At 44.0% G+C, this 144,179-nt stretch overlaps 1 protein-coding gene across 1 annotated transcript; it reads right to left on the bottom strand.

Moving 5' to 3' along the window:
* Positions 1 to 32,782: 32,782 nt before the first annotated feature.
* Positions 32,783 to 102,219, bottom strand: ELOVL5 (ELOVL fatty acid elongase 5). Its single transcript, XM_058554140.1, has 8 exons — positions 102,015 to 102,219; positions 57,284 to 57,349; positions 56,138 to 56,325; positions 42,153 to 42,230; positions 41,085 to 41,256; positions 39,171 to 39,295; positions 36,252 to 36,386; positions 32,783 to 34,659 (listed from the first exon to the last, which is right to left on the bottom strand). The coding sequence occupies exons 2-8, from the start codon at positions 57,339 to 57,341 to the stop codon at positions 34,516 to 34,518; spliced, it is 900 nt and encodes a 299-aa protein (XP_058410123.1). The 5' UTR covers positions 57,342 to 57,349; positions 102,015 to 102,219; the 3' UTR covers positions 32,783 to 34,515.
* Between the last annotated feature and the right edge of the window lie 41,960 nt (positions 102,220 to 144,179).

Here is a 144,179-nt window from a genome sequence, read left to right as displayed (position 1 = left end):
CGGGATCTGAACCCAGGCCGCCAGTAGCGGAGTGCGCACACTTAACCACTAAGCCACGGGGCCGGCCCTATCTTAAAATTCTTAATAATTTTTTAACAAGTTACCTGCATTTTCGTTTTGCACCAAAATTCACAAATTATTACCTAGAGTGTAGATTAGCATTCATCTCTAAGGCAGGCATTTTGCTGCCAAAAACAGATCAATTTTGACACATTTTAGAGTCCTTGAGTGGATTAAAGAGGGTAATATCAATATCTTGGTAGTTGTATCAAGAATAAGGCTACCCAGTGCAGATGCGGAGATAAGTTTAGCGTTTCTAGGCATCACTGTTCCCTTAGACCCACTTAGAACAGACATCCTTAATTTCACAGTTAAAAGAAAAAAATTAGTTTAAAAACATAGATCATTCTGAATATTATTAAGAGTTCAAAAGGAAGGAAAATCTCACGTATGCTACAAAATGGATGAACCTTGAAGGCATTACACTAAGTGAAATAAGCCAGTCACAAAAGGACAAACACTGTCTGATTCCACTTATGTGAGGTATCCAGAGCAGTTCCATTCACAGAGACGGAAAGTGAAATGGGGGTTGCCAGGGGATGGGGGATGGGAAATGGGGCGTTAGTGTTTAATGGGTACAGAGCTTCAGTTTTGCAAGATGAAAAGGGTTCTGGAGATTGGTTACCCAACAATGTGAATATACTCAACACTACTGAACTATACGCTTAGAAATGGGTAAGAGGGTAAATTTTACATTTGTGTATTTACCACAATTAAAAATTTTAAAAAAATTTATTATATAGATACTTCTGAAAATTAAAAAACAGAGGTGCTTAGATGGAACATAGCAGATGTTTTCCTCCATGGTGGAAGAGATAGGAAGTTTGAGATTTCCAGGTGGTTAATGAGAGATTTGGTATCAAAAAAAGACAGATTTTAAAGGCTTGGCACACTATTTCATCTTTTTGCTTCCAAAAAACTGTATCGTGTGAATATGTTATGTTTTTCTGACTTTCCCTAAGTGTCTTTTTCTGTTATCCTGATAATGTTTTACCTTATTCTCTAAACAAACAGTTTTTGAGAGCCTACAATGCACGAGGCACTGCCCTAGGCAGTGGGTATAGTGTGGTGATTCTAACAGACTCATCTCATTTCCTGCCCTCTTTGGCCATAGGTTACTGTAGGGGAAACAGCTCATCACACAACCAACTTGTGATAAATGTCATGAAACAGAAATTAAAGAGGCAAGGAAGGACTGTAACAGGGTCTGAGGTCTAAATTCGAGGTCAGGGAAGGCTTCCTGATTGTGGAAGGTTAAAGATGGCTACGCGGCTGGTCCGATGGCTTAGAGGTTAAGTGCGTGCGCTCTGATACTGGCGGCCCGGGTTTGGATCCCGGGCGTGCACCGACGCACCGCTTCTCCGGCCATGCTGAGGCGGCATCCCACATACAGCAACTAGAAGGATGTGCAACTATGACATACAACTGTCTGCTAGGACTTTGGGGAAGAAAAAAAGGAGGAGGATTGGCAATAGATGTTAGCTCAGAGCCAGTCTTCCTCAGCAAAAAAGAGGAGGATTAGCACGGATGTTAGCTCAGGGCTGATCTCCCTCACACACAAAAAAAAAAGATGGCTGCAAATTCTTTGCCCTTCCCCCCATGGGGAGGTGGGATGTGTTTACCCTCCCTCTGAATCTAGGCTGGTCCTGTGACTTGTTTTGACCAATCAAGTGCAGTGGAAGTGAGGCTATGTAACTTCCGAGGCTGGGCCCTAAGAGATCTGCAGTTCCTGCCTTTGCTGCTTGGAACGTTTTCCCCTGGAAGCCAGTCACCATATAAGATGTCTGACCACCATATTGTGAGGAAGCTCAAGTTAGGCCTGTGGACAGAGATGCCACATGGAGGAGCACCCAGGCACCAGCCACATGAGTGAAACCTTCTTGGACCTCCCAGCCCAGCCCAGGCACCAGATGAATGCAGCTGAGTCAATGACCCCAGCTGACCCCATGTAAAGTAGAAGTACCCAGCTGAGCTATGCCTGAGTTCTTGTCTCATAGAATCGTGAGCAAATAAAATCAATGTTGTTTTGAGCCACTATGTTTGGGTAGTTTGTTACACAGCTATAGCTAACCAAACATTGAGGAAGTGATCTGTGACTGAAATAGAAGTGATGTTCAAGCTTTAGCACATGAACAAGATTCCCAACATTGCACCATGGCAGTGGTTTTCAAATTGTGCTTATAGAACCATTTTTGGACCCCCAAGGAAGATTGGGGTAAGGGTAAGGGAGGTGACAGTTCACAGTAGGGTCGAGTTGAGAGGCAATAGATGAGTCTTAAGCAGCAGAGACTTTCTTTCTCTGAGACTCATGGGTGCAGGGGTGTGGAATGAATTTGTAACATCTGAAATCAAAACAATTTGAGAGTTGCGCATGAGGAAATAAATAAACATGTCCCAATGGTTCCTCTGATTTTGCATCACCGGCCTGTCTATAAACATAACCTTCTCATCCCTCTGGTACCTCTCCTGGTCTCTGGCATCCATCCCACCAACTTGAATTTCCTGGTGCTGCCATGTGTCTACCCCCAAAGCCCAGCTTCAGTGGGACATGTTGCTGTTCCAGGAAGAATTCCTGGAAGACCTGAACCTCTGCTTCTACGGCATCACCAGCCATAGCATCTGCAAGATCCTGATCCCTCCAGAAAGCAACACTTGCGAGCCAGGCCTTCTCTCTCCATCTTCCTCGGGAAGGGGCTTAAAATGAGAGGAGAGGGCAGATAGTCTCTGTGCTAACAAACCCTCCCACTTCTTGCACACTACTGTGTCCCAGGAGCCTATTTTAAATATCACAGCAACCTCACGAAGAAGGAAGAATTATCCCTATGTCATGGATGTGGAGTCTGAAGCTCAGAAAATGTAAGAGCCTTGTCCACATTTACTGTGGTAGTAAGTGACAGAGCTGGGAGTGTGTCCTTTGAAGAGTGCAGGGACCTCCCCACATGTACTCCAAACCATTCAATGAGAAAGGCCAGAGTCCTTCGGACAGCCTCTCTAGTGGTGGGCTCACATATTCTTTCAGGGCAGATCTTTGTTTAGGGAATGGGAGAAAGCCAAGCTAGTACTTGAAATTCTGCTGTCTGGGCACAAATGGCCGTTTCTGAAATGATCAATCTATTTATTAACAGAATTCATCCATTTATAAATAGCACATGTATTGTGTGTGGTGTTGAGCACAGAGGTCTTCATTATGAGTCAGAAGACCTAAGTTCTACTTTTCATATGAGCTGGACCTCTCTGACAAATTGCTTTGTTATTCAAAACTCTCAGACCTCGGTTTCTGTCTCCTTCACTGGACTGAGAATAATTGAGGGCAGGGAATGTTCTGGTCTACTTCATATCTCCAGCATCTAGGTCAGGGCCCCAGAATGTTTGAAGGTGGAAAGAAATAGGAAGGAGGAGAAGAAAGAAGGAAGGAATTTATCATGTAACACCAGTCGTGGGCTCAGCGATACGAATTGAAACAATTTGCAGGGTTTGTTGAAAGGCGTGCGGTCGATCTGGGTGGCAAGCTTTTCAGGAGGAAGCGGGAGCTGGAGCAAGGGCCTCCCTTGCATAAAGGGCACAGAAAATGGAATCGACGTGTGCATACAATCGAATGCCTTGGCACCTTCCCCTTGTTCCTCCCAAAGCAACTGCTACCACAAAGTGACACAGGGGTGGAACGAGAGGACGGCTGTCAACGACAACTCTGGCTGGCTGCTTCCCCTTCAGCTGCCTTTGTGGGTAGCAACAAGAAGAGAGAGGTCAGGGGAGCCCCTAACACAAATGTGGACTCGAGACTCAGTTTTGTGCCACCAAACTCACCTCATAGGTGTTCTTTTGTGTCCTCAACTATTTCAAGCTTTGCAGAACGAACTCCCCATTTTAGGGTTGTGCCAGAATTTAAACTGGGAGCATCAGCTGCAGAGGGCAAAGGAGTCAAGCTAATAAGCTCTCCAGTTCTGCTTCTTGCAGACGGCTTCAGTTGTGAAGAAGGCATTATTTTTAGAATTCCTCCTTGCTTTCATCCTGTACCCTGAATGATTAACTCCTAGTGTCTCTCTTCCCGTTAACTCATGTTTCCTCTGCAGTTGCTCCTGGGGAAGCAGGCGCACTTTCAACCCAGACAGAGGCCAGATGTCCTTTTTTTTTAAAATCACTTTCAATCTGCCTCCTCCCCTGCCACCCCACCTCTCCATCTTCTGTCCCCACTCCCACCTCCTCCTGTTAAAATCATCTCCACTCGGTCTCCAGGACAATGGCTTGTTTGGGAGGTGGTAACCCTGTGAGATAAACCTTAGGTAATGTTTAAAGTCCAGTTCAACTCTTCTGGTGTCTAGAAAGGGCTACACCATTAGATCTCCAAACAGATGATAGCATTACTTGACTTATGTCATTAAAATACAGAGGCTGGGGGGGTGGCCCAGGGCCGTAGTGGTTAAGTTCTCCAGCTCCACTTGGCAGCCCAGGTTTGCAGATTCGGATACTGGTCATGGACCTACACACCACTCATCAAGCCATGCTGTGGCAGTGTCCCACATACAAAATAGAGGAAGATTGGCACAGATGTTAGCTCAGAGACAATCGTCCTCAAGCAAAAAGAGGAAGATTGGCAACAGATGTTAGCTCAGGGCCCATCTTCCTCACCGAAAAAAAAAAAATTACAGGGAGAAGGGAAGCGCACAGCTCAGCATTTGGGGAGTTTGTTAACAGCTTCCACAGTCTTTCATAGAGTAGGCAGATGAAGTCACTGTTCACGTATAAGTCTACAAAATACTTTAAAAATGTAACTTCATTCCATGGTTTGTTTTTGCTAAATTATCTTTTACTAATCTTAAAAACAACCTCAGGGGCCAGCCTGGCGGTGCAAGTGGTTAAGTGTGTGCGCTCTGCTGTGGTGGCCCAGGGTTTACCGGTTCGGATCCCGGGCGCGCACCGACGCACCACTTGTCGGGCCGTGCTGTGGCGGCGTCTCACATAAAGTGGAGGAAGATGGGCATGAATGCTAGCCCAGGGCCAGTCTTCCTCAGCAAAAAGAGGAGGATTGGCAGACGTTAGCTCAGGGCTGATCTTCCTCACAAAAAAAAAAAAAAAACAACCTCAGGAAGAAAATTATAATTTTCTTTCATTGAGTTCAAATGTGCATCTTTCAGATAAACTTTCTTAAGAGAAAAATACACACAAATAGTTACATTTGGGGAATATTTCTGCCTAAAATAAAAGAACATGCTTTACATGAGTAGAGAGTAGATCCTAATAGTGACTTATCTGATTCAACGTATTATTTCTTTTTTTAAAAGATGTGACTATGGTGACCAGTAAAGGAGCCAAAAAAGATGTTTGAGATTAATTGCTAAATTTTAAGTGAATTTGAACTTGCAGTGAAAAATGGATGCATTTGGTGACCCTGCCAAAATCGGGTGATATGTTTTCAAGTTGTACTGAGTCTGGTTATAGTGGCTCTTGAGATGTAATGATTAAAATTTTAAATAAATATAATTTATCCTTTAATTCTCTAAAGCAAGTTCTAAAGAAAGCCTGAATCTGACAGGAAGTCTTACTATTCATTCTTTACAAAGTTCCAAGTCGTCAAGCCACAGAAGGAATTTCTGTGTCTTTGGTATGGCTCATGCAAATACAAATTGGCATCTAAGATCTGAAGAACACAGTGTTAAACTCTGAAATAGAAATGACTTTAGGCAGAAGCACAGATGGGCGAGGAGAGGGGAGACAGAAGGAGAGATTTTTCTCCCTTGCACACATTGTCCCAAAAAGGTGCCTTGTGTACAGTTTCTGAGGTCACATGTTAACACGATGGCTGTTAAGACGTCGATGAAAAAAAGCTTGAGGAAGCCAGTGTGAAATACGCGCATGAAACATCAGCAGTGAGACCTTGAGACATACAAAAAAGGTCTTCAAACCTTGCTGTCTCTTTTATTTGCTCCGTCTCCCACCAAACAACATCTCTGTTCACGTGTTAAAGAAGGAAATATTCGCTGAGAATACATTCATCAAACGTGCTGTGACTGAAGAGAATGTTGCAAGTGTGACAGAATGTATTTGTTCTCTCCGTCTTAAGTACCTTGTATTGTCCTTTACTAAGCTCAAAGCTTGTCCAAACACGATTAATCACACACACACAGAGACAAACATCAACCTCCTCACTCCTCCAGTAAACCCAAAATAAATCTGATCTGCTTGAAGTGATTCCTTCAGTAGCTCCCACTGCTCTTAGGATGGAGTCTGATCTGGCGAGGCGGATGCAGCCCCGCAGGAGCTGGCCCCTCTACCCTCTGCACCCATCCATCTCCTCACTCCCTCCCTCCCTAGTGATGGCCCCACCGTATTGACGTTGAGGTCCTTGGACCTGCCACGCTCCTCCTCACACCTCCAAGCCTTTGTTTTTCCTGCTCCCTTTACCTCCATGTCTGCCTGTCTCGGATCCAACCTTCCACATTGAGCTCAGATGTCAGCTCCCCCTGAAAACTTTCCCAGACTATCTCCTTGCCCAGATCAGGATTGGTACCTGGCCAATGTGTTCCCACGCATGCCGGCCATGCCTCTACCACAGCATCACACCGAATCGAAACCCTTTGTCTTTTCCTAATGACTGTTTCTTGTATCATAGTACAAAACCTGTCCCACAGTGAGTGTCTACTGTACATTTGATGAATGAGTGGTTCAATCTGAGTGTGCTTCTAATCTTGTTTCTAGCCCACATTAGCTCATTCACTTGTGTGCCTAAGTGATTGAGCACAATAAATCTTAAATAGTTTGCTCGACGAAGAATATTTTCCTCAGAGTGACTTGGCAACTTGAAAATTAGAGGGGGAAGTAGTGATAGCTTCTGAACAGACTGCCTTCAATCATCTTCTGTGAATCATTTATTCAACCTACGAATGCTTTACATAATTTCTCTGGAGATAACAATAATAACTAAAAATAACAAAGACCACATTTATTATGGGTATATGCTAAACATCCTTTTATTGTTCCTAGGGCTGCAATTGCAACTCCAAAATTTGTCTTCTTCCCCCACCCTGCCCACGCCCGAACACACACACACAGACACGCGCACACACACACACACACTCCCAGAGCCACCTTACCAGATTTTGTCTTTATTAGAGTCCCTTAAGACAAACGTCACCACATTTCCAAAGTCATGATGGATCTTGTAAAGGAAAGCTATAGAAAATGATGATAAAGAGACCCCCTCAGTTGGTGTATGAGGCTCTCCTTTGACTTCTTCAAACAAACCAAGAAATCAAGAGCAAAAATCACCTAAGAAAGCAAAACTTGGGGGCTGGTCTGGTGGTGCAGTGGCTAAGTTTGCACACTCCACTTCGGCGGCCCAGGGTTCACAGGTTCAGATCCCAAGTGCAGACCTACACACTTCTTATCAAGCCATGCTGTGGCAGGCGTCCCACATATAAAATGGAGGAAGATGGGCACAGATGTTACCTCAGGGCCAATCTTCCTCAGCAAAAAAAAAGAAAGAAAGAAGAAAAGAAGCAAAACTTGGAATACCCTCCCAACACCACTAAGCCCATCATACACAGTCATGTGGATCTGTGTCAAGTACAAAGTCAGTTCTGCAAGAAAGCTGGTAGAGAGAAGAGTTATTTTAGAAAGATCATCTCAGGAAGCTTATTTATACTCTCTCTAAAGTAATGAGTCCAATGAACTCCTGAACTGGTGAGTTGAAGTCTGTAATTTTTGCTGTCACTTGGAAAAGAATTACCCTGAATAATTTTCTATGTAATTTACTGGAGAGCAGCAAAATTGGCTGACAATATCACTAGCTGGACTTTTGGTCTGTTTTGGTAAACACCAGAGAAAACGTCTTAAGGGTGGGGCTTGAAAGTCTAATTAGACAACATTAAAAATAAATGTCTCAATATCAGGCATAATTTATATTTTCAAATGGACATGAAGGCCTGTTAGAACATTTTACCCAGTAATTCTGTGTTTCAGAAAAATGAGGTTATAGATCTGGTATAGAATTTGACATAGAATCTTTTTCCACGAGGTGTAATAGGAAAGAACACTGAAGCAAGAGACTCAAGACTCAGTTTTAGTTCCCGTTTTGCCTGTGTGACCCTGGCCAAGTCTCTTCAACGTGAACTTGGACTTCCACAGCTACCAAATAAAGGAATGCATCTCTGACAACGTGTGGGATCATTCCATATCTAGATGAAGGATGCCAAATGTTTTTAGCAACACTAACTGCATTTAACGAGTAGCCCTCCCTTGTCTCACTGGAGGAGGAGGTTAGGCACAGGCCTGGCTGCCTTCCACCCTGGGGAGAGCTCATGCCTTCCACTCAGCAGCCATCAGCTGACCAATGTGCCCACAGCCTGTTCCGGTGGGCCCACTGGTTGGCAGGCTTGTGGATGCAGTTGGGTCATGCCCCCTGACCCAAACTGGCCATGTAGAAGAGCAGTCAGATGTGCCCAGAGTTACATAACCCATCCTCAGGAGAGAGAATGGGCTAGGGAACCATGGCTCCAGAGCAAGTCTCATTCAGGTGATCTGTTCTGTGTGGACAGCCCAAGGCCCTTCAATTGGCCTCAACCCACCTGCAAGGCTCCTGCCTCCACCTTGTGCTTTCCTCACACCTTCTCTGGGTCTGTACTTCCCTTCTCACTACTGCCGCTGGCTCCTTGATGGCTCATACAGAAGATAATGTAAGTCATTCACCACCACCCCAGCCCTTCTGTGTACGTCTTCCTTGTTGCCAGAAGCCTGGTTTTGTTCAAGGTGCTCCCCGCCCCACATGGCCAAGGGAAGGGCTCTAAAGCCTCAGCCCCAGGGGAAAACCCTGATCAGTGTGAGCTGGTCACTGCTCCCATTCTACTGTCCTCAGAGTGACTGGTTTAGGGATGGGCATGTACTGCTGTTCTGGCCAATTCGGGGAAGTCAGTTGAGAAGCTTCTATGAAAACACATATTGTCGTGTCTGCATGCGATGCCTGGAATACCATGCCGTCTTTTGAAAATGAGAAAGATAAGTTGACAGGCTGAGTAAGCCTGGCCAAGTAGAGCAATGGAGAGAATTGCCTGGGTCCTTGGTGATAAAGCTGAGTTGCTTAATTCATCAACCCTGGAGCCCCTCTACCCCTTGAATTCTTATGTGACATAACAATTTTTTTCTTACTCTTTGAGTCAGAAGCCAAAAGCATCTGAATACAGCCCAAGTAGCACACTGGAGGGGCAATGAGGAAACACCTGGGCTCTAGAATTACACGGACCTGGTCTCAAATCTCAGTTCCTCCACTAACAAGTTGTTGTTGATGAACAAATTACTTCAAAACTTAGTGACTTAGAAAAACCATACGTGTGTATTATTGCTCAGTTTCTGTGGGTTGCAAATTTGGGAGAGGCTTGAGTGGGCAACTCCAGCTTAGATTCCCTCCTCTCATGAGATTGTAAACAGGTATGAGCTAGGGCTGCAGTCATCTGAAGGCTTAACCGGGGCTGGTGAGTCTGCTTCTCAGGTGGCTCACTCACATGGCTGGTGGGACACCATAGTTCCTCTTCACCTGGGCTTCTCCACAGGGCTCCTTGAGTGTCCTCTGTTTTAAAACATAGGTTTTATTATTATTTCGGTATGGCAAGGCTAACAGATCAGGAGATGACTGCCAATGAAAAGAGAGTTTGTTATACTCACAGATCCCAAGAGGAGGGGGCACATCTACTTCACGGGGAGTACTGGAGTAGATCAGGAGGAGACAGAATTAGGGGAAAATGTGAACAAGAGCCTTTACTGCGGTTTCCACAGCAAGGAACAGGCAAAGCAGCTTCAGCAGGCTTAGGATTGGCTCGTCTGAATTATTTCAGCAGGCTGTGGGGCACAGTGGCTGTCTCTGATGGTCTAGTACCTGGCCATCGGGTGACTAGGGCAGGTGGATAGGGGCCCAGAGTGTGAGAGTCCCATAAAGGAAGTGGTTGGGGATGTGGGTTCTGGATTGGTTGGTTTGCATTTGAAAAGTGTGCTTGCAAACAAGTCGTTTATTTTCTCTAGGAAGTGGGTAACCCTGGGAGGGGCAGTCCCTCCAGAGTCAGCAAGACTCCAGAGGTCAAAGCATCAAAATACAAAAATAAAAGACATGGTTAATACAGCCTCACAGCATGGTGGCTGGCTTTGCCTGGAGTAAGCAATCCAAGAGAGCAAGGCAAAAGCTGCAATGCTCTTTATGTTCTAGATTCAGAAGTCACATGCTATCACCTTTGCCGTACTCTACACAGACCAGCTCTGGTTCAGTGGGAGGAGACTATACAAGGGTGTGAACACTTAAGAGGTGAGGAGCGTTGGAGGTCACCTTGCAGGCTGGTTACCACACATTTGATAAGTTACATAACCTCCAAGTCTCAGTTTCTTCATCTGATAAAGATGGTAACAATATTGTGTTAGCCAGACTTCTTAGTTGCAAGCAACAGAAAATAACTCTGGCTTATTTAGGCAAAAGAGGGATTTGTTGGATGAATTTTGGGCAACTCACACAATAGAGAAGGATATATAACCATGCTTATAGATGTGCAGAAATAAAGGAGGCCAGGGAGCAAGTAAAGTCATGCAAGGTTGAAGCCTCAGGATTGTTCTGGTTGGGAAACTGGTGTTGACATTACCTCCACTGGTCACTGGCTATTGTTGCCAAAGCTAAATTTCTCTGCTGTGAGTAAGTCTCATAGCAACTCTCTCTGCCCTTAAGGTTCCACAGTTCGGGGAGCGTGGGGACAGGAGAGTGTGGCCCCTTCTGCTTCCAAGAATTCAACAAATGTCCACTATAAATACCGGTCTCCTGGGACTCTCATGAGGATTAAACAAGAGTATATGAGTTTTTGCAGAACAGAGTGATCAGTAATTGCTGGTTATTGAATAGAAGGAAGAAAGCAATCACTTTGGGATGGCATAGAGTGAGTTTAGAGATCTCGAGTCAAGGCTGATCTCCTCTTAGATCCTGAAGCATTCTCGTAACTTTCCAGACACACTGATCAATTCTGCTTGCACCCTCTCCCCACCCCTGCTCTTACACAAGTACACGAATTCTTAAATTGCTGAGATTTATACAAATCCTGTCTCTACTCTGATCTGGTTGCCCTATGACCAGAGCTGGAGGCAAAAGAACAGCATGTGATTAATTAAGAAAAGCTAAAGTGAAAGGTTCCTATGAAATTGCGACCCTGGCTCCTTGGTACCCTGACATGAACCACAATCAACCACACTCTCTATGTGGTGGTGGCTCCTATCTGGGTCTTTATTACCTTGGCTTCTGTCTCTGTTTGAATTGCCAAGGTGTGACAAGACGCCTCTGTCCAGAGAGCCTGTGCTTTCTTAGCTGTGGGCGTGGTCATTATTGTTCAGACTCAACAATTTTTTTTTTTTTAATGAGGAAGATCAGCCCTGAGCTAACATCCATGCTAATTCTCCTCTTTTTGCTGAGGAAGACCAGCTCTGAGCTAACATCTATTGCCAATCCTCCTCCTTTTTGTCCCCCAAAGCCCCACTAGATAGTTGCATGTCATAGCTGCACATCCTTCTAGTTGCTGTATGTGGGATGTGGCCTCAGCATGGCCGGAGAAGCGGTGTGTCGGTGTGCACCCTGGATCCGAACCCGGGCCACCAGTAGCGGAGCGCGCGCACTTAACCACTAAGCCATGGGGCCGGCCCCAGACTCAATGATTTTGTTCAAATTGTTTCACTTCCCTTGGGTTTTAACTGAGGTTGACATGTTTAACTTAGGTCAGTGGTTCTCAAACTTTAGTGTACATGAAGATCAATAGGAGGGCTTGCTAAAACACATATGTCTGGGCCCCACCCCCGGAGTCTCAGATTCAGTAGGTCTAGAGTGGAGCCTGAGAATGTGCATTTCTAGTAAGTTCCCAGGTAGTGCTGATGCTGCTGGTCTGGGGCTACACTGTGGGTGACCTGATGCTGGTGCTGGACTGCTTTGTAAACTCCTTATACTCTTCCTAATCATTGCCTTTCACAGAGAAAGCCAAGACAACACTCACAGAGCAAAATTCTATGATACTCAGAAATAAATATTGAAACATGATTTCAGTTAGAAAGATATTTGACTACACGGAACAGAAACTTGACTATAGGAGCTTAACCAGATAGCAATTTGTTATTTTTCTCACATTCTCAAGAAGACTAGAAGCTGTTGAGATGATGCCACATCATCAGGGCCTCAGGCTCTTGCTCTTTCTTCTCTGCCATCCTTGGTAAATGTTATTGCCCTCATGGTCACAAGATGGCTGCTGCACCACCAGATATTGCCTCTGCACTCTAGATAGGAAGAAGACAAAAGATGAAGAGGAAATGCATGTGTGAGCTTTTCTGGAAGCCCCTCTGTAGATTTCTGTTCCCATCTCCTTGGCCAGAACTATGTGAGTTGGCCACACTTAGCTTCAAAGGAGCTTGAAGTAGTTTTAGTTTAGCCCTTGTTGACCCAAATAAAATGGGGCTCTGTTACTGAGGAAGAAAGGGAGAATGGGTGGTACCCAGTAGGCTCTGTCTTAGCACTCACCTGCTCAACTCCCAAAGGACCCCATACAGCATACTCAGGCCAAGTCTATGCTCAGTGCTAAACCAACCACACCACAGGTGAAGGGCCAAAGAAAAGACATGGAGAGACTATCTACACTAGCATTTCTCGTCGCATGCTAATGAGTGTTATATGGAAAGGGCAAATCCTGGGTTAGAACTTGTTTCTCTCTACAGGACTGGGAAGTTTTATTATGCTTAGGTATGTAATGACCTTCCAAGACAGGGATAAACATACTGCATTTCCCAAGGGTATTGGACCACAGAAGCTTTTAAAAAATTTTCCTGGAGCATCTCTCTAAACTAAGTTCCATGCGACTTTTGCCGAGAAACCTTGATCTATACAGCATCAACTACCACTATGTTTTCAGAGCCCCCATATGTGGATAAAGCTAGCATGCTCTTCTTGAATCAATGGACTAGTCTATTTTTTTTAAGGGGAAGGAAGTGAAAATAGGAACAGCTAGTGAGTCAGGAAACAGGGTGTGGTGCCAGTCTGCTGTCTGTTAACTGCATGAACTTGACAACCCCTTTGCCCTCTCTGAAGTCTCCCATTCTTATTTGCAAAACAAGATCTGTAGTAAATCACCAGCTTGCATCCAACAAACTAAAATTCTGCAACTTCACAGCTCCTAGAAACATCAAGAAGAGATGTTTGGATAAATCTTGGCAAATGGGTGACAGGGGAAATACAGAAAAAGGTTAAGATTAAAAAGTCTTTTAGAAGTCAAGAATAGTTTTAAGAAGAAAAAAATACCTTAATGAATATGAAGGATGAAAAATGAAGGATTGCATTTGTTTTCTGTGGCTGCCTTAAATCATCACAAATTTGGTGGCTTCAAAAAACAACAAATATATTATCTTACAGTCTGGGCTAGAAGTCCAACAGAGGTCCCTCTGGGCTCAACCAAGGTGTCAGCAAGGCCATATTCCTTCTGGAGGCCCTAGGGGAGAATCCACTTCCACGCATCTTCCAGTTTCTACAGGCTGCCCACCTTCCTTGGCTCATGGCTCCCTTCCTCCATCTTCAAAACCAGCAACCTTGCATCTTAAAGATCCTTCTCCCCTGTCACATCCACCTCGCTGACCACAGCTGGGAAAGGTGTTCCCCTTTTAAGGAACCATGTGATTAGGTTGGGCTCACCCAGAGAACCCAGGATGACTCTTCCTCTCAAGGTCCTTAACCACATTGGCAGCGTCCCCTCTGCCATGTAAGGTAGCATATTTACAAGTTCTGGATGTTAGGATGTGGATATCTTTGGGAGTGGGGGGCATTATTCTGCCTACCACGTGGATGAAATCTATTGTTTAAAGAATTATAGGTGTTGAGAAACTAAAGGATGCCACGAAAAATCGAAGTTTGGCTTAATAGTTTGTGGGGTACAAAGTTACAACAGGAACAAAAATAGGACAACACCAGTTAACTGTTTAGAAGCACGTTAATCCTTTGTGGAAAAAACAGAGCAAAGAGCAGAGGCTTAGAATGTGATTGGTTTTTTCTCTCTTTTATCATACCGTCACAAAACAGAACTAAAATCTAACAATCACACTATTTAACAAGCTAGAATGTATTAGCATTAACTAAGTTGGTCCTGCAGGGGGTCTTTCACGGGTGGAAGGTCGTGGGGGAGCCCCAAGAATGGCCTGAAATCGTCACAAAGCCCGTGTTTGAAAGGATTTATAGAAACCTGGTGAGATCAGGGCAGCTGTGCCTTTGTTTAGTGGATTCAGGATGTGGAATAAAAAGGAACACGGCATTTACAGCCAAGGTGAGGATGGGCTTGGGGCCAAGGTTGGCCGAAGCATCAGTCCTAGGGGCAATAAGACAGTACCAACCAGATTCAAGGCATCCAAGTGGAGGGTACAGCAAGGCTTTCGCAGCCTCGGCACTATTGGCATTTTGGACCAGATAATTCTTCGTTGTGGGGGCTCCCTAGTGCATTGTAGGAAGGTTAGCAGCATCCCTGGATTCTACGCTCCTGATGCTAGTAGCACCCCTTCCCCAGGTTGTGACAACCAAAAACGTCTTCAGGCATTGCCATATGTCCCTTGGGGGGCAAAGTCGCCCCAGTTGAGAACCACTGGCAGAGACTGAGCGAACAGGTGAGGGGCAGCAGCGAGCCAGGAGTTGGACCCTGAGAGCCTGGAGAGATTCTCAGGCTGCAAGACAGAAACCGAGGGTGCCTTTTACAGGACCTTTTGCTGGAGCTCCTGGGCTGGCAGGGAGCCAACGGTGGCGTCCAGCTGGTTTGCATGCTGGTCTCTAACTTGGCCGTGGCAGCCTCCAGGTCAGGAGAGCTCGAGTATAATTTGTTCAGGGCTCACACTCTAGCTATTGTCCATTTGTTACACAAGCACAGGCTTTAAAAGGCAATTCACCTGGGCAGGTGACAGGCTCGTTTGCAATATAAACAGCTTGGGACCTATTCTCTTGTTTTCCTTCATCTAGGTTAACTGCCAGTCCTTCTGACCGCTGATTCATAGAGGAGGGAGAAAAGGGGACTGTGGAGGGACTGGGATGCAAACAGAGCCACCTCAAGCCGTATTAGACGATTTTATGCAAATTGGAAAAAGTGCACCCCTGGTGGATGCATTAGAAAAGGATGTCCCTCCGGGAGGGTCAGGAGCAGGGCTAAGAGAGCAGATGGCACCTCACTCGGAGCCCAGGCCCCACTCATCATGGCGCCCTGCACAGTGAGCCCCCGCCCAGCCCCCGAGGGAGGTCCAGCTCTGTCTCCCACGCTGCCTCTTACCTGTCACCAGAGACAGAGGTTTACACATGTACACCTTGGGAATCAGATGAAACATTGGGGAGCCCCGAAATATGAGAGATCCTAAACTTTCCTACCAGCAAAATTAGAATTTTCATACAACACGTGGTCAGAAACAAAGGCAATAGAGTCTATAGAAATGAGTGAAAAGTAGTTTAGAAATAGTCTAACAGAGGAAAAAGCAAAATGGATAGCTAGGAGAGGCTGTACCTTGTTGCCTGTGTGTGTGGCCAGAGGAGCCTATTCATTTATAAATTTAGGACCAAGCTGACGAGGGGGATACAGAGATAAGCAAGAGAGCTGCACTTCTGCGAGTGAGGGCAGACCTCTGAAAGCCCCCCTAAGTTTCCAACACCCATGGTCCAAGGCCTCTAGTTTAGGAGATGCCATTCCCCAGAGCAAGTCATGCTGCTGTGTGCATTCCTGTGAACTGCCTTTGATGACCCTGGAAGACCAGCATCGTTAACCTTCTTCCTGGATGGGCAAGGTGTCTTCTTGCCAAAGGGTCAGAGAAAGATATTCTAAAGCAAGAAAACTCTCAGCAAGTGCAGATTATAAGTTATAGATGGAGACCCTGAAGCAGAGTCAGGCCAGCCCCCACCAATTGCAGGGCCTGGGGCGAGAAAGTATGAATGGAAGCCCACACATCTAATGTCTGATGTTTAAATAAAATTTGCTTCATCCTTGTACTGGGATAAATATATCTAGCAACAAAATTGGGAAAAAAAAGTGAAATTTATGGTTTTTTATGATAAAATTGGCAAAAATTTTAAAATAACTATTCCATTATTATTGCACACTTGTGGGTGTTCAGTTAGTGGGCTGATATGTTTAAATGAGCAATAAAATAAAGATATGGACAATTCATGTATGATTATGTATTTATCCATAAAATTGATGTTCCTTATTTTCATTTCAGCAAAACCACTAATTATGTTGTTATAATCAATATTTTCACATCATTTGTGTTCTATTGACAGTAATGCCAAACTAGATGACCTTTCTTGAATCTTAGTTTGTTTTTTTAATTTCAACTTGGAGAAATTTTGCTCTGCAGAGGCAGCAGCAATTGAAATTATCAATAAAATTCTTAAAGCAATACTTTGATTTGGAAATGGGTCAGGAATTTTGTATACCAACTTTATAATTGGGCTGCATCTGATATATTCCATTATCACAGACACTGTTACAAATATTTTAATTTCATCATATAAATCACTATCATTTATAGCACTATTTTCAAAAATCTCTTAAAACAATATTTTTTAAAAATCTAGATCCACATAGTATTGTAAAGAGTTGATATCATGTTTCATGCATATTATGTGCGCACCTGTGTACAGATGCATTTAAGAGTAACATGAACTGTCGTGAATATTGTGCTAATTCATGAGTAATTCCAGAACCATCCATTGGAACAAGAAGAGAAACTGAGACTGTTGCATTCAGGCCATTGGAGAGGAAGGTTTGGGGGAGCTGCTTTATCTTCTCTTTCTCCCAGGAGCTTCGGCCACCACAGTCTTCCTCACTTTCCAAGGCAGGGTCTGATCTGAGGTCAGCAGTGGCACATTCTACAAACCTTTACAGCTTCGGGTGTGGTTACATTTTGCTTAGAGAACACAGGGCAAAAGTTGTAGAGGGTTCCTTGGGGTCTGACCGGTGTGAGTCACCAGCAGATGCTCAGGGTTGGAGGTTGCACTGAGCCGGTGCCATGTGGCAGAGGGCGTTCTGAGGTGACGGGCCCAGGACCCTCCTGCCCAGGGTGATGGCCAGTACTGCACTACTTGCTAAATAACCATGTAAATATTACTGTAGTGGGTTGAATGGTGGCCCCTCAACAGATATGCCCATGTCCTAATCTCTGGAACCTGTGACTGTGACCTTACTTTTGCAGAGGTGTTAAATTAGGGATCTCGAGATCAGATCATTCTGGATTATCTGGGTGGGCCCTAAATACAATGATAAGTGTCCTTCTAAGAAAAACAGAAGAGAGACAGAGGGAGAAGAGGAGGAGGCCACGTGATCAGAGAGGCAGAGACTGGGGAGATGCTGCCACAAGCCGGGGAATGCTGACAGCCACTGGAAGTTGCTAGAAGCAGGAAAGGGTACTCCTCGGAGCCTTCAGGGGAGCACTGCCCTGCCAACACCGTGATTTCAGACTTCTGATCCCCAGAACAGCGAGAGAATAAATTTCTGTTGTTTTAAGTCACCAAATTTGTGGTAATTTGTTATGGCAGCCCTAGAAAATCAGGGCTAAGTACAACAATCACTGACAAAGTTGAGCATTAGGGCTGATTATGTACCACGTGCTCTGCTAAGCCCTTTTTATAAGCATGATCTCATTTAAGCCTCACAAGATAGGCACTATTATTAGCCCCACTTTACAGATGAGCCAAGAGAGGTTCTAACAGAAAGTAGCTTGCCCAAGGCCACATGGCTACGAAGCTGGGATTTGAACTGAGGTCCGTCTGACTGCAAAGGTCTTTAAGCATGGGGAAGCCGACCTGCCTGGTGACATAGCCAGCTGTAAGGGGGGAACCCTATGCTTGGTGGCTTCTAGCTGAGTGTCACCTGCTCTTTGTCGCCCTACTTAAGAGAGGCTAGATTCTTTTAGCACCCCCTCCCCCAGCGGACAGCATTTACTGCCACCTCAGAAGTGATACACAAATTACAACAGACCATTCTTCTGACCTAATCGATCACGGGAACACTGTTTCCTTACAAAGAAACATTTTAGGCATACACAGTCACTCCTAGTTCTTTGTATCTATTTAGCCACTGGGTCATTCGGGTTTATTTGTGGATGTTGCCAAGATGAATCAGAAATCTGCAGAAACTATTTGTCCTTGGAGAAGGACAACAGTCAGGAGGATTTTTTGTTAGTTTCTTTTTGCTGATTTTGAATTTGTATGAAGACTATCTCACTGTCCCAGGAGAAAAGAGTTAGAAAGAAAGTTTGTTTTCTTAAGACTTAAAATATATTCTCTGAGCTCGCTAAGCCATCAGAACATTGCCACCGGGCTCTGGCAAGGGCAAGACTGAGAGAGTAAGCACTTCTTTCTTTCTCTACTTTTGGGGAATAGAAGGGTTTATTCTCTATCTGCTGACAAGCCCCAAAACTCTGTGTGTGTGTGTGTGTGTGTGTGTGTGTGTGTGTGTCTGTGAATGTGTATGTGTGTGTGTGTGAGTGTGTATATGTATGTGTGTATGTGTGATGGTTGGGGGAAGGGATCTGATGAGTGGTGACTTTTATTTTGTTAGCCTTCATTTATTTTCTTTCAAACAAAACTACCCCATTTTACAGGTGGAAGCATTGAGTCTTGGTGGGTTGAAAGGATTGTCTCCAAGATAACTCAACTGGACACACAACTACAAATGCTGTGCTGTCCTCTCAAGAAACCATTCCATTTAGTGGAAACGAGAGCGGTTACACAATGAGTTTTGAGGCTAATTTTAAAGCAAGTCATGTGTCCCTCCCGTTGCTCTGACCCAAATACGCGACAGGGATTCAAAGTTGCACACAAAGAAAACCCAAATCAATCAGGAGGCTCCACATGAGCAATTTGCCTGAGGACGGGAACGCAGCCTCATTTTTCAGCCACTGCGAGTCTCCATCACCTGGGACTCGTTCGGTGTTCCAGGTAGGGCACTGCCCTGGGAGACCGAGGAGGGACCTGAGCCCAGAGCCAGGTCCAGGGACCGGCCTCGGGTCACTAGTTCTGTCTGTACCCAGATTTCCAGAGCAGTAAAGAGATGCTAATCTAACCTCTCTCACAAAGATGGCTTTGTGCTGTGCCGACCAACAACAGCTAATGGAGGTTTGAGACCAGGACCAGGAGGATTCTCCCTTGAGGGGCTGATGTGAAGGGGAAAGATGGACACCTGGCTGCCGACAATTCATACAGGGCTGAGACGCGTTAGTGCAGACAGAAGGCGCTGGCCTGATAAAATGAAAGTCTACCCCTGGTCTCACTTTTATGAACCCCTTTCTGTCCAAAGCTCCTGTACGCAATCACTGGGCCCCGGAGATTCTCTCCTCTCCCTCTTCTCAACCAAAACCTGCTCCCAGGAAAGAACCTGACAAATTCATTTGCATCAAGGAGAATGGACAAATTTATGTTCCCAGGAGCATTTGTATTTTGAGGACTTCAAGCAAGAGTATTGGGTCTCTGGGCAATTTCAGATATCAGAGAAGTCGGTAGGAGGGGTGGGACCTGCCCTGGGGGCAGGGAGGTTTGGAGGGTGGGCAGGAAAGTCAGGGGGAAGGCAGGAAAGGCATTTTCAGAAAGGAAGGCAGAAGTTATCAGAAAGGAGTCCAGTGGCATATGAAGCAGACAGTGGGAGCTAAAGCGGCAGAGAAGAGAAAACCTTGAACTCTAAACTCACGTTGAAAGTTACCAGCTTTTCTCTAAAGTAAAAGATTCAAGAAAATCAAGTGTGTATAAAAACTCACTCATTTATACTTTCATTCATTCATTTGTTCATTCATCCATCCATCCATTCAAATGAAATTGTATTTACTGTGTTCCAGATATCAGAGATAGCCAGGAGCAAGACACGTTATGCATGGAATCATGGAACTTTCTATCTGACTAGTGGGTGAAGCTAACAAACATATAATTTCACGTGGTTGTTAAATGTTTTGAAAAAATAAAACAGGGTAAGGAGATAAGAGTGTGATGGAGCTGAAAGGCAGCTGAGGGGGAGAGGGGTGTCTGGCTGGGCTGGTGAGGAAAGGCTTCCTCTGTAGGGCTGCCAGGCCAAGTGAAGAAAAGTACAGCACACCCAGTGACATTTGAGTTTCAGATAAATGATGAATACTTTTTCAGTATAAGTATGCCCTGTGCAATATTTGGGACATACACGTACTAAAAAATTGTCATTTACCTGAAATTCAAATGTAACTGAGTGTCCTACATTTTACGTTGTAACTCTGCTCCTATGAGGCCCCCAGGGATGGGGTGAGGGAGTGTTCAGGAGAGAAACAGTAAGTACAAAGATCTCCAGGCAGAAATGGGCTTGGCTTGTATAGGGAGAAGCCCAGTGTGGCTGGAATAGAGGGAGCAGGAGAGATGATGGTAGAGATGACCCCATAGAGGTGGGGCCCCAGGCCAGTGTGAAGAGTTTGCATTTTATCCTGATCTGTGGAATTTTAAGGAATGCTCTCAGCACTGCAATTATTCATTTCCATGAATACTCCAGTTTAGTATTGTGTTTCCCAAAGCAGGTGCCACTGACTTTAAGATCAGACTTTAGGATGGGAGAGTAGGTGCCCCTGCCCTGGGGGGAAGTGAGCAGTGTCTCTCCTGAATTCCCTGACCTCCCGTCTCTCCTTCGGCCCCATTCACTGCTGTCTTCAGTTTTCCTAGTGCTGGACAGTCTTTCGTCATACCATAAGAAATGAGCTTAAAATGCTACTGAGAGAAGAGCCTTAGGGACTCAAATTCTTACTAGTACGTAAATGACCACTAGAAAGTGTTTTGAAAGTGAGGATGGGGAGGGCATGTAGCATAGGTCAAGGGAACATGGGAAAAGAATAAAAAAGGGAAATTTGGGGGTGCTAATGTCAAGCTTGACCAGTTTGCCTTGCTGTGACCCCGAAGCTGTGTTGGCTGAGCAGAACTGAAAACCAGCTCTCCCCACTCTGTGTGGAGATGACCAAGAATCTCTCGTGGAAGAGAGACGCAGAATCAGGCTGGCTGTGAGCTGATACTGCCAGATGGCAGAGCCGTCAAAACATTTAGCTGTAAAGCCCACACTGTGTTGGGGAAGAGGCTGAACTTGCATTCCCGCCGCAGACGTTGGTGGCTCCCTCCCGACGCTGCTTCCTGCCCCCTCTGCCGGCTGCTCCGTGACTCAGAGTGACTCACGGCTCGTCTCCGGCGGTTCTCTCCTCGAAGGGATTTGTCCATCTGAACCGGCCTCCTCGGAAAAGATCTTATGTTGAAAAAGGAGTCTTGACTGCACTTCTGTGAGAACGGCCCTACCTTACTTTCTGGGTAATGTGGGGTTTTTGAGACCCAAGAATACTCTTGGGAGGTAAACAGAAAAGCAATATTGCTCTCCATTTTATAGAGGGGAAAACCAATCATGAGAAGACTGTCTTGTCCCAGGTTTCGAGTGGTAGAGTGTGAACTTGAACATCTGAGTCTTTTCTAACACACTAGTTGTTGTCAGTTCATTTGAAAATTAACGACTTGTGCAAGGTCGCATAACTAGTTGCTGCCTTCTAAAATCAAAAGGTTCTCTTTCTATAAAACTGTGGTTTAGAAACCAAGAGCAGAATCTACAAGGGAAAAGAAGGTTCCTCCCATTTTTTGAAAAACATTTGTTTCAGATAGACTGAATCCTCGGGTAGTAGACTGATTCTTTCAAAAAAACCGAATGACCCTCCCCATTATCTAAGTAATAAATGTTTGTTGCAGAAACTTTGGAAAAGTCAGAAAAACACAAAGGGGAAAATAAGAATCACCTGTGATTGTCCCACTACGATATAACTGTTGTTGATATTTTAATATGTGGCCAGCCCTGAGGGCCTAGGTGAAGATGTGGCTCTCTCATGCCGAGGGCCGGGTTCATTTACCCATCAAGGAACCACGCCACCCGTCTGTCAGCTGTCACACTGTGGCGGCTGTGTGTTGCTGTGATGCTGAAAGCTCTGCCACCAGGATTTCAAATACCAGCCGGGTCACCCATGGTGGACAGGCTTCAGCAGAGCTTCCAGACTAAGACAGACTAGGAAGAAGGAGGAGGACCTGGCCACCCACTTCTGAAAAATTTGGCTGTGAAAACCCTATGAATAGCAGTGGAGCATTGTCTGATATAGCACCGGAAGGTGAGAGGATAGTGCAAAAAGCCTGGGCAGGGTTCCCTTTGCTGTACACAGGATTGCTAGGTGTCAGAATCCACTTGACGACAATAGCAATAAAAATTTTAATACGTATCCTTCCTTTTTTTTTTCATACACACATGACCATATTTTAACAAATTGGAAAAAATGTGCTATAAGCTGATTAATGATATTTTCATGAGCATTTTCTCACATCGATTTTTTTCAAAGCATGTTTGATCCATAGCATACTATCTATCCTATGAATGATAGACTTAATTTACTTCACTTATTGGGACTTTTAGGCTTAGGCTCTTACCATTTTTTTTTTAATCATAAACACCACTACAACAGGCGTGCTTAGTCTTATATATATTGCGTGACGTTTCCACCCAGTGATTTGTCTGGGACTTGGTTTGAGAGAAACTGAAAATGGGGGGAGAAACACAGAAAGTTAATAGACGTTAGCTTGATTTTTGTCTGTCTGTGGGAGAAGGGAGAGAAGGGAGGACACCGATCTCAAGTGTCTCCTCTGTAAAGGTCATTTCCGTCCCCTGTGCTCTTCATTCTGTCCCTCTGACTTGGCTCTCATGCTATTTATCTTCTCTGCTCCCCTGCAGCTCCTTCGCCTTCTCTCCACCCTGCCACAATGCTGTTTTCCTCTCATCACACCCTGCTGGTGGCCTTAATCAGAGCTTCCCTGGTGTCGTCAGCTATTGATGAATGTTTTCTGTGTCTCGACTCAGTGCCTGAGAAGCTATTCCTAAGAGCAGCAAACGAAGGATCCTGTCACAGTATATGAAGTCACGCCCAGAAAGCTCTTGGGCAAATCACTGTGCTGTTTCACCTGTGGGTACACCCCACAACCCGGCTACAACTGATCGGGCTCAAAGACGATTAACAATCATGTGACCTACGGATTTCTTCATTTTCTCCGCTGGACCAAGCTACTGACCCTCCATTCCCTTCTCATCAGGGCCCATCAGTTTGTTAGTTCTAACAACAACCAGAAAAATTGGGACAATCATTCTCTTCTCGAGCTATAACTGGAGAAACAGATAAGAGAGGTCATAAAATCGAATAGGGCTCAACTGAGTGCCTTTAAAAAAAAAAACACGTCTCATTTGTTGCAGGATTCTTAAAATAGTTCCCAATGCTGTCCTTCACCTTCACGATTATTTTCGTCTTCAGTTCTAAATCCGAATGGCACAGAGCAGCAGAATTTATATGTTAAGTTCATGAGAGAACAGACAGCTCATTAATTCTCCACATTGGTGGGATTTGACTGTTCGCCATCATATGCTCTATTCCGAAATATATCTGGGTCTGCTTTTCTGAGATGATTAAGGTGTTTTATTGATACAGGGCTATTAAAAACATGGTGCCTTTCACGTATGAGACAAGATTACAGCCCCCTCCCACCCAAGGGAGGGTGTGGGCAACATCAACACGAATCATCTCGTGTTCATTCATTCACAAATTCATTGATTCAAATATTTGAGACTTTCCTATGTGTCAAACAAGAGAAAAAGCCCTTGTCTTCCAGGAGGGAGACAAATAAACAAATATATAACACAATGAAAATGTTACGAAGAAAAATAAAGTATTTTAGATCTGGTAGTTAGGGAAGGCCTCTTTGGAGAGGTGGCATTTAAGTTCGGGAACAAGTCATGGAAATAACTCTGTGAGGAGCAGCAAGGACAAAGACGGGAAAGGCTCCAGGAGAGAAGCAGCAAACAGGCGAGGGGGGCTGAATGCAGCGAGGGAGGGATAGGGAGAGAGACGAGAGGGGGCTGGGGGCCTGCGCGGGGAGAGCCTATAGGCCATGGAAAGATTTAGGATTTTATTTGCTATGAAGCAATCATCTCGAGGTGGCCCTGAGGCAGAGGGAAGCTAGTGACCCCACAGGGACCGTGGTCTGCTCTACCATGCTCTTTCCCAAGTGCCCATTCACTACAGACTCGCACAGTCCCTGAACCCAGCAGTGACCACCTTGGGTCCCGGCAAGCTGGAGGCACTTAGGGATTCTGGGGAGGGTCTCTGGGGCCTGTAAAATGGTCACTATTGCCAGGCCCACTCTCTTGGTTGTTTTACAATTCAGATGAGCTGCTCTGACATCCTAGGTCTACTGGAAGCCGACTTTATTCCTGCTACACCATCACCTCACAGAACCACCAACTGTTATGTGGCAACCATAATTCCTTCTGAGTCCTCCCGTAGACCACGTGATCTGTTGTTTATTTTCTCCAATCCTGGAGAATGAGGCTGAGTTTTAGGAGGTTAGGTAACTTGACAAAGTCACATTGTGTCTCAGTTCAGACTGCTATAACAAAGTACCACAGACTAGATTGCCTATGAAGAGAAATCTATTTCTCGTAGTCCTGGAGGCTGGAAGCCTGAGCTCAGGGTGCCAGCATAGGGTTCGGTGAGACCCTCTTCTGGGTTGCAGACTGCCGACTTATAGTATCCTCACACGGCAGAGAGGAGAGAGAAGCAGCAAGCTCTCTGGTGACTCTTATAACGGCACTAATCCCATTCCTGAGAGTTGCACCCTCATGACCTCATCTAAACCTAACGACCTTCCAAAGCCCATCTCCTAATACCATCAGACTGTGGAGTAGGGTTTCAACATATGAATTCTGGGGGACACAAACAGTGACACACGGTTATTGAGCGATAGGATTTAAATGCAGACCTAATTAGCTGGAAAGCCTGCTTTTCTTACTATACATCACATTGTCTAATCCTTCCTGAGTACTTCCGTTCATTCATCAAAACATTTAGTGAACACCTGCTATGTGCTTGGTGCTGGGCATGCCTGAGGGACGGAGGCACAAATGAGACAGTTCCTGTCCTCAAGCGACATAGAATCCAGTGGGCTGTCTTGAATCTACACTACATCTCCCAGAATGGAGTGAGATTACAACACACACCCCCACCACCACACACACACACACACCTACACACCATTTTAGACTTTCTGATATGGAGATTTGTCTTATTCTTCTCATTAAAAAAACTTGCCAGCTGCCTGGCAGGATGTGCCACTGCCAGGCATGAAAAGCATCCGTTGACTCATCTGTCCTTGGCTGACACTGGTACTACTGCTCACAGTTGGATTTCACTTAAATTTGGATCTTAATTGTCACTTTAAAAAATCTTCAAAAAGATCACCCCTCACGCAGCGCTGAAATGACATCAGTGTGGAAGCCTGCCCGTCCTTTGTCGGCCATGCAGCCGAGGACAGCAGGAAGTGCCAAGTCTCTGAGCGCTCCCAGAACTGGCAGAGCCAGGCGCAGGACTCACTCAGGCACCGTGAAGGACTCGCGTTCAGGTGGAAAACAGACAGCTCTATCAGAAGCTTCCAGATGACTTTCTAGAGAAGGCATGAAATTTCCAGTGATGTCTTACTCAGCTCAGGAATATATAAACTACCAGTTTAACACATTGGTGACAATTCCAATATCCTTCCACATGCCTCAAAATGATCTCAATCATAACACCTAAGAGATTATTCTCAACGTCACTACCCTGGTTGTTTCCTTCAGAATAGTTACCATGATTTGTAATTATTTTGTTTGCTTGTCTTTGTTCTAGAGTGACTCTATCTTTTCATTGTTGTTTCTCCAGCAACTGGCAAAATGGCCTGAGCAGAGCGGGCAGGTGTGCGTCCTTGCAGAATCGCCGGCAGGGGTTGGGGGAAGCAGCCTGTTTCTGAAATACTGTATACCCACTTGTGGTCAGGACGATTTGGAACTCTTGCTTTAGCATCTGGAAGAAACAGACTCAAAAGTGAGTCTAAGGTTTTTATTGTGATGCTGACAAAAATAAGTGTTATGTAGTTGTCTAAATAAACACATGCTACTGTGAGTTTTTTAAAAGCAGAATCACGAATACATAATATGATTTTTTTCCTGAAAAAAATTTTGTTAGCTTTACAAGTGTTATTTTGGTGTTAAGTTTTATGATTTAGTAGTTTCTTTTACTCAGTGGCATCACAGAATGAAGGAAATAGTATAAAAAGTATAAAAGCCCATTAAATATTGCAAAGCTTTAAATCAGAGATTTTAATATTTGGGGATCTCTTTGAACGCTTCTCCCAACATCTCTAATCCGTTAACTAAAAACTTTCATTAGATAATGCGTACTTGCCAAATAATTTGAAATCACATTGACATAGCCTGTAGGCAAATTATCACCCTGCTTAGAGAGAGGCAGATGCGAGTAAACGCGCTGTAATTGTGCTTAAAGGAGCTGGTCCGAGGGGGTTGCTTTCTGATGCGTCTCCCTGCACAGTGAGCTCTGTGGTTGGCATCAGATCTGGAACAGGAGAGCCCATTTGAACTCTGACATCATGCTTACCTTCAGCAGGTGACGCATCCTCTCTGGGTTTCGGCTTCTTGGTCTGTAAAAGGGGAAGACAGGCGCCAATTCCTAGACACGGGGAGGAAACACCCGTGTCCCACACTCAGCAGGCACTTGCTCGTTCAGGGCGCCTGTCTCAGTCCATTCGGGCCGCTGCAACAGCACACCATAGACTGGGAGGCTTATAAACCACGAACTTTAATTGCTCACAGTTCTGGAGGCTGGGAAGCCCAAGATCAAGGTGCTGGCAGATCTGGTGTCTGGTGAGAGCCCTTTTCCTCACAGGAGGTCATCTTCTCATTGTAACCACACAGGGCAGAAGGGAGGAACTAGCTCTCTGGGGGTCTTTTTTCGGTGAGGAAGATTAGCCCTGAGCTAACATCTGTTGCCAATCCTCCTCTTTTTGCTGAGGAAGATTGGCCCTGGGCTAACATCTGTGCACATCTTCCTCCACTTTATATGTGGGACGCCTGCCACAGCATGGCTTGGTAAGCAGTGTGCAGGTCTGCACCCAGGGAACCGAAACAGTGAACCCTGGGCCATTGAAGGGGAGTGTGTGAACTTAACCACTATGCCACTGGACTGGCCCGTGGGGTCTTTTTTATAAGAGCATAAATCCCAAACACAAGGGCTCCGCCCTCATGACCTAATCATCTCCCAAAGGCCCCACCTCCAAATACCTTCACATTGGGGATTAGGTTTCAACACATGAATTGGGGGCGGGGGCACAAACATGCAGACCATAGCAGCACTCCCCACCTGACTACCTTCTAGAACACCTGAACCAGTGGTGAACCCCTTCAGCAATCTGGAAGGCTGGTGAGAGCACCACTGCTATCCAACTCAGATCACAAGAAAAGCTGCTGTCTGTAAAACAGCGCTCCTCTGGGGCTTTTATTCCATCAATGCTTCACTCGTTTTCCTTTTATCCAAACTTTGTACCAAGGTCTACTGTTTCCTGCCTCTGCTTCTTCAGAAACCTCTTTCCAAATGTCACCCCCAGGGACACAGTCCACGCTCACTCGGACATTGGGCCAGTGTGAACACTTGAGCGGTTGTTGAATCCTTTGCCCTCATTTTAGAAAGGGCCACGTTTAAATCACTTCCCATCAATTCTTCTCCGTATCAGGGTAAATTTAAAACATGCTGTAAAAAATATAAAGTTCTTCCTCAAATATATTCTCCAAACATTAGGGACTAATTTAAAAGAGGCCAAATGAAATTATGCTAGATTAAATCTGGATGAGGAGGGTCTCACTTAACTCCGTACGTTGGGTATGCACCTTCAGGGTTACGTTCCCAAACAGGGTCGAGATACACACGGGAAGGTCGTATAGTCTATGGCCCCACAAAGACGAAGAGGCTTGCTGTACGGGATTCTTTGCATTATACACCGTGTGTTCCAAGTCTCACCTTACAGATGTACACGAAGCATGTTCCGCTTTATGTCAATGTCCTGGAAAGGCAAGGAGCTAGAAGCACATCAGGGCTATGTCAGAGTTCTACTTTGCAATCACAGAATGTTCAAGATGGAAAGGACTAGAACACTCCTACAACTCCCTCCTTTATAGATGAGAGACCCAGACAATCACGATGTTCCCTACCAGAAGTACATGCCAGTTAGTGCTGTAACAGATAACTTTTGTTTTTGAGTGACCACTTATGATTAGACAATTCTATTTAGAATCATTTTGCAAGGCAACTAAGTTTAAGACATCCAATTTATCTAATTTATTTTTTTAGAAATTTGAGTTCCCTTACCAAAAGCTAGTATTAACTGAGCTTCAGCCAAGGATAACTTAGCGGAAATAATTTGTGTTGAGCCATAGAAATTGAAATCTCTTTCTTGTTTACTTACCTATTTGGTCTTTCAACCTTGATAATAAATGACTGTTACCGTAAAGCCTTGGGCTAAACACTTCATATCTCCCCTCTGCATTTACCTTAGCCATTTGAGCTAAGCATCCATATCTGTCTTTACAGTTGAGGAAACTGAGGTTCAGAAAAGTGAGGAAACTTGCTTGTGGTCCCACAGTAAACAGCAAAGCCTTTTTTCTAACGTGCACTGTACCACCTCCATACAGACAAGACCCCTTCTAGCATGGACAGCAGTGCTGTCTGTGCCCTAAGACATGTATCCTATCGCACCAGGTCTAAAATAAGGGCAAAATTCAGGGTTTAGCTTGGGGCCATCACAATTTCCCTCTTCTGGAGCCCTGAAAAAAGCTTAAGATTTGGATTCCAACTGCTCCCTTGCAAGGGCATGCGTGACTCTTGGCCTTGGTTGGAAAATGCCTTTTACCCAGTACTCCTAGAGCAGAAGGCTGAGCTCTGCACGGGTGGCACGGTGAGCAGGCAGGCGGGGCCTGGTCAACCCCTGCCACTAGCCTTACAAAAGGTCTGACACCGTACTCTTCATGAGGAGTAGGGAGGGCACGAGGTTGCTGGAACCTGGTGTTGATGGTTTGCTACAAACAGGCACCTGTTTCATTGGGAACATTGTCAAGGGGAAGGCACACGACTTGCTGAAAAGTGCTAGCTTGGTTAAAACACTGTCAAATTCATCCATTGAGGGAAATCCACATCTCTGCCCTTTATTTGCACAAAGAACACCAGTTGTAACAGGCGTTGACATAATCACTTAAGAATTTTTTGTTCACAGACTAACATGGAATCCCACTCATGACCCATTCCTTCAGATGCCCCACGTTTTCTGACTTCAAATGCCACATCTTTGGTTAGGAGGAATTTTCTGGAGAAGGGCTGAGGCCCCTTGAATCAGCCCCATCTGACAGATGCCTCCCATCAGTTTGTAACTAAGACACGAGTCTCAACTCCTGTTGCATCACCCTCATGCTCCTCCCTAGCACGGCTGCTGAGGGAAAGCAGGAGGAGGGCATCCGGGCAGGAGGCACAGCTGGGGATGATTCTTTTAAGGCATAATTACTACTTCCCCCTGCGAACTCTGCGCAACATTCTACACATTCATCAATGAGAACACCCAAATTCCACCCTCTGCTCACTTTACCTCTTATTTAAAAAATAAGCAGTGCTCCCACACACTCAGCAGTTCAGTGAAATGTGCTCTGTCTCACTGTCTCAGCCTTCCACTCAGCTGCTTGTGCTGCTCCCTGTACCTGCAATGCTGTCTCCCTCCCGGGCCGCCTTCAGTCACCACCTACCAAAATCCAGACCGTCTTTGAAAGCTCAGATGGAGCCCACTCCTTCACAGAGCTCTTCTTAATCAGCTGGCCAGAAGCGTTCTCCCCCCAGACTCTAGAGTAGTTGGTTTATGTCAATCTCATGGCACTCGCCACAAACCACCCTGTGCTGAAGTCATCTGCGTGTATGTTTGACCCCAATCCAGCAAAGGTTTCTTCGGGACTGCAGTCATTTGTCACAGATCCACGCCTGCTCAATACACCTAGCTCGGTCCTGTACCACGACGCGCTCTCCCAGTGAACCAGGTAATACTTTTCAAAGGTCTGGTCAACACAAGAACATAAATGGACAGCAGAGGGGTATGGTAAGCACCCTTCAGGCGAGTCAGGATGATTTGAGACGGGGACAACCACGTGACTGGATCTCTGCCACCACTGCATCATCAGTTATGGGGTCCCTCTGCTTGTTCCTACAACCTCCACCCCGAAGCCCAAGCCATCTTCCATGAGCTTAGACCACAAGCTGGGTCCAGATATCCCACGCAAACTATGGCAAAAACTGGCCCAGGAACTTTCTCCCTTTAGATGAGTGCCATAAACATACTGGAAGAGAGAGAGGATGAAGCTCACGGAAATGCCAACGATGACAAAAATGGGTTTTAAATCTATGCCTGGAGCAAGGGCTAGTGGCTGATGGTGCACTGCTATGAGATCAGAGAGCAAACTAAGGCAACCAGTATTTTGCACCTATCTTCTCCATCGAGGACAATCATCTCCAAATTCAGAGTGTAGAGAAAATCTGGTTAGTACTTGAAGTCCAAGACTGCTGTGGGGGTCGTCGGAGACACCTGTTTAAATGAGGTCACATGAAATCTATCCAGGTGCTGAAGCAACCTGTGGGTGTGTCCGCAACACTGCTGCCAGAACTCTGGAGAAATAATGAGGACTAGAAGGCCAGAGACTGAAAACACTGCCCTGTTTCCCAAAGGTGAAATAAAGTAGATTCTAGAAACTCCAGAATGGTGAGTTGAATGCAAAACTGGCAAAATCTGGAATAATGCAGACGAGGAACACTTTGACTCCTAACAATGGCTGGTTTCCTTTGAACTCTTGATTCAATGAAGTGTCACACCAAACTAACGTCCTTTCCCTTTTGGGTAGGATTACTGGAGCAACCAAGCCAGGAAATAAGAGTAAAACAGTAGCTGATAGTTTCAAGAGACCAGGGGGGTGGATTGAGCAGAACACCACCTTGAAGGTAACAGTTTACACTTACAGTTTACTCTGTGCCAGACATGGTTCCAAGGGCTTTGTATGTATCTATTTAATCCTCATAATGACCCTATAATATAGGTACTAACATTAATCCCATTTAGCAGATGAGAAAACTGAGGCAAAGTTAAAGCAACCTGCCTAAAAGTCATGCAGGTAAGGATGCCAACCAGGCAATGTGGCTGCCAAGTGTGCCTCTCACACTGCCTTTCCAAGAATGGCAACACTGCCAAAGAGGGGAAATGGGAACCTTCCCTTTTCTATACAGGTGAGCGAACTTGCCCTTCCACTTCTGCACAGGAGCGGGAAAGTGTGGGAAGACATAGCTGGCCTTGCTCTGCCCTCTTGCCTACTACTCCTTTCTCTGAGGTCAAGAGGGCAACCTTTTTTTGCCAAGACTGGGAGACGGAACAGAGCACACTTTCTGGGCCTGGAAAGGTCATCAGGGCAGAATCTGACACTGCAAGGGGAGCTTGTAGTTTAAGTGGGTAAATTCCAGGGTTGATATTCAAAATATTTTACTAACCAGTTCATCACCAGACCAACAATCAGAGCGGAGGCAGCCATGACCCACTGGCGTGCTCCTGCTAGCCCTGTCAAGTTCACCTCAACAGGGTTACTAGCCAGGGTAGCTAGAGAGCCCTATGGCGGTCTTAGCTTCACCCATCCAGTCTTTCAGTAAGAGAGGCACTATTCTGATTTCCACGTCTTGGTTTTTCAATTTGTTCTGGACTTAGAGGGGAAAGACAAGGATATGATTAATTATCACCACCTAACCCCCAACAGGCTTCTGCACTTTTCAGGTAATATCCCAAATATTAAATGCAGTTTCAGATGACATTTTTAAGGTCATATTGACAAACTAGAAGGCACTCAAAAGCCAGAATCAAGCCTACACTGGGAACCGTGTGGCATGAAATAGACGGAGGGAAGAGGGGCACTCATGTCACTGCTCCCATTGTGGGTGTGGATGGACCTATAAGGCAGACCTGTGGGTGTGACTGCAGCACTGCTGCCAGAACTCTGGAGAAATCATGAGGATTAGAAGACCAGAGACTGAAAACACTGCCCTGTTTCCCAAAGGTGAAATAAAGCAGATTCTAGAAACTCCAGAATGGTGAGTTTAATATAAAACTCTGGCAAAGACTGGGGTAGGCTGCGGGGAGCCATGATCTGGGACATGAAATGGTCTTTAGTAAAGAAAGTGATAAAGCTCTGGAAGCAAGGCAGGACCCCATTACTCTAGAGTAGGAGTCAGCACACCACGGCCACAGGCGTTACAGGCGTTCTGTTCTGCAAATAAAGTTTTATTGGAACACAGCCACACCCATCCATTTCCATATCGTCTATGGCTGCTTTTGTGATCTACAGCACAGTCGGCACTGTTCCAAGTAGACCATATGGACTGCAAAGCCTAAAATATATATATCTGGCTCGCCACAGAAAAAACGTGCGGAGCTCTGGTCTAGACCTAGGAAAGTAACTCTAACAGCCTGGGGGAGTGGGGAGTAGGGAAGGGAGGGAGGGAAGACGGGAAGGATGGAAAAAAAAGAAGTGTGCTTATAGCTGCTGCCTTTAGTAGGGGAACCAGGAAAGGCAGAAAGAAACGAGTCAGGGTGGAACCACCACCATGCCTTATTGCGCGGGGATCCCTCCTCACGTGAGCTGAGCTACAACACAACCTTCCAGACTGAATTATTTACATCTGTTTGGGTGAGTTCCTAGACGGGAGGAATGTGGATTTTTCTCCAGTCTTTCAGCATTGGCAGCACACAGATACTGTAAAACGCAAGCACAGGTCATCAAAAATGTTTTAATGATTAATGTTTAGACATTATTTAACAGTGTGGGTATATCCAGATGAGCGAAAGCACACTCTGATAGTACACTATTGAATGTTCTAGTTTCTGTATTGAAATATGCGAAGACATTCGCAAACTAGTACCTAGGAAGACATACATCAAATATACACATTCTAGATTTGATAAGGTAAATGTAAACAGATGCTGCGACTCCTTCCAAACAGAAAACCCACAAGACTAATAAGAGAACCAATTGGCTCCCTGTAACACGAATGTGCAAAATTAAAGCATGATAAACTGGTATTTACATAAATAGCAAAACAATTAGTTTATACATTGTCAATGACCTTCTAAGATGTGTCATGAGTGGTTCAATGAATGTTTTGTTTTTTCCCCCAATGGAGAAGGTATTCAGAGACTAAATTCCAACTCTTTAAAATGACACACACAATAGTCCTTACCTGCTTGACCACTGCCTCAAGGAGGTGAGACGTGATTTTAGGATAAGCAGTCTATAATTTTTAAACAAGCAGTTCTAAACAAATCTTTAGATTCTAAGCAGAAAAAATGACAGGTGCTATTAGATTTACATTAAATAAATGATCTCTATCCAATTTCTTATGCTGTAGCTATCTGTTTAATTTTACCTTAAAATTTTTTAAGGTCCTTTTCTTCCCCCTTTGTTAATTTTGGTAAACTAGGCACATTTTAAAAGGAAGTTTGTGTCAAAACAGATAGCAGTATAGAAATCAACCCAAATTTGGACCCTGGCAACTAGTTCCCCATTGCTCATCTATGGGACTCTCAAATGGCAAATATTCAGTCACCTCTCTCGAAAAGTACACATCCTCTCTCTCAGGAGTGGAAAGCAAAATGGGCTTTGTTTCCTGTATAAAAACACTTAGCACTTTACAAATTAAAAACGGCCTACTCGTCCAACACACACTTCCTAAAATCTCGAAGACAAAGAATATATAAGTTTCATCAAGACTGCTTTAGAGCGCGCCCCCCAACTATTTTTTTACATTATTAATAGTGGCACTCAAAATAAAAAAATAAGATCTGTTAAAAAGTTAAACTGACTGTTTGTTCCACTAGATTTGAGCCCGCCTGATTTAAAGCCAATATTACAAAACTGAAGGTGCCGTTTCTGATTTCACACGTACAAGTCACTTGAAATAACATGTCGCACGCTAGCTAGTTTCATAAATCACGGTCTTTGATTATTCTAAACAGAGCTATGAAAAATGAATAAAAACTTGAAACATACCCTAATTTAAACTCAAAAGCTTTGGGCCCTGCTTTTTAAATTTTAAGGCATGTGTGTTTCTCTACTGTAACGACATTGTACAAATTTACAATCACATGCATGATCTACAGTAAAAAAAAAAAAAAAAAAGTTTGGAGTACAGTGTTTTTTAAATTGTGAATCACAATTCAGCACCTATCATGTTATAACTAATAAGGCAACAGCAGTGTCGTATACTACAGGAACACTCCCTCCACAGTCTAGCGCGGGGTCGGAGAGAGCCCAGAAATGTTAAAAATCTTACGCCTACTTGTATAATTTGTATACGTTTTCTAGGGGTTTGAACTGATGAAAGAGGTCCTACACGAATCACACTGTAGGCCGACTAGTTACAGCAGCTGTTAACGCGCGTCGGGCACAACTCGTTGTGCTTACAATCAGACGACGTGGTTGGGAGGTTTACAACTCTTGGACTTCAATCCTTTCGCTGTTTCCTCGGCTTCACATTGTTCTCCAGGGAAGAAAAGCTGCTGGTGTGTCCGTTCACGGCGGCCACCGACCCGTTCTGGTGCTCCTTGAGACGCTCTTTCCTCCGCGAGGCGCTCTTCTTGTGGTAGGTCTGAAAGGCACGAGGGGAGACGGGAGCCGCGTGAGCCGGGAGCTTTGTGGGGACTGCATCCCTAACTCCAGGCCTAGTTTCCTTTAGGACCAAACGCTCTCAAGAAGTAACTGCTGCAGTCAAGCAACCATGGAAATGTTTCTTGCCGCTGGTTTCAATCACTCTTCCTTTTTTTTTTTTTTTTCCGGTGAGGAAGATCAGCCCTGAGCTAACATCTGTTGCCAGTCTTCCTCTTTTTGCTTGAGGAAGATTGCCCCTGAGCTAACACCCATGCCAGTCTTCCTCTACTTTGTATGTGGGACACTGCCACAGCATGGCTTGATGAGTGGTGTGTAGGTCCACGATCGGGATCTAAACCTGCAAACCTTGGGCTGCTGAGGCGGAGCACGTGAACTTAACCACTATGCCGCCAGGCCGGCCCCTACTTTTCCACATTTTGTGGCTTAGCCTGGGGTAAGTTCACTGAGTCATGGGCTGTAATATAAATGCTATTTTAAAAATTACAAAGAAAATCCAATTTATACTTTACGTGGCTTTGCCCTTTCAGTATCTGGATGGCAGAGGACGGGGATTATGTGGCCAACCTGGCTTTTCTCGCTCTGTACTACCTCTCCCGTCACTCACATCCCTTGTCTGCAAAACTTGCTCGTTACTGCAGCAACTATTCCCGCCCTCTGTACAAAGTGCTCTGCTGCTGTAAGCAGTTAAAATAAGTGTGATTTCAGCTTTGTCAGGGCCTCTCCTTTAACCTACCTCGTACCTGGTGAATGTCCCAACTGAGGTGTAAACCATGAGCCCAGCAGTATATGAACTAAACTCAAACCTGCCAGGCCCAGGGATGTGTGATGAACGGTGTGGGTGGGCACAGGGAAACGTGGCTGAGCCCCAGGTGGCTGCTTAACACGACCAGGCTTTACTGCCTCCGCATCCGTGGCCTCTGCCCTTGTCTCTGACCTCGTGTGCCTGCTCTGGACCAGGCACTGCCCACAGGAGCAGGGACACATGTCATCCAGGGGTGACGGGAGGCAGGGGAATCAGCAGGGGCCACACGGTGGTCAGGCTCCACCGGAGATAATCCGCCCTAAATGGATCTTTCTGGGAGCAGAAACCTACCGGACATCATGCACTTGGGAATGAACTGAGCCCCCGAACCTGAGCAATGGACGTGCAAGGAAACCGGGACAAACAGGCAGATTTCTGCCTACAGCAGAGGACTGTGATGGAAATTCTTCTGACACTTAATTCAGCCACGAAGCTCAGGGCTGTGGGGCTGCGAGACTTCTGATTGAAAATCTCCCATCACGTGTCTGTAGAGGCCATAGGGGAGCAATGCAGGAGCCTGCCGAACAGTTCTGCTTTTCCCACATGAACCCCAAGCCTGCCTTGCCTAAGATCTAGAATGCTGAAGGTCTGGGACAGGTCTCCGCATCTCGTATGGTGGCAGTCACCCTGCCCCCTCTCGAAAGCAGGGCCTGCCCTGTGACTGTGACTGAATTAGAGCCCAGCGCCCAGGATGCTGCAATGGCTCCACGCATCCCCCTTAAGTGAAGGGATGAGGGCCTCCAGAAGTGCCACAGAGGAGGGAGGTTTACCTGAATGTAGAAGTTCGTGAAGAGAGCAATCAGGGAAATCATGTATCCGATCTGGAAATATAACCAACCAAGAGGGAACGTACACGGCCAGATGACCCCACAGCTGGTCTGGATGATTGTCAGCACAAACTGAAGCTGGTGGGAGAGAGAGGACACAGCTGAGCAGGGGGGCGCACGGACGAGGCACCCCACATGATGGGCTCTCTACCAGCATCCCCCGAGTCTGTGAGTTAACACTTATGAACCTTTCTGTAGGTATAGAAGTGACTTCATAAACATAACGCATACACTAATTTATTCTGAATTATATATGCATCTGTATTTGTCTTACATATATTCTCTTCCTCCTCTTCCGAGATGCTTAAAACCACCTTCTCTAAATTTCAGGGTATAGTTAACAATACTGTATTGTATATTTGAAAGGTGCTGAGAGAGTAGATCTTAAAAGGTTCTCATTACAAGAAAAAAAATTGTAACTACGTATGGGGACAGATGTTAACTACACTTTCTGTCCTAATCATTTTGCAATATATACACATATCAAATCCTTATGTTATACACCTTAAACTTATATAATGCTATATGTCAAGTATATCTCAATGAAGCTAGGGGGAAAAAAGAAAACATGTTAAAAAAACAAACACACACAAAAACTTCAGGGACATATAGGGAGAGGCAAGGGTTTGTTTTTGTTTTGGTGAGCAAGATTAGCCCTGAGCTAACACCTGTTGCCAACCCTCCTCTTTTAGCTGAGGAAGATTGGCCCTGGGCTAACATCCGTGCCCCATCTTCCTCCACTTTATATGTGGGATGCCTGCCACAGCATGGCTTGATGAGAGGTGTGTAGGTCCATGCCCAGGATCCGAACCTGCAAATCCCGGGCCACTGAGGTGGAGTGCAGGCACTTAACCACTATGCCACCAGTCAGCTCAGCAATGGTTTTTTGTTTGTTTGTTTTTAAATTGTTTTTTTAAGGGAGGAAGGAAGGGTGTGGGGTGTCTGTTTGTTTATTTATTTATTTATTTTTTGCTCAACAGATGTTGAGTGATCCTTTTTTTTTTTTTTTTGCCAATCTTCCTCTTTTTCTTTTTAATCCCCTTAGCCCCATACATACTTGTATATCCTAGTTGTACGTCCTTCTAGTTTTCCTATGTGGGACGCCGCCTCAGCATGGCTTGATGAGCGGTGAGTAGGCCCACACCCAGGATCTGAACCAGTGAACCCCGGGCCGTGGAAGCGGAACTCTCGAGAACGTAACTGTTTCGCCATGGGGCCAGCACCAGGGGGTGTGTTTACAGGGAACCAGTGACATCACTGCAGGATGTACAATCCCACTGGACAGTCTTCCTATTCCTTATCCATGTACTATACACCCTTTTGGTTTGGTTAAGGCTGGTAAACAGATTTAAACTCTTATTGGGATATAACGCTAAGTCCATACATTATTTCTGCTGAGTAAACCTTGAAAAGCACGTGGAACTGCTTGGAGAAACGGGAAAAGGGGTTAAAATAAGGTGTGGCTACTGGAGGGCGTGTCTTCAAGAGGAGTAACAACAGAGGGCTGGGCTCTGCCCAGCTCACCGTGTTTCCATGTAGAGAACTGGGTTTTTTCTTCTCTTCTTTAAGCTAAGTCTCTAGGTTGAGAAATGACTAGATGTGGTGCTTAAAATAAATCTAGGCAATCTGGGTGCAATCTTCCACCTCAAAGGGCAGAGCCTACTGGAAGCCCAACCTTCCCAGTCTGTTCTGCTCAATTCTACATCCACAGGGCCCTGGCGGCATGGTTAAACCAATCTGTGCATTGCTTCTTCTCGAGTGAGCGACAAGGTTAAAGAACAATTATCCTTCCTTGCAGGGAGGTGGGAAGAAATTAACAAGGACTGTGCAGCAGCTGACAAAGAGGTGATAATGAAATCTCAAACCCATAAGATGCTTGGAAGATCTTCCCAGATTTTTTTTTCTAGATTGTTATTTTTAAATATTGAAAAATCACAACTGACTTAGAGAGATCTGAATCAGCTTGGTTTCTTTAGAAAAATGTATTAATAATGCAAGGCCAGGGCTAAGGGTTTAAGGTCTGAACCCCTCAGTTGGCTAGCTTTGGCCTCTTGCCTCAGTGTCCTCATCTATGAAATGGGGATAACAACATGAAATCAGGCTACTGGAACAATTCACGTAAAACTGCTTACTCAGCATGAGTGCCCGACACACAGTCAACTCAACAAATGTGCTGGACATGAATCGTAATGGTATTAACGATCAGTTCACGAAAGAATTCATGAGCGGGAGCAATGGGAGTCTACGATGTACTGACAACTGTGGGAAGCGTAAGAGAAGGGTGGGTGAGAAATAACCACCAAGCGCCAACAGATGCTCAGTAGCGCTGGCATCTGAGGGACTGTCATTTGAAGCACAGGTGCCATTCTCACAGACAGGCACTCTGCTACATGGGGTCATCTCTCAGGGTTCACCAGGCGCCTGCCTCAACACACATCCTCGTTGCCTCACCAGCTACGAGCACCTGGATCCGTGCCCCTCCACAGCCCCCACTGAAATCCCTGGGAACACAGACAGTCTCTACTTTGGACTTTGATTATAATTAGCAAACACACACACACACACTTTGTGGACAAACTAAGAACAAAGGACTGAGCTTGAAGTCAGGAGATTAGCTTCTAGTCCTCGTTCTGCAACTCAACTAGCTGTATACTGATGGGAACAGTTTCTCCGCCAGTTAAAATTAAGAAAATTCCCTGCTCTGCCCACTTCAAGGATTTTAACTGGATCAATGGGAAGGGTGGGAAAGGCACATTAGATGCATTTAAATAACAATAAAACCGAGCAGGCAGCAGAGCATCCCAGGAAGAGGTCTGTGCCCCCCAGGCTGCGAGTCCTGGGGAAAGAGGCCGAGTCACTCACCAGCTGCCCCTGAGTGATGTACTTCTTCCACCAAAGGTATGGGCGCATGGAAGGGACGGACGACAGACCATAGTACGAGTACATGAGGACGTGGATGAAGCTATTAAGTGTGGCACCAAAATAAGCTGCAGGAACAGAGGGAATTGGGGGAGGATGCATCAGTATTTTATACAACAGGTAAAGAAATCCAAGATTCTTTTTAAATCCAAAAAAAGATGCTTTCCAACAGAGGCTGGCAAACCCCCCAGCAGAAAGCACTGCGTGGATGTGCAGTCAGAATTCAGCTCCACCTGGGCAGGCAGCCACGGGGATGCTTTAAACCCAGGGTCAGGTGTAGCTGCCAGATGGGCATCTAACATGGGAGTCAGGGGACCACCTGCCCCTCTCTGGCACCTGAAGGCTTTGTCGTCAGACTCCCTCAACTCCCAGAGGCAGCGGCTTTTCTTTACATGCCCCAGGGCCTCAGGCTGCTGCATGGACGGCTTGGGGAAGAGGGGCAAGGTGTTCAAAGCAGGCTGTCTCTACACATTTGCTGAGGCTTGGAGAGGCCTCCGAGGCCACCTCCTAATTATTCCCCAAGACTGCAGTCCCGAGGCCATATATTTTTATTAATAACACAGTCCCGAGTCCAGTTCCTTAGAGATAAGGAACTTCTTTTATCTTCTTTTATCACATGAAGTTTAATTTCCAGTAGGACTACCAGTTCTTTTTTAGACTCTCTGTCCTCCTCCCCACAGCAGGCAACCTAACAAAGCGACCCAGCTTTTCCACGTGTAGTTAGAGGTACGCATGGCTGGGGTCGGAGGAGGAGTTTCTACTCTCGGCTGTGACAGTCACTGGCTGTGTGACCTTGGACAAGCCACAGCCATTCTCTGGCTGTTTCTCAAGGGCCAGGTAGGGCTAGTTAAAATCTGTCATCCTGCAAGTTCTTTGAAAATGTGAAGCACTCTTCCAATGTAAGGAGGTGCTGTTTCTATTAGAAAATTAAGCCAGCTAATCCACAGCCATGAGGTGTGATGGTGGAGAAAACCCCCCAGGGAGGAGCCTGGAGGCCCGAGCTCTGCTAACACTTCTACCGTCTCAGGTTTCTCCCACACTGAAAGGAGTCGTATATGGAAAGTCCTTTCCAGTTCTAAAACGCTCTCTATGACTGTGAATCTTGGTGGGCCAAGTTCTCAAGGGCGTGCTATCCTAGGAAAAAACCTCCGTGAACAGACCCACGGTTCTCGGTCAAATTCGTCAGGGTCCGACGGCAGGAACTTGGGGACATCTGTTAGAACTCCCAAGCTGAACCCGAAGGTGACGACTTAATCTCAGAACATCTTAAGAGACTTCAGACCCCAAGCTCTCCAAAAACCACGCACATCCTTCTTAGAGAATTGACTTCAAATTCTGGTGCCTGTCATAGCAGACATCCTGCTAAACGTGCTTCACGGGCCGTGCGGCCATCATGCGAGAATATGTGCAGAATTCCTAACGCACCACTCAACCACAGCTGTACTTTGTAACTCGCCTTGTTCTCTGGCTCCCTCAACGGTGTCATTCCCTCCTCCCGGCCTGTCCCTGTCAGTCAAACATCCTCCAAATTGTAGAGAAACAAGAAACAGAAATAATCTGGGACAGCTGCCCTCAATGATGGAGGACACTGTTCCCATTTCTTGATATGCCCCAGGCTGGGAAGCTGGTATTTCCCTCATCTCGTCACATCAGCACAGGACAGTTACTAAACTAGAAAAGGGTTTTGTCAGCTTTCGAGTACACGGACCACACAAACTATCACTACAACAACCCGGACAGAAAGTTCAAGGCTCGACCTAGAAATCTGCAGAAACAGCACCTCTTCTAAAAGCTTTCATTTCAATCCAGCCTCTCGGCCCACACCTGTTCCCACATCCCCCCCTACACAGGACTTACAATGGCCACAGGGGACCCAGTTCATCACGAACCACCAGATGTTCAGCATGCTGGCGTGGTGGTAGACGTGCAGGACCGTGATCTGGTGGTTGTTCTTGCGCAAGATGAAGAAGAAGGTGTCCATGAACTCGATGAGTTTGGAGAAGTAGTACCACCAGAGGACACGGACAATCTACGAGGAAGGGACCGTCAGCGTTTCTCTGGAGTATCACCTCTGGCATGTCTTACTAAGGTCCCAGGATATCCCGCGTCCACTCGGAGAAGCCTGAGCGCCCCACTGGCTCAAGTCCTGCAGCAGGGGGGAGCTGTGGTCTGCCAGTGCCTTTAACCACAGGGTATGATGGGGCGGGGCTGGGGGGAGCTGGTGTTGAAATGGTAAGAGGGGAAGTTTGAAAAGGGCCACTGACACCCTTCAGGACTCTAACGAAAACAGGAGGCTCCGAGTTCAAAACCCTGAAGTCCCCTATGCCCTCTGGGAGGAGCCTGCAGAGCATGAGTACAGAAGGACCGCCAGAGAGGTGCTTCTGATCTCAGGGGCTGGCGTGGGGCAGGGGACAGGATAGGAGGCAAGGAGGAAAAGGAATCAAGAGCCCCCAGTGTCAGGTCCCTGCCCAGCCGAATGTGTCGAACAGTGCTAAGGCAATGACTGCCCGTGCTGAGCCTGGACTGCAGCCTTTTATTTAAAAAATACAAAACACTCAAGAGTGGATGTTGGAATCTACAGACCTCTACTCGGAGGGCACCGAGAGGAATGACAAATGCCTTTAAAACATTCTTACATCTTACATTTACATAAAGATGGTATAAATACTGATACATGCATGCAATTTTTTTTTTTCCTGGGAACTGTTAACAGGACTTACTTTTGCAGAGAGGGAAATTTTAGTTTTCATTTTATACTTTTCATGTTGTTCCAACGTTCATACCATGTGTACACACTTGCTTTCTTAAATTCTTTTAAAACTGTCAACGTGGATTACCTGGACAGTGAGGTGATGAGCCATTTTGTCTTCTGTACAATTTCTTTATTTAAAAAAAAAAACTATTTAAAAAAAAGAGAGACAGTACCTTCATATCTGCTTCTCCCGCGCTGCGTGTGCCCTGACAGAAGAAGTTGTAACTGTTTTCCCATACTCCTGTCACTAACTAAAAAAAAAAAAGAGGAAAAAGGAAAAAGCCAATCACCAATGATATCAGAACCACGAAAGCCCTCTGCAGTTAAACCTCAGTAGTTTCAGAATCTGTGACTTGACCTGGGGCTGTGCTGAGGCAAGTCTGCTCTGAGCAAGACACTTGATGCTAGGGGAGGTGGACAAAGGGGAGTTTGATGGCTCGAGCCTCAGCGTCACCAGAGTGGGCGAGCTTACAGATGAAGGGGTGGACCGGGAGTCATTCTCTTACCCGCTGCCTCTCTCCAGAACCCTCAATTCCCTTGGCTATCACCAGGGCCCTGCCAGTAGCAAGGCGCTGACCGACTCCATCACAGGCCCCCGTCCTGCCCCCGGTGGTCTCATGGGGGGATCACCACGTCACAATCAGGCTTTCCCTCGGCCAGCGCTTCTCAATCTTGAGTGTGCGGCACCAGAACCACCTCAAGAGCACCTCAAAATACGTATCTCGGGGGGGGGGCATTTTGGACCCAGTAGGTCTGGGGTGGGGTTCAAGAATTCCTACTTGTAACAAGTTCCCAGGTGGTGCTGCTGGTCTAGAGGCCGCACTGCGAGAACCACAACTGTAAAACTAGAGATGGTTTAGTCCAACCTCATCACCTTCGTTATTTCCTGTTGTGTGTCATCCCCTGGATCCATGAATCAGACCTCTGCAGGTTGAGGAAATCACGCCCATTCCTCAGAATTCACCCGCAGCAGAGCAGGCACTGTGGTGTCACAGGAAGGACCCCCGAAGTCGGTGCAAGCTCTAGGTTACAGACCTGCCGTCACCAGCTCACTGTGAGGGCCTCAGTTTCCTCATGTGTACACAGTGAGGATGGCTGGCCTAGAGGAGACCAAAGACCCACTCCAACAGTCCAGAGGGAAGGCTGAATCTGACCACCCTGTGCACGTCCACGCTGTCCAATATGTTCCAGCCAAACACCTACAGGATGCTGTTCTGTGTCCATCACTGTCAACTGCAGCTCACGGATTCCTCCTGAGGCCTGGGGCAACCTCGAGTTTTCCTGGTGACTCCCCCGCTGGTGGTCAAGCAGGTGCCGTGTAGGGAGACATCTGAGGTGGCCTGCCTCGGCCTGATCTCATCTGGGTATCCGACACAAGGAACTGGCCCCTGGGTCTCAGTCTGCCCCAGTCCAGCTGCATTAGCATCACGTGGGAATTTGTAAGACACGCAAACTCTTGAGCCCACTCCAGACCCTAAGAATCAAAACTCTGAGAGCAGACCATCAAGGCGGGGCCTCAGGCTCCTGGATCAGGGTACCCTCTGAGAATCTAATACTGTGCTTTACAAAGTGTGGTCCTGACCCAGCAGCAGCAGCGTCACCCAGGAATTTGCTAGAAACTCAAAACCTCAGGCCCCACCCCAGACCTAATGAATGAATCAGACATTTCTGGGCGTGAACCCATCGGTGTGAAACAGGTTGTTTCACAGGTGATTCTGATGCAGCTCACGTTCGAGAGCAACTGGCTTACAGCTGTGGTTCTCATTCCAGCTGCATAACAGGATCACCTGGGAGCTTTTAACAATTACTAATGCCTGGCCTTTCCCCAGACCATTAAACCGGAGTCTTCAGGGGCCACTCACCAAGCTCTCAAGGCAATTCCAACGTGTAAGCAGGAGTGGGAACCACTGGTTTCATGCTACTTAGTTCAAATAAGAAACACGTGGTCTACCCGCGCCGCAAGAAAGATGTAACTGAGGCCCAGGACTCAAGAGCCTCCCGCTGCCCTGTCCCTGAACAGGTCAGCTGGGGGAGCAATACAGACGCCCTCAGGGAGCAGCAGGTGATCACGAGAGGGAAGACAAACCGGTCAACTTGCACCCAGTCTGGCCCCAGAAATAAACGCAAGCAGTGGGTGTAGCCACCACACTAGCGCTCAACACCCTGCTTACAATGTGATTCTTTTTCTATTAACTTCCTTTTTGTTATTTTCCTTCGGCTTTGTTACCTTCTACACATAAAAAAGCACTAAGAATTAACACGGTTCTCACGGCCCAAGACCAGCACGGGGATTCAGAGTACACACGAGGGGGGCAGCATCTTATGATGAAAAGAACCCTGGATCAGTGAGCATGGGACTCGAGGGCCAGGGCCAGTGAGGCAACCATCTCCGTCTGCGCCCAGCGCCTGAGACCAGCTGATTCCCTAGGCCTTGCTGGTTTTCACTCTAAGAGGCTGAGGTTGGACTAAATTATCTCTGAAGGTTCAGTTCTCATTTTCTACAATTTCTCGGTTAGGACTCTTTGAAAGCAGACAAACTGTACTATACTGTCTCTGAAAGACCAGAACCCACAAGTCATTTATGAGAAGGGATGTTATCTTTCAGGTCTCTTCCACCCTCTGAGGTCATGGCCAGGAAAACACACCACACGCAGACCTCTCAGAAGTGCCGAGAGTTAAGATCCCTGGCCCGAGTCCCAAGGGGAGTTGGGGTGGGGTGTGGGTGGGCAGGTGCTGGCATGTCTACGGGAGACCCGTGTGGAGAGAAGGAAGCCTGGAGAGAAGGAAGCCGTCCTGACACACCTTCTTCACTGCCCTTCCCTCTGCCCCCTCGAGGGAATGAACGGATGAATTACCTTCTGTGGCTGCAGGGCAGAGAGAGCGAATTGACGGTTCCTGATGAAGTATTCGCAGGACTCCGGCGAATGGGCAATAGAAGGACAACTCTGCAAAGTGCTCACGAAGATACACTTGTGCAATTTAAATTACACCTTTATTTAAAACAAGAGCCTTACTTGGCAAAACTAAAAACTGACTAACATGACTGTCCTCATTAGATATGTTTTTGAAATTTTATCATCTTAGGGATCTAAAATTCTAGGACCTACCATCACTGTTTTCCAGCTTCTATTATGCTTTATGGTGTCCTGAGACACCCTGGTGCGGTTTGCTTTTGCAAAGTTTAGAATCAGATGGGTGTGTGTGTGTGTGTGTGTGTGTGTGTAGGTGCACACGCAAGTGACTGCGTTCATGAAAGGACACACAAATTTTTTTCAACCTCAAGGGAGGACCCAGATGGAGGTGTCTGTTAACTCTACAGAAAGGACTCTCGGACACATGCTTCCTTTCTTTGAAAATGTCTTTCAGAAGGAATCCAGGTGGGATTGCCCTGACTCTTTAAGCTAATTTACCTAAAATTCCATTTGCCCCTCCTCTCATAAATGGAAAGAAAAATCTCTGTATACAACACCCACTGTCTTTGGAGGCTAAAGCACTCAAACCTCAGTCCTGCGTGGTGAGCTTCCCAATAGTGAAGCAAAAAGCAGGTACACAAACCAGCAGCTGCTCTCAGAGCCACTACATGGCCCTGAGGCCACCATCCGTCTTCTACCTGGACAGGCTCCCTGCAGCAGCTCCGCCACACACCCTCGATGGCTGCTGCCACTCGGCACTTCTACCAGGGCCTCAGGCCTCTCAAACCATTGAACTCGGTGTTAAAACCCTTCAATGACTCTCACCGCCTTCAGAATGAAACCCTGAATCCTAGGCATGGCATGCCCGTATACACGTTCTTCTACAACGAGGGTCCAAGCTGATATCTGATCTTCCCTTCCTCCCTCACCTACAGGCAGAGGGGACCCGTCTCCATTCTCCAAGCATGCCTTTCCATACCCACCACAGTGGCCAAGGGGACAGCGCAGGTCTGGGCACCAGCTAGAACGGGGTTTAAATCCTAGTTTCCCTGTGTTTAGCCAGGTGACCTTGAGCAAGGTATTTCAACTTAGTTAGGCCCCCGTTTCCTCACTCCTCAAGTAGGATGAAAACAATACTCTCGCCTTTTAAGGCTTCGGAGAGAAGTTAATGAGATAAAGTGTGTAATGCTTATCATCCCCCAACCTGGTCCACAGGATAAGCACAATAAATGTGAGCAACGACCATTACTGTCCTCTTTTCAACTGAAATGCTCTCTGCACCCAAGTACCCCCGGCTTCAGCTCTTAAACTCCTATCCTTCAAAGTTCAGTTAAAATTCTATTTTCTTCATGACTGACCCCTTGAGCATTCCAGCCTGAAGTTCGCTCCCCCTCCTCTAAGCTCGCCCTGCTGTGACTCGCAGGTATTTGCTCACACGCTCCCTTTAAGCCCTTTGTTAGCGGGTCTGTTTTAAGCTCTTCTGTAAACTCTCGGAGGTGGTGACTGCGGCTCTGGAGTCTGCACAATCCAGCCGGGGACTTGTACACAAGAGGCGCCAAACAAATATTTGCTAAACCAACGACAAAGAGTTCAAGGCGCTGCTTTTGTCCCCTGAATCTAGGCCTAATGCTTTATTTGTAGCAAAAAAAGATTTCATTTCTGCTTTGCAAATGTTGACAGTGAAATACGAGAAAGCATTTTAATGAGGCTTGAACGTGACGACATTCATCTGAATTCTATTCACAAGACTAAAACCAGCCATCATGAAAGGTCATACTGGTGACATGGAAAGTTCAATTCTCCAATATCCTTGGCTTCAGAAGGGATAAAATAATTTAACACAGGAGGACCAAGCGCCTGAGTTGAAGTTTATTCCTCTAAGACTCTCAGCAACCCTCCATAACATTGGCCAAGATCAGGGCCCTGCTCTCTCTGCTTCCCTTCAGAGAAAACAGCAAGCCTATGAGTAACAGACCCCAGAGGCCTGGCCTTCCCTCCAGCCCATGAGGAGCACATCAGAGGAGACAAGGCTCTAGGCAAAGTCTCCTCAGGCACCCTTTCCCTTTAGGGCTCAGGCCTGGCTTCTTTCCCAAGAGTTGCTTTGGTCAGTCCCCAGAAATTCCCCACACTGCCCACACCACAGGGTGAGGGCCCAGGAGGCTGGCCAATGGGGAGCCACTGGAAGTAAGGACAGGTCTCTGCCTTGGGCTTCCGCGGATCAGCTCAGAGGAGGGCAGGACTGCACTCAATGAAAAAGCAGGCCACAGGGCACAGCGTGCCACTAACTACGCAGTTCCCAATACCACCGACTACTCCAGGAGCAACCAAGGGAGCATTATTTACCTCACCTGGCTTTTCCAAGTCACCAAGACACAAAGAGCAGCACTGCAACACGTGCTTTCTCCTTCCTTGGAGTAAAGCAAACTTTAACTAGGCCAGGAGCAAGCACAGGAAGAACCATAATTAAAGCCTAGCTAGCAGCTTTCTTCTCTCCTCCTGAGACAAATTTAATAACCAAAGGCGGTTTTATGCATCTTTTCATTTACAGAAGAAAATTCAGGCAAGCATCACTGGGTCCAGATGATACAGTTCATAGGATCATTTCTAATGGCGAGAGTTGACTTTTCTCATCTAACATCACATTTAACCACAAATGAGGTATAACCTTCAGCACGGTAACCATTTCTGTGGCACTTTCTGAAATGTTATCAAAGCATTTCAAGAAACAAGGTCATCTGAGACACTTAATAAGCAGAAAAATGTCACCCTGGGTGGCCCTTTTCAGTCATTCACCCCAACATCCCAAGATGTCAGAGCAACAAGATGGCCCCTTTCCAGAAGGGGCTGGCGGCATTTAGTGAGAAGGGCCTGATGAACTGCGTGGTTAGTACTCCCTCAGCAGAAATGCAATGAGAGGTCATGAGAATGGAGACTGTCCATACTGGAATTCAACTGTACCACACAACCGAGGGACACTGCTAAGCATCACCACCAAGCGTGCAGGGTTGACATTTTCACAGCGTTGACTGTTTCTATGTGAATCCTCAAGTGTGTACTTTTTAGACCTGATACAAGCTCATGTTCTTAATAAAGAAACACAAGAGAAGTGACACGGGTGGCTCAAAGTCACACGACTTCTTGGTGGCACCGCTGGGACTAGCACCCAGGAATCCTGACTCTCAGTCCAAATGCAATTTCAAACAGCAGTTCCAAGCTCCCTTGACTGTCTTTGTCTGTTTTTGAATCCTCAGTAAAAGTACAAAGAGGATACTCTGTCTATGAAGAATTCTGTGGAAGAGTAGACCTTAAGATGCATCTTTATCTTCAGCAGATGTTTGGTTTAAAATTAATCATCAGCTACTCCAAAATTTAAAGTACCTATTTCCTCTAGGATCTAGCTGGCCAAGCTTGGCAGTGCCATTATGAAAGAGGGTCAGGTCAAAGTATGTGGTTTTGCATTCCAAATCTTTCATGGCCAGAACGAACATAAGGACACCCATTAAGATGATCTCACACTTGTGACTTGCAGAAGTGTTTTCTTCCCCCTTAGAACCATGAACACCCTTGGGTTACAGCTGAGTGGACTATCTTGGTTAAGTCATAAGGACAGGCTCTGTACACTAGAGAAGTCTTTAGAATAAGCACAAAGAAACAGCTTGTCCTCGGCCCAACCTGAAACAGGTATGTCTGGCATATTTCCCCAAACCCTAGGCCCTGCCCTCTGACACTGGCAGTCCCTTTCTCTCACTGTTCAGGCCTCCCGACAGGTGGTTTCTGGCAGGTTGCTTCCACATACCCCACAAGAAACGCTCGTTTTCTATTTCATGGGGGTGTTAGTGGCTGGGAGGGAAAAACCTCAAGCTAAGACTTAGCATTTTGGGGCAGTACTGCACAATGGCTTGAAGCACAGACTTGACTCCCAGGTCCACCCTGGAACTTTCCCTCTGTAGAAAGGGGACAGCAATAGTACAATGAACATTAAATGAGTTAGCCCAGTACTTGGCATAAGGTAGGCACTATATAAGTCTTTGCTATGATTCCAGCCAAACGTTTGCCATTTCTGCTTCCAATGCTCAAAGGCCCATGACTAGGTCTCAAGTGGTGTTGCTCCTACTGTGTACAGAAGCCCCAGTCAGAGCATCATTTGCATAATTCAAAGAGAGATCTGCAGCCTACCTACTGACTCTTGCTTTGCAGACTAAGTGCTTTAGTTGAGGATTTGTAGAGTGACGTGGTCCTTGTTACACCAGCTATAAGGTCACGTTAGCAAAGGCTTGCAGGGTCAGTTTAGAGGAGTCGGGCCTGGCTTTGGACCAACCCCAAAGCTTCCTCTCTATTAGGAGGTATACCTTGCTCTCCCCCTGGGGGTGAGGCTGAGGGGAAGGCTGTCTGGGCTGCACCCTTCTCTCCATTCGCTCCACTGTAAGGTATTCCCTCAGAGCAGTGCCAGATAAACCGAGAGGCAAGTAACTCAGTGGGGTGCTTCCACTCCCTGAGAGAAGTTTCTTTCTGAGCAAGAAATTTCAGTTGTAAGGGAATTAAGAGTGAGGAGTATTTTAGGCAATGGTCAGGCCTTTCTTATAAGTATTAGTCTCACCAGATGTTTCAACTTCTCTATACCTCCTTTAAATGGGGAAAAAGCAGAATAGTAAATATCTTTTTTAAAGTATTTTTGTAAACGAAATAATTTTTTAATAAAATTTGATAATTAATTGCGAGGTCTTTTAAGTGTTTTTCCAAATCCTATTGTCCCACAATAACACATCTATTTTAGGAAAGCCTGAAGGGAAAGAAAAACAAGACAGTTTAGAATATAATGTTTCCAAAGCAACTTCTCTGTGGTTCTATCGAGACCTTCAAAGCCAGAGCCCCAGAAGGAAGCACCTGTCAGGTGCCTGAGGAGAGGGATGCTCCAGCAGCATCAACCCCACAATTACAGAGAGGTCGAAAGCACAAGCACAACACCCCTCCCGTCAAATGCTCAATTTCTTTCCTCCTCCCAATAAAGAAGCCATCAGAAATCTTTGAAAGAATATCCAAAGAACAAAATACTGACTTCTGGTTCTGGCAATGCAGCAAATTGAACAAAAGCAGAACCAACTCTCCCACTATTAACACACTGAGAAATGCTACACGAAACACATCAAAAAAACTCCATCGCCATTGATGCGTAACTATAAAGTGAGGTTTCCCGTCCCCCCCCCCGAAAAAATTATTCAGAAAAGAGGAAGTTAGCTTCCATTCAAGTCCTTTAAAATCTTTCTTTTGTTTGGGGAAGACGCAGTTAGCTGAGATGACCCCAGCAATACTATTTGGGATGCTTACACAGGAGCCCCGACAACCGTGCTGTTTTTGTTTTTAAAGAGGCAAAGAAATTTAACCTAGGTTTAATAATTATTCCCAGAGACATGACCTCACAGATGTAGCTGAAAGAAAATTTTTTAAAGAATATTTTAAAAAGCAATACAGCAAATGGTTAAGTTTGGAGATCACTGGCACATATGTATATCATGGAGGAAAAAACCCAATGTTTCCATGTTACGGAATGAAAAAAAGAATGAGCAGTGAACTTTTAGAAATAAGATATAGCTACTGAAACAAAAAAGGGATGAAACAGATTAAACACAACTGCAAGAATGAGTGAATTAGACGAATGCTGAAGAGAGATATCAAGATGGAAAATATATGAGACAGGATATGTAAACTCTGAGAATGTCCAACACATGTCTAACAGGAGCTCCAAAAGGAGACAACAGAGAGGGAGGAAGAGAGGCCAAAGTCAAGGAGACAATGCCTGGGGACTTTTCCGAATTAATGAAACAAATCAATTCTCAGACTGAAGGCACACAAGTCCTGAACAAGATAAATAAAAATAGATGACCACCTAGGCACCTTATTGTTTTATTTTTAAACACAATTTTAAAAATACCTAGAAAGAAAAAGATTACCTACAAATGAACAAAAATGGGACTGCAGAACTCTCTGGAATAAATTTTCAAAGTGCTAAGGAAAAATAACTGTTAATCTAGAATTCCAAGCCCTAAAATACTATTCAAGCATAAAGACAAATAATATGATGCTCAAACAGAGGCTAAGAGTTCACCCTTCACAGAAAAGAACTATTTCAGAAGAAGAAAACTGACCCTCAAAGGAAACAATGGATTTCACAGATCAATGGTGAGCAAAGAAAATCAGTATTGATTGTAATAATGATGACTGTTTAGGACCTTAGAAGAAAGTGGAACTAAACGCTTGCCAACAATAACACGGAAGATGGGGGATCAGAGCTGAAATCTTCTAAGGTCCTGGTATTGTTCAGGAGAAGTGAAATAACAATTTACTTTAGACTTCATTAAGTCAAGGATGCATGTTAAAAACTTATGGGTAACTACTAAAATAATAGAATTAGAATGAGTAACTTTTAAATCAGTAAAATGAAAGGAGAAATAGTATAAAATTCAACAGAAAGCAGGAAGGGAGGAAAAAGGCAAAGAAAACACACACACACACACACACACACACACACGAAGAAAAGGTGATAGAAGAAATTATTCCAAAATAACAGTTTTTATGCTATATGAAAATGGATTAAATTTCCTCACTAAAAGACAAGAGACTGCCAAGATTCAGTCATTAAACTCCTATGCATATACCTGGCAAAAAAAATCTGTATCACATATGCACAAGGGGACAGGTCTAAGACCATTCAATGCAACACTGTTAAAACAACGTATACATCCATTCAAAGAAAAATGGAAAAAATCGTATAATAAATTCTAACACTGAAATACAGAGAAGTTAAAATTAATGAATTAAATCTCTAAGATTCAACATGGATTCATTTCAAAATATAATGCTGACTACAAACAGCTATTTGAAAGAGTATAAACAATATACCATTTATGTACAAAAAACACCTGTCTCGGAATATACTATGTATTGTCATGTATACATACACATATAGTAAAAGTATAAAAACATATCCAGAGAAGAAACAGATAAACTTTGGAAGAAAGTTACGTCTGGAAAGTGGCTGTACTTTAGATGTATTTTATAATGTTTTCTTTTTTAAACAAAAAATTCAAACCAATAAATGTCAAAATTTGTTAGGTATATAGATACTATTTATAGGATTTTATTTTCCATATTTTGAAGTAGTTCTGAAATGACAATTTAAAATAAAAATTGCAAAGGGGAAGAAAGAATATGTTTTGGATCTATGCCAATCCACACCCACCCAGCCAGTTAGCTATCAATCATTATTTTAAAATTACATTTTAAACGTTCCAAATGTTTGAGAGAGATCATTCTCTCACACTAGTCACAACATACAGTTCTAACTGCAAGGGAATACATACAAACACTCAAAAAATAATCTTGTTTGTAACCTGTGATTTCTCTTTGTTAAATAAAATCAAACTGTGGTTCTGGCGTTTGCTTTTTCTATCCTAATACTCAGGATACATTTGGTGGGGCCGTACTAACAATGGCAAGAAAAAGGTGTGGAAGCAGCAATTACAGCAATCTTGGCAGCCAGTGACCTGTGTGTGAAGGACAGGACACTGGAGGGCACATTCACCGGGCACCTGGGAACAATGGGGAGGCAGAGGCTGACAAGTCACTGCTCTCATGACCACACAGAGGAAGGGATCCCGGAGTAAAGTCCCTAAAAATGAGATGGAACTGTCAAACCCAGGCGGGCTGAGGTCGGAAAGGAAGATGGAGTTTCTAAGGGAGCAGAGACAGATCCAGAAAACCAAAGAACCTGGTGTTGAGGGGGTTTAGGAAGAGCTGGGCATAAAGGCAGGCTAAGATGGTGCAGTGTCTCCTCCTGAAGGAAGAGCCAGCAGTGCTTTCAAGGTCAAAGCCACGTGTACCATGCAGTACTGACCCGGCTTCCCGGCTGGCTACTACTGAGTCCCGGGATCAGGGCAAGAGGCCCAGGCTGATCACCAGACAGACTTCCTTCTGGACTGTAACCAACCAAGCAATCAGATCCTCTCTGCTTAGGGTGACAAGAGGCCAGAGACAAGGAGGAGAAGGGCAGACACACCATAATGGTTCCACATCATGACAGAGCAGCTACCCGAGTGGGAACCCCATGTGTGATCTGTTCACAAAGGAGTTAGAAGCAGCTCATACAGCTTGCTGAGTGGGCCAGGGGAAACCAGAGTCCTTCCTGGGTTTATACTGCATGAGGAGGAAAAGCCACAATTTGGCAACAGGTAGGTGTGGATTCTCAATCTGGGGCTGGGGACAAGGGGAAAGACATCTGGATAGTTTGAAAAAACAGTGGGGCTTCTATTCAGACGAAATATGCCCTGAATCTCAGGGGGCAGAAAGGCACACAAGATTTTTATGTTTGCTCTGAGGACACAGTTTTACAAAGCTGAGTAACTAATGCAAACTAAGTTGTTTCTCTTCTGTAACTTGAACTTTTATTTCTGAGCCTTCACCAATGACCGTGATTAGACAATACCTGACTTAATAAGTAAAAGCTAAAAGGAATGCCATAAAGTCCTGTACTTTCAATCTAAAACATCCCACTGTTCAAATATACTTCTAATTAGGGATCCACGGCCTCTTTCCTGGAAATAAACACTAAGTTCCTGAGATAATTAGAAGTAACACCATGTCTTTCTTTTTCATTTTCTTTCTACCAAGTGCATAAACTATGATCAAATCTATGCTCTTTCTACTACATTTTAAACTCAGTTTCACAGTTTTAAAATCGTCATTTACTTTCCTTCTTCCAGAAATGTTAACGTTTCAGTGACTTTCTTTTCATTTCCTTTTTCTCTCTCTTTTTTCAAGATTTCTCCTTGTCTCCTTTAAGTAAAAGTTAATTTTATTTGTACTAACCTAGAACTTGCCAAGGCAGCTGTGAATTCATGTCACAGGATTCAATAAACAAAAACATCACGGATTACATATTTCTTTTTAAAATTCTTTATACACCTGAGTACGCAGATAAGCAGGAGAGTAAATAAAGACTAATAATCACGGCCATGCCAATTGTGTGACCACTGGCAAACGGCTCCCACTCTTGGGACACTTCTCTGAACTGAGGGGCCCAAGCAGGCTCCATCACTCCTCAGTCTGTTCTGTTGTAAAACTCCATGACTGCTCTCCTAGGCTGTACTAGTCATTGGAATATAAATGCTACGTAAAAGAGGAAAAATCAGCAGCTAAAAAGAAATTAAAAACTTGACAAAGGATATGTTTTAACAGTATTACTGACAAGTTTATGTGAGTAGAAAAAAAAAGACAAAAATCAAATGTAAATATCATCTAACTCAGCGTCCCGGGACTTATCTTGGGCTTATGTGATCTGCGTATATTTTTATAAACTTAATTCAAGGAATTATTGCCTCCTTATCTATTACTTACCTAAGTACGCTCAATTGCGAGTCAGAATGTTATTTGCTCCTCTGTATATTTCTTAAATCTCTGCACTCAGTGCTTAGACACAGCTCAACATCTTCTATTGTTCTCACCAAGCTGTCAGAGGAAAATCTAAACTTTCTACTACAGTGTGTTCGGAACCCCCCAACTTCACTCATATGCACAGAGCAGCAATTTATACAGCAATTTCCTTCTCCTCTTGACAAGGAATCATCTGTTTAAGAGAAGCTAGATTATGAAGTTACAGCTAGATCTCTAGGGCTTGAGAAACACGTAAGGCAGAAGCTTAAGTTCTATAAGATTTAACAATCTTAAATATTTTTTTCTCTAGACTACTGCTATGCATAATAACCACCTCTATAAAAGCTTTCTTAAGTTAATAGCTCTATCATCTATCAATTATGGGAAAGTAGACAGTTCACTCTGAAAAACCTGACAGCTGGCTGCGGTTCTGTCCCTTGAACACAGAGATGTGCCCAGTGCTGGGCCCAGGAGTCACTCCTGCGCACTGCCCCTGCCTCCAGTCCTGCAATATCCATCTTGGAGGCTAATTTAAACTGCCTTCATTCTAGAACAGGACAGAAAAAACCAAAAAAGCAGTTGTAAGCATTTCACAGAAAGTCAATAAAAGCAATGATAGTAGCATCTACTATTCTAGTCATAAAATCTTTACCTGGTCTTACGAAACACACATGGGAGAAAAGGACACAGTTCCAACAGCTGCAATACCTCTGACCATCAGATACAGTGTTTCCCACTAGCTTATACACCCACATACACTCCCACACACCACGACAGAGACATAGGCACAGCCTGAGGCCGACAAGGAATTAATTCATTCTTTCTTCTAAACGCTAATTTGAAGATTCATGCTGATTTTTCCCCTCTCCCTCCTCCCCTTATCTTCTTCACTAGTCCTCGGAGAATTAAAGCCACAATAAAAGGTTAAAAATCTAAACAGAGTACTTCAAAGTGTTCATTTTACATACGGCTCAGTTCTCTATCCCAGGGATTTACCAATAATTTTGTGTCATAAGCGTGAAAGGTGTAGTCCTTCCCCTAAAAATGTACACGAATTGTGCTTACCACTGGAGGGCAGCTGCCCTCCCCCCAGCTTTAAAGGCTCTATTACCATACCGTGCACAATAGTGGGGACAGAAGTGTGGATTCAGACTGTCTTTCACTCTTATTTATGCAACGACATGTGCCCTTGAGATCCCCAAATTTGGTTCTCAACACCCTAGTTATACAGACGAAATAATCTGGCCTGAATTTACACAGACCATTCAAACTTTAAAGACATATCTCACTATCCACTCTTCTCAGCTTTTAAAAAATAACTTGTCAAATCTCAAAGCTATTGACAGTTATCAGATCAGGACAGAGAGGCTGACTTACCACAAACATACCAAGCACAAGTACCACCCACTTCCCACCTCCCCCACCTCCAAACAAGAACCGGGCATTTATTAAATGGTTAATGATAAAACGCTCACAGATCTGTTTTTCATGCTCTGTTCATTTTCCACTCTGTATTTTGCTTGCATAAGAGTATTTCTGAAATATTTATTTTAATTCTGAATATAATACAAAACATAAATAACAGAAGAATCAATAGTAAAAGGCTTCTATTTTGGATATTCTGGAAGACATATTTGTACAAACAACTCTGGCATTTTGAAAAATCAATTTCAAAACATACTCAAAATGCATTAATGTACTGGCTCTCCCAGGACCCTCCCGACCCCACGCAGCTGCCCTTTTTCATTTAGCAACACAATTCAGGACAGCGACAGGAGTATATTTAAGTGAAAGGAAGCCCGTGTTAACCCCTGACCTACCTCATAGAACATATAGAGAGACAGCAATGTGAGTCCAAGGTTATACACCACTAAAATTCCCCGGCAAGAGAAGGGCTGCCTATTCTTCATGTATTTTGGTCCCAGCCATACAATTAATAAGTATATGACAGAGCAGATAAAAGTAGGTATATAATTGTCCAGAAGAAACCATCCTTTTACTCTGGTATCTGGAAAACAATCAAATAAAAATAATTAGTGATTAAGAAGGTAGATATTTGACAGGTTATGTTGCAAGGAGCATCCTTACACACATCTTTGCATAACTGATCCTGATTAGCTGTAGGAATCAAACGGCTGAGTCAAAGGGCATGAGCAGTTTAATTTCAACAGAAGACACAATACCCTCCAGAAAGATTGCACCAATTTAGACTTTCTCCACATCCTCACCATTATCACTTATGGTATCAAACGTATTATTTCATCTCTGCTATACTAATAGATGAAATTCCTTTTGTTGTTTTCTTTTGTATTTTAAAAATCATGAGTGAAACTGAGAATCTTTTCATCTGCTTAAAAGCCTCTTGTAGTTTTTCTATGAATGTTGCTGTGAACCCAAAAAGTTCCTTCTTTATAGATAAGACATTAAGAGACTTTATAGATGACATTAAAAGAAGGCAAAATGGAGCTGATTTACTTCTTAAGAGATAATAAAAGATTAAGAGAAGTCTAAAAAGTGAGTTCAGTTGTATATATTTACCTGTTGACATGACACAACAGGAAAGGACATTAAAAAGCCGTTAAAATGGTAAAAGGGGAAGAGTTTTAAACTCTTGCTGCAGCAGTGCATTCTAGATACGCACAGGATTGAGGAGAACACACCGCTCTGCGGTATGGTGACTTGATAATAGTGACTGTGGGATTCTCAGGCTGTGAGCTGTACAGCATAAGCTGATCTCCAGTTAGAGTCAGCAGAGGCGCACAGCAGCTGTGTCTCTGCTCCAACAGCCAGGGGACATGGCACCTTCAATAACCACCAGAGGACTTTCTCCAAGCCCTGTGGTATCCAGGACAAGGTATTACTTTCACCATAGAAAACGCTAATGTTTTCCAGAATCTCTTCATGCAATATTTACAAATAGCTATAATGGGGGTGGGTGGGGTAAGCAAAATCAAAAACCACCTTACCTCGGGGGCCTAGCAAAGCCCTGAAATAGGTACTAAGTGATGCATCAAAATGTTCCATTTTAAAACCTATTAAGAAAAAAAGACATTGATTAATCTCTACTCAAACTGCTTTTTATACAGTATTTTTTTCACAAAAGAACAAGAACAAATTCTTTTCAAAGATATGCTATGGACACGGTTAAGTTTCTCATGTTCAAACAATTTTTTTTTAAACTCACAAAAGTAACTACGTGCTAGTTCTACTTTGAAAATCAAAAGACACAAATCCGTAAATTCACTTTATAAATGAAGTGCCAGTTTTCTGAACTTCTTTTCTCAGCTCCATAAAAACTCCTTCCATGAAGCTGAAATCTCAGTGGGGAGAAGAGCAGAACTGGACTGAAAGGGGCAGATGGGAGAAGAGCCCACTGGGAAGACCCAGAGCTGGAGGTAAGACGACAGAGACAGGAAGAACGGCACCTGAGAGAGGAGCCACAGGGAAAATCGGTTCCCTCTGCTTGTTACTTTCACTAATTATTATTTTTAAATACTTCATGTCCACAGTAAAAAATTCACATATTAAAAATAAAGTGGTAAAATTAAATAAAAATTTTGAAAAGTGGTAAAAAAAATCTCATCACTTCCCTCCAACCACAATCCCGAAAGCCCTCACTGTCAGAAGGATCCTGATGGTAACATTTCTTGGGTCTACTTCCAGAGATTTTCCTCTTTTGAGCACAAAAGAGGTCATGCCTAATGAGTGTTTTTACAATCGTGGACTGCAATCCATTAGTAGATGGTCAAGTCAACATAGCATTAAAATAACAACAAACTGATCATAATCAGAGTGCTCTGCCCTTAGTGAGAATGAATAAATATTGCTTTATAAATATGTTCACTAAAGATTTATAAGTCTGATGTACTCAGCTGTGATGTAAAATCTATTCTTACTGTGAGGGATCACAGTAAAAAGAAACTTAGAAAAACACTGTTATTTTGAGAAGTGCATATCTTAATAAAACATCTTAGAAAGAGTCCCACGTTAGTAGTTATAGATCTACCTCCATCTTCTAAGATTTTATTTGTTGTTAGTGCCCTCAAGTGGATTCCCACTCCTAGCGACCCTGCGTACAGCAGAGCAGAACCCGGCCCGGTCTTTTTGCGCCATCCTCTCACCTTCCGGCGCTGTATCAGACAATGCTCCACTGATATTTATAGCGTTTTCATGGCCAGTTTTTTCGGAAGTGGGTGGTCAGGTCCTTCTTCCTACTCTGTCTAGTCTGGAGGCTTTGCTGAAACCTGTCCGCCATGGGTGACCCTGCTGGTATTTGAAAGCCTGATGGCATAGCTTTCAGCATCACAGCAACACACAGCCACCATGGTGTGACAACCAACAGACAGGTGGTGTGGTTCCCTGATGGGAAAACGAAGCCGGGTCGTGGCGGTGAGAGCGCCAGATCTTAACCACTAGACCATCAGGGCTCTAAGATTTTATAGCTCCCTACACTTTCCCCCATTTAAGATTTACACTTAGATGGTAGCTAAGTGTCTCTTCATCTGAGTATTGACTAGATTTTCTACATTAAAGTTAGGAGGCATATATTTTCAACTTTTCCTGGTCATTACTCTTATAGAAATAACCACAAATATTTTACCTTCCCAGACCAAAGGCAAAATCGGTTTTATTAACTAAGTTGTTAATCATTTAATGCTATTTCTCTTCCTTGGCTCGCTACAGTGAAGTGCTGTATTCTTTGGCTCATTTCAGGATAAACTACTTTATCCATGAAATTACCTAAAAGCCTCTAGTAGTTACAATCAAGCCAATCCAGCTGGCTGTGAGACAGAGATGGGTGATGCCATCAAAGACACTTTGAGAGCAGTAGCTACCAGGGTTCTGCCCTCACATCTGTCCAGCCCCAGGGTAGACTAGAGGAGTGTACTGTCTCCCTCAACCCATGGCTGGAAACCAAGAAGCCACCAGTGCCCACACATTCAAGTGCCAACAATTAGGTATGCCACCTCTGTCACTCCATAGTTATACAACCATGGCACTAGGTCACTTCTGATATTCAAAAATTAAACATCTTTTTAACATACTATACTCTTACAACCATTCTGGTCCTGAGCCATTTTCCTCCCCCAGACAGTGAATCTCTTCAGGGGACATAAATTCTAGAAAATATTTTAAAGAATTGGTTTAGTTTTACATTTCCTAAACAGAATTCCTCTTAAAAAGGATTCCAACCTTAAATAAGAAATGTTGTATCCATCAAAGGCTATTAGAAGTCCTGCAGTTAAAAAATTATTTAACAGTATCTAATTATTTTTTCATCTAGTGAAAATCAGCTAGAAAATGCAAGTTTTGAAAGACAATCATCATGTTTTTGTGAAACTTAAATCACTCTAACACAATTTAACTTCATCTGTGATGGATGGTAGGCCATGTACAGTCAAGCACCACACGATGTTTTGCTCACTGACAGACGGCATATACGAGGGTGGTCCCATAAGATTAGTTCCATACAGCCTAGGTGTGTAGTAGGCTATATCATCTAGATTTGTGTAAGTATACTCTATGATGTTTGCACAATGATGAAATCACCTAATGATGCATTTCTTAGAACGTGTCCCTGTCGATAAGCGACACACGACTATATACAGAGGGCACAGGGTCCCATGCACCCCAACAAAAAGCAAATAAAGACATGGCTCAAGGAGAAACAACCATGACGATTGGACTGAATTACTGATAGACAAGCTGCCCACTGGGGACAGATTTACCTTCTTCCAAGACGTTTTATTTTATTTTTCCTCCCCAAAGCCCCAGTACATAGTTGCACATCCTAGTTGTAGGTCCTTTCAGTTCTTCTATGTGGGACGCCACCTCAGCGTGGCTTGATGACCGGTGAGTAGGTCCACGCCCAGGATCCGAACTGGGGAACCCCGGGCCACCAAAGCGCAACTCGCGAACCCAACCGCTATGCCACTGGGCCAGCCCCTTCCAAGACGTTTTAAATCTAGATTCTGCTCTTACTTGATGGGTAGACAGCTTACTAATGGTCACATTAAACATATAATCATCAGGTATTAAGCACAAAGGGGCTGAGAGCAGGTATGAGAGCAGGCATAACGGGCTGGCAGGAGATTAAGTGGTTCCATGCTGAGCTCTTTAACAGACAACGTGGGTTTGAAACCCATTTTTTCCACTTACTAGAAATGTGACTTTAGACAAACTATTTAACCTCCTATCTGTAACCTCCTATCTGTAAAATGGAGGAAATATTAAAGTAATTGCCTCTAAGGTTGTTCAGAAGATCAAGTGATTTAATAGACACAGGTCCTCAGAGTGGTCCTGGCATGCAGTATGCCCTCAATAAATGTTTCCTACGCTATGTCTGCCAGAGGTCCAACTCCATAATGAACACTGCCAACCACCCGTGGCTGCCCATGCTTCCCAGCCGGGACACTGCTGGCATCCTGTCCCTGTCCGCTAAATGCCATCAGTGAGCCACCAGTCATCACGACAACCCACAATGTCCACCTCATGTCCTAACACCCCCAGGGGGACAGCAGGGCAGGTGGGGGAGTTGATACCATCTCGGGAGAGGGGACCTTGTCAGTATTGAGATGTTATCTAAACGTGAAAGACAAGGCTAAGATGGACGTACTAATTAAATACACAAATATCAAGCACCTACTGTGTACAAAGGATTGCCAAACAGAGATAAACACAAAGGAGCATACCTGGAGACCTAGAACAAACTAGGCATTCACAATGGGGAAGAAGCCAGATGCAGTCAACCCAAAACCAAAATCCAGTCTGCAAACGAGCAGATGTTAGACTGACGCATAATACAACAAGCTGCATTTACACATTCAACACCAAGCAGTAAAAACAATATTCAAGTAACAGCATCCTGGGCTCTAACATCAAGAATACCCCTGACAAAAGCAGTAAGGGAATCATTCTGGTTTTTAACTAAGAGGCCTTTCAGAGGGCTGTAGCTAGCTTTGGTTTCTATGTAAGGAGGATATAGAAAAGCTGAAACAAGAGTGAAGAGATGTTTAAAAACGATGGAAAACAGACCTATAGGGGTGGAGGTGGGGGGAGAACATCAATGGACTTGGAAAGAAATGAGGCCCAGGAATCGCTATAAACGACTTATTATTACAAAGACAACGACGCCTAGGACAGAGTTCAGCCCAAGAACCCAGGCTAACAACACGGCACCAGAAAAGCAGCTTCATGGAACAGAAGGGAAAATTCCAGTCCAAGAGTGCCGAGCCAGCAGCAGGCTACCAGAGACTATGGAACGTAGTATTTTGAGATACTGAAGAATTCTGTTACGAGCCATCTGTCCCGAATAATCCGAGTCAAAACCCATCTCAGATCGAGGCCCTCGGAAGCTGGCAGGCACAGGAGCACTCTTCCGTCTTTCTAGGAGGAGTGCGTTCTCTGCAAAGGCGCGTGCGTGAGAGGGGATTTTGTCAATAACGGCACATCTGTTCTCAGACGGCCTTTCTTCCCAGCTCGAGAATTCTTCTCTTAGGTTCGCAGAACTTTTCATAATCAGACTTAAGAAAATATGAAATAGCTAGCAAAACATTCTCTAAAAGAATATACGTGGAAAATAATCTTCAAAGAGAGCTGCTCATTACTCCTGAAACGTCCACGTTGAAAAGGAGGAGAGGACAGGCGGAGGTGGTCCCTGAACAGAGGCCTCTAATCAGCAGAGTCCCGACCCCCTGAATCACAGGTCTGAATCTGGCCTGGTCTCTGACATGCTAAGCGTGTTCCCCAGACTCTCCCCACCACCCCACAACTGGACATGCACTGCAACAGGGCTGTTTGTTTTCACAAAGGTTTCCAAGAGACATCTTCAAAGGTTTATCCTCGTCGTTTACTCAGCTCGATGTCACGTTTCTGTCTGGCCAGCCACGTACCTAGCCTCCCTCAACACCATGTGTTCCCTTTTTCACTCATACCACATGCTTGCCAGGTGCCTGCATTACTAAGGCCCTGAGGGATCCTGAAGGCTGGGGCAGAAACACACACACCTATCATATGTTATGTAAAGTAACTGTCAGCAAGAAAAAATAAAACAGGGTAAAGGGGGTGGGGTCACAGCGCAGAAACTTAACTTTGGAAGATGCATTTAGAAAAGGCTACCCTGAGAAGGTGACAACAGAGCGGAGACCTGCATGAGAGAGCAAGCCACCTATCCATCAAGAGAAAGGGCACTCCAGTTAGAGGTGTGGGTGGGTGCAGAGGCCCCGAGGCCAGGCTGCTTTGCATGCTCCAGGACCACAGGCCAGGCCAGGCCAGGGCAGTGGGTGGGCAGCAACTCGGGAGGCCTGCCCTCCACTCCCCGCACGGCACCTAGACCTTGCTCAACCGTGGTCCGCAAAAACCAATCACATGGCACAACCTGCAGAGCATGTGCCACCAGGCTGGGGACAGAAGAAGGTGCCAATCCCTAACTGCTCTCATTGCACGGCGCCCTCATGCTCCTGGCTGAGCCTGCCTGCAGCACCTTGTCCTCCTCTCCCTCGCTGAGCCTACCTGCTGTGCCCCAGGAACCTACAGAAGGTCTCAGCAAACGAACTCTTCACCACCAGGCTGGGCCACCCACCCCATGGGTGAACTGGGCACTTGCTGAGTGGCCTGTTGGCCGAGCTACACTCTTCTGTACTTTTCTAAAGGGCACAGGGCCCCGGTACAACTCCTGACACTTTGCCTAGTGATCTGGAACTACGGGAACAGCATGATCCACTTTGCACAAGAGGTCCACCCACTGCTAGGCCTGCAGCCTGCCTGGTGGCTGCGGTTCCCCACCTTCCCAGCTGCACGCGGCCAGTGACATCACTTCTTAATGACCTGAGTCACCCTCTAGGCAGCTTGGGTGAGCCAGGCCAAGTGGGAACACAGCTGCTCTGTACAATTGTACTAGCAGGGACCAAGCCCAGGCGCTGGGACCATGGAAGAGGAGCTTTGGTCCTAAATGCAGCAAAAGAATAAGCCATTCTGTGATCCGGCTGGTTCCCCACACGCACACAGGAAAAGGGACATGGCTGGGGCTGGCTAGCACCTCCCAGGAACCAGCTCACGCTTACATCAAGCCAAGCATCGCTTCCCCAGCCTCTTTAACCACGAGTCTCCAATGCCCGCTCAACCAGAAGTACAGGTCATCACAGGGAGTAATAGGATGTTAAAAAAAAAATTCCAACCACAATAGTATCCAAAAGCTATTCACTAATTCAAGGGCCACACACAGAAAATGATGACAATGAAAACAGGATAGGGGTGGAAAACAGAGGCAGGTAAATTAGAAGAGATGTTAAAGAATTCATCTTTTATGCACATTTTCCAAAAGACACTCTTAGTTGAAAGCCACCTTAGTTGAAAGCCACTTTATCAAATTCTGGAGTCTTTTTGGTAAGCATGCAACTGTATTATAATTGTGCCTCATCATAAGTAGCCCATTAAAAAATTAATTGGGGCTAGTCATTCTCTATAAATGACCCTAGATAAAAGAGGATGTGAGAGTTCAGCATACCCTCAGCCGAGTCAAGGATTAGTTCTGTGTCCCGGGGCAAGATCCTGGTACCAGTCCTCAGTGTTCCAGGAGAGAGGTGAGCCTCAAGGCTGAACTCAAGAGACATCAGAACCACCACAGCACAAATTATAGAAAGCTGGAAATACTGACGCAAGCAGAAGACAAAAGAGCAAAACCTGAATCCCCCCAGAGAGCCCCGTGCCCGTGGAAAAGCCATCTTGTCTGTTAGCTAGCTCTCTCCAGGATCAGTATGCCCAGGTGGATCATCTGCAGGAGGTTAAATATGCATTAGTGTTCACTTTGATCTAATATGAAAGAGAGTTTGCTGAAGGCTTGTTTCAAAAAAGACACTACAATAAGCTCGACAGCAAACCACCCCCCCCTTCCATTTGGCTCCCAAGAGGGAAGATCAAATGTGAGAGAATGGGGGACGGGGTGGGGGAAGGACAACAATGGAAGAAGGTGGAGGGGTTAAGGAGAGATGGCATAGCAAGCAGCTTCCATCACAACTCTCAAGATGAAGTTATCTGTCTCGAATGCACATGCTAATCACCTTAGCCACAGATATCTGGAGCAGGCGAAAGTGAGCAGGCTGCTCAGCAAACGAAAAGTACTGGGATCTCAGAGTAAATCTGTTTCAAAAGATATCAAGATTTTAAAAAATATATTATAGCAAAGAAAGTCAATTTCCTAAACCCACAATCAGGCTGTGTGCCGACGGTCAAGCTTCGCAGGAAAGATCTTTAGGCTCCAGCCTTGGTTTCTCTCGCTGCTAAGGCAATGGTAGCAGGGAGAAGTCAGCTTGCTTTGAAAGCCCCCTTTCCCATGAAGTCAGGCAAGTCACACTGCTTCTGGCTTAAATTGCAGATGTTTAACTTCTGTTTAGTATAACTTCCTCACCATATCCTGTCTTATTTATTTTTTGAATTGTCACAGTTCCTCTAAAAATGAGTCAACTGAGCCAAGCTGACTAGCTACAAGGGGTCAGGATGAAATTTCCCTCCATTTGCTCTTCTCTCCTACCCATTCCTCCCTTTTAACAGTTAACTTCTGTTAAACGGGCATACGAACATTCTCCAAGTTGGCTGCCAATAACACAAAAAGTTGAATGGTGCTTTAACTTGGTAGTCACAACACCGTTTCCTGGAAGGTTTTTCTGGGTTGGAGAAAATCAGCTCCAGAACGAGGAGGAGGAAAATAACCACACCTTGCTCAAAATGTTTAAATATAAAACACTGTCATAAAGACCATGAAGGAAAGAACATCTAAGTACTAACAAGCTTTCAGATATGAAAGTGAATTGACAACAGAATCCCTTTAGAATGTCCGCATTTAAATAAATGTAACTTGGATTAAATCCCGGCTCAGGAGAAATTATCTGCCCCATAGACAGTGGCACCGTCATTCTGACAATCCAAAAATCTATGCTGCTTCTTTTTCCCCCGTAGAGTCCCCCTACTTTCTAACCTCCGTTCTAAAGGCATAACAAACTCTTGTTAATACAGTTGTCCCTCAGAATCCGCAGAGGATTGGTTCCAGGATCCCCCACAGATGCCAAATCTGTGGATGCTCAAGTCCCTTGTAGAAAATGGCCTAGTATTTGCATATAACCTACACACATCCTCCCTTATATTTTAAATCATCTCTAGATTATCTATAATACCTAATATGATGTAAATGCTACGTAGTTATATTGTATTGTTTAGGGAATGACAAGAAAAAAAATTCTGTACATGTTCAGTACAGATGCGACCATTGTAGGCCTTTCAATCTGCGGTTGGTTGAATCCATGGATACGGAACCTGCGGATACAGAGGACCGACTCTACTCTGATAGTCATTTTTTCCTACCATACATCAGACACGTAGAAACAGAACACAACCCTATTCGGGACCTTAGATAAGTAACTGCAAAATGAGGGCAGTGATATGCACACAAGGTACTGCTACAGGTTAGCTCCGTGGTTAAAGCAGGCTGAACAAGCTTATTCTGGCATTATGCACAAGCTGCGCGGAAATGTTGCAACAGTATTTGCACAAAAATAAAAGTGAAACCCCCATCTTCCAGCTCCTTGGTTGCCACCAGTTAATTAAAAAGTATTATTTTAACCATTGTTGGAGAAGGACATTCTTCTAAAGCAGTAGAGAGGCACCCCAGTGGCTTTGTTCTTAAATGAATTGTCTGTGGTCCTTCCTCCCTGTTCTCCCTTGTCTTTGCTTCCAACCCTTTCTCCAAGGCCCAGATTAGATGTGACAGAGGTTCCCCTTTGGCCTCTCGTAGTTTTGCTGGCTGGGCAACTTATTTAGCATGTAGCAATTTCCATTTTCATATGACTTTGATACTTATGTTTTCAGGTATTACAGGAACATACTCTGCACTTCTTTGGTTAAAGCCCAAATTCTTTAAGAGCACGTACTCCCATTTGTTCAATGTGTTCAATAATTACCTATGGGCGATACTATAAATGGGGAGATACACCTGCTATTACAAAATAAAAAAGAGGGAAAACACATCAAGCACTGACACACATGAGCCCACAACAGCAGCTTCCCAAAACAAGGACTAAATTCTACTTAGACAAGGTATTTATTTCCTCAGGGAAAAGTTCCCCCACGCTAGTGATCTGGGCTTCTAATGGAGATGTTCCACTCTCATCTGTTTACTGCCTTGTAAAGGCAGTTTACAAGGTGTGAAAGAAACAAATAACAAAACGATAACACACACACACACCTCTCTTAAACATTCAAGAGAGTTTCTTCCCCATCGGAGAAAGAGGTAGATTCTTCTAGATTTTGAAGGTAATATATAAATATACTTGATCTAAGAAACTGCGACGTAGCCAGTTTTTTCAGCAGCAAGAAGAGGGAAAGCAACAGGATCTTAGAAATGTATTCTAGGGGAATTCTTATTCACAGCTAAAGAACAGAATGTACTCTCAAATTCAAAGTTCTTCTCCTAGTCCTCAGGAGAGACAGACAGACCAGACAGACAGACAGACCCACACACCAATCCACTTACCCAACAAGCATCTGGAGAGGGGTTCACTGTAGAAAATTACTCCTGTAGAGTTTTATCACCTTAAAGATGATGATGTAACTTTTATTTGAAATCGAAAGAACAAGAACAGTGATGACCTCTGCTTGGGTTGAAGCACTCTGTCATTTGGAAAAAGACAACGCTAATCTACACACACAATGCTCCTTGCTGGTGGACAAGGCCAGACTGCTGCAAATGGACTTAGAACTCTGCTCTCACAAAGAGCTTTGCTGACTAACTAATTAATCCCCAAAAGGCTACACTGACACAAGGTAAAAGATCCACGAGCGCCGGGCTCCGGTCAGCCCCGGTTTTATTTCTGCCATCCCAATGATTCTCAAAATGACCACTCATCGGGCCGGCCCCGTGGCTTAGCGGTTAAGTGTGCGTGCTCCACTGCTGGCGGCCCGGGTTCGGAGCCCGGGCGCACACCGATGCACCGCTTCTCCGGCCGTGCTGAGGCCGCGTCCCACATACAGCAACTAGAAGGATGTGCAGCTATGACATACAACTGTCTACTGGGGCTTTGGGGGTAAAAATAAATAAATAAAGAATTATTAAAAAAAAAAATGGGGGCCGGCCCGGTGGCGCAAGCGGTTAAGTGCGCGCGCTCCGCTGCGGCGGCCCGGGGTTCGCTGGTTCGGATCCCGGGCGCGCACCGAAGTACTGCTTGGTAGGCCATGCTGTGGCGGCGTCCCATGTAAAGTGGAGGAAGATGGGCACCGATGTTAGCCCAGGGCCGTCTTCCTCAGCAAAAAAAAGAGGAGGATTGGCGGATGTTAGCTCAGGGCTGATCTCCTCACAAAAAAAAAAAAAAAAAAAAAAAAAAAAAAAAAAAAATGACCACTCATCAAGCCACCAGTCATTTGAAAGGTGGCTGACTTACTGAGTTAACAAATATTTAATAGGTGCCTACCATGTGCCAAGCAGTATACTGCTTGTTAGGAAAACAACAGCGACAAAGACAGACATGACCCCTGCCCTCTTAAAAATTAAAGTAGTAAGCAGTGTGCAAAGACACCTGTGGGCCGACCACTTTGGTAGCAGTGGCTAGGAGCACACACCCTAGAGCCAGACAGCCTGGGTTCAAATCCCTGCCCTACCACTTACCAGCTGTGTGACCTTGGGCAAGTTACTCTCCCTTCCTCACGTGGTTAAATGAAGGTAAAATACTTAGAACAGTGCGTGGCACACAGGAAGCACTGCAAACATATATGTATTATCATCATCACTGCAAAAACCTTTGGTATTGACCAATTTCACATTCAATGTTTATGAAGAGTTTTGCTAAGCCATAAATTGTAGCTCCCTGCGAAGTCCATGGGCAATGAAACCTGCTCACGTACATCCACACCTCACAGCTCTGTTATCTTCCACTTCGGAGGGAATCCCAAGCCATAATGATACTCATGAATCCAGGGTTTTTTGAGTCTCTAGATAAATTCCTCTGGAATGTTCAGGGGATGCTGGTCATTGACTTCTCTGTGAGTGGAAGATAAGATCAGTGTCCACACCATCCGTAGTATAGAGTGGAAATCCATCTGGATCTGATATGCCTTTTTTGTACTCCCAGCATAAGGTAGGTGGCCTACAATTATAATTGGAGAAGTGACTGAGCTGCCAAAGGTCACAGAGCTTGTGTGGAACCAAAATTTGAACCCAGGTCTTCTACTCTATGACCTACGCCTCTTAAAATACCCCATGTGGCCTTTCAAGGGAGCATCTTCACATGTTTATTGTTAAGAGGATGGTGACAGTATGTATTAGTATTGTTTGAGTTCATATAACTTTATCCATGAGAATAAGACACATAATTAACTTAATTTTAAATAACATTGTCAAGTTAAAAAAACAAGAACCAAAACCAGTTGCATTCACCTATGATGCTTGGTAACAGAGGCCTCAGAAATCTCTGTAATTGAGACCTAGACAGGAAGATGATGGAAAAAGGGGGCAGCAATCCTCCTTGGCCTCATTTTCATGCACCCATCATCACTTCCACGCTATCTCAATCAGTGACAAAATTATAGCCTTATTTTTTAAGTGTTGTGATTATTGGTTATAGTGTAATTATCTGTTCCTTTGTTCACAATCCCCATTAAGGTCTAAGCTCTAAGCTCTTCAAGGGCAGAGCCTCTGATGGTCCCATTTGTATCTCAGAGAGCCTGGATCTGTGCCTGACAGACAGCTGATTACTGGTTGAAACCATGAAAGAGTGAGTGAATGAATGAATGCCTGCATGCCTTTTAGAGTTTCCTATCAATGGATTCTCACATCTGTCTGCATCTCATCTCAGACTCACCTAGGAGCTTTAAACAAGATTTCTGGGACCTGGCCCTAGAAATACTGATTCAATAGTCTAGAAGCTGAGAAATCTGTCTTTTTGAAAAGTTCCTTAGGTACCTTTGAGGAGCGGTCTTCTTCGGGAACCACTCCGTGCTGTGTCTATAAACTGGGCTTCTGGACTCTAATAAAATCCCCCGCACCTCTTGAAGTTTGGTCACCCAGACAGTACCCAGGGACTGTATCACACTGACAGAGTCTAGACTAGGACGGTGGTCAAGAACAAAGTATTTTTCATGCCCACAAATTCAGTTACAACTCCCTGTTTACCCTAACTCCACTAGCCAGAAAAAAAAATCATTTACTTTCAAACCATCTCTCAAGGTGAAATAAAACCCCACTAAGTTAGAAACCAGTTCTCCTATCTTTCAACCACTGTGTTACAGAGGACATAGTGCATTTAATCAGCATGTATTAAGTAGTGTAAGCCCTTTCTCCATTCTGGAATGTTGTCGTAAAAAATACCACTGTCAGTAGCAGAAACTCCTTAACCCCTGTCACCACGTCCCCAGCCAGGCATCAGCGGTGACCAAGTCTGAAAAGCTCAGTGAGGGCAGGGAACATATCCAGCTTGCTCCGTGTAATCCCCAGCAGCTGTTATTGGCACAAAGAAGGAATTCAGTGACTACTTGTTTAACCATATTGAACTGGAGCCGTGTGGGGTGCCACTGAGTGGCTGCAGCTGCCAGACATGTCACAGACTTGGCCACGGCCAACTGCATATACTGCTGGGATGGAGACAAGGCGGGCATGGGAAGAATCTGGACACAGGCAGAGATGTGGGCCCTGTTATCATCAGTCCTAAACTGAGCCACTTCCTATTGGCTTCATTACCTGGATTAGAGGGCCAAGGCTTCTCCAAGTGAACTTGGTATCTGTGGAAGACTGTCTCTCAGACGGCCCCCAATGATCCTCTCCTGCACTGAGCCAGGGTCGTGTGTGCAACCAACAGAATACAGCCAAAGAGACGGTATGTCACTTCTGGGATTAGGTTATAAAAGACATTGTGACTTTCATCCTCGTCAGGCAGTGTGTTTCTCTGTCTCTCAGATCATTAGCTCTGGGGCAAGCTGGCTGCCATGTCATGAACAGTCCTATGGGGAGGCCAATGTGGAAAGAAACTGAGACCCTCTGCCAATGACTGCCTGAGTGAGCTTGGGAGCAAATCCTTTGGCCCCAGTTAGCTTCAGATGACCGCAGTCACAAATACAACCTCCAGAACCCCTCAGCTAAGCCTCTCTGGGTTTCCTGACCCTCAGAGACTGTGTGAGATAATAAAGGTTTGCTGTTTTAAGGGACTCTCTTTTGCAGTATTTTGTTACTCAGCAACGGATAAAAGGCTTAGAAATTAACGAGGTCAGTGGGGTTGGGGGAGGAGGTTCTTAAAAGTCAACTCGTCGTCCCCTTGCTAGCTTTCCTTTTGGTTACTACACGTAATGCAGGTACCAATGAGAAGCATGGCCCTAAAAATAAACGCTCCCCCTTGATTTAATTGGCACTGGGAAGGAAATGAAAAGGCTTGTTATCTAAAGTACAGAATTTGTTTTTGAAAACAATCTAACACTTTTATTACTGGCCTGAAGCTTAACAGCCAAGGGAGCTAACATCTATTGCATACCCAGCTTTTCAAAGACTCAATAAGGAATTGTCCCTTTTCTAGATGAGGAAACTAAAGTTAGGGATTTTAAGTAACTTGGTCAAACAACAAACACAGCCATTTAGTTTACTACAGGTTTAGGGTGCCCACCTATCCTGGCTTATTGGAACTTGGGGGTTTCCCGGGATGCAAAAATCAAGAAAAAAATAAAATCAGGCAAGTTCCAGGCACGCCAGGAATAGCTGGTTACCTTGCTATGCTCAAATCGTGTGCTCTGCAAATCACGACACAGTTGATTTTTTTTAAAATATATTTTAAAGCTATCATTCTGGCAGCTTATGATCTTCAATGAATTTTGAAATGTCACCTATGAAAACGAAAACCACAAGCCTTTCTAGTCTTTATCTCACAGTATCCAAGAAAGACTTGTTTTTCCTGTGAAGGAGTAAAACAATTGCTGTTCTTATGATGCAAACTAGCACGGGAATTTTTCAGCTTAAGAGTTTCTGCAAACTTCTGTTTCAAAATAGCCACTGAGTCCACAAAGAGCGGCAGGTCCTCCCTTGAGCCTCCTGGCATGACAGGGTGGACTCCTCACAGAGCCCATGCCAAGTCAGGTGCTCTGGCATGAGGGGCAGGCAGGTTCACAATTTCCTCTCCTTCTACAGAAGCCCAGAGACAGGGAGCTGACACCACTGGGACCTTCAACCTGAGCAGTGCACGACCAGTTTTCATACTTGGTAGCTCAGGAGGGCCAACGATCAGCAAGTCAACGTTGCCCAGACAACTCTGGTCCTTTCTCTTTTAAAACGATCCACACACACTCACTAGGATGGCAAAAATGATAAAGACAGATAATAACAAATGTTGGCGAGGATATGGAGAAATTGGAACATTCTTACATCGCTGGTGGGATTGTCAAATGGTACATCTGCTGTGGAAAATAGTTTGGCAGGTCCTCAAAAAGTGAAACACAGAACTACCATATGACCCAGCAATGCTCCTCCTAGGTATATACCCAAGAGAAATGAAAACATATGTCTACGTAAAAACCTGCATGCCAATATTTACAGCAGCATTATTTATAATAGCCCCAAAATGGAAACGACCCAAATTTCCACCAACTGATGAATAAAAACATAGTACATCCATAACACGGAATGTTACTCAGCCATAAAAAGGAATGAAGTACCGATATATGTTACAACATAGATGAACTCTGAAAACATTATGCTAAGTAAAAGAAGCCAGACACAAAAGGCCACATATTGTACAACTCCATTTCTATGAAATGTCCAGAACAGGCAAATCCATATAGACAGAAAATACATTAGTGGCTGCCAGGGACTGGGGGGTGGGGGAAGGGAAAGTAACTGCTGATGTGTACGGAGTTTTTCAGGTAGTGAAAATGCTCTGGAATGAGACACAACTAAAAAAATTAAAAACTTTAAAAAAGAAAAGGTACTTAAAAAAATAAAAGCTTTAAAATTTTCCACACTCAAGTCCACTTCTAGAAATTTTTATATTAAGGAAATAAAAGCAGATGTGCATTAAGATTTACCTATCAGATTGTCGTCAGTGACGTGACAGCAGAAAACGGGGGCAGAGGGGACCTTTAAATATCCAACTAAGTAGTAGTAACCTGCTAAATAAATTATGGTACAGGATTGGGCATTATTCCAGAAAAATGAAAACTTATGTTTACACAAAAACCTGTACATGAATGTTCATAGCAGCTTTATCTGTAATAGCCCCAAACTGGAAACAACCAAGATGTTCTTCAACAGTAGAATGACTAAACAAACAATGGAACATCACTCAGCAATGAAAAGGAACACACTACTGATACACGTAACAACCTGGAAGAATCACCAGAGAATTATACTGAGTGAAAAAAGACAATCCATTTATATAACATTCTTGAAATGACAACATTATAGAGATGGAGAAGTGGCTGCCAGTGGTTAGAGATGGTGCCAGGGCAGGAGGGAAGTGGGTGTGGCTGTGAAAGGGCAACGTGTGCTGATGGGTGCTGATGGACACATTCTGTATCTCGACTGTAGCAACGCCAGCATCCTGGTTGTGACACTGAACTACAGTTCTGCACAATGTTACCACTGGGGGCAACTGGGTAAACGGTACTTGGGATGTCTATTATTTCTTACAACTGCTTATGAATCTACAATTACCTCAAAATAAAAAGTTACATTTTTTTAAAAAAAAGACCCACAAAAGTGAGGAAAACTAACCAATAAACAAGACTAAGCATTTGATTTTTTAAAAATTCAACCACCATCCCCTCCCCCCAACCCAATGACACACAGTTATAACTGTTTGTAAAGGAAGGCTTGTCCTGGAGAGGGATAGTCTGAACTACGACCCCATCCATGAAAGCTTAACCCTTCACCTAAATGCTGGTGTCTTCACTATTTTAATTTTCAGGGCAGTCTAACTTAGCTTTCCAGTAAACGCTTATTTATCCACACTACTCAGGCAATGGGGAATAATGTTTTGATCTAATGTTCTGATTCACTTCAAGGGATCATACATCTCACACAGGCCAGTTTTCATAAAGTAAGAAAGCCATTAAATAAATCAAATAAAATCTCCCCAAATAAAATTTAATCTTTGATGATTCACAGGCATTTTGTCATCTTAAAGTGTTTCAGAGTCAGAATTATGAATGTCAAGTCCAATTTTACAGAACTGTGGATGAGCAGGCATAGATAATCGGGGTAAATCTGTAAATCTTTTATGCCTCTATGGCTTTAAATAATAAGTTTCTGCAATCAGTTATTTCCTTACCACTTTCCATTCTCATAAATGAAACAGAAAACTTTAGATATCAATAATTGTGAGTTGTCAAGATGTTTTTTGATAACGAAAATATTAATAAAAGCCTACTGCATTATGAAAAATAAAAACTGTGCTTTCTTCTATCCTTCGGATCATTTTTCTGCCAATCCCCTGAAAAACACAAAGTGGTTAAGAAGCACTTTTACAACGTGGAGGAGAGATCATCATTCCGTGATCCACAGTTTACAGGGGTGGGCGCTGGGTAGGAGTCACGGTGTGCGCTCTGCAGGGGGGCCCCCTGCTGCTTGTCAACAGGAAGGAGCCATTCAACTCGCATGGCTCTCCAGAAAAGAACAGCGGACGCCTTCCAGAAACGGCTGAGATGACTTCTGTAACCCCTTCTGGAAATTCTCCAGCAAGATTAGATCTCTTCCTAGCAATGCTTTTCTTCTTTTCACCAAGTGCTACTTTCAACAATTGCCACTGTGTTTAAAACCCCAGTGTCAACCATTAAAGGTGAAATACTGAGAATTAGGCCCTAAGGTGATTACATTTTAGCGGAACTGCAAGTATTTTAGCAAGTCATATTAATGTAACTGAAGATTCTGACTGGCTAATAACAAGATTTTCTCTTCATTTCAATTCTCCCCAAGTACCAATATTCAACTCCAAGCTGTCATAAAAGCCATTTTGCTGTAACAAAATGAAGAAAGAGAAGCCAGTGATCAAATGAACATGAAGTCAGTCAGATGCCTACCTAGAGCCAACACCAAGGGAGACTCTAACAGGTCTCAAAATGAAAATTAAGGACATAGTTGAGGGGGAAAAAAAAAACCTATTTGTGTAAAGAACTTGTAAAAATTCTTTCCTGGAGAATTAGGTGAAAATTTTAGGAAAAGAATTTAGGTGGCAAAATGGCATATAACATTGTTGAACAAGATGCCTTTCACTACTGAGCACCAAATGGGTTTAAGGCATTACAGCACTGGGGTGAGATACAGAACACGGGCCTTTCACTTAAGCTCAGAAATCTAGCTGTCATCCAGTTGGAATCCATATTTTTAGCTCATTTCAAAACACAGAAATTCAGCACAAATCAACAACAGCTCAACCCATACACCCCTCTGAAAGGTAAGAACATTTAATTGATGCAGGAGGGGAGCAGATATAAAATGATACATAATATCCTACTTTAATTTGGAAAAACTGTCACATTTTTTCTTATCAGAACCAAATGAAAACAATTACTTGAAGAAAATTAGTGTGACTACAGAAGCAGTGACATGTTTAAAATGTATTGTGGTTTTCTCCAATGATTTCCTTCATATACATGAACAATTTAACATATGCCACCTGGTTGGAGAAGGGAAGAGAGAATGTCTCAGTCAGCCCTGGCTGCTGTAACAAAATATCACAGACAGGTGGCTTCAACAACAGACATTTATTTCTCACTGTTCTGAAAGTTGAGAAGCCCGAGATAAGGTGTCAGCAGATTCAGTGCCTGGTGAGCACTCTCTTCCTGGCTCAAAGACAGCCACCTTCCAGCTGTATCCTCATGTGGTGGGGAGGGAGCTCTGGTCTCTCTTCTTCTTATAAAGGCACTAATCCCATCATGGAAGCCCCATCCTCACGACCTATTCTAAACCCAATTACTTCCCAAAGGCCCCACCTCCAAAGAACATTACACTGGGAGTGAAGGCTTCAACATATGAATTTGAGGGGGTTGGGGGCGGGAAATGACACAAACATTCAGTCCAACACAGAGGTAGTTTTCCGTTTCAGAGGTAAAGGGAATGACTGTTTACAGAGTCAAAAGAAAATTGCTACTTTCAAAAAACCTAGTCACTAAAATAAATCATTTTCATTCATTCATTCATGTTATCAAAACATATAATCTCTACTTTACAAAAGGGCTGTGTTCTAGATGTTAATTTGTAAACCAGTCATCTGGCCTTTGGAAAATTCTATTTTCTATATTCATACTTTCTATAGAAGTAATGTTATATTAGTAGCTCTTAACCTTTTGGGGATCCCATATCAATTGTGAAAATCTGATTAAACAAAGGAGACCTTCTCTCTATCCCCAAATGACAGAGAGTTTGGATAAAACTGACATTTAGAGTCCCTAAAATCCTAGGGATCCCCAGTCCCCAAATTAAGAACCTTAGCTGTAAGTGATCGATAGAGCTCCAGATGGGCCCTAAACTACTTAACTCATAATGAAGCGGCACCTACGGGACTACTGATTATCACTCTTTGTATGAGAAAATATAATCTGTAATATGTCTAATTTGAGTTACAATCCCCCGGGCTCTGACACTTAACACTGTAATATGCTCTTTGGTAACCTGCTGACCGGCACAGACCTCAGTTTCCTGATCCACAAACATGTGCGTAATAATGCCTATACCTCATGGGGCTATTGTGAGGATTAAATGAGATTATATGAACCACTTGGCACAAAGTGTAAGCACCTCAATTCATGGCAGCTATTTTTATCATCATCAGCAAGCATCCATCAAACATACATTTAATGCAGTGTAACAGAAATCCACAAGACAATAAATCTGCCTCCAGAGAGAGAAAGGGGAGAGAGAAGCGATAAATAACTAATAAAGTGATCGAGGTGCCTTGACCAAGTCTGTACAGGAGAAAATAGGGGATAAAAACAGAGGAGTCAATTTCACACAGGGCTGAGTGGGTCAGGTGGGGCTTCACAGAGCGATCTTTGGCTAAGGCTTGCCAGTGGGGGATGGGATGGAGAGGAGAGAAAGTGAAAAACGATGCTGGAGAAGCAGTAAGGGAAGGGCTCTAGTGTTTACTTTAAACTGGGGAGGTGGGAAGGGCTCTAGTGTTTACTTTAAACTGGGGAGGTGGGAAGGGCTCTAGTGTTTACCTTAAACTGGGGAGGTGGGGTGAGAGTGTCCCTATGCCGTAGGCTGGTACGAAGGGGCGATCAAGGTCAAGTCAGAAGACTAGAGCAACAGTCCACATGAGAGATGGAGGCCAACCTAGGGCCACGGCAGGGGAGCAAACGAACGCAGGGACCACAGAGAAGAGATGTCCAGGGTGGGCGACATGAAGTCCAAGCTCTGGCTTCTCACTCTGCACCCTGGATGGGGGTGCTATTCGTGCGTCAGGGACCCCAGGGGCAAGCAGGCCAGGAAGGGAGAGTTCGGACCAGCTAGAAATGTACCACTCTGCTACGGATCTTAGTAATCATAGATCCATCACACAGTGTCATATGTGCCTGTAGAGGTAGGAGGCTGGCCATATATTTTGAATTATTCGAGTACAAATTAGTGCAAATTCACTGTACTGACATGTTCTCTTATACGGAAAAATTTGGAAGATGAAGTGTACATTGAGTTCGTAATGTTCAGTATAAGAAGTTCAAGCAGAAGCTAGGACCTAAGCCACACATTTGTTCAGGGATTTATGTACTCTTGTTGTCCTAAGAAAACATTAAGCCAGCTATGCTCTAACATGAATTACACACTTTGGGAGGTTGAATTATTTAGCAAATTGCTATTTCCCTCCACTAAATGGTCTGCTAATGACCGACTGCTCCAAGGAAGCTTTCTAAAGTCATTCTCCTATCTCATTAACATCTCTCCAAGAGAATCTAATAACCATTTAGAACCTAACCCAGCCCACCATTTCAAATGATTTTTCTTATTTTCAAGTCCTTTTCTTTGAAAAGCATAATGATTACGTATAACAATAGCAACTAACACTCAGTGTCCTTACTATGTACCAGGAGATTTTCTGCTATAAATTTACAAGGATAATCTCACTCCTCATACCAGCCCTTTCACCTGTTCCCTTTTCAGAGATGAGTCCACTGAGGCAGAGGGCAATTCGGTCATTTATCCAAGGTCACACCAATAGCACCGCTCCACCTACTGCCTCCCTATGTTACAGTAAAAATAAAAAAGGACGTTTACTGCAGAAAATCTGGAAAGGAGAGAAAAGTTTGTTTCATTTTAAAGTAAAAACAAAAAGCAACCAAGAGTGTGGCAGAATCCCTCTTCACCCTTCTACCATTTACAAGCAGAGTGACCTCAGACAAGCTGAGGTCTGAAAGCGTCAGCGTCCTCACTTGGAACATTCCCTTCAAACGGGAAAAACAATAACACTTACCTAATCAGATGAGGTGGTTCACAGAGAGCATTTAGCAGGGAGCTAAATATGTAAAATATAAATAATTCTATTTTGTCTACTTTTTCTTATGCTTTAAAATAGGATATACTTGTAATCTTTTATTTCAACACTGTAGCAATTACTTTCTTCACAAACCTAATTTGAGTTCTGGAGCAATATTTATATAAATGCCTTAATTATTCCCCCATTATAGTCATTTAATCTGTTTCCAAGTTTTTACTATTCTTAAATAACACTGCAATGAAGATCTTGGCACATAAAACTTTAGCTGTATATTAAATTATTTCTTTGGGTGAGATTCCCAGAAATTGGCCAACTAAGTAGAAGAGTCTTGATACACACTGCACAATTTCTTTCCAAAACGTTTTTACCTATTAACGTTCCCACCAGCAGGATCACATGAGCAGCCTATATAACTGCACTGCAACCTGGCCAGGACTGGGTAATCTCATAAAGGAAAAAAGATGATTTTTTTCACTAATTTAGTCTAATATAAAATGCCTTATGCGTATATTAAAAATATAAATCACAGAAATCCCAATAGCTGAATAAATAAACACTGAATATATAACGTTGAAAATTTATATAAAAGCCATTCCTGGCTAACGCTCGCAACAGAAAAATGAATAATAAACTCTGTGTATCCTCTGCTTTCTAAAAGATTAATTTGTGAATATAAGCTGATGGTTGTTAATTGGTCACTTATGTTAAAAGCCTTTCTTTTCTCAGGTTATTACTAAATGGAATTGTCTGCATTCCACAAAAATTCTCCCTCAAACCAAGGAACTAAGTCTAGTTACCAATTTTTAAAACCTCTAAGAGAAGCATTACGTCTTACATAAACAGTAGTGATCCTTGAGAACAACTACGGATTTTCAAAAGCACAGTTCAAGCATTTGTTAAGTATCTATTTTGTCTGGGGACATGGACTGTTTAAAAAACTGAACTGACAAACTCGACCACAGAGAAGCCCTGTAAAATAACAGTCAATTCAGTTCTAGTAAAAGAGCCTCATAAAACTAGCTTTAAAAAACACCTAATGTTTTATGTATTTAAGAACTTGAAGTAAGAGGCCTTTTTCAGTTGGTTTTTTAGCTGTGTACATAACATTTTGCAGAAGATCGGCCATTTTTGCTAATCAGTAGCCGAGTCAGCCAAATTCGGTGTATGTCATTAGTATTACTGTCAATAAAGCATCATAAAACAGCTTGATTTTTCCAATCCCATGTGGAGGCACACAGTGAGCAGTTAGAAAAATATTTTGACTTGCTCACAGAGAAATTTCATACGAATTTCACAGTACACGAATGAGAAACCCCAGAGGGTCCTCCTGCTGCACTTTTTCAGCCCGGTCACCATACCCGGAATACATAAGTGGCGCATGACCTGAGAGATTCTATTTAGAATCAACCCACTCCCACTTGGGTCTTAAAAATCCTCAGGACGACAGGTGCCCACTCTCCGAGAATTAAGTCACAGGGAAAGGAAAACTTGATCAGCCAAACGTCAGGCAGGCACCAGGATAAGCTATCCAAGGTCTAATAGGATGGAACGGCATTAACTCGGGCCTCGCTTGTTCCAGCATCAAACAAATCTCACATCCTTATAGACTGTAACGCCTCACTAATGAGTTAAGAGGATTTCCTTATGAAACCATTAATACTCTTCCTTTAGAGAGTCCCTGGCTTCAGGACGGTAACATCTTTAAAAACAGAAAATACAATAATGATAATAATCCCAACAGTAACTAACATCAAACAGTGTGCGCTAAGCATCATAACCACGCACTTCATGTGCACTATTTAATCTTCTCAGTAGCCCTGTAAAGGGTTATTTTTCCCACTTTGCAGAGGAGGAAATGGAAGCTCACTCACTAGAACACAGCACACAATCACTGAGCCTGTCGTTGGTTTACGGGATTCAAACCCTGGCTGCCTGGCCCCACAACCTGAGCTCTTAACTGCCTCTCGTAGTGAAATTACACCAAGTTTAACTTCGTCTGCTGGGAAAATATGCAAGTGCATCAAACTAGCAACTTACCAATACCTGTAACCATCTACTGGGCCCTAAGTAATAATCTAAGGTTTTGTAAGGAACAGTCTATGCCCAAGGCAACCTAACACCAAACCAATGGTAGCAACTGGTTACAATGCTTATGTAGCACTGGCTCAATGTGGTTTTCCTTCCCCACTCAGATTAATCACCAGAAAGAGTCTGGTATCCTGCAGACAGCATAAATGAGGTCATATTAATTCTTAGGTAGCAGGCCTGATTAGCAAGGACATAAAAGCAAGTAACAGTGATAATGTCATTTCAGGGAGGCTATGACTGAAAAAAAATCTCAAGTGGAAACTTCCGGTTTGAGCGTTCTGGAGGATAACACGATACGGAACGAAAAATGTGTCCACCATGTTCCACACTGATTGGTTTCTAGAGCCAGGATGAGTAATGAGTTTTTCCCGTATCCCTTCAAAATATGGATACACAGCATATAATACAACAGTTATAGATCTATCTCTAGATATTAATTACGTAAATTTATGTAATTAAATACACATTTAAAAGACATGGATATATACCGTTAAAAGATTTTAAAAAACGGGCCTAATGGCAATGAGTTTGGGATAACTACCTAGTTTTAGATCAAGACAAAAAGCTGAGGAATGAGCTATCATTAAAAAAAAAAACAATCAGAATTTCTCCATCTCCAAAGAGCAGCAAAAAGAAGGAGCAGTACTAGCTTGAGGTTTGACACAAGGAAGAACTTTCAAGAGGTGTGCAAACACGAGAAAAGGCCTGTGGAGTACTGCATACACCTCTCTCCAATGCTGGGAGTATGGATTAACCTGAGGCCAAGGACTTTTTTTGAACACTGATAACCCTATTCCACAAAGACCGAAAAAAGGCAGAAAAGCACTGTGTTAAAGGTCACTAGTCTCCTGACTTTCTAATGTGAGAATCCTATCCCACCGTTAAGTTCTTTCGGGAAGGTCAGTTCACAGCTCCTCCTCCAAAGTGCCATTTGTTTCACACTGGATTTACCACCCACCGACTTCTCATGCATTTAGATGTCCTACCCAAGAACAAAATTTATGGAAAGATACAGCAAAGAATCATTTGGGTATTACTCTTCAAACTAAAACACAAACTCTAGGCTAAGATACCCATTACTGTGTCATAAGCCAAATGTATGATACTTATATCCAAATGCTGTTTTTTTTTAAAAAGTGTCCATATCTTATCACTTATAGGAATTTATGACGATTATGAGCCATCTGTACATATTTATGTGTGCCAACTATTTATAAGTACTCTTTTGGATGAAGCAGACCCGAAAGAGGCTGTGATTGCCCAATATAACTGGAATCACATATCCATAGCAAGTCAATACCACAGTAGCATCCAGCAAAAGAGAGGGAGAGCCACAGGGGTGAGGGCTGTGGGGAAGAGGGAGAGATCTGGGACCGGACATCAAGAGAGGCTTCCCCAGAGGAGTGGGGCTTGAACTGACACTTACAAGATTAGCAGGCGTGGGTAGGCCAAGGAATGCAGGAAGGGTATTCTAAGTGAAGGGAAGCGTTATCCAGCGAGTTGAGGGGGCGAGTGAGCTGCCATATTCTGGGAAGAACTGAGATACTGGGCGGGCCTGAGGACTGTTTCAAATTCTACCTCAATAAGCAACCTTGTAACTGGCAACTGATAATGCTCTGCCTTCACTAGAAAACCAAGTCAGCAGTGACTTAAAGCACATTAAAACAAGTGAATGCTGCTAAATATTTGTTAAATGAACTGATTCTGAGCAGGGGATCAGGGAAGCTGTCCCACAAGTGGCATTTGACCAGGTTATTCAGGATTTTACTAGGCAGAAGGCCTACGAGGGAGAATGTTGACGGGTATTTCAAGCTGAAGGCACAGCATGAAAAGAGGCATGAAAGGATACAGTGGGCAGAAGGAGCAGGGTACCAGAGTCGTTTGGTCACCTCTTTAGCCCGTGGATGCTCTCTCTCAAGTACCTCAGAAATACCTGCATCTTCCCATCTACACCACCACCCCAGACCAGGGCACCGTTTTCTTTCACGTGGACTCCCAGCTGGCTTTCAGGCATCCTCTCCTGCCCCCTCCTATCCATCTCCACACTGCACCAGAGTCTTCTTTTTAAACCACCAAACTGATCAGGCCACTGCCACCTGAAGCCTTTCAACTGTGTCCCCTTGTTCTGTGGATTCTGTGGATACAGCCCCGCATGGTCTAGAACCCCCTTCACACACTGGCTCACACCTGCCTCCCCAGCCCAACTTCTGCCCCCCAACCATAGCGCTTCCTTCCACCCTCTCCACTGTGCCCTTTACTCAGGCAGATCCTATGCAGGAAAAGCTCCCTTCCCCACCTGCCCCACTTCCCACTTATTTACGCTGTAAACTCTGCTGAAAGATGTTTACTCCAGAGAAGTCTTCCCTGACTCCTCCCCCAAAGCCCCAGGCCAGGTGAGGTCCCTCTGTTTACACTCTAATCACAGCCCAAATACAAATTAACATTTGGTTACTACCTAAGTCTTCGAGGGCAAGGGCTGTGTCTGCCTGGTTCACCATGTACCATCAGCTCAGGCTTGGCACACAGGGAGTAGCCATTACGTATCTGAGGAATAAGTGGTATGCTGGGTCATGAGGCTGGAAAGCAGACTGGGGACAAAATGGGGAAGAACTTGAAAGCCATTAAGTCCTTCGACTTTTATTCTGTAGACAGTCGGGAGAAGACAGCTGGGCCCTGTGTAGGCTTTGCTGTCCACACCGCTTTGCTGTTCATCACTGATCTTGGCACCAACCAGAATGGCTGACTTAGCTTTACCGACCTTCATCACAGGAAGCAGAAGGAAACTCAAGGTCTGCTTCCCACCAGCCTGCTCCCAACTGAGTGAGACGCCCTCGGAGCAGCAGCAGCAGCGCATCACTACCCAGCAGGGCGAGATCACAGAGCCTCCCACCTCACCTGCCTCCGTAGACACTCGGTCTGTCCACCTGCTCACTGCAGCAGGCAGGCATGGGGTACCCCGAGCCACGAACAGAAGACATTACCCCCACTCAAGATGGGCTCATGTTTCCACATGTTTTCTCTAATCTGGACCCCAAATTTACCCCATTTTGAAATAGGATATCCTTTCCCCTCTTAAAGCAAGTTACTACCCGCCGTCTCCTCCGCCCCATACCCCCACTGGTAGTCAATTTGCTCCCGGTGATTTCCATCACCAGATCCAGACCTTTGACATCCCACCCTCCCAGGTCTGGCCCTAGGGGCGTTTCCCTGCTCAAACTGGACCTCACAGGCAGTCATTCCACAAATACTCTTGATGTCACATCCAACCCCATGGAGCCTTAATCCTAGGTAAATCTAACTGGCTGAACTGTTTTGCTGAGAGTCAGCCTGTCAATACGAATTCCTTAAAACTCCCTCTTCTTAAAATGTCATGTCACTTTTTACATGCCACAACGAGGATGAACCTTGAAAACATTATGCTAAGTGAAAGAAGCCAGAAACAAAAGGTTATGTATCACACGATCTATTTATATGAAATATGCAGAATAGACATATCCATTAAGATAGAAAGATGAGTGGTTGCCCAGAGGCTGTGGGGGAAGGGAGAACCAGAGTGTGACTGCTAATGGGCACAGGGTCTCCTTTGAGGGTGACGAAAATGTTTTGTAATTAGACAGAGGTGACTGGAGCACAACATTGTGGACAAACTAAATGCCACAGAATTACCACTTTGGTTAACTTTATGTGACTTTCACTTCAAAAAAAAAATTCAAATACTTGAAAATAAAGTCACTCTTCTCCCTCCCGATTCATAGGGTGGCTTTCCATGCTGCTACTTGCACTCCAGATCCTTCCTACCCCTTTCAAGAATTTATTCACTCCCTTTTCCCCTTTTATCTTCAATTTCCTCTCTTCATAGCATCCTTTTTTTCTGTTGACTAATCTGTTCAAGTCTCCCCAACCTAAAAATCCATCCCTTAACCCTGTTTTCCCCTCAAATCTCATCCAGAACCATCTCAAGATCTCACAAAAAGCAGCCAACATCAGCAGTCTTCACTTTCTCATCTCCAATATTCCCTCCAGCTCCATTCCTGTCTATAGGGCAGTCTACAGATAGCGAAACTTACCTGCCACAACTTTCAAAATCGATAGATAAAATACACAAAATTCTTGTAAAAATGAATGGATGAGCCCACAAGAAACTCTGAGGTCAAGAATGAAGACAGGCAGGAGTCCTTAAAAAGAAGCTGCCAGATACCCTTGCAGTTGCACTGTCCAATAAGAGAGACATGAGCCACATGTGGCTACTTCGATGTAAATTAATTAAAGTTAAACTAAAAGTTCAGTTTCCAAGTTGCACTAGCCACATTCCAAGTGCTCAGTAACTACCTGTAGCCAGTGACTATTATATTGGACAGTGCAAAATATATCCCAGTATCTAGAAAGAAAAATCTCAGTATCTAGAAAGAGAGCGTCTCAATGTGTTCTGGCACCTGATTCAGGTATCACAGAACCTGAGGTTATAAACATCTTGAAAGAATTCCCCAAAGTAAAATAAAGGGAAGGCAGATGCAGCATTTACTAGTCTCCAACGCAGAGCTCTACATGATTAGACATTATAAAGGCCAGAGGCACCTTTTTGTAACACATCAAGCTATAAGAGCTAAATGGTTACACAGAACAAGGTGGAGATGTGGGACGTGATGCAGCAGATTTTTATTAAAGCAAAAGCATTGTCCAAAATCAACAGAAAAAAAAAGTCAAGTAGTATCTATCAAACAGAAATGAACTAGCTATTTCTTTTTTTTATAATTTTATTTATTTATTTTATCCCCCCAAGCCCTAGTAGATAGTTGTATGTCATCGCTGCACATCTTTCTAGTTGCTGTACGTGGGACGCGGCCTCAGCATGGCCGGGGAAGCGGTGCGTCGGTGCGCGCCCGGGATCCGAACCCGGGTCGCCAGCAGCAGAGTGCGCGCACTTAACCGCTAAGCCACGGGGCCGGCCCTGAACTAGCTATTTCTAAAACTATTCCAAAAGACAGCCAATCTAAAGGCCCAAATATTATAAAGTACAGATAGCAAAGAGAACGGGATAAAGAATAAAATAATCTGAACATCTAAAAAGCTACTGATGCTACACTGAGACCTTAATCTCTTAATTTACTCCTGTTTCTGCTTTGGATTTTTATTCTAAAAACTGACCACTACAGTCCTCCAACAGAGCATCCATGTAAGCAACCAGTGCTGTCAGAGGATGTGAATTTACTTTTAAATATTACCCTACCTAAGTAGGGTACCCTACAGATACCCATCTTATTAAATACCCTTTATTTGATAAGGTGACCAAAACCAGTCCACCTGATGAAGTTCAAATATAAAGGTGACACTCAGATCCTGTGGCATGAATCAAGAAATTTACTCAGGCAGGAGGAAACAGGAAGCAACAGCTGCTGAAATAAGAAGGAAAAAAAAAATGATGTTTTCACAGCTAAGTAGAAGCTTATACTTATTCAAAAATAAAATAAATAGGATCTGGTTGGAATGGGGGGTTCTCAAAGTGTAGCCCAGACACCTTTGAGGGTCCCTGGGCCCTTTTCAGGGGTTCTGTAAAATCAAAACAATATTCGTAACACTACTAAGAGATTACTCTCTCAATTTCATCTCCTCATCGTTGTCAAGTGTCCCAGAGGCTACATGATATTCGATATCTCAGAAGATTAAATGCAGAAGCAGATAAGAGGACCCAGCTGGCTTTCATTAAGCCAGATACATAATACATTGACAAAAATGCCAAACAACGCCTGTTTTCACTAGTTTTCTTTTGTCTTGGAAAATACATTTTTCATGAAAATATCGGTTACGTTATCATGTAACGGGCTAATTATTTTTAGATGTATTACTAATTATTTAAAATTTTATTGAAAAATAATTGAAAATTTCTAAGACAGTAAATACCAACAGATATAATCCACATAAACAAAAGCTCTCTGAGGTTCTCAATAATTTTTAAAAGTGTAGGTCCTAACACCAAAAAGTCTGAGAGCTGCTGTATTAAAAACTGTGCACAGAATTTTTTTCCACTCTATAAGGTTTTATTTCTAAAAAGACATTATAAATTTAGCTTCTCAACTTAAAGGCAAATATTCCAAATGTACCTCAAAAAGAATGTGTCTTTATACTTGATTTTAGGAGTTAAATTTATTGGAGTATACAGAGTTTAAACACAGAACACTTAAATACTTGAAGTTTGTTCAAATATAGTCATTTTAAAAGCAAGCTAACAATAATGAATAAAACTGATAATAAATGTAATTTAAAGTACTCAAATAATTAAGTTCTTACCAGTTCCCCACTAACTCATCATGTGATATGAAGTATGGTCCTAGGAGAAACTCGACACCGATCCAACAGGTTGAGCTGATTTTCACATTACTACGTGGGCATGAAAACTCTGAAAGCTTCTTTAGCCAAAGCACGATACTAACTCCCCTTCCAAATGAGGATACTCCCCGTGGAAACTCTTACTCACCAAAAACTAAAAGTTTAAGTCATAAATAATGAGAGATCCAAGTTTCCTGAGGCTGAATCACATTAGGTAGTTCTGCAAACAGAAGGTCTTCACTCATCAACCACCACACAGATGCTGGAGCGTTATACACTGAGAGAGAGAGAACGCTGGCTCAGAATTAGAATCAAGAATTCATTTGCCTGACTTCACCTTGCCACAATAAAACACATTTTAAAAACCACACTTTCCATTTGCCTGCCCATTGCTTCAGTTGTACAGTTTTCACCAAGTCCTAGTTTCGCTGACTCATTTTGCTCATCACTTCAAGTTAGCATCAGGTAGGTTTTCCAAAACTTCTAGACACGGCCTCCTCAGATGGAGAGCCCTCCTCCCCTACAGGCTGCAGCGGGGCCCTACCCACTCCCGGCACCAGGGGCTGGCCCTGGCTCACCTCCCTTCTTCCTCTACATGCGGTGTCAGCTGCAGGGATGGCCCTGCTGTCGTTCAGGAATATAACTACCGGAAGGAAAGCAGAGTCTCCGCTGAAGGAAGAAAAACAGGTCAGCAGAGAGAGACAGAGAGAATGAATATGAATAAAAGAGGGAGAAAATTACACAACACTCCCTCCTCTTCCAAAACAAGCCCCTAAGAGAGGCATTTCACCTCTCCAAGCATGACTTTCATGGTGTAGAAGCGTATTCCTCTGAAAGAGAGCAGTGTCACTGGCAGAACAAATCCTGTGTGAAGCTTAACACTTACTTGCTATGAGGGAACGTTACATCCTCCATCTGTCATGAAGAAACTCAGGGCTGTTAAACCAGAACTCAGAGCTTCACCTTCAGGTCACGGCCACAGAGCAGATGTCTGCAGGTTTCTCTCTACAAAATGTTTTCTCTATTTGCCTTCTTAGTTTGGAAGACAGTACAGAAAAACGCCTGTAAGCCAAGGAGACTGTCTCATTTGGGAAAACAACTAGATTTCAAGAAGGAAAAAAAAAATCACAACTGTGTTTACAGTGGACAGGACAGCTGAAATGTTAACAATGGGCCCTGAAGTACCAGACTAACACCTTCTCCTCCCTCTTCTCCTCCTCAGTGTGGCTTACTCGTGTCGCACTGGGATGTTCTGGGGGCTTTGTCTTACAGAGACATTGATTAATGTAAATGCAAGCCCACAATTCAGCACACATAAATCTGATTTTAATCAAATCAAAGGGCAAAGAGAAGAAAGAACAGAAAGTTTAGTGGGTCAGCTTAGAAGGAATGGGATATCTTGTTTCAACCTTATTTCCTTTTCTGGAGAAGAAAATACAAGTAACTCATGATTGAAGTTAAAGCGGTTTTCACGTGTGGCTTATGGAAGTCATTATTTACTAGTCATACCTCATATCTTTACAGGCTTTAAAATTTTTTAAATTATATTCAGTACAGTCTTCATCGAAAAATCTTTCCTTTCCCTTGTAAGCTTAAATTACGTGGTGCAAATACCACCAAGCAGAAGGACAGTGATCAGAGACAAAACAGCATCAACAGACACGTGGGAAGGCAATGCGGAGCCACAGAAAAATCTCCCTCACGTCAATACGTTCTACACAGTTGCTCTGAAATGGTTTCTCTCCCATTTCTCAGGAAATAGGCCGCAATTTCAATCGTTACAACCAAGTTCATTACGAAGAACAAAGGAATTCAGAAACCAAGAACTTTCAGGATGTGACCATGTCTAAAATAACTGTATGTCTAGTTCAACAGCAAGTTGATATTTTTAAAAAACAGATGTGGAAATGTTATAGCAAGTACCATTCACTTCCCTTTTTCCAGCACAAGCCAAGTTTTGTTTAGAGCTCCATCCTCCCCGACTCAGTGGGTGAGATCTGACAGTGTCAGACACAGAGGGGAGAAGCATGTGACCCCGAGTGACTGGCTGGGTGACAAAGAGACCAACCAGAGCCAGAGAGGCTTCTGGGAAGATGACCTGCAGCACAGGGTAAAATATGCAGAGAAGGGTCAGAGAAGTATGTTATTTTTATTTAGTTTTTAAAACCTTATTTATTTAGTTTTAACTTATGTTTATTTACTAAAAAACAATTAAGGGTTCACAGAATTCAAATGGCAGCAAAAATACATAAAACACTAGGAAAAATGTAATTTTAAGGAACACGACATACTGGATTTTTAAAAAGGGTTGCTGAGTCTCCTCCCTGGAGAAATTTAAAGAGAGAGTATAGATAAATCATGACCCATGGCAGCCAACCCTGCATCCCGAATCCCACCCTCAGGACCAGTTTCCATCTGCTCTCTCTCCACCTCCGTACATGTGCTGCTCCTGAACCCCACACTCAACAAGCCAAAAACCGAACTCATCACCCTCCCCTCACAACCTTCTCTTCCTTCTGACTCCCTTACTTCTGCTGTAGCCACACAACCTTCCCAGGAATCCAGCCCTGAAGGCACGCTCGGTCCCTGCCCTGCACCGGATACCAGGCCACCCAGGGTTTCAGGTCCTCTCACGGGCTCTGCAATTTCAGCCATCCATGCCCTTACCACCCCCCCCCCACCCCTCTCCTGTCTCATTCTCATGACCTCTTTCCAGAACTTTCTTCTATGAACTCCTTGGCCTCCAGAACCTCCTCCTATCCAAATCATCAAATACAGGAACCTGTCACTTTGATCTGTTAAAGCACAGCTCTCATTCACTCAGCAAACAAGCACCGACCACGGTATTAGGTTTCTATGGCTGCTGTAACAAATCACCACAAATTTAGTGGCTTAAAACAACCCAAATTTATCTTCGAGTTCAGGAGATCAGAAGTCCAAAACGGTCTCCTAGAACTAAAATCAAGGTGTCAGCAGAGCTGCGTTCCTTTTTGGAGGCTCTATGGGCGCATCATTTTCCTTGCCTTTTCCAGCTTCTAGAGGCTGCCTGCGTGTCTTGGTTCACGGTCCCTTCCTCCATCTTCAAAGCCAGCAGCACGGGGCCAAGTCTCCTCACATCGCCATCTTTCTAGTTCTCTTCAGCCTCCCTCTTCCACATTTAAGGACGCTTGTGATCACACTGAGCCCACCTGAATAATCTAGGATATTCTCCCTATTTTACTCAGCTGATTAGCAACCTTAATCCATCTGCACCCTTTAGTCCCCTTTGCCTGTACCCTAGCATATTTACAGGTGTTGCGGATGAGGCCATGGACATCTTCATGGGGGCCACTGTTCTGCTGACCACAACCACTGGATACGAGGCACTGGGACAGTAAAAGTTAAACAAAATGCAGACTTTGCTGTCAGATCATGCTAGTCCTTTGATACCAAAAGTTAATGGGCTCCCCACTACTTAAAGAATTACGTCTAAACCACCGAATCTTATACCAAAGCCTTCCATGATTTCAAAACCCTTCTGCAGCATCATCATCTACTTCCTAGAAGTACCCCAGTATTGTACTCACACTGCAGAACTCGGAGCACCACACACACCTGGGCTTCTCCTCCACACCACTCGCACAGAATTTGCTCTACCTGGCAGGCCCTCTAGACTCTCCTGCCCAAATTATACTCATCTTTTTTCTGGTGAGGAAGAGTGGCCCTGAGCTAACACCTGTTGCCAATCTTCCTCTTTTTGCTTGAGGAAGAGTGGCCCTGAGCTAACATCTGTGCCCACCTTCCTCTTTATGCTGTACGTGGGTTGCCACCACAGCATAGCTTGATGAGTGCTGCAGGTCTGTGCCCCAGATCCAAACCTGCAAACCCGGGCCGCTGAAGTGGGACGTGTCAAATTTAACCACTACACCACCGGGTCGGCCTCAGTATACTCACCTTTTAAGGTCCAGCTCAAACGCCGCCTACCCCCTCCCCCACCCCGCTTTCTCCGAATGCCCACAACATCCTGTTCCCCTAATTGGCACATTCAGCAGTGACATAAAGGGAAGAGTTCAGGCAGAGAAACAGTTTCTGGTGCTGCTCTACAGTTAGCTGTGCGACCCTACACACTCCATTTAACCTCTCAACCTTGGTTTCATCATCTGTCAAGTGAAAAGGCATTGTTAAAATTATTTTAATATTTTAAATTTTAATAAATTTAATTAAAATTATTTCTAAATTCTTTCCCAGTCCTTAAGCTCTATGAAAGTGAAAGGATTTGTATCCACTTCTCTCGACCTCCAAAGCCACTATCTAGTCAAGGCTACCATCATGTCAACTGGATTAATGCAGTCCCTCCTAATGGACCTTCCCTGCCTCCAGTCTTGTACTGCTCCTCACCCCCAAAAAGCATCTTTCTAGCTTACTCACCTCCTCAAAACCAGGTAAGGGCTCTTAGGAAAACGTCCAAACTCCTCAATGGGCCCAGACAGTCAGGCCTCCTCCTCCGATTTTCCTCACTGACTTTCTGTCAGTTCCTCGCACGCTCCTCCATCCCCCAGCTACCTGCCCCCCCACCTCAGAGCCTTCGCCTGAATGCCTATTTCCTCTTTCCACCAGGCAGATTCCTGCTTATTCTCCAGCAACCTTTCCTGATCCTTCCGGTCTGATTTACGTGTCCTTCCTGCTTGCTCTCATGGCACCCTACCCTATGCTCTCATAGTCCTCATCACTGTGGTATTCATATCTGTTCATTTGTCACTGTCCTCCACCAGACTCTAAGTTCCACGTGGGCGGGACTGTCACTCTCACCCACCACCTGTGGTACAGACTGGTGGCTGTTACCCAATTCTGCATAGAGTTGCAAGACTTTTAGCTGCCCACGGCTACCCAGAATCAAGACGAAATTTCCCAGCCTCTCTTGTAGATTCATGTGGCCACAAGTTTAAGTTCTGGCTAAGGAGACATAAGCAAAATTGTCTACAGGCAGTCTCCGGGAACTTCCTCTAAGAGAAAGCATGCATGACTCCTCTGTCCCTTCTACTTTCTTGGTCTCTTCCTCCATCCTGCTGCCTGGAAGATGGGGCCACACTCAGCCTAATGCACAGTGAGCTAGCAGGAGTCTATGGTTGGTCATATCAGTCCTGCACCCCCATCCCCCCACCAGCCTTTTATGGGAGATACAAACTTCTACCTTGTTTCGAGATCCCATGATTGGAGCCACTATTATTTTGGGATCTCTGTCACCTGCAGTCAAACCTAACTGCAACATACATGGCCATATCCACAGTACCAATAATTATCTATCGACTCAAGTACATACCTCGCCTCTACTACCAGATGATAATCTCTTTGCCAGTAGGCGTCCTTAGCAGAGAGAAGCACACAGATATTCTCAATGGTGAGCGTGATGATCAATGAATGAATGACCATGTGGCTACTGACACAGATAGACTCTGTCCAATCTCTACGGTCTACTGTAACTTTGGCACAATGTTGTGGCCAACCAAGTAAGGTTAAAAAAGAGTGGCAGTATCCACTGCTATTTGATCATGGGACAGCTGGGTGCCTTGACACCAGAGTTCACTCTATTCCTTCCTCGGGCACAGTGCCCCCAGTGTGGTCTATCACTGGCACAGTCACCTGAAAGCTCTACAAGGTAATATGCAAATAAGCAAGGCCCTTTAAAATAAGAGCATGTGTCACCTCTGCTCCTGGGCAGGTGGGATGTCTGGCAATTTGGATGGTCTGAGGGCTGTTGTTGCTCTATTCCCTCAGCCTGGAGTGGGGAACGGCAACATAAAGCAGGGGAGCCAGCCCTCCAGAGGCCCGCACCCTCCAGAGTCCTGGCCCAGGTGGACTTCTCATCTGTAAAGTGTCATATATTCTCACCTTCACACAGCCATTAGCACAGACTACAGAATTGATTATACCTGAAAGGTACATATTTAGAGAGACATTTATGCAAATAATTGCTAGATACCTACTACATGCCAGACAGTACACAGGTACCAAGAATACAGAGATCCACAAGTCAGACCCTGAGCAAACAGAAAAGGAAAGCACCAGTCATTCTCACTTTAAGAAAGAGGAAACTGAGGCACACCGAGGTTAGGTATCAGAACCAAGGTTATACAAGCCAGAAGGAGTGGGAATACCTCATTCAGTCAGAAGTATCAAAGATTCCCGTGGTTGTAGGGTATGAGGGTTTGACTTCTGAAGAACAGAGCTTTTTCTGTTATTCAGTTTGCTTTACTTTCGTGTTTTTGTTTTCTGGTGGAAAATGGTGAGGAAGCCACCAAATACAGCCTGTGGGGAGCGGAGACGGGAGCAGCCAAGGCCCATTTGGGGAGACGCAGTCTGTGGTGTGTTCAGAGGGAAAAGCGCAGGCAGGAAAGGGGCAGGAAACGAAGACAGATCAGGATGGGCCTGAAGAGGGAGTGAATGAAGTTTTTAGGGTGGAGTGAAATGACCCTATTCACATGTCAGAAGACCACTGTGACAACACAGTAGGGACGGGAACACAGGGAGAAAGAAAGGAGGCAGGGAGAAACTGTAGTTATCCAGGAAGGGACTGATGTGCTGCAAAGGCTGGGCAATGGAGAGGGGGAAGGGCAGTGGAGCGGGACAGAGCAGAGCCTGGATAGACAACACTTGGTGACTGACAGCTGGAGGAAGTGGGGGAGGGATGTGGTTGATGAGAGAGAAGCTTGAAGGCTTGGGCAAACTGGTGGGTGGTAGTGCTCCTGCCCACAGTGGCCAACGAGAGAGAGAGGTTTGTAGGGCATCCGGGAGAACCTAGCTGAAGAGAAGTTAAGAATCTGGAGCTCAGAAGCAAGAAATGGATCAGAAATAAATATCTGAGGGGCCGGCCCAGTGGCGCAAGCGGTTAAGAGTGTGCGCTCTGCTGCTGGCGGCCCGGATTCGGATCCCAGGTGCACACCAACGCACCGCTTGTCAGGCCATGCTGTGGCGGAGTCCCATATAAAGCAGAGGCAGATGGGCACGGATGTTAGCCCAGGGCCAATCTTCTCAGCAAAAAGAGGAGGACTGGCGACAGATGTTAGCTCAGGGCCGATCTTCCTCACAAAAATAAATAAGTATCTGAGCTGGTCAATGGGGGCATGAATGGATACTTGAATCCATGGGCAAGGATATCACCCACTGAGATTGGTCTTCCAACAGTTCTTTGCAACTATTCATCTAAGTCTTGAATTTGGGGAAGCCCGATTAAATATGCCAGTCCCATTTCTCAAAAAGATGATCAACTCAAGCTTGAAGCACTGTTCCAGGGCTCAATGAAAAGCACCTACCTCACTACACACTGCGGTCACAGCCACCTTCCTTTGCGGCCACTGAGCCTACTCCAAACCTACTGCTTCTTGCAAAGTAAACAAAAAGGAGCTGCTCTGAAAACGAAGCAACCACAGTAGTCACAGCATTCTCCTAGGGACGCAGAAGTCCTGAGATGCTATCTTTAAGGGGCTCTTTGAAGAAGCTCTGACCTGTTTCACAGGGCAACCACCTTCTTGGCTGAAGCACACCTGTAGAGAAGACAATCAATGACCAAGGCAGATCACGGACATCAAGATCCCATGCACGCCTCTAACCATTCCCTTCAACACTGGGCTTAAAGAGGCTGAGCTCTACACATATTCCTAACATCTAAATCAGACTGCAATTGCAAACAGCGGGGAGACAAACATTTAAGAGGCTTTTAAGCAATATTTTTTGCTATGGGCAGCATTTATAATTCTTATCTGATTGCAGTCTCTTAAGTGACGTGATTACTTGAATATTCAAAATAAATTATCATGATCTCCAAGCTAATTCGTACAGAATATACGAAGGCAGTGTTATAGCCTCAATTGAAATTAAAAGAGGGTGGAGAAACATAATTAACAAAGATAAGTTATGCACCCCCCAAGAGAAAACGTCTTAAAATATTTAAATTCAAACCTGTGTAACGTAAATAAGGCATGTGACACGAAAACACATTTCTTCTAAACTTAATCTAAACATCCAAATTTTGTAACTGTTCTTTGGGTGTGGGGGTGAAGGAGAAGAGGAACAAGGCAGAGTTAAAACGTGAAGGAAAAAAAACCTGCTACGATGTGGTCTTTTTAAACATACACCCAATCTAGTTGTCATTTATTCATCTCTTCTATAGAATGTGTCTAAAGCCAACAGCTGTTTCATCATCTGGCCACATTCCATGTTAACGTATAAGCCATTCTGTGAATTTCGTGATCCTCTTCTTTTAGGAATTATAGTACTCATAGCCGTCATAATGTCAGACCTAGTGACCCACACCCAGAAAGAAAATGAAGTAGTTCTAAAAGAGTCTAAGAATCCCAAGAGAACTGAACATGGTGGGAAACGGCTATTTCAGCCAGAACAAGTAGCCCATGATGAGGCCTGTCAGAGTGACCTAGCAGATGTTCTCAAAACACACAGGATTTACACCTCCACCCAAGGGAAATCAGACGATCTGGAGACAGAGGCTCCCTGGAGAATCTGGGTGCCCTTCCCTCCCAGCCACACCTCTCAGGTCTGATTACACACCTTGTAAATCAAGCCCAGGTGGAGGTGGGGCCAGGTAAGGAAACTGAAGCTGGATGCTCCCGGCCACTCACGCTAGTCTGGCCAACTGGCCACTGGGCTTCTGAACACGGATTTCTTACACCAATAATTACAGAGCTCTTGCTGTGTTTGCACTTCTGATTACACCAAGAAGAGGAGGCTTAAGTTCAGAATATCTAAAAAAGGAGTTTGAGAAGAAACAGAAGGTCACCCTTTCAAGGACTGATCATGAATGTTATTCCCCTAGCAGCTTTCTTTGTCTAAACCTTCGTTTAGCTACTGTCAAAAGCCCTATATTGGTTATCCTGTCAACCTCCCAGAATGCAAGGATGAATAAGAAACTCAACTTTGTTTCCTCTAATTCTGTATCTAGAGCTGCAAAAGGAAAGATTACTAGTTAGGTCTAACAGGCACACAGCCTAGCAGGTGGCTACAAGCAGATCGTATCCCTGCCTAGGTTTGAATCCTGGCTCTGCCATCTACTAGCTGTGGAGCCTTGAACAAGTCACTTAACCTTTCTGTGCCTTAGCCTCCTCATCTGTAAAACTGGGGTACCTACCTCATGGGGTTTGGTGAGGCCAAATGAATTAACATACATAGAGCACTTTAGCAAGGTGCCTGGTATGAGGTACAGAGCAGCTATATTCAGCACCCTCAGAACAGCCTCATTCTTTTGTAAGCTGCAAAGTATGACACTTCCCGGCTGTAATTTATTCTTCTGAAGGACCTTTACTCCACAGACATTCAATCCTTTGCTAATATAAACAATGCTTCAGTGAACATCCTACACAACAGAGGATCTTTTTACCACGCTCATCAAATTAAGTCAGTCCCCACGTAACTTTCACGTATAATATTGATGGTTTGACAACCCTCCAAAGTAGGCACAGGTATCATCACCCTCCAGTTCTACTAAAAAGTCTCAGAGGTGGAGTGACTTACCCGCCGGAGCCTACAGAGCCATAAATGGCAGAGCTGGAACCCTATCCAGATGTGTGGCTGCTAACCTGAAAGGCACCTTCTTCAATCTGCTTCTGACAGCTTTCTGACTTAAAAAGAAAAGCATGGTAGATGGTCTTATAAATGCACCTCAGATCCACAGCAGAGATAAGTGTTCAGAAGTTTTGTAAGACATAAACTCAAGATCAGGAAGAGGGCAGATGGAGGTGTCAACAACTTTTGTAAATATTAAAGTAAGTTATTTCTTCTGCCAAAGACTGAACCAGAGGTACCCTGAACACCATCCCTAGGGACAGACACCATACTGCCAAACTCCCAGGGAAGCAAACAAATAGTTATTGAATTCGGTATCACGAGAACTATTCTTTGGGGAAGGAGAAATTCCTAACAATTAATTTGTAGTAGCATATGCTGCGCCAAGACAAAAGGGGAACAGGTACTCTGGGGTTCAGAATAACTCAGATAAAACAAAGACCCGAGTGGCCAACTCTCCACGGTGGTTTTAATTAGGCCTGTTTAGTACGGGCTTATAAGCGATTAGTTCCGACAGGGTGAAACTGCTGACAATGGGAAAAGAAAGGGGCAAAGGCAGAGATGGACCCTGTAACCAGCATGTGCTAGCTGGCGGGGGCTAACCTAGTACAAAGGTTATAGTTAGAAACTGCAGGTGTGTTTCAAGAAAACAGTTCTTCTTCTAACTAGAGAAAACATGACAGTACCAGCACTAAAAATCCTGAAAGTGCAAGAAACTATTTCCTAGATCCCACTCAGCAAGAAGGCATCAAACAGAAGATACAAAAGTCTAACTTAAGATATAAGGAGTACTAAGACATTACACACCCATTGTACTTCAAAGAGAACTGGCGGGGGGAGGGGGAGAATTTAGTCTTTCCGAACACTCACCCAGTATGAATATTTTAAATCCAGGGACCACACAATTCTAAAAGTGAATGCACACAAGTCAAATAAAAATGTTCCCATGGAGGAAACATGCCAGCGAGAGCCCAGTGGGAACCAGTTTGATAATGCTAACACTTATCGGTTGAAATGGGGGTTGGAGGGGTTCTATTACAGAGACTCAAAATTAGGTCAGGTTACCTTCCTAACCAATTCATGTTGCTAGACCAGAACATCTCCAGTAGTTCTGTCGAACCTCTTGAAGAGAAAACTGTAATTTCCATCACAGATTCTGACATCTACCTTTCTAAGACCTAAATGCTCTCACCTTTCATTCTCTATTTTTGGTCAAAGAGAAACCAAGGATTTGCTCTCAGCAAAAGCAAAAACGAAAAATACTGGTTCTGAAAGGGACTTGGATATCACCTGAGTTGCACCTTTCATTTTTAAAGAAAAAGAGACCAATGCCCAGAGTCGATTTCCTTATGGTCGGTGGCAAGTGAGGACAAGAAACCACGGCAGCCAGGCGCTGTACAAGGATGAGGCACCCCGCTTAACTCTGCCTTCCATCCGTTTCAAATTACTTCACTTGTAATAAAGAAATATGCATGTGCTTTACTATAATCCTGTATCACAAGGCAACCTTTACTTTAATATCTATCACGTGAGCTGACAGAAGGGCCCAGAAGGCGTGGTGCTCACCCCTGGCTCTGCCAGCAACTCGGGGCATGACGTTCAGCAACGCTGGGATTTTCCTTTTCTCACCAATGAAACTTCATTGAAAGGTGGGAAGCCTCCTGATTTCCGTCTTCTTAAAATGTGGAAAACTGCTTGCAGTGATTTTCAGATTATAAGTAATTATAAGCTGCATCTCTACCCAGATATGTTAAAATGTGAAAAACTGTATCTGAAAATGGATGAAATGTGGTGGAAACATGTACTGGCAGAAGGGCAACAACAAAAAAGTAGCCGATGGAGCGTTGAAGAGAGGGAACTGGGACTGGCGGGCAAGCAATGGCTTGTCGGGAGATGTGTCTGGGCCCTTAGGATACTTCCACCTGATTACAACGCTTCCTCCCTGGAAGACCATGTTTCCTCTACGGCCCAGTCTTAAGACTGCCCTTCCTCTTCTCGGCCCCTGAATCCAATTGGTCTCCAAGTCACATAGGTCTCATCCCAGAAACGATCGCATACAATTAGCTCTCTCCAGTCTGTGCTTATGGCTGTAGCTCCAGGTGGGGCCTCATCACTGCCCTGGCCTCCTCTCCTCCCAGGCCACCTCCACAGTCCTAGCCTCTGTCCACGCCAATCCATCCTACCCACTCTGACCAGACTCACAGCCCTGGAGCACAGCATTCATAATGCACTCCTTCTAGCTCAAAAGCTTCAGTGGCACTCTGTTACCTCACACCTCAGGAGACAGAGCAGGCTACGGTTCAAGACGACCTGGGATGGAATGCCTCGTGACCTTGGGCAAGTGTCTAAACTTCTCTGAGCCTCCATTTCCTCACCTGTAAAGTTGGAATGCTCACAGTACCAACTAATACTAATTGAGATAAATCCATGTAAAGTGCTCAATGCAGGGTTTGACACATAATAATAGCTCAATTAAAGTTAGCCATTATTATTATCATCAACAACTTGCCTTTCCAACCTTTTCTTCTACTTCTGCCCTCTCTGTCAGCTTCAGCCAACTGGGCTACTTGCGTTTTGCCCAATGATTCCACACTCGTTCACTCTCTAAACTCCCTCCCTCCTAAATGCCCATCCTCCTAACTCTGCATGGCAATGAGATTCCTCTATGAAATGTGAGGTTAAATTCAAATGCTGATTCAATCCTATTTAGTTTATCCAATCATCTCTCTAGTACTGACATCCCTGGAGGCCTCACAGACACTGCGGCTGACTTCCCCATGTCCACACAGGGCCCTCCCTGAAGCTGTAGTAGCAGCCAGGTAGGTGAGGTGAGATTTAAATCCACTTCCTCAGTTCTGAGATGAGCCCCAGTTTATCAGATCTCCATTGTTTTAGTTATTGTCTCAAGTAACCAGGGCTTAAGTCAATCAGCTCAAGACCAAGGATCCTCTTTGGAAAGTGGCAGGAAGGAAGGTTCCCACAGGAATATGGTAACTGGAGGGCTCCAACCGTTCTTGGCATTCATCTTGCAAAATGAGGCTATGGACTTAACCAATATCTGAGAGGACTTCAGAGAAGCAGAGCAGAAGTTCTGCCCTCAGGATTTCTCAGGTCAGGTAGTCATTTAAGCCCATCTAAGTTGGGTTTTCTGTCTCTTGCACCAAAAGCATCCTAGCCAATTCGGCAGTGCCTGGCACTGAGATGTCTAACATGGACAGCTCTGCCACAAAGTTTTCCCAGACACAGGTAGACAAGTCCCCCCAAAACTGCTTCTGACTCCCATTTGGTCCAAGGTGTAGATTAAGGATGGGTAAAAAAGGACTAAAGTGTAAACTAATTCAGAAGCCCTTTGAAGTCAGGAACTGTGTCATTCCACTTTGTATACAACCTCTCCCCCCAACACACACACACGACACAATGACTGACAAGTCGATGAATTAATAGAAAGAATAAATCAAGCATGGGCTAACAGGAAGGGAACAAATTTTAGCCAGATTTGAAAGATGACAAGTCATTAATCTTGGATGGCTTGAAGATGGACCTTTAAACACGAGGTTAAATGTTTAAGTTGCAGAGTAACCAAGTTACATAAATGGCACATAGCCCACTGAACAAATCCTAGCAGCATAAGGACAGACAAGAAACAGGCATGTGGTAGGAGACAGAGCTACGTGAATCTGGAAAAGTCACTTGGCATCTTTCGGCCTTAGCTCTCAATTCTTTAAAAAAAGGGAGTGGAGGATAACACCTCTCACGGGGATGTTATAAGAAGATGCTCACATCAATAATACCTAAAACCGAATAAATACAAAGAAAGACTTATTTATGGGTAATGATGGGAAGATTATCCCGTCAGTATCAGAAGAGTTGGTAGGCACAGAGGAGGAATTCAAAATAATTACAAAATTTCTTAGGGAAGAGGAAGGATGTAAAGGAAGTAAAACCATCACTCACTCTCTCTACTATCTACTTAGGCATCCAAGTTACCCTAACGGAAGGTAAACAGCTGTGCCTTGATTTGTATAATTCACGTTGGAAATAAGATGCCCAAGGATTGATACTCACCTCTAGAAGCAGGAGGACAAGCAATAATTATGCTGAGAACAGAGGAAGAGGTAGTGAAAAAAAGATCCTTGCAAACATCAAACATCCAAAAATTAAGGTCTCTAACCAAAAACAAAAAACCACCAAACCTCTGTTAATCCCCGGGAATGAGATAATTTACCTCATTTTCAAAAGTGACTTCATAGGGATACTGGAATTAGTGTCTACGAAAACCTAGTTGTGATTTGAATACTTTCCCAGTAATTTGAGATTCTCTAGCTTTGCTCTTGGCCACGTCCCCTAAACCTCACTTCCCCTTCCCCAAGAAGAAAAATAAGGGAAGAGGGAAACATTTATCAAACCACTATTTGGCAGACCCCATGCTGGGCTCTTTCATTTTTATTATCTCTTGAAATCCATACAGCAATTCTGTAACATGAAACCCCCATTTACAGACAAGGAAATTGAGTCAAAGGAGTGAGGTCAGCATCTGAAGTTATGAGTTACTTTTCTCGAAAAATCTGAATCATATTTTAATATGCTTTCTACTTTCACTTTTCAGCAAAGTTCTATATTCCGCAAAATTAGCCATCTGTACCCATCAATAACATTTTCTCTTTTGTCTTCAGTTAGAAATGGAAGAGGAAAGAAAATGCAAAAACAGAAACAGTACAGAAAAAGGTTCTGGCAATGAGAAGCTATAATCTGGAGTATGAATCTAAAAGCGACAAGAGTGACTTTTCTCTTTCAAGTGCTTTGCTTTCCTGGGGAAATCTCAGGCAGCGTCTGAGCTGACTGAAAAAGGGATCCACTTGTCCCCTAATGCAAATGGAAAGTTCAAGTGTTCGGCCACCGCCATCGAATGCAAAACCGGCTGTGTCTGTTTCTGTAGATTCTGCACCAAACGCTGTTGGCTGAGATATGCAAGCAAAACAAGTGCAAACCAACAGGTTATCTACCCAGTGGTTAGGGGAACAAGTTACAAAACCTAACTAGCAACATTAGCTCTTCAGTACAACTCTATAAAGCACTTTCTGCCACGGGTTCCGCTATTAAAGAATTAAGGCTGCTCGCTCCTCACAATTCCCCCGCCGGGACCCCTCGGTTCCCCAGCCCAGCTAATAAGTCACACACTGGATTCTTCCATACGGGACCCACCCCCAACCCCAAAGTTGGCCGAATGCGTTCTCCAAATTCGCAATCAAGAAGCCTGGAGATGAGCTTAACTGCAATCGTGAGGAAGGGAACTACGACCCTTCAAGTATAAGGACACGGAACGGTTGCAAGACACAGTTTACGAGAGCAACTCTCCTCCAGTCATGACTCCATCCCGGGGCGGGAGGGCGGCCACGCGGGGCGGGGGGCGGCGAGTCTTACTGATGTAGCAACTGTAAAAGGGCACTTTTCCTTACAACTCGCTACAGAGGCGACACTAGGGGTTCCCCGGCCCCGAGCCGCTCCCGCGCCGCGCGCCTCCCTCCCCACCCGTGCCTCCCGCGCCCGGACTCCCTAAAGGGCCGCCCAGGTCGCCCTCGAGTCCCCGCCCCCGCGCTTTCCCACCGGCCTCATCCCTCCCCAAGGACCACGGCTGCAGTTATCTGGTTTTAATAAAAACCAAAGAGGTCCGCGGCTAGCCGGCTTCCCTCCGGGGGCCCGAGGCCGAAAGAGAAAGAGAAAAGACCGGATGATCCCGGCCCGCCCGCTCCAGGAGCTCCCCGCGGGGCGAGGGCGGGCGCGCCCTGGCTCGCGGTGCCCACTCGACTCGCGCCCCCGCGGAGGCTCTCCGAACTCACCCAGGTTTTGTTCTCCCCGAGGAAAGCGCGCGCTCGCTCTCTCAGAGGGAGCTCCCTGGACCTCCCATCCGCGAGTTCACCCCGCCAGGGCGGGCGGACCTGAGCGCACAGCCCATCCGTCCCGCCTCTCGTCTGGGCACAGTGTGTGTCCCGCAGCGCTGTCAGCCTGCAAAACGGCGCGCCCGCTGCTGCCACGCGCACAGCAGGTGCGACAGCATCACGCCGGCAAGTCCCGAGGCGCCCAGCCTCGCGCCCGAGGTCCGAGGCCGGGAGGCCGGACTGGGGCCCCGCGGAGCGGGCCAGGCTCCTCCGCCACTCGGGCGCAGCTACTCCGCGGTCCCGGGTTCGGGACCTGACGGCACTCGCAGCCCTCGCGTCCCGGCCGCGCACTCGCGCGGGTGTCATGGCCGAGCGGCGGCCCCGGGAGAAGTTTCCAGGAGCTGACGGCTTACCTCTCGGCCCCAGGGGCGGCGGCAGCAGCTTGGCGAAGCGGCGAGGCGGCGGCAGGGGCGCCGGCAGCAGCGCGGGCCGCGGAGGAGGTCGGAGGGAGGCGCCGGCAGCCCGCAGCCACGGCGATGGGAAGAGGAAGGCGCCCGGTGTCTACAATCGGAACGTGGGCTGACCGTGACGCCACAATGGCGCGGCCAGCCAATCGCGGCACGAAGGCTGAATCAAGCGCTATGATGTCATGCGGCCGCGGAGCCAATCGCGAGACAATAGAACTTTCGTGACTGTAAATTCCAGAATCCGGTGCAGCGGGGAGCCGAGTCCCGGGTTGGTCCCCCCTGGTTCACGTGTCTCTGGGCAATTTTATCCCCTTTCTTCCTAATAAGCCTGCGTGGAACGCAGAGCCTGCGCAATAGCGGCTGTGAAGTTGTGATGCCCTGAACCTCGAGCTCCCGGTGCCAGGCGTGGCGGGGCTGTGTGGGCGCGCTGGGACGGCACGAGCCCACTCTGGTAGCCGTCTCGTCTACGGTCCTGAAAGGGATCCACTTTTCCTTGGTTTTAGCTGAAAGGGTTAAATGCCCACGGGGACCACCGGAGCGAAGGTCTGCAGTTGGATAAGATCAGGCAACAACCAAGAAAAGCGTTCAAAACTGATGTTACAGCCGAACTCCCTTGTGATGGATTTACCGTGACTTTTCTTAGGGATTCTGATTTTCCTTTAGAGGTCACTACCAACTCCATTTCTACTCTAGAAACTATTCCAAAGGCTTGTAAAGGGAGGAAAGGTGATGCAGTCAGCGACGTCTTTTCAGCTAGACAGATTTAAGCACTTAAGACCAAGTGCTTTGTGCTCAGGGCACTAATAGAAGGTCTCTGCGGTTTTTTGTTGATATTTGGATAATTTAAGGCCCTCATCATCCTAGTATCCTACTCTTTCCCCATATCAAGCCCCAGAAATTAATTTTTTGTCCTCTTGCCCTCTTGCTGTATTTCTACTACTCCGTGTCATCGACCCAACACAGTCAACCATTTAATGTAGGCAAATTTATTCTTTTATATATTTACAATGTAATGTTTATCATGTGGCAGCTGTGTTCCAGGCACTGGGCCATTGTAGTAGGAATACAGGTGCACAAACTATATACAAATTAGGTAATTTAAACATACACAAATAATTGAGATTTTTTAGCAGTCAGTTGCCATTTATTTTTAAATTCTAGTAGCATTTTTCCTTCTGCTCCTAGTTTTCCTCAGTGGTCCCACATCTCCTCCAACCACACATTTCCAAGTGTGTTAGAAGGTCACTTCAATATTGCTCTTGAGAAAGAGAGTATTTAACATCTTGGGAAATTTGCTCTATTGCTACAGTATCTGTAGTTGAATTAAGAAATACGATTACAAGTTTCATTAGAATGCAACTTTAGTGAGACTATTGTTTCATTTAAAGATCAAATACTCTATGTGCTTAGGTGGTATTTGCATGACATAATGAAATCTGTCTTTTGAAATAAGATATAAGCCTGTGTTTGCCTCTGGACATTTAAAAGTTGATTAAGATACAGGCCAAGTATAAGCTAGTTTATATAAGATTGGCACTGTGCAGTTAGTTCCTATCTCCCTCCACCTTCTAATTTGTTTTTTTCTTCTAATTTGTATTTTGTTGTCTTGTTACCAGGGGTTCCCACCGGCCTGGCTTGTCTTTGTTGGAGGCAGATAGAGATTAAAAGCAGTTGCCTTTCCTCCTCAGGCCTTGGAGACTGTTCCTCACTTCCACCCTTAACTTGGCGGCTACTGCTCGTCATTGCTGTTCGACATGTCCTGAAGTTTATCCCTGTTTCTGTCCTTGAGTGTTCATCTTGATGGATGTGAACTACTTGAAGGCACTGCCTTGGTCTACTATGTTGTTTTCCCAATGGCTGGCAGAACCTCTGGCAAAGAGCAGATGCTCATAAATACCTGCTGGATGAATAAACAATTTGAACTATTTCTGGATTCCCTAGTCTTTTCTTCTCCACTTCCTTTTACACTCTTTAGTAATCTATCTGGGAGGACTGGGCAATGAAAGGGGTCTGTGTCCTCGTCCTCTCTATCTACATTGACTTCCTACGTGATGTTATCACCCTCGTTCACGGCTTTGGATTCCATCTATACTTTGCTGACTCCCGAATGTATCTCTTCAGGCCAGACCTTTCCAGATGCAATTCCAGACTTATATACTTAACTGCCTGTTAATGACTGCCCTTCATTGTCTAAAAGGCATTTCAAACTGAGAATAATCAAAAATGAGCTCTTGATTTTTCCCCAGACCTGCTCCTCTCGTGATCTTCCCCAGCTTTGGAAATGACAGCTCCATCATCCAGTTTCTCAAGCCAAATGCCCTTGAGTTGTGTTAAGCTCTTCTCTTTCTCTCACATCCTACATCCATGCATCAGCAAAATCCTGCCTACGCGATCTTCAAAACATTTCCAGAATCTGTTTACTTTTCACTATCTTTACCATAACCATCTGTTTAAGTAACTATCACCTATTGCCCAGAATTTTGCAGTAGCCTCCCAAATCAACCTCTGCTTCTGCTTTCGCCTCCTACAGTCTATTCCCAATCCAACAGCCTGAGTGTTTGTCTTAAAACCAAAGCCAGATCATGTCACTTGTCTGCTTAAAACCATTTATCAACTTCTCATGTCAGTAAAAGTCAAAACCCCTACAGTGTCCTGTAAGGTCCTTCATGACTTAGCACCTTGCCGTTTCTCTGACCTCCCAAAGCTACTCTCTTTTCCACCCACAATGGCCTCCTTCTTATTCCTTGAGCACACCAAGCACTAGATTGCCTCAGGCCTTTTGCACTTGCTTTTCCCCCATGCCTAGAATAATCTAACCTGGAAATCTCCAAGGCTTACACCCTTGCTTCATTCTGATCTCTATAAATGTCATCTTCTTAGAGAGTTCTCCTTGATCCCTCTAAATCTGCTATATCTCCCTCTTTGCTCCCCATATTCTAGAACCCTTTTACTCTGCTTTATTTTTCTTCTTAGCACTTATCACTGTCTGGCATACTCTAGGTTTACTTTTCATATTTGTTTATTCTCCCCGCCGTAAGCTTATTGAGGGCACAGACTTTGTTCTGTTCACCACTGTATCCCCAGCACCTGGAACACTGCCTGTCGCCTGGTAGGAGCTCATCAAATATTTACTCAATAGATAAATGAATGAACAAATGAATGGAAAACTAAATTGCAAATAGGTAAGATGCTTTTACTAGGTACCACCTGGCCAAAAATTCAGTCTAAGAGAAAGAAAATACCAACTACAATAATTTAAAAATTATTATCTATGTGTATTATTTTTCTGTTCCCCATTAAAGATAAATAGGTTTTTCCTGTCCCCATTTTGAAATTTAAAATCTGAAAAATTAACACACTCCAAAAGAATAACATTTTAAAAATGCTATATATGGCTATGATGAAAAAGAAATCCCATTGTCTTAAATTAGTGTGAATTTGGGATATTTTACTTTTCTATAAATGCATTAGATCTCTTGAATATCAAGCACTTTCTCTTGAAATAGAAAATGTTATGATATTTATTTCAATGATGAATCAAATTTGGTACCAATTCCTTCTCTTTTTATAACTTATAAATTTCTAAGGCCTATCCCAATACATCTCATTTTACCCTTTCAGCACCATAATGAGATGAGAAAATTGAGCCACAGAAGAGTTATGTGACATTCCCAGGGCTGCAAAGCCAGTTAGCGCAGGATTAAGGTCGAATTCACGTCTCAGTTCTCAACTTCTTCATATGCTTAGCTATGTTAAAGATAAGATTTTAAACCGGGACAGATTCTCAATATGTGTTTTACTTTGCTGGTTAACAAAAGATAAATTTCATAACAGATGTATTTCGTCGTATAACATATTAAAGAGCCAAAGATTTCTAGGAAGTAGACAAAAGCAGACCGTAACCAAACTTCTAGCCAAAAACTATTTGCAACTGGCAAAGAGTAGCAATGTGGTTTCTGTTGTTAACGAGTATGTTCTGCTTAAGCTATGTGCTCTGCCAGTACTTTCCATGACTTGGGAACTGGTGGTATAGTACAGAATATGCTTTGCTGCCCTAATTCTATCGTTTACAAAACAAGTTCTCCAAAAATTAGCCATGAGTGATTTAGTCATTCTAGATCATGTGATGTTTTAGTTATATGCATAACGTGTCATAAAAGGCCTTGCTTTTGTGTACCTTCAATATTAGACATACTCTTATGTTTTTGACATATGATTTCTTTTTATGATTTCCAGTTCACTTTTTGCCAAGAGTGAACGTGGCATCCTAAGACTCAAATGAAATTCTACAAGTGTGTGTTGCCATTCAATTATTTTTGCAGACTATTGCTTGGCGTCTGATTGTAAAGCACATTTTTTTTCAAATTCATATATTCCCTAATGTCGGGTGTACTCAGTCAATTCCCTTTCAGGTTAAATAGCATTACAGTATTGCCTTCTAATCGGAATGATTAAATGACAGACTGCCCTCTATCAGATGTGTTTTAATAGAATGAACTCAGGTATAAAACTTAAAAAGCTGTCGGACAGATATCCTATGCATAAAATTGAGGCAATTGTAGGCTGTTTAAAGTCTAGAAAATAAAAAGTACAATAATATGTTATTACTTTTGCACTTTGCTGATCGATAAGATTAATTTCTACACAGTCTTCATCTAAACCCAGTCTTTCCTTTTTTTCCTCCACTTCCCCCCCACCCTCTTTACTTCCCTGCATGTGACCCAGAACAGAATGTTTCTTTCCTGTTCTCCCCCTAACCAGAGCACTCTGTGAAGGCCTTTATCACTTATAATATTAATATTGTGATTATTTGCTTGTACTTCTCTTCCCCAACTCAAGGCCAGAAAATGTGTCATTCATCTTTGTTCCTCTAGCATCGTGCTGTGCCAGATACATAGTAGCCATTCAATAAGGGTTTATTGAACTAGACTCTCAAAAGACCATTTACTTTCTTCATGATAAAGACAGCAAATAAGACGCAGTAGGCTGTTTTGGGATACGCAAGAAAGACTTTTGGAGCCCCAAATTCATTCCATCAGTTTAATGTGCTTTGCTAATATGGTAGGCAGCTTTGGAAAGTGCTCCCGATGACCTCTGGCACCTGATATTCACGCCCATGGCCTGGACCTAGTAACTTGCTCCTAACAGATAGAAAGAGCTTGGCAAAAATGATGCAATGACACTTCCAAGATTAAGTTAGAAAAGAAGTGACTTCTATCTTACTGGCACTCTCTGTATAGCTTCTTGGCTTGCATACTTTGCTGAAGCAGGTGCCGTCAGAGATGCTCACATAACAAGCAAAGGGTGGCCTCTGGCCAATAGACAGCTAGGAACTGAGGTCTTCAGTATGACAGCTGACAAAAAACTAAATCCTGCCAATGACCACATGAGTGAACATGGAAGTAGATCCTTCCCCAGTAAAGCCTTGAGATGACTTACAGGCCTGGTCGATATCTTGATGGCAGTCTGTGAGAAACCCTGAGGCAGAGAACCCAGCTAAGTATGCAACGCCCCAATTCCTCACCTACAGAAACTTTGAGACAAAAAAGTGTTGTTTCAAGCCACTAAGTTTTGGGATAATTGTTATAAAGCAATCGATAACTAATACAATCAACAGTTTTCCTTTTTAGAACAGAATCAGAGACAGAAGAATTGAAATAAAGTTTATTTACTTTACCTATCAGAACAATCAAGATATGCCTAGTATTTTGATAACTATGTCAGTATTCCAGTTACAAAATTTGCCTTTCCCAATATGATTTTCTCATATCACAGGCAAACATTTACACATGTAGGGATAGGGTGCCAAATTTCAAAAGGAAGACGTAGACAAGGCAGGCCGCTCTGTAAACAAATGAAGCTCCTGCTTCATTGCATGAGGGCTCCCTGGGAAGGATCCTCATTCCTAACCTCACATCAGGAAACATTTTCTCAACTCAGGAGGCTAGTCAAGTGCCTCAGACTTCCATTTCGTTTATTACTTTGAATTCAGGCATTGCAGGTGACTATTAAAACACAAACATTATATGGGAGGAATAATGCATTGTACTTTCATCCACTAATGAGTAGACCCAATTAGTTTATTGGATCAGCCAATTAAGAAGTAACTAAGCTCTGAAAGCATGAAGCCTGGAAAGTTGGGTTCTGGCTAAATAATCAAGAAAACTTCCCCAAGACTAGGGCTAAAGGGTGCCATAGTGGGTACCCGTAGGACAAGCATAAAAGGACAAAATTAATATTCAGGAAACATTCATGAATGTTCTATTCATTTTTAAATTATCCTGGACACCTAGCAGGGTATCTGGGAGTCAGTAGAGACTTATATTTAAAAAATTTTAAAACTTATATTTAAACAATATATTTACTGACTATTTGTTGAGGCCCTGGTATGCGTCAGGAATTGAGATGATAAAACTACAATACTTGGTTAAAAGTGATGTACCTTAAGAAGTGCAAAAAAGTGCTATGGGAATTCAGCTGTTGGAGAGGATGAGAAAAGGGGACTGCAGCCGCAGGGCCTTTGCAAAGGCTACACCCTCTACTTAAAACTGCTCACCTCCCTCTTTTCCGGGTCTGAACTTAAAAGTCATCTTCTCAGATAGGTCTTTCCTATTACCCTGGTTAAAATCAGTCTCTCCTCTTTTCATTTCCCCTTCCTCAGCCCTAGTTTATACTTAGTTCGCAGCACTTCTCACAATCTGTAATTGCTGTGCTTACTTATTTTTATCCCTACCTTCCCAATTAGCCTTTAAACTTCAGGATGTCAGAAACAAGTCTGCCTTGTTCACTGGGGTGTGCCAAGCACAAGTATGTGAGCAATAGATATTTGTCGAATGACCGAATGTAAAATGTGAAGTCAAAAAAGGGTACTGGTGTAGGGGTGGAAAAAAGCTGCGTGTCCAGACATGGATTCCAATCGCAGCTCTCCCTCCGATGAGCCGGGCCATCTTGGCACTGCACGTCGTGCTCTGGGCACCCAGGAGGGATCCTCAGGGGCGGGGACTCCCTTTGTCACCCGCCCGAGGAGCGGGCGCGGCTTCCGTTCGCCCCCCACCCCCCACGCCCCGAGTCCGGACCGCAGCCCCTCCGGGGCCCCCATCACTTCCGGGCCCCCACACCCGCGCCCAGCCCGGGGACCAGAGCCCGCTCAGCAGGTCCCCTCCTCCACTCGCGGGGCTTGGGGACCGTTACCCGCCCGCGGCGCAGGGCGGTGCCGCCGCCGCCCCGCGCCCCCCCGTCGCCCTCCCCCGCCCGATGCCCTCCGGCCCCCGCCCGGCTCCCCCGCCGCGGTCACCCCATTCATCCCGCGGCCGCGCCCGCCAATCACCGCGCACCCTGGGCGCTGCATCTGGCGATGGGGCGGGGCCTCGCGAGGCGCGCGCTCGCCGCCTCCCCGCCCCGAGCTTGCGGCCGCGCCGGGTCACTCCCGGGCGATGACCGGCCTCGTCCCCGCGCTGACCCGGCCGGGGCCTGGGCGTGGGGGCGGGGAGGCGCTGAGCCGGGGAGAGGAGAGTTGCGCGGTCCGCGCTGAGGAGTCCTGGGATCGGAGGGTGGCCGAGGCCTAGGGGGAAGAATGGAAAGTGGCCTTCACTCCGGTGGTCCCACGCCCCTCGGATCCAGAGCCCAGAGCATCCAGATTGGCGCGTAGGACAGTCCCAGTCCTGAGACAAGCGACTGGGTGGACTGCGCGGGGCGGGAGAAGAGGAGGCCATGAGGCAGCAAGAAACTGTGTCCCTGCGGACAGCTCTGCCCAAGGCTGGTGTTAGGGCAGCGCCTCTGGAGAGAAGCCTTAGATCGTTACTCATCTTGCACAGTCTTCTTGTGTAATTCGTGAATTAGCTCTGCATCGTAGACTTTCTTAATGCTTGTCCAGGCTGCTGAGAGTGAGGCTAAAACAAAAGGCTGCTCCTGTTCAGGTTAAAATTCTATTTATTTTTTGTATCCCCATAAATTGTGTGATATTGAAAATATTTCTCTTGGTATATTTCATAAACGGGTTTTTTTTTTCTTCTGAGATATCTGTCATTGTGTTTTATTCACCAGGAAGGCTAAGAGGAAACCTAGTGGCTTTTCTATTGGCAAAGGTCACCCCTTCCTTCCTTCCACCTGCCGCCCACCAAAAAAAAAACGCCTTAAAGGCACAGAAAACAATTTGACCACAAGCTGCTGCTAGATATTTCTCTTCTTATGTGATCCTCCTAACCAGTCTGGAGGAATAGGTGTTATCACTTATTTTAGATGTCAAACCAGGCTCAGAGATTAATCTGGCCATGTCACAGTTTGTAAGCGACAAAGTTTGGGGTCTTTCCACACTTCTTTCCCTTGGGTCATGAAATTTCAATCCACAGTAAGTGGAAGGTGGAAAGGAATCTAATGCTTTTGGAGTCCTTAGCTAAGGACAGTGAGTCAAGCAAGGGGAGGTGGGTTTGCATTTCTTGAGAACTCTGTTAAGTGCATAGCTTTCATGCCAGAACTTGGAAGGGTAGGAGAGTTCCTTGAAGCTCTGAAATGCCAGGTGACACATGGGCTGATGCCTTTCGTAACCCTCGGTTGACCTGAAACAAAAACCGTTTTCGTAGTTAAGGATTGCCAGCCCAGATGCTGGAAGGCTACCCATGTCTTGTTCAAGGATTTCAGTCTTTGTGTCAAGAGAGTACAGAAAAGTTGGATCAAAGACAGAGTTAATTAGGTCACGGCATACTTTTTGGGGAGAGAAAGCAGCAAACTATGATCAGACTTGTGACTCAATCCGATTTAACGGATCGGCTGAGTGTATCTGCTCCATGCTCCATGCTGTGGGCACACAAAGATGGGCAAGAAGCTTTTCCTGCCTGCTGGAAAAGATTACAGTTGGAGTGAGGGGCATTAGTGAGTTGAATGTATGAATAACTAGTAAAGGAAGGCAGCACATAAAGTGACAATAGATAAACACAAGGCAAGAATTATGGTGGATGTGATGAGCTTTGACAGAGCAGCATCGGTCAAAATGCAGGAGGAAAGGAGGCTTCTTTACACTCCAAGCTGAGGAGTCAGGGCTTTACTTCACCAAGCAGCCAGAGTGGCCTTTAAAAAGAAATGCCAACCCAACATCCTTAAACATCCTTTAATAGCTTTCCTGTTGCACTTGGTACAAAATCCAAAATCCTTACTATGATGTAAAGACCTGTATAACCTGGTTCTGCTTACCTGCCCATCCTCCTGGGGCACCGCTGTCTACACTTGCACCACACTACTCATCTCTTTGTTTCTCAGAGATCAAACGTTTTCTCATCCCAGGCCTTTCAAATAGGCTGTCCCTTTTGTCTGGTCACTTCACTACCCTGTCCCCCTTGTGTACCGCTTTCCCCAGCTCTTCCGTCCTTGCTTCTCAGCTTCAAGTTGCTTCCTCTGAAAAACTTCCCTTCTAAATAAAGCCCCAAATTATAACACTCATCAGATCCTTTTCTTTTTTTCCAGACGCTTATCAAAATTTGTAAGATATTGTTATTTGTGTGGTTATCTCTTAATATTTGCCTGTCCTTTCATCTCACACTTTTTTCCATAGGGCTCATAACAATTTATAATATGTATTTATTTATGCAATTATTTGTTTTTATTTCTACTGGTCCCATCTGTTTTTGGGCTCCATGCAGACATTATATCCAGTGGTTAGCACAATGCTTGGCACGTTATCACTGCTCCATAAATATTTGTTGAATGAATGTTCAGGATCAGTGGGTCTAGAATACATGTTGAGGAGTAGTGGGAGGCAGGCTGAGTAAGGTAAGATGAAGCCAGATTGTGGAGGGCCAGCGAGAGGCTTTTCTATCTAATTGGTTAGGCCTGCGTCCTTCAATATGGAAGCTACTAGCCACATCTGACTATTGTGCACTTAAAATGAAACTGAGGAACTGAATTTTAAATTCTATTTCATTTAAATTTATTTACATGTTCTAAAGTATGTTTGGAACAATGTGCGTATGTAAATATTTTTTCAACTATGAATTTTGTGAAATCTAAATACTGTTAAGAATTTCAGTGAAAATTTGTCATCGGAATTAAATAGTAGTGTAAATATGCTGAATTTTGAAGACCTCATACAAAAAAAAGAATGTAAAACATCTCATTTTTTTCCTATTGATTACATGTTGAAATGATAAGATTTTGGATATATTGGATTAAGTAAAATATATTTTTAGAATTAGTTTCACTAATTCTAGGTATACACCCAAAGAATTGAAATCAGAGACTCAAACAGATACTTGTACACCAATGTTCATGGCAGCGTTATTCACAATAGCCAAAAGGTGGTAATACCCAAATGTCCATCCACAGATGAAGTGATAAACAAAATGTGATATGTATATATAAAACGGAATATTATTCAGTCTTAAAAAGGAATGAAATCCTGATAACATGCTATAACATAGATGAACTTCGTTGTTTTTTTTTTTCAAAGATTTGCTCTGAGCTAACATCTGTTGCAAATCTTCCTCTCTCTTTTTATTTTTCTCTCCCCAAAGCCCCAGTACATAGTTGTAGATTCTGGTTGTAAGTCCTTCTAGTTCTTCTTCGTGAGCTGCGGCCACAGCATGCCTACCGACAGACAAGTGGTGTGGTTCTGTGAAGCAGAACGAGCCGAACTCTAATCACTAGGCCATCAGGGCTGGCTCTAGATGAACTCTTAAAACGTCATGCTAAGTGAAATAAGCCAGTCATAAAAGGACAAATGTTGTGCGATTCCACTCACATGAGGAACCTAGAATAGGCAAATTCATTGAGACAGAAAGTAGAATAGAGGTTAGCAGGGGCTGGGGGGAGAGGGGAATGGGAAGTTATTGTTTAGTGGGCACAGAATTCCTGTTTGGGATGACGAAAAAGTTCTGGAAATGGATAGTGGTGATGCTTGCACAGCATTGAGAATGTACTTAATGCCACTGAATTGTACCCTTAAAATGGTTGAAATGTGAATTTTATGTACACTTCACCACAATACATTTTTTGAAAAAACTAATTTCATTTATCCTCTTTTACTTTTTAAAAATGTGGCTACTAGAAAATTTTAAATTACGTATGTCGCTTTCTCATTATATTTCTATTGGACGGCACTGGTTTAGACAGCTGGGAGCCCTGGGGGAGGATGAGTAAGTTTCTGTGATGGAGGTTTCACTAAAGTCTGTGGCACCAGGAAGACTGCTTGTAAGAAGGGCTAGAGAGTAGCAGACAGCGATGAACCGAAGAATTTAGGATTTGGTGGAATATATTATGTATAAAAAGGCACACAAGGAAAAGTCTGGGTGGGAGTGGGGAATGCACAGTAGGATTTAATCTGGAAAGGGCTTTCTCTATGGCTGGAGTGGGAACCTTCTAGAGATAGTGTTTTCTCTACTGTAATGGGATAACTTGGCAGTAAGCCCAGGGTGATGTTCCTTAATTGTTGTGGGATCAAATGAGGACCATGTGCAGAAGAGCTGTCTACTCTGAGGTGAGAGGCACAGGTGAGCTGAGAGGCATAGGTAAGGTTAATCGCAAGGATAGGATTTCTTCAGTGTGTTCATGGGGTGCTCTCCATCTGCTCTGGCTTCTGCAGAGAAGCTCTCGCTCTCGGAAGTTTTCTACCAGTGCCACATACTTCACCTTCTGTATAAAACTGTGAGAGAGGTCACCCATTATGACTCCCTGATGCCTCAAAGACAGACACCCACTCCTCCAAAATTGCACCTTCACCACTTTACGAATGTTGCCTTTGGAGAACAATTGTCTTCACGTGTTCAACATTGTCCTGTTATTTGTGAGGTTTTCAACCACCCTGAAGCCTGGCAAGTACTGACCCAAGCTCAGGACTGTGCACTGGGCCCAAGGACCAAAGGTATAGGAGAAAGTGGTGGGACAATGGTGGGCGACAAATTTGATTGTCCAACTTAGTCTGACGCTCAGGGAAGCCGGTGTGAGAGACATGATCCAGAACTGTTGCAGGGCTGAGCTTGTGGGTTCTCAGGGGTTTGAGCCACACTGGACACCTGGCCCTGGCCCCTAAACATCCTTACAGCCCTCCACATAGTTTAGGAAACAGGCCAGCTCTTTGGGCTTGCCTCAGATCAAGAACGGCCACCACTGGGGACACATCACCAGGTCCACGCTGGTCAGAATGATGTATCCCTGTCTTCAGAATTAAAATTTCACCTGAGTTGGGCTGAAACTGGCTTTGACTCTGGAAATATAGTGGGGAAAACCCAAGTTCACTGGAGAAAAATCTATATACCCAGAATACGAGTTTAATACTCTAAAAGTCAATACGAATGAAATCAGAAGCACAGTAGAACTGCTTAAAAGTTTGCACCAAATAAGGTTTTTTATCTCTCTCTCTATCTATCTGTCTATCTATATTTATTGCTGTTTTTAGATTAGTTTGGTGTAGGTTAGTTCTTTTACAAGACCCCTGTAAGGCCAGAGATTATGTCCTAGTCTGACCATTCCAATAATTATCAAAAGTCAGTTCCTGGAATGACTGTCTACAGCATTGTTGTTGGTATGGAATGAAGGAGTATATTTTTAATACCATCCAAATTCCTGTATCCTATCTTGGTGTCAGTAGTATCTTTGGTGGGACTTTATCCTTAGCTCCTATTGTGATGGCCAGATCACAGCTAGGACTTTGCGTTATGTTTCTAGATAGTGGTTGAGTTACTAGAGTAAATTCTTCCTTTTTGTCAGAGAGGAAAGCAATTTCTGTGCTCCACTGTATCTAAGGCATTCCAGGGCTATGTTTGCTCTTGACAAAGTAGGATTTAGAGGTAGTTGTTGCAGAATAGAGAAGAAGATCCCCTTTGGCCTGAGTATCTTAAGTAACAATTGGTTTAACTTAACCTGGTAACAATTCTAGTAACCAACACTTCCCTTTTCAATGGGAAATGTGAGCTTTACACAGACTCCTCGGGAAATGAAGAGGCACGGGGAAGAAGTACTTATCTATTAAATACTTTAATTGCCCAAGATTAACTATTAAGATTGGGCTCCAGGGGCCAGCCTGGTGTGCGCGCTCCGCTTCAGCGGCCCGAGGGTTCGCAGGTTCGGATCCCTGGGCGCACACCACGCATCGCTTGTCAAGCCATGTGTGGCGATGTCCCATATAAAAAGTAGAGGAAGATAGGCACGGGTGTTAGCCCAGGGCCAATCTTCCTCAGGTAAAAAGAGGAGGATTGGCATTGGATGTTAGCTCAGGGCTGAGTTTCCTCAAAAAGAAAAAAAAAAAAAGATTGGGCTCCAAACAGAAGACTATTAAAAATCACTATTTTATAAATTAGCAAGCTTCTTGATTCATTTCTTTTTATCCACAGTGTCAGAGAATGCATTTCAGCTGAAGGTGCTAAGGGATTAAAAGATACCTAAACTTTTTAATCTAGCAACACCAATGTTAGATAAATGTCAAAGTTCTTTAATCTTTTGGATGGTTCTAGGAGAGCCATAATGGTATTATATATATGTGATTATAATGTCTGTGCACTAAATTGTCATGATGTGAACACTTTTGGGTTCTAAATTTGTGGTAGTAGTTGCTGTAGCTGTTTTGTTTTTTATGACAGAGGTTAATGGTTATGATTCTGTGTTGTGTCGTGTCGTCTTGTCTGTTGACAAATCAAAGCTATTCTCCTAAAGTCCAGGAAGTATTTACTCGCTAACACTAATTACAAGCCTTTATGGGAAGGGCAAAAACCACTGCTATTGGCTGTTTCTTTTTTTCTGAAGTGCTCATAAAATCCAAAATCCACATATTGCTTATCTGAATGACTACAGATGTTAAAGTTATCTAAGCAGTTGTAATTATAATCTTTTTAAAGATTTTTCAAATCATCTAAGCAATTATAATTGTAGTGTTTTTCCATGTTGTTACATTATGTTTTTAAAAATGTCCAGTAAGTGATTGTACCACAGCCATTGCTTAAGCCATTGGTGTGCTCAATGCAAATTTCTAATGTTAAACCAAACCTACTGAATCCAGAATACTAGGGATGAGCTCAAGACTCTCCATTACATCATTTCTGCTTCACCAAAATTATTCACCCCAAGGTTCGAGGACAGTAGGGGCCTTTGGAGCTCCTCCAGTGCTGGATAAGAGAGTCATCATTTTCCACTGTTGTAAATAACATTGCGCTGAATATCTTTGTGAACTTTTGTTTTCCTTCTTTGAATAATTTCCTTATTTTTTTGGTGTGTCATATTTCTTTCTAAATGGATGAACCGAAAGTATGCATAATTTTTATCTACTTTCTTGAATTTCTTATATTCTTTTCCCATATTAATTAATCAACAAAGATTTCCAACCATGGTCAACCTGATTTTAGCTACATTTTAAATTCTAGACGTGAGACAGTCAATAGTTTAAATTTAGGGAAGCTGAGAGACAACAGATAAAATTCTTCCTGGTCGACTAGGTTAGGGAAGAAGGCAGTAGAGGTGTGAGGTGGATTTGCAGCCACACATGGGAACTGATCAGTGGTAATAGTATTAAATAATGTTAGTGAACGTTCTTCACACTTAGAGAGCAATTTCACAATCCTTCTCTGATGAGGTTCTCTCAACCTTGTGAGGTAGGTATGATTATTCTCATTGTGTTGTTGAGGAAGTTGAGGCTCAAAGTTGTTAAGCAATTTGCCCAAAGCAGTGAGTCATTGTCTGAATGTGGAAGGTTTTCTGCCCCTTCTGTTCTGTGCTGCCTCCCATCATCCTCTAGGATCTATTTATTGGTGGCATCCTTTTCTTAAGATAATGTCCAGAGAAGTTTTCTTCTTTATCTCTAATTGTATTTGTTTTAAGAATTAGACAATGGCAGCCTAATCAGTTAAAAAAGCAGGCAATAAGCAACAATTAGTTGCAAGGTACCACACCAGGTGCCATGGGGAATCCACAGATGAGAGGGCACGGCCCGGGCCTCTAGCAACTTTCATCTGGGAAACGTAAAGAGCAAGTTTAAGACAAGAAACGACCAGAGACTGTAGAGGGTTTAGTCTAATTTCTTCCTTGACAGTTGAGGAAACCAAGGCCTAGCATCAAGTATTCCCCACTCCAGTTATTCTAAATAAGCCCTCTGTCCTGGGCTCCTCCTCTGGGCTAGAAGATCCTCAGGAGCAGGGCAGGCTTTCTTCTGCCTCTTGCTGTTCCCAGTGTTCTTGCACTGCCAGGCACAGAGTGGGTGCCCATTGACTGTAGCTTGACCTCAATTTCTTCCATATAGAATATGCTTCATATTTTTCCTCATTCAACAGGTATTTATTTAGTTTTTATTATGTGGCAGGCATTGTTCTAGGCACCTGGGAGATGAGGAAACAAAACAGACTTAAATCCCCGCCCTTCCAGAGTCAAAATGTATAATCACTTTTTTGCTGTCCAGAAGTTCGATCCCTACATGGTATACATCGTTGGGGTGATGCTGAGTGTCTCCGCTTCTAGCTTTAGTTCTTCTGTACTCTTACTGCTAAAGAAATGCATGACAGCTAATAGCTGAAGAAGTTTCAGGTACCCACCCTTTTACCTCTTTTTGTTAAACCAGACACTACATAAATCTGAGTTTCATATAGAATTTTTAAAATTTTAGAGCACTGTCTAGGCAAAGACGAGTAATGAAAGTACGTGCAATGTTGGGAACTGGTGAACGACCCATGTCACCGGAGTGTGGGGCTCGTGGAGCTGATTAGCTGGAAATGAGGCTGAGAGTTGGCTTGAGATTAGAATAGAGCCCTTGGGAGAAGCCATTTAGGTTTTAGGTAACTGAGAGTGTTTTGAGTTTTCTGAGGAAGAAAGCAAATAAGATCCTCCCCGTTAGGAAGGTTACCCTGGCAGTGGTGAGAAGGATGCACCAGATGGGAGTAAGGCAAAGAGATGATAAACTGTTTTATTTTCACCATCTTTGCTTTATTTAATGACATAACAGAGTCTGTTATGAAATAAAGCACCTATAGCAAGACAGAAGAAAACAGAAGAGAAGAGATACTGCAGAAGTAGCAACAACAGAACTGGTGGTTGATGAAGGAGAGAATTTGTGAAGGTGATAGGTGTCTGGGAGATTGCTGGTGATATTACCCATTAAAAATGCAGGGCAACGAGCGGGTTTTGATTGGTGGATGTGAATGATATCATGAATGCAATTTTGGATATTTTGTACCAATTATCTAGGACAGCATAACTCATCGTTTATGCCAAGTAATTATATTCAGTTCATCTCAACACATATTTCCAGAGTTCCTACCACTTGCAAAGTGTTAGAGATCATACAAAGATGAGAAAGACAATCCTACCTTAAATAGTTTTCAGCCTGATCAAGGAAATAAATACAAACACAAACAATGATAAAAGATAAAATACAATATTTCAGAAGAGGTGTACAGAAGCCATCAAGACCTGAAGAAGATTATAGTCCTTTAGGGCCAAGCTGGGATGGTTAGAATAGGATAGGATAGAAAAACAATTTTTTTAATTAAAAAACAATGCCAAAAATATCCATTGAAGTAATCAAATTCAGAAACATCTAATAAATGTTGTCTTAGCATGCACCCAAGTGTAGTGAATACACCATGAAAATCTTAGTGAATTCCTTCCAAGGGGATGGCACAAGACACGTAAGTGAAAATCCATGCCTATACACAGCTAAGAAAAGGAGATTGGCAAATATGATTTGAGATATTTCAGCTTATAGTGGTCTATGCTTATAGACTGGAGATGTGCACACTTCGGCCATCTCTTGCTTCTGTTCCCCAACTCTGACTGAAATATGGCGGTCTAGGCTTCCTTTGGGCTGGTCAGTTCCCAGGCAACTTGGCTAATGAAGGCAGCTTCTTTAAGCACTGTAGTGGACATTGTAAGCCTTAGACAAACCTCGTTTGAAACTCATAGATTTTTCAGTACCATTTTCTTGATTTAGTTGATACAAACAAATATGCATTTTCTTTCAAACCATCAGTGGTAAGTTCTTCGGTAAGTGGTACATGATAGCCAGGTTGTGCAGCAAACTGGTTGGTGTCTATCTCCTTCCACATGCATAGGTGTCTCTGGGAGTTCATTCTGGGTCAAGTCCAGTACAGTTACAAACAATGCATTTTTTATTTTTCCTTAAAATATTCAACATTGTTCAGAGGAGGCAAACACTTTAGCGAGTGCCAAGTATTACATCAGCTCCTGCTCTTCCCGACCACGATTGTTTCAATCCAGGTGCCTTTTCCTCCTCTCCTCATTCTTTTTTGTAGTTTCTTTTTTTCTTTGCATAATATTAAGTTGCTTCCTGTCTTCCAGCTGGGCAATATTTTTTCACATCTCTAGTATCACGGAATATTGTCCATGATTCTATTGGCTCTTTGTCTTTGTTATAGATGATAAACTGTTATATTTTCACCATCTTTGCTTGATTTAATAGTTGCAAGGCTGGCTTCTAATGGTACGTTGATGATTAATTGCAGACAGAGACAGATGAGAAGGTGTGATTCTGTGTTCTCTTCGTAGAGCCGATGATGAGTCATCGTTTTCAATTTGAGTGTTATCTGACCACCAATCAGGATCACCTGTACTCTCCTGACTTTTGTCTTGGGACTAGAAGTGTTGTTGGAACGACCAGCCGAAGCAGAGTTCCCCGAATCTCTCAGCTAAAGCCTCTGCCCCATCCCAGACAGGATGCTGGACCTGCCTCGGCTGAGAATCATGATCCAGTTTCCTTAGCAAGGAGTGTTGATTTTAAGTCTGCTTTTAGATATGCTCTGGTTCCAGCTGTTTGCATTGAGTCTGTTTAGTTAAAAAAAAATTCCCAGGGTGGCCTGGTGGTGTAGTGGTTAAGTTCATGCTCCGCTTCAGCAGCCCAGGGTTTGCAGGTTTGATCCTAGTCGTGGACCTATGCTCTGCTTATCAAGCCATGCTGCGGCAGCGTCCCACATCCATAGAGGAAGATGGGCATGGATTTTAGCCCAGGGCCAATCTTCCTCAGTAAAAAGAGGAGGATTGGCAACAGATGTTAGCTCAGAGCTAATCTTCCTCACACACACAAAAAATTCTCACTTTTTTTTGGTATATGTTTCTATTTATAAAAGTAATATAGATTCATTGTAGAAAACTTGAATTGTAGAAAATGCTTAAAGTTTGAAGAAAATAACCTAAACTACCCATCATATCACAACTCACTGTTAATGTTTTATTTTATTGCCTTCCTGTCTTTTTTCTTTTGTTTATAAAAACACAATTCGTGCATATATACTTTAGTTAGGAATGAAAAAATATATATATATTCCTAGTTTCTCACTGTAATTTTGCTTAGCAAATTTTGTGTTTTTTTATGTTGGAAAAACAAATCCTTTGCTCTCTTTTCACCTTTGGAGTTGACTGTGTCCCTCTGTTACACATTTACTTGACACGAGGACTCTTGTGTCTGGTTAGAATGGGACCTTTGGCCACATTTCATTAATACAGCAAATGCCCTGGAGGGGGAATTACACCACTTTTCCAATTCTAATTAGAGTATTCTAGTGCATATGCTTTCATTTTAATAGCCTAAGGTCTAATTTGATTACTCTTATGCACGGCAGGATAGAAATGAGCAATCCAAGGTCGTGCCAGCAGCAGTGAGTTTCATAAAAGACGTGGACCTGACCTGAGGTCATTCTATTAAACATCCCCATACGCAAACAATAGTCTAAGCAGGCCTTCAAAATGATTTTCAGAGAGTTTATCATCATTTGGTCAGATGCTCAGAATCCCTAGCTGCGCAACCATATTTATATAAACCAATGAACCAGTGGTCTCCAGGGTTCGTGGTTGGCTACAGATACGGGTGGAGACTAGTGCATTCAGGGAGTGGGAAATTAAGAGAGGGAATCAGCCACCATCTCCCCGACATTCTTTCTTTTTTGGAACTTTGCTTATGGTCACTTCAGTGGAGCCCAGACCTAGAACTTCGATTGTGTTTCTAGAAACCGTTAAGTAAGTGGCCACTCTGATAGGTTCTTATCAGGGTCAGCTGGAAAGAGAAAAATAACATTTTTGAACTTTACTGACATCTGTGGGTTCACTAAACAAGGGAGTTCAATAATTAAAGATGTGTACCTGAAAATTCAGAAAGGCTCCATTTTTGTCTTAGTTCCTTAAAGAACAGCTTGGTGAGCTGAAACTCACTATGATGTCAGCTACCACCATCTCCAAATCCATACTCCTTGTCAACTCAATTGCCTATTGTAGGCATGATGTACTTTTATAGTTAATTTAGGCAGAAAAGCTTGTGTGTGCTTTTTAAATTTCTCGTTTTAATAACTTTTGTTTTTCTGAGTAGTATTGGCTCAAAAGTGCTTCAATTTCTGACAGAGAAAAATGCTATAATAGAGCATAGCAAATATCAATAATCTCTAAATTTGTTAACTTTCTGAGTCAGAAGGCCTTACTGAAGTTGTGACCTGCTACTTGAGATATGGCTAACAAGGTGAGTCAGAGGGCATAAGCATTTCAATTTAGAAGCATTGACAGCATATGGATTTCAGAGCTCTTTAAGCTTAACTTGAGAAGATTCTGAAGTAGAGCAGCAATAACAAGCTGTTAATAATAGCTAAATTAATCGCACATGCCCAACATACTGTGTTAACACTGAAATGTGTTATTGTGTTTCATCTTCATCACAGCCCTGTAAGGTGGTTAGAGTTACAGTTCCCAGTTTATAGATCATAGAGAGGTTAATGGCTTTTCCGAGGTCAAGGAGCCAGTGATGGGGAAGCTAAGAGTTGAACTCAGGTCTGCTCGTCTACAAAAAAGCTTAACATTCTGTTAAGCTTGAAGCTTTGTGTATTAATTCTTGGTGATAAATCTCGGCAAATCAGAGGCTAGATTCTTATCATTCTCAGGTTCATTGATAATCTCACAGAGCAACATTATCTTAGCCCAGGTCCTCTAGAATGCAGAGCCTGAGGCAAAGATAAAGTGCCTATTATTTGGAATGTGCAAGACCAAGGACTTGAGGGAGAGTAATAAACAGAAATAAGGCAAGGAAAATTGTGCAACAGTGCTATGGTTCCTCACTGGCTACTATTTCACAACCAACTAACTGCAAGGAGATTTGGCAGGTGGCTGGTAGATCTCAAGCTGCCCGCAGGATTTCTCTGGAGGGGTTGCAAGGAGGAACAGGGCCTCTGAGCATTCCACGGAAGAGACAATGCCGGGGAATTTTCTTCCCAGTGCTACTCATCTCTCATTTCCTATTGGTTAAGGTTTACTCCATCAGGACTCCCCTTCGGGTCGGGTCCTCTGGCTCCCTGATGGCTATACAAAAAGCCAGATCCCATCCCCCAGAGTGTGGTGCTTCGAGTCTGAAAGTGGAGGCCAACCTGGTGAGTGGTTTCAACCTAGAGAAAGAAAAAAAGGAGGATCAAGAGACTCAGATAAGACATAAAGGGTCCGTACCCAGTGCAAACTCGAAGAGAACACTGCCACGGGCACGTGGATGTTGCTCTTTTCAACAGGAGACACTTGGGCCAATCTCAGAAACGACTGCATAGCCGAAGGGCTCTGAGAAATAATCCTTAACCTACAAATCAGTGGAGAAGCCAGATCTGTGAAGACGCTTTCAGTCTAGGAGTATTCACTCCTAGGAGGACTTCAGCCTCAGTGAAGTCAGGTCGGCATGTAGCTACTGAGCTGGTCTCTTCTCGGAAGCCCCGAGCATCAGAGAGGTCTGCTGGCTCTCCCTTGAACTGTGGGCAATTGCTTTTGCAGCCCTGTTTGCAATAGCAGGAAGGTAGAAACAATCTGTTTAGATAAATTATAGAACACCAAACAAGAGAATTCTACCCAGTGGTTGAAAAAAGAATGAGGCATTTCTTTATGTTCTGACACAGGAATGTATTTAAATCCTTTTAAATAAATAAAAAAAGCATAAATTACATAATGGCATATATGTTATGATTCCATTTGTGGGGAGAAAAAAGGTAATACTATATATGCTTGTACCAGCATTAAAAAATTCTCTAAAGGTATAGAAAAACCTGTTGAAAGATATTGTTAGGAGCTAGCCCTGATGGTCTAGTGGTTACAATTCAGCACTCTCACTGCTTCAGCTGCCTGGGTTCGCTTCCTAGTTGCAGAACCACACCACCTGTCTGTTGTGCTGTGGTGTGGTGGCAGCTGACATAGAAGAACTAGAAGGACTTACAACTGGGATATACAACTATGCACTGGGGGGCTTTGGGGAGGAAAAAAAATAAAAGAGGAAGAGTTGCAACAGATGTTAGCTCAGGGCAAATCCTTTCCTGCAAAAAAAAGAAAATAAAATAGAGGGGCTGGCTGGGTGGCGTAGTGGTTAAGTTTGTGCACTCTGCTTTGGTGGCCCAGGGTTCACAGGTTCAGATCCTGGGCATGGACGTATGCATCGCTCATCAAGCCATGCTGTGGTTGTGTCCCACATACAAAATAGAGGAAGATGGGCATGGATGTTAGCTCAAGGACAATCTTCCTCAGCAAAAAAAAAAAAATAGTGTGAAAGCTCTGAGGAGAGAAACTGGGGGGGAGGGTAGGAGAGGTCTTTATTTTTTACCTTATGCATATGTATAGTATTTGAATTATTATTATTATTTTTTTTTTTACTTATTTTTCCCCCAAAGCCCCAGTAGATAGTCGTATGTCATAGCTGCATGTCCTTCTAGTTGCCGTATGTGGGACGCGGCCTCAGCATGGCTGGAGAAGCAGTGCGTCGGTGTGCGCCCGGGATCCGAACCTGGGCCGCCAGCAGTGGAGCACGCGCACTTAATCGCTAAGCCATGGGGCCGGCCTTGAATTATTTTTAATGCACACATTATTTTTAAATAAAAATTACAAGTAAAATGAAACATTGTATTTATAGTTAACAATTCTGTATTGTCCATTGAATTTGTTGAGTGGAGATCTCATGTGTTCTTACCACAGTAAAATAAAATAAAAAAAAAGTGAAATGAAAAAGTATAAATAAGACATGCTCGAGGTAGAAACTGTTAAAAATATGAAAAAGGGTAAGGAGGAAAATAAAATTCACCTATGACTCTGCCAACTGGAGACATTCACTATTAATATTTCATGATGTTCCTTCTAGTATACTTTCTGTGCATGTACATACATAATTTTAATTTGGATGAGATCATACACATGTATAGTTTGTCACTCTAAATTTTATTGAGTCAGTGTTTTTCCAGGTTAAAAAAGAAAATCTCTAAACCACTATTTTTGATGACCATATAATATTCTACTTTGTGGCTGTCCTATAATTTGTTACCCATGTATCTGTTTCTTCACTGCCCTTCTTATGCTCTTTTCCGTTATCAGATAAACTATCAGGTGTGCCTGTTCTTGGCAAAGCTCTGGGCTCTAACCACACTGCAGTATCTTCCTTCTAAGATAGTAGGGAGGGTGGCCTCGGGGACCGCCCGGCACTGTTTCCTGCACATGTTGGCAGCCCCTTAGAGAGGCCTCCCTGACTATCATTTCTAAATATCATTGCCTTCCCCACTCTCTAGCTCCTTACCCAGCTTTATGTCATTGTTGTAAATAGTGGTAATGTAGTATTTTTGGCTCCTAGCATTGTGGCCACCTTACATGCCATATATGTCTTTGTTTATTGTCTGTCTCCCCACCTGGATCGCGAGCTCCACAGACAGCAGGGCCTTTGTGTGGTTTTGTTCTCTGCTGTGTCCCCTGTGCCTAGATCAGTGTCGGGCACATGGTAGGTTGTCAAAAAACAGGAGCATACAGGAAGAGGATGTTCATTGTTTCTATTCCTCTTTTCTACTTAAAAAAAGTAATTACTATTCAATTCCTAAATATAAATACTACCTAGGCAGCCCCTGTGAAATCAGTATGATGTATTGCTTGGGTTTCTACTGTTTGTTCTTAGAATTGCCAAATGTTAGACCTCAATAGGGGACCCATTACGTGATGTAATCCATCCTTTTACAGATAAAAGGATAATTTAGATTCATCACGGTAGTAATGGATGGGAAAGTGAAGGAGGGGAAGAACAAAAGTATTTAACTCCCCAAGAAGTTTACAGTCTAGACAAGAAGAGAAGATTAAGACACATGAGAAAATGGTAAACAGTTTGAGGCAATATATCATTATGTGTCACATGGTGTATGTAACTCCATTTCTACCTTGGAGGATTTTATAATCTCATAAAAGACTATTTAAACAAATGATGTATTTATGTGTTAGGTAAAGACTGAAGCAGTGAGAATGGCAATAGGGAGATAAGCTTTGGGAGCAGACTGGAGGGAACGATTCATTTTGCCTGGAAAAGTTAAGGAAGGAATATTTAAGCTGGTGTTGAAGGGTATGTAGAGTGCTGGTCAGAGGCAGGGGTATGGGGATAAAGACATTAGAGGCAGAGGTAACTATACAAGTAAAGGCAGGGAGAAATGAAATGCTTGGCACAATTGAAAAGTGGCAACTCTCTTGCACCTAGAAGACAGAAGGAGAGGAATTCAGGTGATGAGGGCTGGTCAGACAGGGAGGAGTGATGGACTGTGAGACAGAGGGAGCTCTTGGGCCAGATGGTACCTCTGTGCTGAGGGTTTATCAGTGCAATGGAGAGAAATTGAAGGTTTTTCAGTAAGAATGTGACAAGATTAGATCTGGGTCTTAGACCATTCTGATAAGAGGATCAATGGCATATGGGGATTGAGGTGGAGAGGAGAGCTAGAAACAGTAAAACAAGAAACTTTTGCAATTGATGGTTACAGTGTGAGTAATGAAGATCTGGATTAGGAAATCCCTGGAAATGAAGTAGAGATGGTTTTAGAGATTCTTCAGAAGTAAATTGGAAGGATGGCCTTGGAGACCTAACGAAAGTCCTAGGAGTGTGTATAGGTGAAATAAATATGGACCGTGTTATCAGGTCAGGAGGGAGATGTCTCTACGTTTTCAAACTGTGGCCTTAGCCAAGCAAACGAGGGGAGGAGCGAAAAAAAAAAAAAAAACCAACAATAATAACCGTGAAAAGTAAAAAAAAACAAAGTGAATCCCTCCCTCCACCCCAACCCCAAGTAGCCGAGGTCCTTTCTGTTCTAAGAATCCCGACACAAAAGCTGCATGTTGAAAAGCCCAGATGACTAATTCAGCTTTTCTAAACTCCCCCCGCCCCGGCTTCCTTCTCAGAAGACTCTGAAGAATCTCTGCTGAGGCAGAAAAGCCTTTTCTGGTTTGCACACAATCACCGTATTACACTGGACAGAGCCTTTCCTCCGCCACGTTGGAAAAGAGGCCATTGCAGCTCAAGATGGCAACCATTATGGGATGCTCTGTGACTAAACAAAAAGCGGGTGCTCCGCTGGGTTACAGACTTTCTAACAGCCTAGATGAACTCCCCATGCTGCCTTATTCCTTCATGACCCTCACCTCTCCGCTCACGCTAACCTGTCCGTCACTCAAACAGTATCCACGCACACCATTGGTTTCCATCCCTGGCAAGACGGCCTCAGGCTGGACGTAACCTTTCACTCATTTCTCAACTAGATACACTCTCTTGTTGCTTTTTCAAAATTTCTCCTTTCCACAAGGCTTTCTTGATCAACTTCTCTCATTCTGCTACAAAATCTGTGACCCGCTTTGTTGTCGGTATCCTGTGGCAGCTGTGTTTATATTTGTTGTGCGTGTGCTCTCTCTCTGTTATTTGATAGTAAGTCTCTTGTAGGCTCTTCTCTGCTCAACCCCTTTTCGGTGACAGCTAAACAGTGTCAAAGATAGACACAGCTGGCACTACCACTGGCACAGTGAGAGTGGTAAGGGCAGATTTTAGTCAATAATCTATTGTGCAATAGAGCAAAGAGTCCAGTGTGAACCGAATTCAACTTTGATTTGCAGAGAGATGACAGGGCATTTTAAAGAGAGAAGGAGGGAAGATAGAGGAGGGTGAGCAGGAACTCTGTAGAATCAGGGAAGTGAAAACTTACAAAAAGTTGGGGTCGGGGTGGGGTTGGTCCATGTGAAGCCTATCTGGATTTGCTAACTGGCACTTACTGAAGACAGGCTCCTACCCACCCAAAAGGACCAGGAGGATCCCTACCTTCTGGTGTTGGCTGGAACAAGCAGTAAGTGCTTCTGGCAGCCTTGAGTTTCCTCAGGCAGACACTTTAAGAGGGGCTTGAGTCATCCTAGAGACTTGGCCTTGATCTGTTAGAAACCACAGTAATGTTTGTTCAAGTCTTTATGGGCCAAGATTGGGGCCTGGTGGGGAAGAGAGCCTGCAGAAGCTTGGCTACAGTTTGGTCAAGGAGGGAATCTTTGTCAATAGGTCAAGAAAATCAAGAACAAATGGGAAGATGTCTACTCTGATTTCAATAGAAGGTTTTGAGACAAGGAGAGGACTATTACAGGGAAATTAGATAAGGGATTTTTTTTTTTTTTTAATGCCTTGAACCCTGTCCACTGTTGGGTTCATGTGTTTCATGATTTTATTTATTTATTTTTTCCCCCAAAGCCCCAGTAGATAGTTGTATGTCACAGTTGCACATCCTTCTAGTTGCTGTATGTGGGACGCAGCCTCAGCATGGCCAGAGAAGCGGTGCATCGGTGCGTGCCCGGGATCTGAACCCCAGGCCACCAGCAGCGGAGCGCGCGCACTTAACCGCTAAGCCACGAGGCCGGCCCAGGGATCATTTTAATTCCACTGCCCACTGAAAAGACTGCTGAATTCCAACCAGCAAAAGCTAGGTATATTGTCCATACTGCGTGCTGCTAAAATCCAAACAACAAAACTAGTTACTTCATCTGTATCTAGTGTTTTGGATAAACAAAAATGCAGTTGACTTGTTATTTAAGACATTGTTCCCTTAAGGAAAGTGATCTTTTCTCTCAAATATGAAACTTTATCGCTTAAAAGTAGTTAAATATCAGTTCATTAGCCTTTACTGTGTGCATTTTGTAAATGTAGACCGTTCCTTTTTTGTTTTATGCCTCTTTCTACTTGAAATTGGTGATTCAACTTATTTTACTTGATATTCTGATCTGCTGTGGTTTATGACTAGTGACATAGTGACCCCCGTTTTCCCACATGATGTTCATGATAACTCCCTCCATCAGGGTCCAAAAGGCTAAAAGATGAGGTGGACGTGTATGGGAATAGACTTCAAATCTTAATGTACTGTTTATTGAAAGTGAAAGGATTAAAGAGCTAGAGAATGAACAATCCAGTTGTTTGCAGGAAATGAGTCGTTTTTCAACTGAGATACAATTTACTGACAGTGAAATGCACAGGTCTTAAGTATACAGTAACCCCTTATAACAAATGCATTTACCTGTGAAACTCATACACCATCAAGATAATCGAGGTATAGATATATTTCAATCAACCAGAAAGTTCTTCACCTTCTTTTCCAGTCAATCCCTATCACTTGGAGAAGTAACCACTGTTCTGATTTCATCATAAATTTGTTTTTTTCTGCTATAGAACTTCATATACCTGGAATTATACAGTGTGTACTCTTTTGGGTCTGACTTCTCACACTCGGTATAAAGATTTTGAGATTCACTCATGTTGTTAGTAGTTTGTCAATTTTAACTACTGAAGAGTATTCCGTTGTGTGAATATGCCACAGTTTGTTTATTCTGTTGATGGACACCTGGACTGTTTCCAGGTTTTGGCTATTATGAATAAAGCTGCTGTGAACATTCTTACATAAGGCTTTTTGTGGACATACGTTTTCATTGCCTTTGGATAAACACATTGCTGGGTCATAGGATTAGATGTACGTTTATCTAAGAAACTTCCACTTTTCCAAAGCGGTTATACCATTTTACATTCTCCCCGGCAATGACGAAAGTTCTGTTTGCTCCACATCCTTGCTAACATTTGATGTTTTCAATCTTTTAAATTTTAACCATTCTAGTGAATTTGCAGTGGTATCTTATTGTAGTTACTTTGCATTTCTCTAACAACTGATGATATTGAGCACCTTTTTATATGTTTATTGGACATTCATATACCGTCTTTGTGAAGCGTCTGTTCAAGTCTTTTGCCCATTTAAAAGACTGTGTTGTCTTTTGATTATTGCATCATAGGAGTTGTTTATATAGTCCAGCTAAAAGTCCTTTGTCAGATTTATATGTTGTGAACACTTTCTCCTGGGCTTTGGCCTGTCTATTCATTTTCTTAATGGTATCTTTCGATGAGCAGAAGCATTGAATTTTGATGAAGTCCCAATTTATCATTTCCATTTTTGGTTAATACTTCGCGTTCTTTCTAAAAACAAAAGCATTGCCTATCCAAGTTTGTGAAGATATTCTTCTACATTTTCTTCTAGGAGCTTTATAGGTTTAGCTCTTACATTTGTGTTTATGATACACCCTGAATTAACTTTTGTATATGGTGTGAGATAGAAGTTAATTGTTTTTTCCCCCAATTCTGACACCTACTTATTCCAGCACCATGTATTGAAAAGGTCTTCCTTTCTCCATTGACTTGCTTTCGTGTTCTTGTGGAAACTCTTTTGACTGTAGTATATGTGTACCTCTATATCTGGACGCTATTCTATTGAACCGATTGTCTATCCTTTTGCTAATACTTTCCTATCTTGATTACTGTACCTTTATGGCAAGTCTTGAAGTCAGATGGTGTAATTCCTTTAACTTCATTTCTTCTTGCAAGACGGTTTTGGCTATTCTAGTTCCTTTGCCTTTCTATATAACTTTTAGACTCAGCTTATCAATATCTACAAAAAAGCACAAAGATTTTTGTTGTTTGTTTTTTGATTTTTTCCTGAGGAAGATTTGCCCTGAGCTAACATCCACTGCCAATCCTCCTCTTTTTGTGTGTGAGCCACCACCATAGCATGGCCACTGACAGATGAGTGGTGTAGGTCCACACCCAGGAACCGAAGCCAGGCCACCGAAGCAGAGCGCACCGAACTTAACCACTAGGCCACCGGGGCTGGCCCAGCATGAAGTTTTGATAGCTTTAAAAATAACAATTCACTCTCCTTAGAGATGTTGAAAGACTTCTATATTAAGCTGTTCTTGATTTTAATTTCTAAGACAAAAGAACTGTGGCTAAGCTCCAGTTTTTGCTCAAATGTGAAGTTTAATCTGTGTGGTTTCAGGGGAAAGGTGGAAGGGAGTTAGTGGAGATCTGGGAAAACATTTGGGGAGAAGATTGTAGAAGTGCAGAATGAAGCGGCTTACAGAGGCTGAACTTTTGGGGGGATGGGAGTATGTTGGGGGATCCACCTCCAAGTTCCTTCTTTCTTGATGGAATACATTAAAATGGTCCATAGGGGCCCGCCCTGTGGCTTAGTGGTTAAGTGCGTGCGCTCCGCCGCTGGCGGCCCTGGGTTCGGCTCCCGGGCGCGCACCGACGCACCGCTTCTCGGGCCATGCTGAGGTGGCATCCCACATACAGCAACTAGAAGGATGTGCAACCATGACGTACAACTATCTACTGGGGCTTTGGGGAAAAAAAAGGAGGAGGATTGGCAATAGATGTTAGCTCAGAGCCAGTCTTCCTCAGCAAAAAGAGGAGGATTAGCACGGATGTTAGCTCAGGGCTGATCTTCCTCACAAAAAAAAAAAAAAAAAAAGAGTCATCCTGAACACGGATAATGCAATTGTGGTGGGCAGTATGAGTCTTTCCCATGTATTCACAAGTAGCTCATATAAAATGTAGTCATCTGTGTTCTAAGCAAAAACAGATTTTTTTTTTTTGGGTGAGGAAGATTAGCCCTAAGCTAACATCCATTGCCAATCGTCATCTTTTTGCTGAGGAAGATTGGCCCTGGGCTAACATCTGTGCCCATCTTCCTCTAATTTATATGTGGGATACTGCCACAGCATGGCTTGATAAGCAGTGCACAGGTCCGCACCAGGGATCCGAACCTGCGAACCCCGGGGCCGCTGCAGCAAAGCATGCAAGGTTAATCACTACACCACCAAGCTGGCTGCAAAAACAGGTTTTTAAAAATAATTTTTGAATATAAACATCAAAACAAGAATATATATGAAGTATAGATTAAGAAAGAATAACAAAAGGGAAAAAAGGTAAAAAAAAAAAAAAGAAAAGAGAAAATAAGATTTCCAGGCAGTACGTCCATTATATAGTACCAATCCTCAGTAACACAGGTATCCCATATGCTCAGTTAAGGTCCCCCCAAATCCACTGTAGTGAACAAGTGGTCCAGAGACCACTTAATGTTTGCAACTTTAAACCTGTGTCTTTATAGTGTTAAATATGGCCATACCTTTCCTGTTTCTGTTTCTATTTTGTATAATTCCTCACTCACCCACTCTTCACCCTCTGCCCTGACTTCTATTGTCATTGATATTGTCCTTTCAACTACTTATGTTTTTCTCTTTGTACTCCATTTTTATTCCCTAATTTGCATCTCATAAACCATAGAACTTTCTCCCCCTAGACTGCAAGCTCTGGGAGGAAAATAACTGTGTGTTTTGTTCACGACCATGTGCCCAGGCTCTAGCAAGTGCCGGACAAGTGACAGATTCTTAGTCAATCCTTGCTGAATGAAAAAATGACAAAACAAAATCTAAAATATGCAATTCCCTCCCTACCTTATCTCTTGAAAGTTTAAATGACGCCTCATAAATTTTTATCTTATCTGGGTTAGGTTGGGGCCAGAAACGATTTTACTTGAACCTAAGCCTACTTTAGTGTCTAGCATACTTCTATATAAAAGTGGGTGTATATGTTTTTCTCATCTTGTAATACTCATTTAGGAATGATAAGTATTTCAAGTTTATGTATATGAATAGTTTGAGGACATACTTTTAAAAGCAGAGCAAAGCAGAAGGATGGATAATTATTTCTTAAGTCCAAGATTCTTTAATAGTAGCCATCCAACATAGTGTCTGCGAAGGACCAGCTTCCTCTGCAGACACAAATTTCTGCCATCGAATCTCCTTCCTGATCCATTTTATCTCAGGAGATGTCCCTTTGTCAAATTACCCCTGGGGAATCTGGACAGGCACATCCCACCGTGGATTCTTCTTCCCTCCAGGACATGTACAAAGAAGTCAGGTTAAAACAAGTGTCAAGGAGAACACTGAAGGAGGAAAAGAGAAGCTTGAAAATGAAGATCAAAGACAAATGATGGTCTTCTATCCTCAGTCTTTACGCTTTTTCTGGGTGAACTAATTCATGCCATGGTTTCAATACCACTCAATGTTGATACATCTCTCAGAGCAGTTCTCTACCTAAGATTCAACAGAGCTACTATGTTGCCCCTCTCCCGGCAAAAGTATACCTCTTCCCGTGTTTGCATCTCCCTAGACACCAAAGGACGATGCCATTGAGTGACCCTTGATCTCTAGTAGCCTGTTCTGCTACTAAAGCTCTATTGAGTTGATCCCTGAAATCCCTGGCTTTTCTCCTTGTCCGCTTTCCTGTTTCTCTTGCCTTAAGTCGGGATTTCATCAGCTGCTTGCAATACTTTCCTCATTGGCATGCCTGCTTTGCCCTAATCCATCCCACCTTTATTCATTCATTCAAAACAAAAATATTTGCTCCTTACTGGGGGCCAAGAAGTGGGCGAGGCACTGGAAATATCAAGACCACTAAGACAGCAGCCCTGGGCCTCAAATGGCTCACAGTCTATTGCATGAGGTAGATATACAAACAAACGATTGGAGAATCATTTGATAACTGTAGCGATAGAAATATAGCCAGGGTATTACGGCAGCATCAAGAAGGGCACAGAATCTAGCATGGGTGGTGTGTGTGTATGTGTGTACGTATGTGTGTGCGTGATTAGCGAAGTCTTTCTGTAAGGTGATGACTTGGCTGGGACTTAGAAGAGGAAGGTGTGAGTGAGGTTGTGAAGGTGTGAGTGAGGTTGTGAAGACTGTGAAGGCTGAGGAACAATCCTAGCCAAAACACAGGAGCAAGGAAGAACATGGTGTGTGTGTGGACCAACAAATGTTTTCATATTGCTGGTACACAAAATGTCCAATGAGAGTGGTGAGAGATGAGACTGTGTAAGTAGGCAAAGGCCAGATCATAGGGGCACTTGTATACCGAGTTAAGGAGTTTGGACTTTTAATCTAGAAAATGAAGGCGATCCATTGATGGTTCCATGCCAGAGAGTAACATGGACATAATATCATTTTAGGTAGATTACTCTGATAACAATGCAGAGCATAGATTTAGGAGACATCTGCTGTAGTAGAAAACCTGAACGAGGACATAGATAGGCATGGAGTTGGGAAAGCTATAGGCAATAAAATCAGCAGGAGCTGGCAATTCTCTAGATGTACCATTCGAGGAAGAGGGAGAGCAAGGATAACATAGGTTTCTAGATTGGGTGTGTGGAGGAAGGTACCATCATTAGAGCTAGAGAATATGAGGGGAGGAGCAGATTTGGTGGAAAAGATGATAAAGTCACTTTTGGATGAGTCTGAAGTGCTTGTGGAATGTTCAGCAGGCAGCTGGATATAAATATCTGAAAAGGAAGGGACCTAGCCCCCAGATATCCTGGCCAGTGGTCAGCAGTTATCTGCATCTGGCTGTCTCTCCAGGGTGCCCAGTGGCAGGCAGGTACAGCCCTCAGTGGATCAGTGCAAAGTGAAGGAGATACTGTTTCCCTCCAAGCCCTTCTGTGAGATTTAAGCCTGGCAGTGTGATCCCTGCTCTCTGGCCTACTCCTGCAAAAAGGGCAGATCTGTTGGCTAGTGAAGAGTGAATTTTCGTTGATGATCCTGGTAACTTTGACTTAGGAAGAGTGTGGGTTAATAATTTTGAACCTCTTTTCACATAACAAACTTGTTTCTGATGTTTTTGTCCCTGGCAGACTTGTCCAGTATAATTTATCCAGCCTATCTGGAGGATGAATGGAGTGGACCTAAAATGAAGACAGTTTTCCCTTTGATTTGAGAGGCTGTTGGGGCGGTAGAGGGAGACGGTGCTGAAGGCGGTGCAGAGGACCATCAGGTGGGCTACAGATTCTCAATTTATTTTATACCTGTTCTTCATTAGAGGTTGCAATGTTTCTTCAGTCTTTTCCTCATCATCCCCAAGTCAGATAAAAATAAAGAGTGTTGTCCTTATAATGTCATTAAACATTCAACTTTATTGAGACTGTACCATGTGTCCAGAACTGTTGTATGTGCTTGGGATATAAAAATTACCGGGACATAGCCCTTGCCCTCAGGAAATTCAGCCTAGAATGGTAGTTCTCAATGCTAGTTCTCAATGCTCTAGAGTTACCTGGAGCTTGAAAAACATCCGGCACCCCACCCCAGACCAATTGATTCAGAATCCCTGGGGTAGGGTTTGGATATCAGAAGTTCTTTTTTTTTTAACCTTTTTATTATGGAAAAGTTGAAGATAGAACTTTATCTATCAAGATAGATAAAGATAGAGAGACTAGTATAATGGTGCCCTTCCCCCCATATATACATCACCCAGATTCAATAATTATCAACAAATGGCCAATCTTACTTCTTCCATAACCTCTCCCACTCCTCCTCACTATTGGATTGTTTTATAGAAAATCCCCCAATGTACATCATCTCATCTTTGATTATTTTTTATTTATTTATTTTTTTGTGAGGAGATCAGCCCTGTGCTAACATCCGCCAATCCTCCTCTTTTTTTGCTGAGGAAGACGGCCCTGGGCTAACATCTGTGCCCATCTTCCTCCACTTTATATGGGACGCTGCCACAGCATGGCTTGCCAAGCAGTGCGTCGGTGCGCGCCCGGGATCCGAACCAGCGAACCCCGGGCCGCCGCAGCGGAGCGCGCACACTTAACCACTTGCGCCACCGGGCCGGCCCCTCATCTTTGATTATTTTGATATGTGTTTTTAAAATTATTCATAAAGCACAATATCTTTATCATATCTAAAACGATAAATAAAATTTCGTAACATCATCAAATATCCAGTCAGTTGTCTGATTTCCCCAATTGTCTCATGAACAACTTTTTGCAGTAGGTTTGTTTGAATTAGGATGCAAGCAATGTCTGCACATTTCTTTTGGTTAATAAACCTCTTGCATTTATTTTAATCTATAGGTTCCTCCTCACTCTTTTTTCTCTTCTTTGTGACTTATTTTTGAAGAAACATGGTCATTTGTCCTGTAAAATCTCTCACATTTTGGATTTTGCTGACTGCATCCATATGGTCTTATGCTGTTCCTTTGTTCCCTTTATTTTATGTAAACCAATAATTAGATCTATTTCATATTCAAGTTGGAATTTTTTTTTTTTTTGGTGAGGAAGATTAGCCTTGAGCTAACATCTGTGCCCATCTTCTTCTATTTTGTATGTGGGATGCCTGCCTCAGCATGTCTTGATGAGAGATGCATAAGTCTGCGCCCGGGATCCAAACCTGCGAACCCTGGGCCGCCGAAGCGGAGCGTGCGAACTTAACTACTACACCACGGGGCCGGCCCCTCAAGTTGGAATTTTTAGCAAGGATATCTCTTAGGTGATGATGTATTTCCTATTGTATCATATCAGGAGACATATCAAGTCTGGTTGCCACTCTTTTTGTGATTAGTGGATATATCTTGATAGATAAGATAATAGAGCAAATTGATGATGATGCTAATATCGAAAAGAACTAAGGGGACCAGCCTCGTGGCTTAGCCATTAAGTGCACACGCTCTGCTACTGGTGGCTCGGGTTCGGATCCCAGGCGCACACCAACACACCGCTTGTCCAGCCGTGCTGAGGCTGCGTCCCACATACAGCAACTAGAAGGATGTGCAACTATGACATACAACTATCTACTGGAGCTTTGGGGAGAAAAGGGGATAAAAAGGAGGAGGATTGGCAATAGATGTTAGCTCAGCGCTGGTCTTCCTCAGCAAAAGAGGAGGATTGGCATGGATGTTAGCTCAGGGCTGATCTTCCTCACACACACAAAAAAAACACCTAAGATTTTCAGCAGAAGAAAAAAGAGAAATATAAACATAAAATCAATATAGGTGAATAAAACCCTTTTAACCCTAAATTTGAGTTGAAAAGGTCAGAATGAAATCCTAATGTATTTTCTCCTTTAAAAAAAAATACTCATTTCCTAACTCTGTTCACAGAAAAGGCCTATAAAAAATAATCAGCTTAAGAGCAATCCACACCCTTAAGCCCATATTATAGTCTCTAAACATCATTTCTCACTAAAAAGTCCCAAAACTCCTTGGAGAAATGCGTGGGTCAGGTCTGGAGCAGGAAACATATGAAATGAGTCTGGGATTTTCTTGCCTTTCCTGTACATACCTCAAGATATATGAGGAGTAGATAAAGAAAAGTGCTTTGTGAAAAAATTCTAATACGTGAAAAAGGAAGAAAAGAATTAGACTACCGTCGTTTTGTGTCTCCCAATGAAATAATGGCTCTAGGCACAGTACAATGTTAGGTTCTTTTGTTTCATCTTCCTATTTTACTATCTTATTCTAAAAGAGAAGGAGTATAATTTTTGGGTCCTCCATGTGCCAATCTTTAGAATGGTCTGTACCTTGCCCTAACGGCCCTTCACCTCCCAAGTGATCAGGCTGAGGGTGTACATTCTTCAGTGATCACAGGGAGGTTGTACTGGTATCAGGAGTGCTAGTTCAGCTTTCTCTTCAGTGGAACTGCCCCTTCCTGGGAAACGGTCTTGCCAGGTCATTAATAACAACAAAGGAATTCTATTCCAGGAGGTCTTACCCCCTGGGTCTCGTGTTGCTGAGGACTTCATGCGATTCCTATGAGCAATTAGTGATTAACCACGCCAACAGCTGGCCACATTACCCCAAGGGGATTTGTCATACCCACTGGTGGGACTTTGTTCCCTGATCTCTTGATTATCTTCCAGAAAGTTATGATGACTGCCTGGCCAGATGCCCTGCTCACTGGACGAGTAGAGTGGAAAAGTGGGCAAATAGCCAAGCAGCACATCCATCAAGCCTGTGATCACAGTGTTCCCTAGGGAAAATTCACGGCCATGGGATGGTCTCCCCTTGTTCATCCTAGGTGGAGCTGAGCACCAGACTCCCTCTTCCTTGTGCCATGGAGCATCTAAGCTAAAAGATGGAGGAAACACTGGCCCCTCCTCTGTCATCAGGACTGGGTGCCATCTCCTACTTTCTGGTCTGATCCTGCCAAATCAGCGTTCAGGTTGGGAGAATCACCAGCCCTCTCACAGTGTGATCAGCGGGCTGGGGTCCAAGGCTTGCAGTGACAGCTCTTTGAGGTGGCATGCCGGTGGCAGGATTTTCCACATGAATGTTTAGGATTGAGGAAGTTCCAGCCCCAGCCCCAGCCCTGGCATCATTAGGATGAGGGGGATGCTGGGATCTAAGCCAACCAGAATGGATCACCTTAAGCACAGGGCCACAATGGGTTTCCAGGGAGCTTCACAGGAGGCCCGCTCCTTTTCTGGGAGACTAGTCTGCAGGGGATCAATCTTGGGCATATTGATCCTTTCATCTCTAGACACTTGGGTCATTTCCAGGCTTTTGCTTTTAGAAATAGCGCAGCAGTGAACAGCCTTGTGTCCACCTCCTTTGGAAATTTACCATCATATCTTTGGGACTGAGTCCTGGAAGTGGGATTAAAAACTGGGTCAAAAGCCAAATGCAAAATTTCTGGATATTACTTATTCCCTTCTTTAAGGGTTATGCTATTTCATCAGAATTTTTAAAAAGTTTTCTAAGCAATTCTAATGTGCAGGCAGTATTGAGAAACACTGGTCTAGAATAGAGTTCTGAAAATTTCTTGATGGTATCAGTTACCTTGTCATAGTGTGCTTTTCAGACCGAACTGAAATCAAGACAGTGAGTCTTAGGAAGGAGGAGCAGACTCTCTCCCTTAGAAAAGTCAGACGTCTAAGAGAGGGATCCCTAGTGTTGGCCACGGAGAAGGCACTGGCCACCTGTTGAGAAGGCCCCAAATAGAAAGTCAGGGACCAAAGTGAAAGCCTTGTGAGTTGTGTCAGTCCTTTTGGGATGGAGTCTAGAAATATCAAGAAAGCCTGCAAGTGAGTGTGAGCTGGCTATGGTCCATCTAAAATCTTGACTCTCTAAGATGAATTTTAAAAATATTTATTGCACTCTTCTAATTTCCTTCAAATATTCCTTAATATTTAGTAAATATTTAGTATTTGAAAGTCTCCCCCCCACCCCACTACTCTCCTTAAACATACAATCCTCAACTTCATTCATGATAGGAGACTTGTAATACCATCTTTTTTATCACTTTTTGTGTGGGTGTGAGGAATATTAGCCCTGAGCTAACATCCGATGCCAATCCTCCTCTTTTTGCTGGGGAAGATTGGCCCTGGGCTAACATCCATGCCCATCTTCCTCTACTTTATATGGGACGCCGCCACAGCATGGCCTGACAAGCGGTGCATCAGTGCGCGCCCGGGATACGAACCTGCGAACCCCGGGCCGCCCAAGCGGAGAGTGCGCAATTAACTGCTGCACCACCGGGCCGGCCCCCATCTTTTTATCTTTTATCTATCCAGTTGGGAAATATCCAAAAGTCAACATACCACATTGGCAAGGATATGGGAATTAGATACTCTTATATATTGCTGATGGGAGGGTAAATTGGTATAAACCCTTCAGTGGGTGGTGGGGGAGGGTACAATTCAGCAATAGACATAAAAATTACAATTGTATACATCCTTGGATCCAGTAATTCCATTTCTATCATACGTATGTTAACATATATTCAAAATATCATATGCGCATACATATAATAGAATGTTGTTTAGCCTTAAAAAGGAGTGAAATTCTGATATTTGCTACAACATGGATGAAGCTTGGCTCAGTGAAACAGGTGAAATAATTCATAAGTGGCTTATAAATAAATGGCTAAGTGAAATAACTCAGACACAAAAGGACAAATATTATATATTCTCACTTATACGAGGAACCTAGAGCAGTCAGCTACATTGAGAGAGAAAGAAGAGTGGTGGTGACTAGGGCCTGGAGGGGAGGGAGGAATGGGGAGTTATTGTTTTTTTTGTGTGTGTGTGAGGAAGATCAGCCCTGAGCTAATATCCATGGCAATCCTCCTCTTTTTGTTGAGGAAGACTGGCCCTGGGCTAACATCCATGCCCATCTTCCTCCACTTTATATGGGATGTTGCCACAGCATGGCCTGACAAGTGGTGCATCGGTGCGTGCCCAGGATCTGAACCCGGGGCCACCAGCGGCGGAGCACATGCACTGAACCGCTACGCCACGGGGCCAGCCCGGAGTTATTGTTTAATGGGTACAGAGTTTCAGTTTGGGAAGATGAAACAGTCTGGAGGTGGATGGTGGTGATGGTTGCACAATAATTCCAGTGTGCTTAATGCCACTGAACTGTACACTTAAAATGTAAATTTATGTTATGTACATTCTACCACAATAAAATATCATAAATACAAGTTTATTCATTACAGTACAGAATTCATAACAGTATTATTTATAATAAAAATATTGTAAATAACCTAAATATCCATCAGCAGAGGACTGATTACATATAAATCATTGGTATATTCATATAATGAAATACTATTCAGCTGTTAAAAAGGAAGTTCTTTATACATTGACATGTGTACTGCATATTGTCTTTTTTCCTCTCCAAATTCACTGTTCACCCTTTCTGTCTTGTTTTGTTTTCTGGTAGGCTGCCCTTTCTGGAATGAATCAACTGGGCTCCGTTGTCCTCCAGCTTCTGTTGGTAAGGCCAGGGGGAATCACCAGCAGGAGTTAGTTCCTTAGCTCTCCCCCAGGCCTCAGGTTGGCAGTGGCAGTGTTCCTATTCCAAAGGCCGCAGCTCCTATTGGGCATGGTTTTGGCAATATTGCCCCCCACCCAAGCCTAGTGGTAAAGGAAGCTTCCTATTGTTGCTAGCTCTGGGGTATTTCACCATCCCTTGTTGGTGCGTGGTGAAGTTTTATTGAAGTCTGGACTCAGCGGTGACATGCAATCACTGAGATTGATATGTCAGAACATCCCTGGAATATTGTGCAGGGAGAAGTTCAAATGCTTAGGGAGAAAGAAATGTTTCAATGGATTATTTATGTGTAAACTGCTAAGCCATGTGCTAATCATACACCCCAGGAGGTGTGGAGGAGGCTCGTCTCCTAAGACATTAGAAAGTACATTATTAGTGAAAGGAGCACCAGCATCTTTGAAAAGTCCTGTGGCAGCTGTTCTCTCTGGGCTGGAAATGAGGGTAGGAGATGCTGCAATGGAGTTGTAATGGGAATAATGGAATCCTGGAGGGCTGGAGGCCAAGTGGCAGCAAGAGACAAGGAGGGTGCATTAGTACAATATGCCACGAGGGCTCCTGAAGGGAAATCAGAGGCTTTGCTCTGCATAGGGATCTGTGATGGTGGCTCATTGACACGGGGTCCTTAGGAATGAATAGGTGGGCAGACTTCCAAGGTATTGCTTGCCCTGATAAGCAGAAAAAAATTCTAGGGAAGGTGGACAGAAATCTGACCTTGTTTGATTTCCAGATCTTGCTCGGTTTCCAGATCTAAGACAGTACACAGGCTTGGAGCCCCTTGACTGAGGAGGAGGTAAAACCTGTTGCAGAAGGAAGGACTCTGCAGTGTGGCCACAAAGCTTCCTTGGAGGAACCAGCAGTCATTTACGAGGGTGACTATACAAAAGAAGAAGTTTATACCCAGACCTTCCTGGAGTTTCTAGATACTGGCTCTAACACGATGCTAATTTCTGGAGACCCAATGCTCCACTGTGGTCCCCTGTCAAGAAGGGACTTACAGAGGTTAGGTGATAGATGAAGTCTTGTTCCACACCCATTGCAAAGTGGGTCCATTGGGATCCTGGACCCATCCTGTGCTTATTTCCCTTGTCCCAGATAGTAGAGTGGTAACAGATATTGTTATAAATTGATTAACCCCCATATTGGCTCCCTGACCCCTGGAGTGAGTGCTATTAGGGAGGAAGGGGTCAAATAGAAGCCCCTGGAACTGCCCCTATCCTGACCTCCAACATAAGATAGTAAATCAAAAGCAATACCACACCCACGGGGGAATTACAGAGATTAATGACTCAATCAAAGACTTAAAAAACACAGAATGGGTAATTTCTACTGTATCTCCATCTAATTCACCTGTTTAGACAGTGTAAAAGCCAGAGTGTCTTGGAGAATGTAGATTATTTCACATTTATTCAGGAGTACTACCAGTCTCAGTTGAGGTTCAGGATAGGGCATCTTTACTGGCACAAGTCAGCACAGCCCCTCACTACCCACCACTGGTTTTCTACCCTTGATTTATCATAGACTTTTTTGATCACTGCTATCAGCAAAGACAATCAAAAGCAGTTTGCCCTCATGAAGCAGGGAGAATAATATATTTACTGTCTTACCTAAGGGCTATGTCCACTCTATATCTGTCACATCATAGTCCAGAGGGAACTTGATCATCTGGATATCTCACAGAGCGTCAAGTTGGTCTGCTGTATTAATAAAGTTGTGTTAACTGGACCTGGTGAGTAGGAAGTAGCCAGGACCCTAAATGCCGTAGTAAAAACCTTGCATGCCAGAGGTTGGGAAATAAGCACCGCAAGGGGCTTGGCCACAGTGGGGATGTTTCTATGGACATCCAGGGGACTGGGGCATGTTCAGGTTGCCCCCCTAAGGTGAGAGGTAAGTTGCTTCACTTTGTACCTTGTACCATAAGGAAAGAGGCACAATGCTTGGGGCCTCTTTTGATTTTGAGTGCAACGTACACTACATTTGGGCATGATGCTCTGACTCACATACTGCGTCAATTCTGAGTGGTGCCCAATGAAAAGACCCTCTAGCGAGTCAAGGCTGTGGTATAAAACACCCTGCCACTTGGGCCTTATAACCCAGCAGACGCAGTGGCCTTGGGGTGTCTGCAGCAGATAGAGATGCTGCATGGGGCCTGTGGCAAGACCCAGTAAAAGAATCACAGCCCAGGTTCCTAGGATTTCAGAATAAGGTCATGTCTTCTTCTTCTGACAACTGTTTCCTCTTTGGAAAGAGCTCCTGGCTTATTACTGGGTCCTGGTAAATGTTGTACTAATGCCTAATTATGGTAAACTAATGAACGCTGTGTCCCAAATTATCCATCATGAACTGGATGCTATCTGACCCACAAAATCATAAAATTGGACATGTGCAGCAGCATTCCAATGTTAAATGGGGATGGAACATCCAAGACCAGGCTGAGGAGGTCTGCAAGACACAAGTAACTGCGTGATCAGGCGGCTCAGACTCCTACATTAGCCCAGGTGCCTGGGCTAATGCGTTGCTACCTCTCGTTCAACTTATACTTCAGGCCACATGGGGATTCTCTATGAGCAGCTAAGAGAGGAGGAAGAGGCACAGGCGTGGTTTACATATGGGCCTATATGGTGCACCGGCTCCAGCAGAGGCAGATGGCCCCTGCTTTCCAGCTCTTGTAGAGATGGCCCTGAAAGTGTGGTGAAGGGAAATTTTCCCACTGGGCAGAACATCAGGTGGACATCTGGTTATCCCCTTTGCATGGGAGGAGAAATGGCCTGATGTATGGGTCAGTCTTAATTTACAGTCAGTGACTAACGCACTGGTCGGCTTGTCAGGGAAAGAACAAGATTAGAAGATTAGGAACAAAGAAATCTGGGGGAGAGGTATGTAAACTGAATAGGCACAGAACATGGAAATATTTGTGACCCATGTGAACGCTCACCAAAGGTCATGCACTGCAGAGGGGTTTCTCAACAATCAGGGGGACAAGAGGATCCTTCTGGTGCATGTCAGTAAATCTCTCTCTCTAGTCACTCCTTTGCTTGCTCAGTGGGACAGAGTACAGCATGACCACGGCAGCAGGGACTTCCCCTCACCCAAGTGATCTGGCTGTCACCACAGCTTGAATGCTCAACCTATCAACAGCAGAGACCATGGTGATCTCCTACTGTGGCACCATTCCCTGGAGGGAACGGCAGACACCTGGTGGCAGGTTGATTACATGAGACCCCTTTTATCATGGAGGGGCAGCAATTTGTTCTTAGTGGATAAATGCATATTCAAGTTACAGATTTCTCTTCTCACAATGCTTCTTCCAGCATTTCTTGACTTACGGAAGGTTTTATCCTTTAGCAAGTATCTGTGAGATAATGGAAAATATATATATTGGTCTCTGCCCCCGGTTCCTGGCACAGGGCTCCTAAAACCCTTGTAATTTCCTTGTAAAATGATAAGAGCACTTGGAGCATCTCTTGTTCTATTGAGGCAGCTCCAGGTGGGCTCCTGGATGGCTCCTGGATGGGTCCTGGTCACCAGAGAGACCCGTTCAGCATTGACCCTGACCAGAGTCACATTTGACGGCAAAATTGTGCAACAACGGCCTCACGCTCTCAGAATTTGTTGGTCTTACCATATGCCCCATCACCTAGAAGCAACTAGCTTGAAAGAATGGTGGAAAGACCTACTGAAGGTTGAGGTGCTATTCTAGAGTATGCAGGATACGCCCTAACCCAGAGACTACTCTGTAGTGGTGTCTGCCTTATAGTCGGGATCCAGGGGTCCAAGAACCAAAGGGTAGAGGTGAGAACGGCCTCTCTCATTGTTCCTTACAGCTCATTTTCAGAATTTTCCCTTTCTATCTCCATAACCTTGCACTCAGTGGGTTTGGAGGTCCAGATGCCCAAGGGAAGAATGCTTTTCCAGGTAATAGTCAGACAGTCTTGTTAAATTGAAAATCGAGACCTCCTCTCTGGTCATTTTTGGTTCTTTTCTTTTCTTTTTTTTTTTTCTTTTGATAAATAGTTCACCAAGTGAACCAAAGACTTTATTTTTTAAAAACGGATTACACCAAAGTACTATGTAGGATCCATATTTGCGGCAGGAAATAAATACTGGAATTTTCAAAACATCAAATGGATAATGAAAAGGCTGAATGAAAAAGCTGAATCAATGGTTATGACTATAATTTTCAGACAATATACAGATTTTCACTCAAGGTCTGGGCTTGATTTCCACATAGTGTTATTTCCATGCATTCCCTGTGCCTATTGGTCATAAAAATGGGAACTCTTGAAAGTCAAGCCCAGCTTTGTCTTGATTTCAAAGAGGCAGATGAAGAGGTGACTCTACTGGTGGGGATGACTAATCTCAATTAACGATAAGAAGATGGGGCTGCTCACAATGGAGGCAGGGTGGGCTCTATTTGAAACCCAGGGGATTCACTTCAGCTA

This window comes from Diceros bicornis, chromosome 14, assembly GCF_020826845.1.
Source record: "Diceros bicornis minor isolate mBicDic1 chromosome 14, mDicBic1.mat.cur, whole genome shotgun sequence".
NCBI lineage: Eukaryota > Metazoa > Chordata > Mammalia > Perissodactyla > Rhinocerotidae > Diceros > Diceros bicornis.
Note: the sequence above shows the minus strand (reverse complement) of the source record. Positions and strands in the feature narration are given on the sequence as shown.

Excerpts from the sequence above, each read along its gene's own strand:
- ELOVL5 (XM_058554140.1), bottom strand. The coding sequence starts at position 57,341 with ATGGAACATTTTGATGCATCACTTAGTACCTATTTCAGGGCTTTGCTA. Across the intron at positions 56,326-57,283 it reads GGCTTTGCTAGGCCCCCGAG|ATACCAGAGTAAAAGGATGG; the intron begins GTAAGGTGGTTT and ends ATTGTTTTCCAG. Across the intron at positions 42,231-56,137 it reads CTCTCTATATGTTCTATGAG|TTAGTGACAGGAGTATGGGA; the intron begins GTAGGTCAGGGG and ends TTTTTTTTTTAG.